General features: G+C 43.0%; 14 protein-coding genes across 21 annotated transcripts in view; 6 read left to right on the top strand and 8 right to left on the bottom strand.

The window, feature by feature from the left end:
* LOC133418207 (kinesin-like protein KIF22) overlaps positions 1-2,989 on the bottom strand; it is an 11,957-nt gene extending 8,968 nt beyond the window's left edge. The window contains 2 exon segments of the mRNA XM_061706665.1: positions 47-248; positions 414-2,989. Coding sequence (XP_061562649.1) covers positions 47-234 — 188 coding nt within the window. The 5' untranslated portion in view covers positions 235-248; positions 414-2,989.
* Positions 999-4,246, top strand: pagr1 (PAXIP1 associated glutamate-rich protein 1). Its single transcript, XM_061706708.1, has 5 exons — positions 999-1,387; positions 2,035-2,224; positions 2,961-3,294; positions 3,376-3,467; positions 3,888-4,246. Exons 2-5 carry the CDS (start codon positions 2,053-2,055, stop codon positions 4,121-4,123), a joined length of 834 nt encoding a protein of 277 aa, XP_061562692.1. The 5' UTR covers positions 999-1,387; positions 2,035-2,052; the 3' UTR covers positions 4,124-4,246.
* Positions 4,247-4,854: 608 nt separating this feature from the next.
* Positions 4,855-13,103, bottom strand: tlcd3bb (TLC domain containing 3Bb). Of its 2 annotated transcripts, XM_061706705.1 has the most exons (7): positions 12,748-13,103; positions 10,065-10,270; positions 9,562-9,645; positions 9,006-9,231; positions 8,603-8,698; positions 6,895-7,004; positions 6,444-6,763 (listed from the first exon to the last, which is right to left on the bottom strand). In XM_061706705.1, exons 2-7 carry the CDS (start codon positions 10,187-10,189, stop codon positions 6,514-6,516), a joined length of 891 nt encoding a protein of 296 aa, XP_061562689.1. In that variant the 5' UTR covers positions 10,190-10,270; positions 12,748-13,103; the 3' UTR covers positions 6,444-6,513. The 2 variants fall into 2 exon arrangements, with proteins under 2 accessions (XP_061562690.1, XP_061562689.1); XM_061706706.1 differs by lacking the exon at positions 6,895-7,004 and having other exon boundaries at positions 4,855-6,652.
* Positions 13,104-14,469: 1,366 nt separating this feature from the next.
* Positions 14,470-22,488, bottom strand: mazb (MYC-associated zinc finger protein b (purine-binding transcription factor)). Of its 2 annotated transcripts, none has more exons than XM_061706689.1 (7): positions 21,623-22,488; positions 21,292-21,487; positions 20,269-20,375; positions 18,531-18,778; positions 18,341-18,404; positions 17,283-17,454; positions 14,470-17,078 (listed from the first exon to the last, which is right to left on the bottom strand). In XM_061706689.1, exons 1-7 carry the CDS (start codon positions 21,662-21,664, stop codon positions 16,735-16,737), a joined length of 1,173 nt encoding a protein of 390 aa, XP_061562673.1. In that variant the 5' UTR covers positions 21,665-22,488; the 3' UTR covers positions 14,470-16,734. The 2 variants fall into 2 exon arrangements, with proteins under 2 accessions (XP_061562673.1, XP_061562674.1); XM_061706690.1 differs by having other exon boundaries at positions 21,632-22,488.
* Positions 22,489-24,155: 1,667 nt separating this feature from the next.
* Positions 24,156-27,940, top strand: LOC133418216 (tubulin alpha chain-like). Its single transcript, XM_061706683.1, has 4 exons — positions 24,156-24,251; positions 25,449-25,671; positions 26,111-26,259; positions 26,848-27,940. The coding sequence occupies exons 1-4, from the start codon at positions 24,249-24,251 to the stop codon at positions 27,820-27,822; spliced, it is 1,350 nt and encodes a 449-aa protein (XP_061562667.1). The 5' UTR covers positions 24,156-24,248; the 3' UTR covers positions 27,823-27,940.
* A 625-nt stretch (positions 27,941-28,565) lies between these two features.
* taok2b (TAO kinase 2b) lies at positions 28,566-49,552 on the bottom strand. 4 transcript variants are annotated; one of them, XR_009770427.1, is made up of 21 exons: positions 49,060-49,552; positions 45,784-45,924; positions 45,204-45,275; positions 45,028-45,129; positions 44,803-44,848; positions 44,582-44,678; positions 44,344-44,457; positions 44,120-44,211; positions 43,928-44,021; positions 43,649-43,730; positions 43,402-43,569; positions 42,712-42,918; positions 42,399-42,616; positions 42,070-42,247; positions 41,773-41,901; positions 41,387-41,590; positions 40,815-41,054; positions 35,345-35,557; positions 34,624-34,806; positions 32,216-33,931; positions 28,568-31,241 (listed from the first exon to the last, which is right to left on the bottom strand). XR_009770427.1 is itself a non-coding variant. In XM_061706638.1 (20 exons), the coding sequence occupies exons 2-20, from the start codon at positions 45,913-45,915 to the stop codon at positions 33,035-33,037; spliced, it is 3,468 nt and encodes a 1,155-aa protein (XP_061562622.1). In that variant the 5' UTR covers positions 45,916-45,924; positions 49,060-49,552; the 3' UTR covers positions 28,566-33,034. The 4 variants fall into 4 exon arrangements, 2 of the variants coding, with proteins under 2 accessions (XP_061562622.1, XP_061562621.1); XR_009770426.1 differs by having other exon boundaries at positions 28,568-32,385; positions 32,962-33,931; XM_061706638.1 differs by having other exon boundaries at positions 28,566-33,931.
* Positions 49,553-51,627: 2,075 nt separating this feature from the next.
* LOC133418235 (calcium-binding protein 5-like) lies at positions 51,628-55,619 on the top strand. The gene is made up of 7 exons (XM_061706714.1): positions 51,628-51,757; positions 51,830-51,879; positions 52,671-52,701; positions 52,786-52,929; positions 53,610-53,719; positions 53,802-53,949; positions 54,664-55,619. Exons 2-7 carry the CDS (start codon positions 51,832-51,834, stop codon positions 54,690-54,692), a joined length of 510 nt encoding a protein of 169 aa, XP_061562698.1. The 5' UTR covers positions 51,628-51,757; positions 51,830-51,831; the 3' UTR covers positions 54,693-55,619.
* A 78-nt stretch (positions 55,620-55,697) lies between these two features.
* Positions 55,698-62,287, top strand: nif3l1 (NIF3 NGG1 interacting factor 3-like 1 (S. cerevisiae)). 2 transcript variants are annotated; one of them, XM_061706687.1, is made up of 7 exons: positions 55,698-56,678; positions 57,964-58,472; positions 59,310-59,457; positions 59,584-59,710; positions 59,785-59,923; positions 60,029-60,112; positions 60,196-62,287. In XM_061706687.1, exons 1-7 carry the CDS (start codon positions 56,644-56,646, stop codon positions 60,378-60,380), a joined length of 1,227 nt encoding a protein of 408 aa, XP_061562671.1. In that variant the 5' UTR covers positions 55,698-56,643; the 3' UTR covers positions 60,381-62,287. The 2 variants fall into 2 exon arrangements, with proteins under 2 accessions (XP_061562671.1, XP_061562672.1); XM_061706688.1 differs by lacking the exon at positions 55,698-56,678 and adding an exon at positions 56,691-57,002.
* LOC133418231 (gap junction delta-3 protein-like) lies at positions 61,395-64,423 on the bottom strand. The gene is made up of 2 exons (XM_061706709.1): positions 64,326-64,423; positions 61,395-63,833 (listed from the first exon to the last, which is right to left on the bottom strand). Exon 2 carries the CDS (start codon positions 63,196-63,198, stop codon positions 62,374-62,376), a length of 825 nt encoding a protein of 274 aa, XP_061562693.1. The 5' UTR covers positions 63,199-63,833; positions 64,326-64,423; the 3' UTR covers positions 61,395-62,373.
* Positions 64,424-66,329: 1,906 nt separating this feature from the next.
* Positions 66,330-80,871, bottom strand: top2a (DNA topoisomerase II alpha). The gene is given in 37 exon segments (XM_061706636.1): positions 66,330-66,648; positions 66,768-66,982; positions 67,074-67,190; positions 67,291-67,349; positions 67,445-67,474; positions 67,476-67,614; positions 69,708-69,869; positions 69,971-70,091; positions 70,191-70,400; positions 71,064-71,147; positions 71,233-71,376; positions 71,447-71,538; positions 71,616-71,811; positions 71,894-72,094; positions 72,591-72,725; positions 72,822-73,053; positions 73,154-73,302; positions 73,851-73,972; positions 74,057-74,171; positions 74,250-74,342; positions 74,418-74,527; positions 74,662-74,767; positions 75,101-75,211; positions 75,316-75,441; positions 76,823-76,980; positions 77,060-77,198; positions 77,272-77,409; positions 77,645-77,746; positions 77,914-78,087; positions 78,243-78,455; positions 78,544-78,641; positions 79,080-79,225; positions 79,411-79,474; positions 79,564-79,654; positions 79,727-79,876; positions 80,697-80,756; positions 80,832-80,871. Coding segments are annotated over 36 exon segments (4,704 nt in total). The 5' UTR covers positions 80,715-80,756; positions 80,832-80,871; the 3' UTR covers positions 66,330-66,504.
* Positions 80,872-87,203: 6,332 nt separating this feature from the next.
* On the top strand, positions 87,204-93,005 carry lrrc3ca (leucine rich repeat containing 3Ca). The gene is made up of 2 exons (XM_061706710.1): positions 87,204-87,520; positions 91,352-93,005. Exon 2 carries the CDS (start codon positions 91,402-91,404, stop codon positions 92,179-92,181), a length of 780 nt encoding a protein of 259 aa, XP_061562694.1. The 5' UTR covers positions 87,204-87,520; positions 91,352-91,401; the 3' UTR covers positions 92,182-93,005.
* A 5,571-nt stretch (positions 93,006-98,576) lies between these two features.
* On the top strand, positions 98,577-101,177 carry csf3a (colony stimulating factor 3 (granulocyte) a). The gene is made up of 5 exons (XM_061706713.1): positions 98,577-98,613; positions 98,991-99,178; positions 99,911-100,018; positions 100,401-100,538; positions 100,617-101,177. The coding sequence occupies exons 1-5, from the start codon at positions 98,598-98,600 to the stop codon at positions 100,827-100,829; spliced, it is 663 nt and encodes a 220-aa protein (XP_061562697.1). The 5' UTR covers positions 98,577-98,597; the 3' UTR covers positions 100,830-101,177.
* Positions 101,178-101,487: 310 nt separating this feature from the next.
* Positions 101,488-114,403, bottom strand: med24 (mediator complex subunit 24). The gene is made up of 26 exons (XM_061706646.1): positions 114,314-114,403; positions 113,979-114,109; positions 113,343-113,425; positions 113,222-113,260; positions 112,030-112,103; positions 111,704-111,927; positions 111,477-111,588; positions 111,223-111,373; positions 110,680-110,793; positions 110,194-110,247; positions 110,009-110,091; positions 109,837-109,923; positions 109,546-109,645; positions 108,807-108,949; positions 108,532-108,569; positions 108,354-108,436; positions 108,019-108,197; positions 107,823-107,922; positions 107,391-107,566; positions 106,269-106,533; positions 105,465-105,646; positions 105,306-105,399; positions 105,126-105,225; positions 104,387-104,467; positions 103,794-103,942; positions 101,488-102,541 (listed from the first exon to the last, which is right to left on the bottom strand). Exons 2-26 carry the CDS (start codon positions 114,106-114,108, stop codon positions 102,425-102,427), a joined length of 2,958 nt encoding a protein of 985 aa, XP_061562630.1. The 5' UTR covers position 114,109; positions 114,314-114,403; the 3' UTR covers positions 101,488-102,424.
* Positions 114,404-122,197: 7,794 nt separating this feature from the next.
* On the bottom strand, positions 122,198-123,451 carry kcnj12a (potassium inwardly rectifying channel subfamily J member 12a). Of its 2 annotated transcripts, XM_061706685.1 has the most exons (2): positions 122,320-123,451; positions 122,198-122,283 (listed from the first exon to the last, which is right to left on the bottom strand). In XM_061706685.1, the coding sequence occupies exons 1-2, from the start codon at positions 123,434-123,436 to the stop codon at positions 122,198-122,200; spliced, it is 1,203 nt and encodes a 400-aa protein (XP_061562669.1). In that variant the 5' UTR covers positions 123,437-123,451. The 2 variants fall into 2 exon arrangements, with proteins under 2 accessions (XP_061562669.1, XP_061562668.1); XM_061706684.1 differs by having other exon boundaries at positions 122,198-123,451.
* Between the last annotated feature and the right edge of the window lie 15,753 nt (positions 123,452-139,204).

Genomic DNA, 139,204 nt, shown 5'->3' with positions numbered 1-139,204 from the left:
CATTCGTGCTTGATTGGGTTTTGACCCCAGGGAGCTGGCCACTTACTGGTACTTGAGCGTTTCTGTGGCATTCCTCCAGTTGACGATCTCCAGGGCTTGCGAGTCCAGGCCTCTCACGCAAGGCCCCTCGCCGTCCTCGTCCTGCTTGTCCATAAAGGGCCGCAGACGAACCGCGACCCTCACACGGGAGGCTTTCTTGCGCCCGCCGTCGGATAGCGTCACACGCTGGGCCATGCTGGCTCGGACTCCTGGATAACATGCGCAAAAGTGGGGTAAACGGTGCTGTATACGAAACGGAAAAATTGCCATATTTGAGGAAACGCTCGAGCAGCGAGCCTTCGTTAGCAAGAGACTCAAATTGCACATTTTATGGGGTGAGTTGGCATCTTATATCAAATGTATCCATCACTTACCTCTGGTGTGTACAGAATGCCTTTCTTAATGTCCTAAACTCAAACTCAGCAACATTGTTAAGGCGGCTCTTTAACAATATTGAGCAGGCGCTTCGAACATTCTAACCGAAATCTTTTCAAACGAGGGACCACGAAGGCGGAAACGACAATCAGCCAATCAGAGCCCGACAAACAGTCGCCACGACAATCAGCCAATCAGAGCCCGCTAAACATTCGCCACGAAACGCGCTTTAACAAAATATGCTCATCTGCATGAAAAACAAGACTAAATGTAAAATGTGTATTTTATCATCATTTGAATTCATCTATTTTCACAAATAATTAGGCGAAATATACTCCCGCCTACGGTTGCCCATACCGGAAGTAGCGACGGGCAAGAATGGCGCACGTAGATTTCCAAATGCTACACTTCTTTCGCGATTATAACGTGGGAAAATATGCACAATACATATATAAAGCCCGCAAAAAATGCTTATTTATGGAAACGTAATAGGTAGGACGTGCGCACGAAATACTAATTCAGAGGTTTAATATTATTCCCATAATTTGGGCGTCTAGGTAAAACATGGAGCGCACTTTCGCTAGAACCTGCAACACGAATGTCCTTCACGTTTCTACGGATGGTGCGCTTCATTTGTTTACCCCACTGCCAGGAATAATACTAGCATTTATTAGTATTTTGTGCGCACATTCAACCTAATTCGTGGCCACATAATGACAAGTTTGACAATCCCACACGTCGTGTCTGAGGTTTCGAATTTAGGAACCGTTGCTGCACTTTCGCCACATCGGCGCCTAATCCACATGATGTTGAAGTCGGCGCGGGTGCAAACTCGGCAGGTTGTTCTGTCCAAAATGGCGCTATGTTTACGTGTGTGTCTTGTCGTGCAGTTATGATGGAGCATTCTGCCGATTTCATTCACCGCCGGGGATAACTTTATCCACGCTTTCACAACGACAACACCCAACGATCGGTAATGACGTGTTAGCGCGCAAACGTTTGTTGTGTATGACTTTCTATTCAAAACATATTAACCGGCAAGTTAGTCAAATGAGGTTTTGTTTCTTGTTGTGTCTATTTGCTCGATCTTCTCGTGTGTACCATTACATACATGTTAAATGCACGACCTTCCACGATTTTCCCTATTGTGGGTCGCCGTTCTGTATCAGCCTTCTGCAAATGTTATTGGAAAGAGCATTCCTTCCATCCACTTATATTTCTTTTCAGTTCTAATTTAAGTATTACCATCTGGTTCTTCTTGGTCTTCCTCGTTTTCGAGTCCCCTGCACTGTACTTTCGTCTGCATCACTTGTCTTACTCCATGCTTTCCTTCAGTTCTTCTCATCAGTTGTCCAAACCACCTGTCTTGCTTCATGTACTTTCGTTGAAACTTTGGCTACAGCCATTGCCACAACATCAAATGTAATGTTGAAAAGTAGTAGGCTAAAACCAGATCCTTGATGGATTCCATCGCTTACTCGGAAACTATCCGTCGTTCCAAGTGTGCTTCATTTCTATGGGGTTCATTGATTATCCTCATATACATAAGTTAACTGCATGAAAACTACTGCAAGAGCTACTACTAAAACATATCTGTATTTGTTTGGGGTTATTCCTTAGAATTTACCTTATTGAAGGATGCAGGCTGAGGCCACAGATGCATCCCTCAGTGAGGGCATCCAGGCGCTTGGTGTAAAAGAGGCAGAAAATAAAAAGGAAGCGTGCAAACAGGAGGAAGACGGCACAGAGCAACAAGATGCTGAGATGACCGATGCACCGGTGGAGGACACTGGAACCACAGACGGCAAAGGTCTACAAAATTAGGCATTCATTGACCAAAAAAGTAGTGCAACAGACCCCACATATTCACGATTGGCGAGTTCACCTATTCTCAGATTGGAAAATGTATCCAACACTTTACGCGTAAACCCCCATTAATTTGTGTTTTTGTTTTCCCAATCCCCCAATTTTTCATGTTTTTGTTCCTCTGAATTATAAGGGGGCGGGTCCCTATCCCCCATGAATAGCGGGGCTTCACTGTAGCACAATTAATTTTCTTAATACATGGCATGATTTTAATAATTTGGGCTCAGGTGACATCATTTTAAACAAACATTAATATTAAAAATCTTTATAAATAGTGAGGATTTTTTTTGTGTGCTAATTATAGTCTTTGTACAAAATGTCATGAAAACAGACATAATCAAGCAATCAGTTCAAAAACATATTTAGGACACCCATTAACTACAACCATTAAAAATGTATATACTGTACTCACTGTTCTTTTAAATAGGACAGATACTTGTTTAAAAAAAAAAAAAAAAGTTAAACATAGAAGTACTTCCTCTGTATTTGCATACAGAAGTAAAAATGCATTCTTACCTGTGTGAAAAATAATTTCCTTCTTATTAATTTATATGACAGGGGGAAAAAAGTGTCACGCTGTTGTTTAAGAGCAGGCTTGTGACAAAGTAAGGAGTAGAAAGTACAGATATCTGACGTGAGTAAAAAGAAAAAGTTGAGAAATGTACTTTTTTTTTTTTCAGACCAAGACACTGTTGGGCTCGAGGGAGCCAAACACACAAACGCACCTCAGTCAGTCGCAGCGGTTGAGGACGAAGAAGGGCCGCGGGTGACAGACAAGGACGGCGAATGGGAGCTGGCGTACAGCGACGAGGAAATGGAGGACCCCAAGAACTGGATGCCTCCTCCCGCTGAGATCAAAAGACTCTATGAGCTCCTGGCTAAGGGCGAGATGCTGGAGCTCAACTTTGAGCCCCTTCCGCGGAGGCCGCCCACGCCCGAACGCACCCTTTCACCCGAAAGGGACGACGAGGAGGATGAGGTGGAGGAGAGAGAGAGGAAAGAGAGGGAGCGCAAGTCAGTATAACAATCCTTTTGGGGACATTTTAGTCTTCAAGAATTACAGATGACATTTGCATTTATTTGTGTCCATTCCAGGCCTCCGAGTCCAACTGAGTTTGACTTCGACGAGGAGCAACAACTGCAAACCACCCCGAAAAATTCTTTCATTAACAGACGCAGAACACCAGGTTATTATTCCACCCATGGAAATATTCAATATCCAGCTTGAGGTCCATGTACTAGTACACGCTTGGTCCTCGCTAGTAGAAGTAAAATGCTAGGTATTAACAAGTAGAACTTTGTCACTAGTAGCACACAGTTGTCAACCAGTGCAGTTTTGCCTCACTAGTAACATAGTTGTGCTTGTAGTATGCAAATGTCGTCCAAATACAAAGAGCTTACATGTACATTATGGATCTCATCATAGTGGATATCAAGGATTTGAAATACTTGTGACAGCCATAGTCAAAGAAATCCCAATATTATTTTTTTTTTTAAACTCTTGATTTTAACATAGATTTCAGTAAACACAAACTTTTTGTTCAATTCTAGTTTGGGTTACTTTTTTGGTTTCGGTTGCCTCTTAACAAAAGGTTTGACCCTTGCAGGGTCGTCAGCTCGCTCCTCTGTGAAAAGGGAGGCCAGGCTGGACAAAGTGCTGTCAGACATGAAGCGCCACCGCAAAATCGAGGAGCACATCATGCGTACGGGGCGAGATCTCTTCAAGAGCGAGAAGAAGCTGGAGGCGGCGCTGTCGCCCAACAGCCAGAAGGAGCGAGACAAGGAACGGGAGCGAGACAGCAACCCCAATACCATCTTCTCCCCCAGGCAGAGGAGATACTGAACTCATGTCCGCTGACTGTTCCGTCTGTACGTTTTCAAGGCGCTTTTTCTAAAGTTGAATTTTTCTAACGTAACAAACTTTGTATGTTTTCTATGTTTTGTATGAAGGCAATAAACATGCTAACCCAAGAGGACTGATTATTACTTGGCTTTGTGTGCTCCGTGCTTTTTTATTATGTTGGGGAATACACAGATCAAATGGGAAATATTTAAAGCAGTTATAATAGTCCAAGAAGTTGAGACCAGACAGACGCAACTAAAATGCAATCCATTCTTACAAACATATATATATATATATATATATATATATAAACCACACAACGTAAAGGAGTATGTGGAATTGTAACAACTTGTTAGTCTTTTGCCATTTCTTTGCATTATATCCTCGCTGGAGACTTCAAATTCACTTTAGCCCAAAATTTGGGTATGAATAAGTTTGGGCTTAACTACAGTGGGTATAAAAAGTCTGCACACCCCTCTCCAAATGCAAGATTTCTGTGGTTATAAAGAAATGAGACCAAGACTACTTAACGGTTACGTCCTATTTTCTCCATTTGATGATGGCTGTCTTCGTGTTCCTGACTGATACTTTTACCTTCACATTAACAGTGGAAATGTTTCATCTTTGCGCAAAAAATTTTGTAATATCCCTCCCCAATCATGACCGTTCTCCCTCTAGCGACCTGACAAAAAAAAAAAAAAAAAGTAGAACAATAAAGAGACAAGACACAATCAGGACAGAGAAGTATATTTCGGATAAGTTTGAGTAACATTACAGCCTTCACATAACGCTCAGAAGCATAGAGTATATAATATGGATGCATAAATATGCATTCAGAACCACAAACTAAATAAATAAATAAAATAAATAAATACAAATAAATAACAAGCATTTGGTGGAATATACAGTATGTTCAAGTCAGGCTAGGGATGGGGGGTTAATGATTGCTCTGTATTCGACATGCCCGGTTAGTTGTCCAGATGTTTTGGAACACGCTTCTGTCTTCATTTTTTTTTTTTTTTTTTAATATATAATTTTTTTTCCCCCAGCCTTGACCCATTTCCAGGAGAGTGCAGCAGCTGCTTTAAAAAGTGATAAGTGACAAAGCGAGTCAGTCTGTTCAACAGAGGTTCATAGAACCTGTGGCGCAATTTGCACAATGGAAAAGGTTTATATTTAAAAAAAAAAAAAAAAAAATATTGAACTCAATAAATGTTTTTTTGTTGTTGTTGTTTTTTTAATTAAAGTTCAACATCAGGCTTATTTGCTTTTGGCAAACAGGCTGCGTTTAAATTACGAGGGAATGTCTCCCACAATACTGTTTTCCCTTCAAAACTGCAACATTGCAAGTCTCATAATAATGGCCTTAACAATGCTTAAAAAATACCATCTGTGAGATATTTTATCCAATTGAACAGATTACGTTTTAGTTAACTAACTAAAACATTCATCCTTTAAAAGTGTGCATTAACCTCCCAAACATTGTGTTACGAGTACATGGAATGAAGTCGTATCTACACGTAGCTGCGCGAGGGATTCCGGGTAGATTGTGTAAACAAACTGAGGTGAGGTGTCGTTGATCAACGTTAAATTAAAAATGTCACTTTTTTTTTGTTTTTGTTTTAATGGAACACTGTCCTCATACTGACATGGAAATCAGGACTTTACCTCGGAGCTATGTACACCTGTCACATTTGTCCTGCCTCCTCTGAGGCTGAAAATCAAATAAAAAGCGAACTAATAGTGGAAAAGGGGGATAAGGCAGCAGAATACAGTCTTAGGAGATTATCTCCCAGTCTGCAGGTTGCTTCTTACATGTTGTTAGAGTGACAGTGACTACATCGAGGATACAGAGACACACTAACAAGCCGAAATACTCTTTTAGCCGGGACTTTTTATTTTTTTTTGGTCTTCTTAGTTGCTATACTTGAATTCGGCCTTCTGTCTACAGCAAATGTTCTAACATACAATATAATACATTCCTATGGACCTGCTCTTCCCGAGAGGTCACGATTTGAACTACATGAAGGAAATGGTGGCCTATGCTTGCTATACATCCAGGCTAAATCCTCTCACGTCATTGCGTGTTCCTTCCTGTCCGTCACAGTGCCCGATGACATCGTCAGAGTGCGACGACACTCTCTTGTTATTCCTGCAAAGTGAGAAGCTGAAGTCCTTGAAGGCCAGCAAACAAAACTCTCGGCAGGTGAAGAGGTTATTGCGTGCTGCCTGCGAAGACTCGAGCGCTATTTGAGGACATCATCTGTAGCTTTTTAGCCTTCGCTGTGTCGCTACTTGTTCTACCCCCCCCCACCCCCACCCCAACCCCCGTGACATTGGTACATTCGCCTCTCCTCCTGGCACGCCCGCCGCCCCACCCCTAACTCCTCTCAGTGGGTGGCCAAGTCGGGCTCTGCGGAGGGCGCTCTGTAGCCGTTGGCCGGCTGGGGCGCCGCCGCTGCGCCGCCGTCCGCGCCGGGGCGCAGTCTCTGGGAGCGGGAGGAGCCCGTGAAGAGTCGCAGGGCGCCCCTGCAAATGAGGGAGAACCAATAGAGCTGCGGGGCCATGAGCAGGGCAGCCCCTAGGTTACAGTGCCAGGGCACCGACAGGGGGACCAAGTGGAACGGAATGGACGCGTACCTGCACCCCGACAAAAGGGAGACACGAGGGGATCGGTTGAATAAATGCACACGGCAGCCTCGGCGCAGATGCGAGCGTTGCAGACTTCCAGCTCAGCGTTAAGGGAAAAGCGGTGGGAAGTAAAGACGTACCTTCCATAGACGTAGTAGAGGTAAGGGAAGAGGAGGACTCGACAGATGAAAAAAGTGATCAGCATAAGAGCCCCATTCACTTTGTGCAGGAGAGTGTGTTGCTGTTTGTACTGAGAGTGAGAAACAACAAAGGGGAGAGAGAAATAGAGAACGACAAAGAGAAGCAAGCAGTACAGTTTGGTTTGAGTAGACTTTGTTCATATTTGAATTGATTTTTTTTTTTTTTTTTAAAACAATTTTTTTAAACCCTTACATACTGTCAGGGGGAGGGGGGTCAAATTGACAGCAATACCCCAAATAAGCGATTCTCAAACTTTTACACCAAGAATAGCCTAAAAAAATTACTTAGCTCTCCAAGTACCACCATAATGGCCGACATTATAATTCAGTAACCCAGTAGGCCTAAGTGTTTATTAAAAGAAAGAGAGACAAAAAGGTGTTTTATTCCGAAAAAGACATTTGTTATTTTTAGTGTTTAAAATAGCTTGAGAACAAATCAATTAAGGCACTTGAACACTTGAACTGTCTAAGAATTTTTATAAAACTCTTCCCTGACTCTGCGGGAGCCGTGGCGACACTGTGTCGCCCCGAGATTGAAAGTGTGGATGTTTTTTCGAGACAACAACGAATGGAAAGAGGTTGTAGACATTTGATTAAGCCTGTTTTGTTAAAAATGGACAGCTGTAAATGCTTCGGTGCATAAGGGAGCGCCAGATTCCAGTTTAAAAAAAATAAATAATAATAATCAACCCAAGCAAATAACCAGCTTCCTACTCTGAAACATTGACTGATTATTTTGTTAGCCTAATACCATCATTTGAATATGTCATTCGTTGTGAACATCCAATGTGAGAATTCCTGTCATGAGCCATACAGTGAAGTCACGAAACAGTATGAAAGGGTTTATTGTGCCATTGTTAACACCGAGTGCATGTGAAGTGGACATTGGACGGAGAGCCGTGGTGAGGTAGGCCAACTGCTTCGGGCCGATAACGCTGAGAAAACGCAAGCTTTTTCCTCCAACCACAACAGCACATTGACGTAGAAGGCGAAAGGTGCAACGGGGGGGGGGGGGGTCATTTCAGCAAACGGTGTTACCGAGCGATGACTGGTGTTGCTTGAGATAGCTGCTCGTGTTAAGAGACAGTCAACGGGAGTCATGTGCAAGTGCAAAACCAGGTGCATGCTGGGAATGAGCAGAGACGCGTGGATGGGATGAAGAGGAGACGGACAAATGAAAGTGGAGAAAAGTAGAAGGGAATAAAGAAGACACGTTTCCACCAAGTTCAGTTCCCATCGGTAGGGGTCAGAAAGCTCGGACCTGCGGTACCGCCGAGTGGTGTGACGGTCACATTGCCGTAGAAATATTCCAAATTGGAAACTTTTCATGAGAATTATCGGAACTGAGGAAAATTTGAAGAAAAGTTATCATATTAGAGCATAAATATAAAGAAGTAAGTTGGGGTAAGACAAGGCACCACTGTACTTGGATGCCGTGTGGTTGTTTTAGTCAGGCACACCTGCCGGTGAATTGTCACACTGTGTTCAATTGAGTGAAGGTCCTTATTTGACAAAACCGCTTTGATCATCTTTTTTTAATGGGACATTTGTCCTGCATGTGCTGTACTCCACCGTGGAAACATGGCTATATTGCGGCACGTGCCTCACACACGCAACAACCCTATCGGCTTGGCGAGTGACCACCTACCTGGATGAGTATTTTTCCTAAGCAGACCGACGGAGTGCTGAGCTCGGCCATGAACATGATGCCCTGGAAATAATCTCCCTTTCCTTGGCGCACAAACTGGAGGAGGGAGAGACGGACAGAAACTAATCACGGGTCCGGAAAACAATTACAACTTGTGCTCCGCTGTAGACGGGCTGCAGAGTCCACTGCCTATAATTACGCTGCACTGTAAATACTCCTTCGGCGGGAGTCAACAGGCCGCTGTCTCTCCCAGACAAATGTGGAAAAAGTATTATAATTAAACCTAGTGCAGATATTATGATTATACAGCTAAATACACATAGAAAGAAAGCGAGTGTCACCACAAGTACATCACACAGCATTCAATTTAGCAGCGAACGCAAAGAAGAGAAACGGCAGTTACCACAGAAATGGGGAAGCAGATGGTAACCATGACGACGTGGTGCAGCACCATGAGGAACTCGCGGCGCAGGTAGCTGGTCAGCGCCGACGCCATGTGCTGGGGGGCGGCCGAGGCCTCCTCGTGACCTTTGACCCTCAGCTTGTACCAATAGCACATGAACATGGCGTAGATGTCGTACACGAAGTAGGGAACGGCAAACAAGATGTACGTGCTGGTCAACCAGTGCCTGAAAGACGAAAGAAACCAAAGATGTTTTTTTTTTTGTCTTTTTAAACAAGTGAAATTCTCCAAAAACGTAAAAAACGGTAAGTAACTAAATCAGTTAAGACAAGAACAATGTAAGCCGTCTACAAAAGTCTCATTGGAACGAACACATCTCACCTGAATTAAAATACATTAAAAGAAAATGTATTAATGCTCCAAGCGAGGGCATCACAGTATCTTAATTGCGAGGTACCACTGTACTACAATGATTAAAAAGAAGTGTTTAATATTTTTCTTTTTTTTTTTTTTTCTTTTTTTAAAAGACTGAGGATGTTCTGATTGGTCGACTCACTGGTCCTCGATGATGTCATCGCAGGAAGAAGCGATCATGTAGCCGGCTGAAGAAGCCATGACCGCTTGAACCGACGACACCAGCCTGGAAAGGAGACAAATGGCATGTCAACAAATGCTGATTTATGGTCTTTACTGAGCGATGACTAGCGTTTAGCGGATCTTTATTAACCTTGATTGAGCCAAGGCACATAATTCACACGAGAAAAAAAATGATAATCTCTCGGCACACCACTTAACAAAAATGTCACAAAAAGATAACACGCGGGTTCATTTCCATCTCGTGAATGAGCATGAAATGTTTCTGCCTGTCCCTATATGTCACTGGCAAAGATAGATGAACAAAGACTATTATTAAATTAAAATCTAGCGAATAAACATTTTCCAATCAATTAAGTAAAATCAGATCATTTCCCGCGGCACATCTGATGATTTCACACGGCCCGCTAGTTGGGAATCGCAGTTTTAAGCGTGACGCGGTGAGTCAGGTCTAGAGAGTCTCACCTGGCGGACACGATGACGGCGTCGCCTTCGCTCCATCGCAGCGCCGGGATGGACTTGAGACACTGCTTGGACAGAAGGAAGAGGCCCGGAAAGAACACAGAGCCAGCAGCGAGGATGGTCAGCATGGTCCCTGGCCGTCTGGCTGAGAGGCAAAACGTTGGGCGGGCAATCTGGTCCTGGAGATTTGTCGCGCTTTCTCCTCCTCCCTGCAAGAGGTCAAAGAGCAAAATAATCAGCGTGTATTGATCCGACTAAGTCTAACAACAAGAACAAATCAAGAGAGCGAAGCGGTGAAGACATTCGGAACGTGATGAAGTTAAGATGGGCTTTGTGCCGCTGATGATAGTGTTATTTATAATAACCTTTAAAAACACGTTTAATAAGTGCTCTGACAGAGCAGGAATGCGAATCGGTACTTAGAAACAATTGGCTGAATTCACACAGGATCCTTAGATAAAAGTTGCACCCAAATAAAAAACAACTTTGAAAACTAACAATTCTAAAAGATCGAATGCAAATGTATTCTACTCAAAGGTTAAACAACTGAACTGTATTTAACAAATATGCTGTACTGGATTTATAATTAAAAAAAAAAAAAAAAAAAAAAAAGTTGAAGCCACTGTAACATTACGTGTTTAAACATTTACTACAGTGATTCTTTCGCATACTCATCATACCAGAGTTTCAGAACCACTGCAACACCAGTAGTTTTGAGCCTCACGTTTGGAACAACCACAAGGCCCTCACCTGAGGATCTAAGGCTGCGGGCTAGCTCATAACGGCTTAATAGTTCCGTTGGAGCAAGACCTACATGTGCTTTTAAGAGCCATCCGTTGGCTGCTTGACTGAGTGAGAACAAGCCTGGCAACTGCATTGCGATGACAGGAAACTCCATTTCCCCCATTCATTGAGGTGCGGGTTCCAAGTGGTTTCACTCCCACTAGACAGCTGACTCATTCAAAAGTTGACATCCATTAGCAACATGCGCAATGCATCACAGAAAACGTGCCGGAATTCCTGGCAGCGTTACCGAGGGCTAAATTTCTGAGCAACGTGTCGCTACAATGTTGATTATTCATATTTTATTGCAAAATAGGACTGTGATAAGCACATTTACATTTCATGACTTCATCTATAATTTCTAATTTTAATGTGCAGGACTATTATTCATACATATTATGATGCCTATTAAGTTTCAAACACTGTACATATTGGGTCAGTGTATTATAATTCAACATTATATATAACATTATATCAATAATACTATACACTTGCCACTTCGCATTTAATGATACAAATATTACCATAGCATAATAAGACAATATTTATTACTTACCACATCCCAACATGCAACATCTTAACCTTCTGTTTTTTCATGTTTATATAAGACTTCTACTTCTTTTATATTCCTTCAAAATGCTGCTCTTTGTTTTTAGTATCTTAATATATTATTCACGCGAGCGTATATGTTGGAACATTGCTGCTGTGACAATTTAATCTACATCAGGGCATGAAAAGGGTATCTGTAGACCTTAGTGGCTTTAAATACACGTTCCACTTAATTTATTGTTGGTTTGAATGAACTCAGCGTGTGAAATATACTGTCAGACTTACTGGGTCATAAAAGGGTAAGAGGGCTTCCCATGCTTTGAATAGTATTAAAGAGTTATCTTATCGGGCTAATCACAAGTGCTACTTAAGGTACGTTTATTTGATTTGTCAGCTTTAAAGCGGGAGACTGTTTGAGTCTGCAGCAGAGTGCAATAGTGCCATGATTTCCAACCAGTATGCCGAGGAAAATGATCCAATTTCACTTATTGGGTCTGCAAATTATTTATTTATTACAAATAATAATGCATCTTTGCTCGTCTACCTATACCATTTAAAGCAGTGGTAGTAGTCAGTTTAATCTATTACGAAAATAATTACTTAGTTGGAGCTGTAGTATGAATGAGCTGTAATTGACATGTAGTTGAACTCATTTGGTTTAATCATTAAACAATGTCAAATAAATAACAATTGGTTGATAAACAATAACCGGTCGGAAAAAAAGATGTTGCAATAAACTTTAATGCAAAATAAAATTGTATGATGGAAGAATTGATAGAATCAATTGTAAAAATATTGATGACGTATCATCGAATTTCACGCTCTCGTTTATTAATTTATTCATTTTAACCTATCTATGCCAGCGACATACAATGACAGGCAGAAGGTCTATGCACTATTTGTGACATTTATTTTAGTGGCGTGCCGTGAGATTTGTTTTTCCTCCTGTAAAATATCAATAAAGATTTGGAAACAGTGCAGGTCATCTGAGCAATTGTTGGTAACAATGACGCTATAAGCGACAGCTAACGTTAGCCAATGTCAACCAGTAAATCCCCGCCGGCTAAAGAAGCTTTTTACTCTGCAAGCGTTTTTTAAAAAAAAAAAAAAAAAGCAATTAACGCAGCGGTAGCGGTTGAACGCCAAATACGAGGCGGCTTGAATATTAAAAGTGTGTAAAAAGACGTTTTGTGGCGACACTTACTCATTTGATGACGTTATTTGTTTGTAGCAGTTAGCATTAGCCGCCACAGAGCTCGCCCGTCTCGGCTAGCTGGCTAGCAGACAGGAGTTGAGTGCACATGTCTCGAGAGGGGGAGGGAAAAAAACGGGACAAAATAAGGCTGATATTTACCACAGAGGCTTTGGTGGCGTCCAGTCAGCGGCCGCTCGAAACTCGCGTCCCGCGGAGCAAAACTAGATTGGTCCCGGGGGTCTCCGCCGCGCCGATCCGCATGTTTTGTGCGGCCACTTGGACGCCTGGGGGGGGTTAGCAGGCAGCCAGCTAACGGTAGCTTGCAGCAAGTTCGGTCGAAATCAGCAGCAAGCCCGCTCGCTCGCTCGCGCAAGTCTGGGAGCATTAAGCGAAGAGCTTACCCAAACGTCTAAGCAAACACGCAACAAAAAAAAGATCTGGGAAGCGGATGTCAATCCCAGTCATCGAAGGAGCGGTCCGGTGCCCGTGTCATTGCATCTGTGTGTGTGCGTGTGTGTGTGTGTGTGTGTGTGTCTCTGTGTGTCTGTCTCTCTCTCTCTCTCTCCCTCCCCCCCCGCCCGCTGCTTTTGACTCGACAGTCACATTGGACTGCTGCGCCAGCTACTTGCTAACAGCAGCATGGAGTCATGACGAGAAGGTTTTGCTCGAGGCGAGACTTTCTCCCACTACGCCTCCCGCATTCTCTTGCACCACGCACTGCCACAAATGTCAAGAAGAACGCATACGACCCCTCGGTCCTCGGGACTAACAACCTCGCATCTCGGCAGACAGAGAGGGCATTGCACGATTTAGGTGCATGGCCATTGCAGAGAGGGCAAATTATGTTTTCTATATAATATATATAATATATAATTCTCTATAATATAATTATAATTATGTTTAAAAAAAAAACAGAGTATGGCAGAAGTGGAAATGCTGAAGATTTATTGTTTTATTATTTCTTTATGTGTTACCTATCCGCCATGATTTACAACAACAAAAAACTCACCTATTAGCTGTTTTTGTGTTCTGGCCAAAACAATAACATTTCTTTGGTGCCATCTGGTAACATCTTGGTGCCAAGGAACTGTTGTAGTGAATTGAGGAGCTTCGTTTCGACAAAAGTAGCGCTTTACCGCCACGCAGTGTCACCTACAGGCCATTACAGTGCAGCGTAAACCTTTTTAGGGACGGCCGGGCATCTAGATTTTTGTAATTTAAAATTTTGATTTTAATCTTAGAAACCTCCTATCAAGGGCCACTTCAGTTTTTATAAAGTTTTTGGAGGGTTTTACTAAATTTTGGGAGCAACTGTATGTATAACAAGCATGTGTGGGTAGGCACAACACTGCTCAGTAGTTTCCAACTTAATCTAAGATCCAAATGTTGCGGCTGCGGTTCAGGATCTTGTTTCTCAACCCTAAATTGCTTTTCAAAAATATTGGATTTCCCCCACCCCCCCACCACAAGGAGATTGAAGACGGGATTAAGCCAAGATTATGGACAGAAAATCAGAGACTCTGGCATCGTGCTTGCTAAAGAATGGAATCATATTGCTGTGATGTCACCAAGTCAGCAGCATTGCTATGTTATTGTTAGCCTAATAGCATAATTGCGTAAATCATTTATAATTTACTGTAAATTTAATTTACTGTAAATTTGTTACATTTGTTCTTGTTTTGAGAAATTGTTTAAAAAATGACTTCGGCAATTATGCTATTAGGCTAACGAGTGTGATGTATTAACCTGATTTCATGTCTAGTCTGACTTTTATTTAAACACGAGTCGGACTTTGGCAAGAAATTTAAGCCTGTTACCACATAAAATTTATTGTATATTTATCATAGCTGAAAGCATATATCAAACACCAAAACTGTTCACTAATTAAGTTTAATGAGTCCTGTCTGATAAAGGAAAGTTTTTTTTATTTGATTTTGTTTGTCTGGTTAATAAAAATGTCAACACTAAAACAATCCATGGGTGAACAGATAAAACACAACACAAAGCATCTTTACCCATTTTACTCGAAATTGTCCAGATTACAAAATAATAACATGATCTCTACCGCATCTACAAAATAAGATAATACTTATGACTGTAATAAGCATCAATGTTTTTGTTGTTTTCCACTGTTTTTGCACTAACTTTTGGACATGCATACTGTTGAGAAATATAAAAATATAAATATAAATACATCCCATTAATATTCTTAATGAATCCCATAACTAATATTCCGATCATCGTGAAAAGAAAATGCAGTTGAGTATGATAAGGCATTAAGATGTATCACAAGAGCCATACAGATTTCTAGAGGTATTTTTTTTCTCTCGTAGTGTAAATGGAAGTAAAATGAATGTTTAGTAAATGACAAGTTTTCTCAACAGGAAAAACACATTTTTAAACACAACGGAAAAGAAATGTCGCTATAAATGTCAAGGTAACACTCAAAACCGAAAAAAGTACTCCAGTACAAAACCGGAAATAGTTCCTCAACTTCCCGTGTCGCTTATTTACTTGACTAAAAGCCCTTGCTCAGCAACACAAGTCCCATATTAAAAGTCAACGCAACCAGTGAGCTCCGTGTAAAATGACAAAGACTTAATATGTTAGGTGCTATACACACTAAATCTAATCTCTAAGATTTACTCATTTGATTGGCAGGTAGAGAAAACAAACAAAAAGACTATGGCAATGACAGTTACAATCAAACAAATGGCCAACAAAGTTCATTTTTTTTTAAAAACAAAATCAACGTAAGTATTATTGTTTACAACCTTAGTGAAACCTCAGAGTTCCTGTTCCGGTGATAAACCAGGTTAGCTTGCGTTCATGCAAAGGGTAGTTTTTTTTCTTTTTCTTCCAGGTGAAAAAGAGTCGCAGTGTCAAAAGCAGAAGTGTTGATTCAAAGTCGTCTTTTTTTTTTTTTTTTTTTTTTTTTCCTTGGCCTGACCCACAGAGGAAGACTTTAGCTCAAGAAACTCATTCCAAGTCCATTTTCATCGTCACTCAAAGCAATGACAACGGAACCTCCAAGTACCTGTTACAATGTCGTGCTTGCATCCTGATCTAGAAATCGCTAATTACTAAACTAGTGTAACCACTTTGTATTAAAAAAAAAATCATACAATTTGTGTTAAAACTCTGTGCACAAACAAGCTAACATGCTAGAAAAGCCCGGCCTTGTCCACACCCTTCTAATTTAGCCCCCCCCCACCCCCAGAGGGCTAATTCTCATTCAGAACGCAAGCACTAATTATTTGTATTCAGTGAGCCGCCCCAAAAATAAAATAAAAAAATAAATAAGAGAGGTAAGATCAGCGCTAGTGTGAGTTCAACAGAGCAGCCAATGCGAGGGGTGAGGGCTGAAAGGAGAATTAAAAACAGTAGATGCCCATAAGAGCACAGTTGCCATCAGTCTAGTTGGATACGAGCGTCCAAGTATCAGCGGCGGGCCAGCGAGGTCTTCTCTGCTGGCCTAAACGCGATCAGAAGCAATGACCTACATTTACAACCTAAACATTTGTTCCATGAAATTGTGTTAGTTTATTCCCAATAGTCTCTCTCTCTCTCTCTCTCTCTCTCTCTTCATTTTTAAGCATTTCTCTTGGCTGCACTTCTTCCAGTGCATGTATGTGGATGTTGGATGTTTTTGTCCAATCACATTTCAGCTCGTTGGTGTTGCCATGTCAATCTAATCTGCCCATGGGGCCTTTAGAATCAGTAGTGCTGATCAATGTACTTTAAACTATATTGGCAAGTTTGACTTAATAGTCAGCATCTCTAATGATTAATGTATTTTAAAATGTTCAAAAATGTTTTTGTCATTATTAGATTTTTTTTTTTTGTACAGTATTCATAGTTTTTAAATATCCCTACATGATCGTGGTGATATTCAGATGTGGCTTAAGTCGCGTGAGTCCCCATTGAAGGCCCGTTACCAAAATGGACGCCCCCGACTGTTTAGGATTGTTAAGATGACACAACCATGCTTGTTGAAATGCAAACATGTCGAAATGGGATCAGTTTCTGATGCTTCGGCCTTGATCGTTAACTGTGAACTGATTAGCATCTACGCATCACTTATCTTAGCATGGCCTCTTTTGATTTAAAGGACTGAGGTTATTGCTGCTGCTGACCTGGCTATCGCTAACTCTGCGACTGTGGCGCTGCAATGCTAGAGCAGTCCGTGACCAGCAGGTCCACCACCGTGCCGCCCGTGACGTACACGGTGGGCGCCGTCACCATGTTGCTGAGGGAAATGGAGCTGCTGGCGACGACGCTAGAGGCGCCGGGGCTCTGGGCGGCCTGGCTGTTGCTGTGGGTGCCCATGTGGCCCTGGAGCTGGGTTGGCGTTTTGCAGTGGACGCCGCACAGATGGCAGACGAGCACGCCGCCGGACGTCGTGCCGCCGAATCCTCCTGGGCTGTCCTTCCACTCCTGGCCATGGTGCTTCTGGGCGTGGACGCGCAGGTACGTCAGCGTGGTGAAGCCTGATGGGGAGGAGAGTTTGAAACTGTCTGTGTTCCCACCATATTTGCACAGGTTCCCAAATAAACAGGCACCTGTCGGTCTTTGAAAGATCATGGGGGAAATCTCGAAACGGTGAAAAAGTAAACCCGGAACATACCACGTGTGCGTGGCAAATGAACAATACGGAAGAGTAAGGTGTACCAAGTGGATGCAGGTGGACTTACTGCGGTTGCACAGATGACAGACGTGGTGCTGCGACTGGTTGTGCACCCTCATGTGATCTGTGATGTAAGCGGCCGACAGGAGCTTGCCGCAGATGTGGCACGGGACCTTCTCCTCGTGGCGAATCATGTGCGCACGCAAGCGGTCCTTGGTGGCAAAGCTGGACTCGCATGTCTGGGGCGGGGAAAACAATGTCAAAATGTGGACGAATGTGTGATGTCAGGCCAATAAAAGAAGGTGTCACTGCAATTTTGGACCAACACATCCCTACGAAGATGTATTGCTTGAGATACATCGAAAGTCACAGTAATCACAATGTTGGCTTTTCTTATGCGTTCTTATACATATTTCACACACAAGGTTGTAAATATGCGAGGGGAGGAGGGTAATTGTTTGCAGGTTCATAATTACCGTAACATCAATGTCAATTTACGTTAGCCTGCTTATGGCATTTTGCATTACATGTCACAATTAAGCTTGCGGACTTTAGTTAGATGAAATTTGATGGTTTGGTGGACCATTTTTGTGTTTCAATATATACACTGTTTACTCCTCTTTTGTTTTGAATGAGTCACTTTCACAGTGAACTTTAAAGTGAGTGACAAACGGCTTGAAGCAAGTACACTTTGTCTCTAATTTGGAGTTTTGTTTCCTCAAAGTGACGTTATACAATAGTCACCCATTTTATTCATCAGTGAGAGAGAGTGAAAACAGGTGCAAAGAAAAACTTGAAAAACTTTGTTTTAATAAGTTGAAGTATGTTTTAAACGATTTAAATTTGTTGAAACCATGTGGGAGGAATAAAACTGTGTTTTTTAAATGTATATGGTCTTTCTCTATTGCGGATTTTCACTTATCGCGAGTAGGTCTGGAACATGTCCCTCATGCTAAACGGGGGGTTCATTGTAATCACAATGTTGGCACTGAACATCATTCTTTTTATGGATTCTCATACACATTTGGATGAACGCATAGTTATAGTGAAATTTGCTCCACCTATTAAGGACATTTGTAAATTAACACTTTGAACACACCATACATAGAGCAAACGTGAACGTACCGGGCATTTGAAGGGCCGCTCTGATGAGTGCACCTGTCGCACGTGACTGTTGAGATGGTCAGGCCTGTAAGGCAAAAGGTAAAACACATGAGAACAGGAAGGCCTGTTTGAGAACCACTGTTGTTGAGGATCAAATCAGACGCCAGCAGCCACCATTTATTCAAGTGTGGCGTTATTCAACGGTTATCACCTTGAGAAAGCCTTGCTGCAGTGGGGGCAAATGTAGGGCTTCTCTACGCCGCCCTGGTGGGAGCGCACATGGTGACTCATGCGGTCCTTCCTCTTGAAGCGCTGCTGGCAGATGGGACAGGAGAAGGGCTTCTCGTCAGAGTGCGACAGGCGGTGGCGGTTGAGGTGGTAAACGTCGCGGAAGGCTTTCCCGCACGTCTCGCACGCGTGGTTCTTCCTCACGGGTGTGGGGTTCTGATTTGCGGGCCGCTGAGGGGAAAGCAGGAAGGCAGATAAAAACACGCCACTAAAGTTTAGACGATGGAAGAAAAAGAAAGAAAAAAAGTCGGAATGTTGAATGTTGCAACTGGACTCTTCTTGGCTGTTAAGGACATTTAACTTTGAATCCATAAGGCTTTTGCAGTTTCTAAATTTCAGATGTGGAGCCCCCAAGATGGCTTCTTTCACAGCTAAAATGTTGAATTTTGAATTGAAGAAGCCTTTTGGGTTAAGGGTGAAATATCTTCATCAAACAAGCAGAGTCCAGTTGGTGACATCCAAGCTTTGCAGATTACCATGACCTTAATGACTGAGAATCAACACATACATGAACATGTTAATAACTGTGCTAATAGTAATAGTGGCATACAGTCACTAATATTATTGTAATAATAATACTAATAAAGTCTAATAAATAAATAAAGTCTAATAAAGTCTGAATGTTAGATGACTTGACTTTTTTGCAGAGAACATGCAGGGGAGCGTGGTGGTGGCTTCTGGCACATTTCTTAAACTTAACTATGGAGATGGAGTTTGTTATGGTCCCTCATTCCTTCACAAGGACTTGTACAGTGAATATATATATATAAAAAATAAAAAATAAAAAAGTCTACACACCCCTGTTCAAATGCTAGGTTTTTGTGATATAAAAAAAACGTGTAAAATCATTTCCAAACTTTTTCCACCAATAATGTGACCTATAACCTGTACCACTCAAAAAAAATCAACTGAGATAATGTGGCTGCACAAGTGTGCACACCCTCCTCTAACTGGGGATGTGGCGGTGTTCAGAAATTACCAATCACATTCCCACTCATGTTAAATGGGCATCAGCACCCACCTGCAACCATTTAAAGTGCCTCAAACAAGAGGGTGTGCACACTTATGTCAGTTTCATTTCTTTCTTCAATTGAGTTGTACAGTTTATAGGTCACGTTAATAGGAGGGAAGGTTTGGAAATGACATATGTTGGTCACCAAAAGACCTGGCATTTGAACGGGGTGTGTAAACTTTTGATATCAGTCAAGTGTAACACACGGGAGGTTTTCAGGTGACACACAAGAGCCAAACTCAACCATCCCTGTGGCCAGCAGCTCAAGAAACAACATGCTTGAAGGTTTGGGGTTGACAACAGCCATCTGCACAAGGCCCTGACCCACCTGTACTGTCGCCCCTGTAGCCATGACGACAGCAGCAGGAGGCGGAGCATGGGGGTTAACACTAGCCATTACATTGGGCATGGCAACCCCTTCACCATCCTGACTACCCAGATGCGGCTGCTGGGCCCCCGCCAGCACGCCGGGAGGGGCGAGAAGGGGAAGAGCGGAGAGGTGCAGCAGGGTGAGGGGCACTCCGGGGGTCCTCTCCGCCCTCCCTCCAGCCCCCACCGCCATCACCGACGGGACCACCGCGACCACCTGGCCAGCGGCTCCCTCCTGCACCCCCTCCGCCTGCTCTCTGGCCCTGTCCTTCATGCGTACCCCTGTGTGGACCGACTGGTGCCGCCGAAGGTTGTAGTTGTTCTTGAACTGCTTGTTGCAAATGGCACAGATGTGCGGCACGCGGGCTGGTCGGGATATGGGCTTCACTGGAGCGGAAAGGAGAACGGGGAAACAAAAGCAACACAATATGAATCACTGTTTCATTGTTTGGGGTATATTTAAACCTTAAACTATTTAGACCAAGTTCCACCTAAAAAAAACACTACTTAGCTAAGCCACTGTAGCATTATGCACAGTTTGAACATTAACACTGCTCTTAAACACAGACAATTAAAAACAACTGCACTTATTCAATGTTTCCAAGAAAATGTATTGCACATAGACAAATAAAAACGGCACCCAACTAAAAGTTTAAAAACAAACAATACTTGACATACATTGACTTTAAAAGTTAAACACAACTGAACTGTACTGAGGCAGTGATTGATTTGCATACCACTAGAGGGAGCCCAAATACCACTAGTGGTACCACACTTTGAGACTAACTAAGTATTCAAAAGGGCTTATGTCATTTAGTCGTGTTTTTTCACAATTCGCAGCAGGGCTCGCTCCCTAGTAAAGTATTTTTAATTGCTGGGTGATTGCTTCATTGGCCAGCTAAAATTCAAGAAGCATTTTATACACGTCATGAAACTAGTAACATATTCAAGATATTGTAGTGAATTAAACTTTGGGTTTTGGAGTTGCCATGTATAAGACATCCAGCCATCCATTTTCTATGAAGCAATTTGCACATATTGGCAGTTCTCTATCAGTGAATTTGAGTTTCTTTTTGGAACCTATCCTCGGTTATTTGCGGACGTCTGCCTATTTTTGTGTTCTTTCTCTTATGCCGCGCCAGTCCCGTAGTTCGGCTGGTAGGAATATTTATAAAAGTAGCGGCGATCGGAATAGCCGAAGCGGGCGCTTGATCTCTTTCTATAACTGCGATGTGATAGCGGTGGGTTTTAAGACATTGACAAAGTCGGGTAACGGGTAACAAATGCACACCCGTCGCCGTACCTAATGAAGTCGCAGCAGGGTGCGGATCCGATCCACAGGGCTCGATGGGCATGGGCTCCTCTTTGAGAGCGGTGGTGTCCACGGTGGAGGGAGGCTGAGCTATGTGCTCGGTGGGTGGGGTTTGGGGAGAGCTCGTATGAACCGACATGAGCTCCGATTGGAGGCTCCCCTCCACTTGGTTTTGGGTGGGAGCATTCTGGAGAGACAAGAAGCCATCATCATCAACAAAAAAGTGCACACTACTGTGGTGTTGCCACTGAAGATGGGCGAGCGAGTCGAATCAAGAATAACATCATAATATATTTTTAAAAAATAAGAGAGAGAGTCTCACCAAGCCTACCTGGAAGAGGAAATTACTCCACGCAGCATCCATTTTGCACTACTGAGATGGAGATTAAAGTCAGCTCCTGGTTGTGATCGAGAAGGGCAGCCTTGGCATGCTTGGAAAACGCGAGCCCCAACGTTGAAAAGCAAAAACAAACAAAACGGTGGGTTTAAAAAAAAAAAAAAAAAAAAAAGTGATAAAGTGGTGTGCAAAGCCGCTGATGTCACGGGGATGGCATGATGCCGCTAAGTCAAATGGGCGCAGCAGGGAACCAAAGTCGGCCGTACTCGAAGGCACGCAGGCCGGTTAGCATCGACGTCCCTCTCTCCCTCCTCACTTGGATCTTTTGCTTGGATTAACTCAACAAGAACCAGGCCACCCGCTTTAAAAAAAATAAAATAAATAAAATTAAAATTCACACAAACTCGGCTGCCTCCAAAAGCTCACGTCGGAATTGTACAACACTACTGTCCACACAAGCCACGCTGCGTGAAATAAAAGTCTTTTGTTGTTGTTGTTGTTGTTTTTGTTGTTACACGGGAGAGCCAATATGGGTTATAGACACGTATCTGTCACCCCGTCGAGTCATGCTTTGTTTTAATGAGTCAATCTCTTGTTTTCCGAGCGGCTCCGTTAGGCCACTCGGGTGTTTGCCGAAGCCTCGTTGTCGGAGTCAAGCCGCGGCCCGGCCGTGCGGCGCTCTCGCCGGGCCGCGGCCCGTCGCCCCACCTCGGCCGCTGAGCCGCGAGGATGTCATCTTTCTTTTTTTATCGCCCGCTCTCCCTCCGCCCTCCCTGTGTCTTTCTTCCTTTTCTTTTTTAATTCCTCGTTCTTCTCCCCCTCCTCTCCTTTTCTCGCACCGCTATGTCCCACTCGCTTTTTTTTTTTTTTTTTTTTTTTTTTTTTAAAGGGATGTGGCTTCCTCTTCGGAGCAACCCCCCTCTCTCACTTCCGTCTCCCGCGGCCCCGAGTCCGGTCGGTCCTCCCCCCGTCCTTGCGGTCCTCCTCCCCCACCCTACCTCCCTTCTTTGCCCGGGCGTGTCGGCTCACACAAAATGCACTCACGGGTTTGTTTTTCTCCTCCGTGCCAGCTGGATGGGACCGTGTGTCACACTCAGATGGTCCCCCCCCCGCGTCTCGGAACCAGCACCGCCGCCACGGCTTTTTTTTTCTTTTTCTCTCTTTTTTTTTAAATCAACGACTGCAGCTCGGACCCGCCTTAAAGGGCGGTGTGCAGCGATCCTTTCCGTCGGCCTACAATAATGACGTCAGAGTCGGATATAGCACACCAGGCCACAACGGCTAACACAATGGAGGAGATGTTTTCACATTCACAGCCTCGTGAAGACAACGCCAAACAGAATTGTGTGCTTAAAAAAAGAGAGAGCCTTTGAAAGAGGTTTTCGTGTGGATCTGTATTATCATTCTTAAAATATACATATGATTATATATTATAAATCAATAAGTAGACAACAAACTGTACAGTGTGATATACAGTAGTTTAGTTTCATACTACATTACATCCTAACACACGGTGAATAAAAGGTTCCAAACAGGATAAAAAAGAAGTGCAGCAATTATGTATTGTACAGTATCCCTTAATAACATATTAAACAATGATATTGGGATGAACGAGATGAGTTTCATTATTCGTTGTAGAGTGGGGAAGAAAATTGAAAACAAGATCGACCACAAGTTTGTACTTTTTTCAAGGTATTAAATATAGCGTGGAACAGAGTGAAGACTGGCATCATCAAGAGGATAAAATATGGCAAAACAGTGACGTCACCGAGAACTGGATGTTCCTCCATAATTAACGAAAACAACACCAAACTCTCCCAATGAACATGAGGTTGAATGTGATAAATTCATTCTGGACACAGCCACATCCCCAGTTAAAGATTTTTGCCTTTTATATATATATTTTGAACCTGGCTGTGCAGCCTATTTATATTCACTGTACCCCGCTACCTACCTACCTACCTATCTATCTATCTATCTATCAACTAGCTAGCCAGCTATAGCTTTCTAGCTAGGTAGCTAGCTAATGGTTAATCACAATTTTAGAAGCTCATTTTGCTATCCTGCAATGTTATGTTACATCACTGAAAAAATAATAAATCATTACAGTTAAATGAGGTGTGTCAGGTCAGTTAAAACATTTATATCTATATATATATATATATATATATATATATATATATATAGACACAAAGTACATTTTGGATACAGATCTGCATTAGATTGCAATCGGTGTATCTAATGATGTGTCTAGTAAATCAGAGCAAAATAAAAAGTTACACTATATTGGACACCTTTAACTAGCACACATTTAGTCCCTGTTTCTAATTCTCAACGTTTGAACACTGAACCCCCAAAATAAAACCCCAACATCCAAGCTAGAGATGAGTCTCACAAAACAAGCAGCACGAGGCCTTTACGCGGGTTGAGAAGTTAACGAGCAACACCTGAATGCAGCATGACCAACGGTTCGCTCGCGAGAAATTCAAACTTCGCACATTAGCCCCGCCCACCTTGACAAAACTATAAGTACCACTACCCCTTTTTACGACAGCATCAGTTGAATTTCTTCATCAGACTGCTCGACGTCGTCGAAGAATAATCTGCAAACATGGTGAGTGTGATTTTAGCAACGATAGTAATCATACAGCGCAAATAAGAATATTTTCTAGATTGGCAGCTGTTGCTCATCATGTGTCGTCGTATGAAAACGTGAAATTCCGTGTTAGGGTTTATTTCGCAAGACTAATGTCGATTTGTAATTAATAGACTAGAGAGGATGTGTTACAGATAATAATGATGACGTTTCCGCGTCGTTATTAAAAAATCTGTGTTTTTCGCGAGCGCTTGGCCACGCACAAAAAAAAAAAAAATGTCTGCGTAGTTCAAATCAATGGGGGAGAAAAAAAGAGGGCGTTTTAACCCAACAAAGGCCCCTTGTGTTGTTTTAATGCGTCTTTACTGAATACCCACTAATGAACGTTACGTAGTTAAGCCTTTCTCTTACCGCGCGGTGAAGCCAGAAATTAATCTCCATTCTCCAGCCCACAGGGCCTCAAAGTACGGCGCGCTATCAGATCGCCGCATGTCCTTGAACGCAACACAATGGCGGCAAAAGGCGAGCAGAGGAGTAAAAAAAAAAAAAAAAAAAAAAAAAAAAAAACCTCAAATAAAATTACTTTTGCTTAACAATATTAGGACTAAATTAAAACGTAAAGTCCTCTAAATCATTACTTGGGTAAGAGTATTTAAGCACTCAGTGAAAAAAGGACTTGGTCACCAGTTACCCAGTACGTAAGTCCTTTTTTTTCTTAAATTAGCATCTGTCAAAATGTACAAATGTTTATAAATTAAGGCAAATTAATTTTCAAATGACCTCCAATTAACTTTTTGTTTAGAGCGTTCTTGTGAGCCGAAACGTCATCAATGAGTCACTTTGCTGTGCAGTCATGTGACGGCATGGCTGCGTTTGATTGGCGAATTGAGTCACTAGTGGTTACATTGGATTGGATGAAATGTCATGTGACAGCAGTCGAGGCAATGGCTCTTCTGACAAACTCAAAAAGTAGCCAGCGAAATACAGCTCAATGTAACAGAGTAAGAGTAGTGTTTCTTCACAGAAAATACTCAAGTAAAAAGTATGTTTCATAAAAACTTCTGATCACTAAAATGTATCTAAAAAGTGACCCAATTGTAACAGTGTGCTGGTAAATGTAGTGCGCTCTTAACTACCTCTGGTTGATACTTAGTCACTTTAACATTTCTTTAATTTGTCAACAAAAAATTGACTGTCTCCACCTTCCCCCTACAGCGTGAATGTATTTCCATGCACGTCGGCCAGGCAGGCGCCCAGATGGGCAATGCATGCTGGGAGTTGTATTGCCTGGAGCACGGCATCCAGCCCGACGGCCAGATGCCCAGCGACAAGACCATCGGAGGAGGAGACGACTCCTTCAACACCTTCTTCAGCGAGACCGGCGCTGGAAAACATGTTCCCAGAGCCGTCTTTGTTGATTTGGAGCCAACCGTCATTGGTAAAAAGATGAAAAGCGTCACTCAACCTGACATGGAAAAAGATTGTCAAAATTACTTGAGCCTCTGGCCCTGTGAGGAAAAATTTAAAATCTGATTGATTAAAGAAAAGTCCTATTGTGAAAGTTCAAGGGCAGATTAGATTGGCATGGCAACACAAATAGGCTGAAATGTGATTGGACAAAGAAATAAATATAACATCTATATCGTCGCTGTTGGGTGCAAACCTATGTCCAAATTTGGCCAATTAAGTGTTTGCTTTTAATAAATTTTTTAATTGTATTTATTCCACATCCCCACAAATTGATATGATCTCACGTGGGTCTATTTTTACAAATTTACCAATCTAAAGAATGCAGTTTTTAAAAAATGCCTTATTTTTAAAATTACCTGGGGGAAAATAACCTGTGAACTAAACTGCATTTTCTTTGCGGTGTGCAGATGAAATCCGCACAGGAACGTACCGGCAGCTCTTCCATCCCGAGCAGCTGATTACCGGGAAGGAGGACGCAGCCAACAATTATGCTCGTGGTCACTACACTGTCGGCAAGGAGATCATCGACCTGGTCCTGGATAGAACTCGCAAACTGGTAAACATTTTGGGGTCAAAGCACACCATTCAATTTAGGGCTGCAAAAATTACTTGAATGACTCCAATGATTAGATTACAAAAAAGGGTCAAAGCAAAACATCTGTCTTGAATCATCAAAGGGATAATTTTTCCACGTTACTGCAGGAGCACGCACGATTCTGTGGAGAAATAAAGTCTCGATGGTGGCAAGAGTCCATAAAAGATTGTTTAAAATTTGAAATGATTTCACATTGGACAAGGAAGATGTGAAAAAGTGCACATTTGTAACATGAGCGGCCGATGGGCACAACTCACGCCAGGTCACTCAACACACAAACGAACGGGTTAGCCAAGTTTACAGCCAGCCGACCCGACACACTCATTTGCCGCCACCCGTTTCACTCACCAGAACGTCCACACGCAAAGTCACAGACACTAGAATAGAATGTAATGATGGCACCCCCAAGTGGACAAAAGAATAAAACTTACACTTCACATGTGCGTTTTACTGTTTAAAAAGGCTTATGAAAAAGTTTGTTAGCTGTGGCCCCTTTTGAGTTTGGGAATGCGAGTGTTAAAGTTTATTGTATTTTATTCCCTCTCCCAGGCTGACCAGTGCACAGGGCTTCAAGGTTTCCTCATCTTCCACTCCTTCGGCGGTGGAACGGGCTCAGGCTTCACCTCCCTCCTGATGGAGCGCCTGTCGGTCGACTACGGCAAGAAGTCCAAGCTGGAGTTTGCCGTTTACCCTGCCCCCCAGGTGTCGACCGCTGTGGTGGAGCCCTACAACTCCATCCTGACCACCCACACCACCCTCGAGCACTCCGACTGCGCCTTCATGGTTGACAACGAGGCCATCTACGACATCTGCCGCAGAAACCTGGACATCGAGCGACCCACCTACACCAACCTCAACAGGTTGATCGGGCAGATCGTGTCGTCCATCACCGCCTCCCTGCGCTTCGACGGCGCCCTGAACGTGGACCTGACTGAGTTCCAGACCAACCTGGTGCCCTACCCGCGCATCCACTTCCCCCTGGCCACCTACGCCCCTGTCATCTCCGCCGAGAAAGCCTACCACGAGCAGCTGTCCGTGGCCGACATCACCAACGCCTGCTTCGAGCCGGCCAATCAGATGGTGAAGTGCGACCCCCGCCACGGCAAATACATGGCGTGCTGCCTGCTGTACCGCGGCGACGTGGTGCCCAAGGACGTCAACTCGGCCATCAGCAACATCAAAACCAAGCGCTCCATCCAGTTTGTGGACTGGTGTCCCACCGGCTTCAAGGTGGGCATCAACTACCAGCCCCCCACCGTGGTTCCAGGAGGAGACCTGGCCAAGGTCCAGAGAGCCGTGTGCATGCTGAGCAACACCACCGCCATTGCCGAGGCCTGGGCCCGACTGGACCACAAATTCGACCTGATGTACGCCAAGCGCGCCTTCGTGCACTGGTACGTCGGCGAGGGCATGGAGGAGGGAGAGTTCTCCGAGGCCAGAGAAGACATGGCCGCCCTGGAAAAAGATTACGAAGAGGTGGGCGCCGACAGCCTGCCGGATGACGAGGAAGGCGACGAGTATTAAAAGGCACTTGAAAGTTCAGCACATTCAAAAGTTTCCTTGTTCATGGTTTGGTCCAAGTCTGTGTCGTTCTCGATGTCCTTTTTGTTTGTGCAAACTAATAAAGTTCTTGTAAATAAGATCCACTGTGTCAGTCATTGAACTAACAAAACAATTTAATAAATACTAGCTTTTTTTTTTTTATATAAACTGTTTAACTGCTCCCAAATTCCATAAACTTACAAAAGCGTAAACTTGCTTTGCTTAATACACATGACTGCAACCTGAAATTCTGTCATCAAAACGTGAGGCTCATAGCATTTCAAATGCTTACATACTGTATGTAGACGGTCTTCTGCCACAAAAAGAAAAAAATGTGGGACTAAATCCGCTAATAGATGAATGAACAAATGCTGAACTGCACATTTGCTCGGGTCAGCTGCAAACATCTGAACAAAATGCCCGCATAAAAGTTTTGTAGCGTTTGTACAAGCATGTGGCTTTAAGAGGCGGGGTGACACGGAAGAGTCTGGGTGAGAGCTGTGGTCGACAGCAGATGCTGTCTGACTGCTCGTTTTACTGTTCAATAAACTGCACAGAAGTGCGTCAGTGACCGGCTCTCCTACGTGTGAGTGCAAGTGTGCAAAACGGAAATACTATTCAAATGTTAACCTGGCGTTACAGCAATAAAATAACATTCCATAAAATGTGAAAATTAAATGTCAAATTTGAATTAGACAGTCATTTGCATCCCGTGCAGGTAGTTAGTCATCCAGAGATGGTTCAATGATAAGGTTTATAATAATAAACATGAATATCTGAGTAAAATGCAGAAAATCAAAAAGGGTTGTGTTAATATCAGTTTATTATCTTTTGTTTAAAGCTCCCCATTTCCATCCCAATACATGTGTTCGTTTCGTCCCTAAGCTCTGAATGCTCGATTTGGAATAATCAAAACAACCGAAGCTGCGCATCTCACGACCTCATTCTGCCTCTGCAAAGTCGACACTGACGAGTCGTCGTCCGCCGACACTGCCGCATTTTCTCCTCTCACACGAACGAGCAGGTTACCAGTCTCTTGTTTAGATAAGAAGTCTTTACGCATGCATGCACCGAGATTACAACCAAAACCTTTACGCAAGGAATTGTCTTGAGCTGGTGTTTCTGAGTTAAAACCAACAACGGTGATTATATTTTCCCCTTCCAATTGAGATGAGTCCTTTTCGGCCTGTGGGGAGGAGATTTGGACAGGTCACGTGAGGCGGGGAGAGGACCTTTCGGGCCCCGGCGGCGCCTGCCGACAGGCTGCTCCGATCACCGCCGCCGGCTCAGAAGCGAGCGGTTGCACCGACCGAGCCGGCAGCTCAGTCGAGGCCCCGGCCTGGCCCTCTCCTGTCCGCATGTCCGTCTTTTCAGTGTCCTTCTCTCCCTGTGCTTTCTGTGTGTAGTCCTGAATTGAAATAAAACACTAAAAAATAAATAAATAAACAACCTTTACATTCTAGCGGCCAATTGTACAAAATCGGAGGAGGAGGTCAGAGTTCACGTGAGTCGACATTGCTTTATATATATTTATATACTGTGTATACACGACTCCCAAAAAGTTAGGAATATTCCGATTTGGGGTGAAACCTAAAATGCACGAGAAGCTTTCCAGGTCAACCTAACGTGAGTCTACCAATATACAGTATTTCCTGTTTCAATTAGAATCGAGACCGAGACGACGACACAGTTGATCAAGTGTCACCTCAGTTTAGAATTTCATCAGCGGGTTGCAACAGAGAGACTGGAAGAGTCACAGAAAGGCATAGACATGGACGTCCTTGGAAATTTTCACGGATCAAAGGGCTGATTTGAGTTGGGCTGTAAATTGAAATTTCACCCAAAAACCCAATATCCTCTAACGTTTTGGGAGTAGTGTATGTATGTATCCTTTTTTTCTATTTTCTGTCAGGTTTCATTTGGACAGACATGACGCAAACGTCGTTTGACAGCTTAGGCTTGTCGGTTTTTGGAAGCATCTTGCCCATGGAGCGTCGCTAAGTTTTTCTGTGCCTGACTGCAGTTCAGCGCCGGCTTGAGTCTGCTTTGTGGCCTTCGCACCGCTCCTCGTACAATTTACCGCTACCCACGGCAAGTCTCTCAAAACACGATGACGACACAGAACTCTTAAGAGTCGGCATTCGCGCGCGCAAAAAAAAAAAAAAAAGCCAGGTCAAGTCTATTGGGACGGCTGTAGCGGAACTTAGCATCAACACAAGTGATAAAAAGCGAAAGTGAGAAATCTTCAGGTTGTTCGAAGGCTTCAGGCGGAGGTTTACGATGTTCGGCGACTTGACGTCGGAGCCTAAGCTACCAAACGCCGATGGCCTCGCGTCTGTCCGAATGATCGCTAAAACAAAATAGAAAATGTATATATATATATATATATATATATATAATTCCACAACAGGTTGCTGTAGTGTCTTTTGATTATTGTCTTTTAAAAAAAAAAAAAAAAGTGTCATCATAACTAGACTTCACTGTTCAACGCACATACATAAATCATTAACAATTATCAATAATCCCTTATTAATAATCATTAATACCTCAAACACAAACTGCACCTGACAGTATTTTTTTTGTTTTTCTCTTTTTTACAGCTTTGAACATGATACAAGGACAGCTACAATCAGGATTGCCTATACTCATATTGACAACTCTAGAAAATGCATTTGGAGTCGTTGGCTCTAAAATCTTGAATTCAACACTCATTTGAATACAGCACTGTATATCAAAAATTACTGGTCGGCATCTGCCTAACTCTATAAAACCGGTGTTTCGCTTATAATATTCCACATAAATATGTACAATAAAGATAAAAAATGTGGCGCGGTGAGACGGGTACGTTACATTTCAAATATGTTTGGTGATGCTTACGAAAGTCTTTGCACAACGAGTTCATGCATTGAAGTGACGCCTTTAGACACTTACACGTTAAGATACTCAATATGTCATGGATGCCTGAATTATTAATATCGTTTTCCTTCTTTGTACACATCCATACACTGGTTTCTCCTCTTTACAAACATTCAATTGTGGTCATCAAATGCACATTTTGATGACATGACATCCCTTTAAGAAACCCTTAAAGGCATTGGTGACGCTCCAAGCAACATCATTTTTTTTCACTCCCTACATTTAATACAAAAAATGAACAAAACATTAAATAAGAGTTTTTTTTTTTTTTTCTTTTTTTTTTTTTTTTTTAAGTGATTCCTCTTTTGTTTTCTTCTTTCCCAGAGGTTGGATTAGCAGTGCTTATATATCTGGACACTAGATACAAGTACAGTGCGTACAACGAAACAATAACCAAGTGGCTCGTTTCCTTCTCCGCTGTCTTCTCTGTTTCTCCATTCCAGCTTAGAACATCATTGAAGAAGACACAGCTGCCGAATCTGCAGCTCTTATAGGGAAGAGAGAGAGAGAGAGAGAGAGAGAGAGAAAGAGAGAGAGAGAAAGTCTCCTAGAAAGTATAAAAACACGTTGAACACTATTTTGTTTGTCGTGGTGGTATTACATTCCTCTCTCCTCTCTCCCACCCTGAGCGGACAAAGGAAGCGGGACGCAGCTCAGTAAGGGGGGGGGGGCTTGCCTCGCGTGTCCACGGAAGTCCAGGCAAGTTGACATTGGCATTGAGACGCAGCCTGCGATAGCTACGGTCCTAAATCGGGCAAAGACGGTGATTCTCAAACCGGGGTCCGGGAACCCCGGGGGAGCCGCAAAATAATGACTAATAATAAATGATCATGTCGTAGATCGGCACAAAAACAAACAAATAAACCTCCCTACTTTACTTTGGGTCGATTAAAAGCGCCTGATATGATTGCGACATACAGTGGTGCCTTGACTTGCGAGTTTAATTCATTCCATAACTACCCTCATCATCGAACATTTTTCCCCATTGAAAGGAATGGAAATGACATTATTCCGTTCCAGTGCCACATTGCGCGTCTCCTGATGCGCACCTTGGCCACCAGGGGGTAGTACAATAGACACAGGCACAAACGAAGAAGAGTTTCACAACCGACTCAGTAAGTTGCAGTAATATTAGTCGTTTTCACAGAGGATAAAGAATATATGTCTGCTATGTGGCCGTTTGGAATACACATGGTGTAATTCTCTAATTGTTCACCCTTTGCTAAAATGCTGTTTGTTGTGAAGTTAGTCAAGTTGCGCTCGCGGCCACCATCTAGCACTTGTATCTCAAATGTTGCTCTCAAGTCAAAGCAAGAAAAGTCAAGGTCCCACCGTTTTATCACATAAATCTGACATCGCTGCTTGAATACGGTGTGGGAGTAAAGTACTACCTTTACAGAATGAGACATTTTATTTGAGAAAACAGTCCAATTCTTTTAGAGAATTAAGAAAAACTCACCTATTTGCTGTTTTTGTACTCATGCCAAAGCCATGTCTAATACAAAAATATTGCTTTGGCACCATCTTGAGCCCAGGAAATTGCTTGAAGTGAGGGGAGGCGCTTCATTTAGTCAGGCCATAGCCTTGTCCAATAGGAAAAAAAAGTGCTTTGCTGCCATCTTGTGGTATCTATTGGAAATTACAAACTTTTTGGGGTGGGCATCAATTACTCGTGGAGTTTCGGTATATACAGCTCTGTTAAAAATTACAAGCAAAACTAGCAAAATGATCACTTTCTATGATTGTGCCATTAATTAGTATTTGTAACACTGCAACATTATACAGTTTGAAGATTAGCACTGCGCTTAAATATGGGAACACACACACACACACACACACACACACAAACTGTACTTGAATGATTCAATTAAAATGTATTTCAGATCATACTTAAATGAAAACTATACATTAATCTATAAAAACCAACAGTTCTTAAATATTTAATGTAAATGTATCAAAATCAAAAGTTAAATACAAGTAAATTGTACTTAGGCAGTGATTCTTTTAGGTGCCACTAGAGGGTATCCGTGTCCCACTTTGAGAATCACTCATTCAGAGAATTTATTTGCAATAAATGAAAAATGGTAAAAATACCCAAAAAGGTCCAATTGCATTTTTGGCCTCTTAATTTTTCCCCAGAGCTGTGTATAGCACTGTATATGTTCTCTATATCGAACGTGTCATTTTTTCCACAACAGTACTTACGTTTAAATGGCGCTCGGAAAATATTCTCCCTCCTAAGGTGTCCCTGGACCCAAAAGATTTGAGAACCCTCGGCCTAGGAGTAGGAGAGGTGCGAGCCGTTGGAGATGTGCGAGGTGACCGAAGTGCTCCGGCTCAGGACGCCGTCGGGGCCGACGGCCGCCCCGGGCCCCCCGCCGGACGCCGTCCTCCTCAGAGGCTGGGGGCTGTTTCTCAGAGCCATCAGGCTGGGGGCGGCGCGAATGCCCCCGTAGACGCCCCCCTGCGAGGACGAGGAGGAAGACGAGGACGACGACGGGCCGGAGACGGACGGAGGGGCCGGCGGCGGCGGAGGTAGCATGGCGAGGGACTGAGAGGAGGAGCGCGAGGGCAGGTGATGGGAGAAGGGCAAGGGCAGAGGGTGGACCAGATCTCCGCCGGGTCCTCGCACTCCGGGCCAGTCCCTCTCCTTCCCCCGTTCCCGGTCCCTATCCCGCTCTCGTTCTCGGTACAACTGCGGCGTGCTCTGGTGGTGGTAGTGCTGGGGCAGGTGGTGGCGCTGGTGGTGGGAGGAAGACGAGGAGGAGGACGACGAAGAGGAGGAGTGGGACGAGTGGTGCGCCTCCCTCCCCCCGTCCCTCGCCATCGCCAGCGCCATAGCCAAGTGTGAGGACGACGAGTCACCCCTTCGCTCCACTCTTTCTCCCCCTCCTCCGCCGCTGTTGTGGCTGCGTCGCGAGGGTTGAGGCGGGGGTGCGCTCTGGGGGTGCACCCCGTGGCTCCAGTGGCTGGTGGAGCGGGGAGCCGGAGGCGGCGCGTTGGGGTAACCCTGCTTGGAGTAGGCGTCGCCCGGGAGGCCCGTGAGGGATATGCCGGCGAAACCCAGACGTAAACTCTCGGAGTCGAAGGACTCGATCTCGCCGGCCTGACGCTCCAGGAGAGCGCGGATGCGCTCGGAACGCTCGTTCTGGAGCGACAGCATCTCCTCCTCGATCTGGGGGGGCGACGAGAGGACAGCATCATGTCGGCGCAAGTCACATATGTGCAGGTCCTAAGTTTCAGGTGTTAACTTGCAAGTCCCAAGTTACAGTTGATTGGCAAATTATCGCCCGGGACCATTAAAAAAAAATACGTCGCATATTTACTATGCCGTCTGAACACATCGCCACCCATCCATATCAAAGTCTGTGCAGACGCTGACCCCCCCCGACCAGACAAAAAGCCTCTAATGCTCCACAAAAGCAAACGGCTGCGGTGACATCAACTTCCCAAAATCTTTTTCAAAGATCTCAGACCCATGAGTGATGCAATCAATAATAAAAAAAAGATGAGCGGACGAAGCAGTTTAATGAATCTGCGGGCAAACTGACCTACACGGCTTCCTTCTGCACTGAAGCATTACAGCGATCCATTTTTAACAATAACTCAAATGCATCTAACCTAACTATTTTCACTCGTTATGGTCTAAAAAAACATCCGGACCTTCAATCTTGAGGCAACAAAATGCCGCACGGCTCCCGCAGAGTGAGGGAAGAGGCGGGGTTTTATAACACTTCTTAGACAGTCGCTCTGCCTTAGTCGACAGACGTATAAAAGTTTGTTTACTAGTGGCGCCATCGGGGCCGCGGCCACCCGGAAGCACGAGTGACGTCGTGGTGAAGTGTGGATAGAAATGACGGTTCTGACCCTCTGCTCCAGCAGCGCGCGGCGGATGGAGACCCTCTGCTCCAGGTCCTTGACCTCCCTCTCGTGCTGCGTGTCCGTGTGGATCTTGATCTTGCTCTGGTAGGCGTTGAGCAGCTCCAGCTCCTGCTGCAGTTGCATGCGCAGCACCTTGTATTCGGCTTCCTGCGTCTCGTCCAGTCGCAGCTACGGGGAAGACAAAAAGGGGCGCGGCGATGAGGAAATGTGCAAAGCAAGTCGACACATTTGGCCCATTTTTTTGGTTCATTTCAATGGACATTGTGCTGCTCCTTCTGGTGTGTGCCTTGGCCACATGGTGGCATTATTGTGCAGACGTACTGATAAACATGTAGCCGGTCAAAAGTCCGCAGAAAGCTGCAGTGATATAAATTAGTTTTCACAGAGGATGAAGAATATATGCCTTTGAGTATTGCTATATTATCTCTCTACATATGTGCCACCACTGTTTGTGTTCAATTATCCATTGCTTAAAGTCTTAAAACCGCTAGTTCCGTTAGCCCGTCTATGGCGTTTTACACTGTGCGTTAGCGTAAGCTAGTGGGGGTATTACTAAGGCCAAGTTGTGTGGTTGTTTTGAATGCACAAATTCTAATTGCCTTTGTTTTTATATTGAGTTTAGTAAACTTCAACTGGGAGTGGCAATAAACATCTTGAAGCGGCTTTTTTTTTTTTTTCTTTTTCTTTCTGTGCTAGCCTTACTCACAGCCTGCGTGGACAGCATGTCGTTGATGGAGTGGTCGTACTGCTCGGCCAGGATGGCCAGTTTGCGGGTCTGCTCATCCTTCAGGCGCTTCAGCACGGCCTTGTGGTCCGACTTGGGCGTGTTCTCCAGAAGGTGGTTCCGCAGGGCCTTGTACTGGCGGGTTTGGATCTTGCACGTGTCCTGGAACTGACGCTTTATCTGCAGCTCTTTAGACTGCGGCATAGAGGGAAGAGGAGAGAGGGAGAGATCGAGGTCTAGCATGCATCAGTGAACATGTGGATGGGCGCGAGATCGCACATTTTTCTGTTAAACATGATTTTGGGGGTGTTTAAATATGTTAAAGATGCCTAAAAAAGTGTGTTTTAATAAGTTTCAGAATGTGGGGGCTCCCTCTAGTAGTATTCCAAAGAATCACTACACAAGTACAGTCCAGTTGTGTTTAACTTTTTAGTATATTTGCATTTAATCTTACATAATTGTTTTTTTTTCCCCTGAGCAATACATTTTAATTACTAATTTTTACATAATTTCTATGCATTTTCTGCTTGCAGTTTTTGTGTGTTGAATTTGTGTACAGTGACTACAGGGGGTGGGAAGGGTATTTTAGGGTTTCAACTATAATCAATGGCTTATTTTCTATGGATTTTATGATGACAAATTTTTTTTGCAATAAATTATAATAATAATACATTTAGGATGTGTTTTTAAAAAAAAGTGTTTTCTGCATGTACAATGGGTATTTTTATTTTTTTTTTTTTTCAACGTGTGGTGTACACAAATAATCACTGAATTAAATGTGCGTAATGTTACAGTGGTTGAAGATTCATTTTTATCCAGCACAGGAAATTTGTTTAGCACAGTTTCAGTCGTATTTAACTTTCAAATAAAGTACAGTTTATCTTCCTATATTTAAGTGTTAATGCTCTCACAGTGCATAATGTGTTGGTCATGATGGTGGTACTTGAAGAGCTACTATATGTATTTTTTTAGAGGGTACTTTATCTTCAACTTTATGAATTCACCAAATATTTAATAAACTATTGAAAATGCTCAATATGTATTAACCAATTAAAAGGTATTTGATGTGGTAGAATTAATTTAAAATAAATCCTAATCTACCAATTTCTGGAAAAAACAGCTAAATCAATGCCACAAATATGACAGGACGTAATGTAAATGCTTTGTGGGCCGTATTAAACAACGGATATGATTTTATTTTTATTTTAAATCAAACAAATTCTGAAATAGGTGGATCTTTGTCACCCTCCCTCCCAAAAAAAAAAACAAACAGAAAAATGGTCACTACAAAAACCATTAAACAAAGGTCTGGGTTTGTTAAATATATGAAGGTCCTCGACACAACAACAAAAGTGACCACAATGACACAATGTTTGAATTAGGGGGAAAGAACATAAACAACAACAAAGGAGACTTAAATCATAAAAACAAACAAGACAATGAGTTCAACATAGCTGAATTTATTTTGGTGTCAAGAAAAATATGAAGGCTTTTTTTAATGCTCATAAGCAACACAGCCAAACGTGAATAAAAAGAACAAGAGGCTGCCAAACAACGCAGTACTGGTCTGTAAAGAAATACTGCTTAAATTAGGTATAAAAGTCGAGGTGATGTGTCAACACAACACAATACAAACATGTAAACATACACGGAGGAACAGGGGACAACTTGTCGTCAAACACAAATGAAAATCAATGGCAAATAAATTAGTCAAATTAAATATGATGCAAAATGTGTCATTTATAAAAAAAAAAAAAAAAAAAAAAAACCACAAAGCTGAAACTGTTTTACCCTGAAGGAGTTTTGCTTTTTGTCTAACTTTTACATCCCAAACGAATGAGATGTCCTCGCCAACGTGCATCACATTTGAACTTCTTTAGAAATGCACCCTATTGCACTGTAGACACGAAATTATGCATTTTAGCCTTCATTTAAATTACAGTGAACCCCCACATATTCGCTGTTCGGAATTTGCGAATTTGCTTATTCGGGGTGGGGACCTCAGTCATTTGCTGAAAAACGCAATCTGGCGCCATCTTTATGCCAAGGAATTGTTGACGTGGGTTGAGGAGATTCAGTCGCTTTCTCCCACGGATAGCAACGCTTCCTGTATTGTTTTTTTTTTTGGGGTCCGACTTATTGGACGTTTGGTATTACTCTTTGCAAATATGACACTAAATCACTTTCACTTCAGACTTCATCTAATTTCACATTTTCAGTCTTTGGACGCAATCTTCAATGTAAAAGATTGCGCGTATGGCTTCACATAAAAAAATAAAATAATAATAATACAATAGTTGAAATACATAACTGACTCTTTCCACTCCTCATTTAAATACCTTCATAGAATATGATAAGGCATTTGTGCAAATATTTATTCAAAGGCACTCAACGGCTTCATGTGACTATTAATAAAAATGTATCTAAATGTTTACATGGTAAAAAGTGAAAAGAATATCGCATGAACGCCAATAAAAATTTAATTTGGACTCAAATAGTATCCGATATCTGGATATTTATGTTGCACACTAGATTGGACTGTGTTATTTATTGCACATTGTTACTGACCCATGAAGCGAAAATTTGGCGATTAGGACAAAGTTAGGACACGTCGGTTGTCCGCACTTAACACCGTCATATTTGCTCAACACTAAACATAAGAAAAATTGCACAGACATGGTTAAAAAAAAAAAAACAACAACTTGAAATTGTCTTACAAATTAAGAGCAAAGCATGAACGTGAGAAACTTTTACAAAAAGCAAAATAATGAAATGTCAAAAGCTTGATTAGGGTTTGGTAAAGTAAGTGTCTGCAACAGCCCACAACGCGGCAGCCAATGAGGGAGACGCTGGGAGGGGCACATATTGGAACATAACCCGGCTACCATTCCTTCTTTCCATTTTTCAATCGGCAAAGAAAAGTCTAAACATGGAGCAGTTCGTTTTTTAAACCCCCCCCCCCCCTCCCCAGGTGTAACGCATCAACCCGATACAAATAATAGAATCTGTCTGATGGTCGTTACTAAAACTAGATCATGACCAATTACATATTAATCAAATTCAGTCCTGAGGAACTGTTTTACAGTTCAAAGTTTGGATCTGAGGCTAAAATAGATTCATCTAGCCATGTTTTTTTTTTTGTAATTCACAGAATAATTCACCTACTCGTGGTGTTCGGTGTTTTTTTTATAACACTACAATGCCACAAGATGGCAGCAAGGCCCTGGGTAATAGGAAAATAGTAATTGGGGTCATGGAAGTATGTCAGGGAGGAGCAAAATTTAGCCTGGGTTGTTAGCAGAAGTCAGATCTTATTCACATTTTTTTTGGCTGCTGTAATCAAATCATCTGCTCAATATTTATTTTTAAGGGCAATGTTGGAAGATGAATTTGAAATGATATTACAGGGGTATCCACTGTTTTAGCATGTTAAGTAAATTAATGGCAGGGACCTTATCCCCTTTTCAAAATGTATGGAAAAACAAGTTTTTTTTCATATTTTGTGCTGGATTAAAAAAAAAAAAAAAAGTCACTTTTGAACTCATAATTGTCAATTGAAACTGGAAGGAAGGATATCTGTATATCACACACAGACACGCATCTGACTACGCCCACTTTTCTTTCCTTCTGCTTCTCATCGCCACGGCCGAACCTTCGCCCTGACAAACCTTCCCGACGACGTTCTCCTCAGGGCGCACTCCCACCGGGTGTCGTCGCGGAGCACCCTCTCTCTCTCCTCCCTACGCCGCCGTTCCCTCTCCCGCCTCACTCTCTCCCTCAGCCTGGCCTCCCTCACTTCACGGGGGAGAAGTCGGGGCAGCCGACTGGGCCGTTTCTTCTTCAAAAGCCCCGCCCGCCTCAAACAGAGATGAAAGCCCAATGGAAGCTTTTGGATCAGCTTCCCAGCCAGATTTAGCACGAGCGAGTTCGCCAGGTCGGCGAGCACGCCTAGGGGCCGCCGGATGAATTGCCTCACCCACAGGACGGCCCGCGCCAGACCGGAAGGGCGCCCGCTACGAGCTTGCTGATTTAAGGGGAGACTTTTGAGGGGGACTGGGATTTTGGAGCAGCGCACCCCCCAGTTGCGCCCCGCTTTGGGGAACATCTCGTAGAGGCTCCGCTCGGCCACGCCGCCCAGAAGCGACTGGCACACGGCGAAGAGCGGCCGCGGAAGGCGGAAAAGGACGCGCATGCACAGCCGGTTGACTTTGCGCGGCGCGCGCCGTAGAAAGCGGCGGGCCGGCCGCACCACCAGCACCACCAGCAGGTACAGCGACAGGAAGAGAGACGGCGAGCTAAGGAAGGAAGCGGACACTAAAATCATGGGGACGTAGTACGTCCCCAGGCTGAGGGACAGCCCCAAAGCTAAGAGGCCGCTGGCCCACAGGCTGACCGACAGATACGACGAGAAGGAGAGCGCGAGGCAGGAGCGCAGGAGGAGGTACGAGAAGAAATGAGCCAGCAGGGCCAGTTCGGCGGAAAGGAGGAGCGACCCGAGCGAGGGCGGCGGAGGCGAGCGGCGCAGAGACAAAAGGAAGACGCACAGGAGGAGCAGCGTGAGGTTGGAGGGCCGGGCGGCGGCCCACAGCGACAGGAGGAGGCACGCAGAGTGCGAGAAGAGCCACGGGAGCGGGGACGGCGGCGGGGGGGGCGCTCTGGGGACGGCCTCAAGCTCTTCGGGCACGTCGGGGAAGTAAAACTCGGACAAGTCGTCCGGCTCGTGCTCGCGGACGCGCCTCTTTTCCGGGGACTGCGAGGAGATGAGTTCGGAAGGGCAGCCGTCGGCCACGCCTCGGCCCTCCTCCTCTTCCTCCTCCTCGTCTTCCCACCGAACGCCTTCCACCTCCCTCACTTCTTCCCAGCCTTCTCGCTCATCAGACTCTCTCCTCTTTAGCTTCGTGTCATGTTCATCATCTACATATTGCTCATACGCACTCGAAACTTCACTCCCCTCTCTAAATTCTGCACCGCTGTCCTCGTTTTCCCAGCCCTCTTTCCTGTTTGACTTTGTGTCATCATCAAGTACATACTTGTCGCCCTGCTCATCCTCGCCCCTGCTAGAACGTTCATCCTCCTCTCTAAATTCCCCACCGGTTTCCCACTGAACCCGTTCTAGCTCCCTGACCTCGTCCCAACCTCCTCTTGTGTTTGGCTTCATGACATCATCATCATGTACACATTTGGCGGCCCGGTTATCCTGATCTCTCATTTCTGCTCCGTTCGTCTCTTTGGTGTCATCTAGGTTTTCCAACTGCACAGAGCTCAAACCATCGCAGCCGCCACTCAAGTTCTCCATCTGAACTCCTTCTACCTCCCAAGCCTCTCTGCTGTTTGACTTCATGTCATCACCATGTACATATTCGGTGCCTCGGTCATCCTTCTCTCTCGTCGCTATATTTTCTACCGAGCCCTCGCTCAGGCCCTCTGTAGTCTGGCTCCGGTCGTCACTCACTTTCAGGCTCTTTGGCTGCTGTCGGACCTCCACGGCGTGCTTTTGACGCAGCTCCTGCTCGCGCCGCTTGTTGTACTCCATCTGGTTGGTGAGCTCCGTCTGGTGCTGGGTGCGGATCAGCTCGGCCCGGGTGCGCTGCACCAGACTCAGCTGGCGGAACTCCAGCTCCTGCGTGGACTCGTGGTGGCGCAGGAGCATGGCGCACTCCAGGTCCTTCAGCGTCTGCTTCTTGTTCAGGTCCTAGTGGAGAACGACAAAAAAAATTACGGACCAGGGCTCATTTTTCAAATGTTTCAAGGTCTTTGAGGTCGATTATCAAATGTCGAATGAATAAATTACGTTACATTAGCCTTTCTTTTTACTGATTATTGTTATCGGCGCCTATATTCGTCATTTTGATGCTTATCGGCATTGGCATTTAAAAAGAAATGAATCCAACGGCTGATAAGAATTCGATATAAATATCGATTATCGGCTTCCTTGACTGCTAATAATCGGTATCAGTCCTGAAAAAACATATGGCTCCAAGTCTATTTACGATACAAGTCCACTTCAAGCTCACTCCAGGTTACCTCTCGGAGCAGATCCTGCTCCAGGTTCTGGCGCGCCAGCAGCATCTTCCTCTTGTACTGGCGACTGTGGAGCTCATAATACTGCCTCTGCCTCCTCAGCAGGCCCGACTCCTCCTCGGCCTGGAGCTGCTGCAGACACTCCTTCTGGTGCACCAGCCACTCCTGCTTCTCCCTCTTAGGCGTAGACTGGTTCTCGTTCAGCTCCTTCAGTGACAGAAGCATGAAGAGAAAAATCTGAAGCTTTCTTTTCCAAAGCCTTTTGGGGTTTGTAAATAATAGGCACCAGGTTACATCATAGTGGCAGAAAGCAAATTACAAAAACGTGTGCCGGCAGATAGAGCCCAAAAGGTTTGATGCGGTACAAGATGCTAAGACATGGACTGCACCTCTTTGAGTTGCTCCTTGCGTTGTCGATACTGTCGTTTCTGAGAGTCCAGCAGAGTTGTCAACTCCTTCTTTTGCTGGCCGAGTATATGTTGCTGGAACTTCTTTTCCTCAGTCAGGACCGCCTTGGTCTGAGGAGAAAGAAGAAGAAAAAACACCTCTTTCAATTTAAATCACTTCTGCTCGAGTGTTTAGTCTGAGCATTCCTGCACAGACATAATAACTCAGATTTACCAGGCAAAGAATATAAAACAAGTAAATAATAATAGCTCTCGTTTATTACTTGGCCCCCAGCTCACCTCCTTTTCCATGATAGCCGAGTGCTTCTTGCACAACTTTTCACCCTCCATCGAGAAGCTGTTCCTCTGGTTCTCCAATTCCTTGTCCAGTCTCAGCTGGTGCTCGTCCATCTCCGCCTTCAGCTTGTTCTCAAGACCCATCAACTGTTTCTGGTGCTGCCGGCGCATACGCTTGTACCTGCACGGACCAAACGTAATAGTTAGAGAAAAGACCAGAAACTCTAAGCCAGGTAGAGAGTTATATTCTGATTCCTTTCTTTGGACTTTCAGGTTTTCGTTCAACTTCGCCATCGGAGCCCAAGTGCTGTATTTCCATATGGCCGCTTTACCCAGACATCTGCTCCCTCAGGGCCGATCCCTGCTCATGTTCTTGGATCTGGCGAGTGACGAGCGAGGCGGTCCTGATGGTGGCGAAATGGTCACGGCCTCGACGGCGCCTCCCTCCTCCTCCGCCCCCTCCTCCTGCTCCACCTCCACCAGCGGATGAAGCATCTCGTTGCAAGTCCACTTCAGGCTGGTAGGGGTCATCGTAGATGTTATCATGGCTCTACAGAGGATGACGGCGATTGACAAGTCAAGTTACGCTTCCATAGAAAGTGATTGAAACTCTGCACGCCGAGGATAAACACGGCCCGGGCTGACCAGGGGCTTGTGCAGGACAGAGCTGTTGGAGGTGACTGTGTGCTCGCCCTCCTGCATCATGGCCATCTCGCCGCTGTCGTCCGAGCCGTCCGCCAGGCTGTTGACGGAGCTGCTTTGGGAGCTGGCGCTGATGGACATGGACGGCAGCGAGTGGGAGCTTTCCATGCTGTTGACGGTGCCCGTGCGCAGCATGTACTGCTCCACGTCCTGAAACGATGCAGTCAATAAGTGTTGATGAAGGAAAACTGACGACTGCTTTTTCAAATCAATGGCAACAAAGCCTTTCGTATGGTAGGGAAGTGGTCTGAAGTGGATAATCTACATTGACGCGGCTGCTACAAAGACAGGATGGACCAAACAAATGTAGTTCACAATTGCGGATGCTTTGGTTCCTCTTTTGAAAGTAGCAAACTATTATACAGTGAACCTCCACTGTATCGCGTTTTATCAATCACGCTCCCGCTATATTGAAGATTTTTTAAGCAGTATATATATATTTTTTTGAAGGCTTTTTAGTCCAAAATGAGAGTTACATGCCTTCAGTGTAGTATCACGATGTGCTCCAAAATGCCAGGCAGCACTGAGCTACAATGGAAAACACCCCCCCCCCCCGCGATAAATGGGCTTCACTGTATCGTGTATTTATTTCGTTGACTGTGACACCTCGAACTGTCGCATGCCCCCGGTTACCTCTTCCTCGTCAGCCCCTTCGGGCGCAGGCCCATTGTGGGCCTCGTGGAAAAGGATTTTCTTCATCTTCCTGTACTGCAGGTTGTCAAGCTCACGGACAGCATCCTTGGTGCGGGCAATGAGGTCCATCACGCTGGTCATGGGACGCTCTCTGCATAGGAAATGGTGCTGGAGGGGTTAAAGCAAACGGAGAGGTTGGAACAGAACACAAAGTGGTAGCTGAATGAGCTTTTGCGTGGACATGCACCTTGAGCAGCACATCAGAGGTAGGTCTGTCCTGCGCAATCTTCTGCAAGCACGAGTCCACAAAATTGCGGAAATAATCGGACCTAAAAGACAAGGTTGGTATTTGAAGGAGACAATCATTTATCTCGACATGCTTCAAAATGGAATACTGGGTTGTCATGGCCTCTTTTTCTTTTTGCAATGAGCAGAAATTATAAAAGCGTTGTTGCAAGCGTTTCTGACACTGACATTAAAATCAAAAATCTAAAGCCACCAATCAGGTGGCTCTCCCGTCACTCACCAGTGATTCGACTGCAACACGGGGCTCTCATTCTGTGCGATGTGGTACAAGGCACTCATAGCATTCATGTTGAACAGAGGAGGCTTCCTTTCCGCTAGATGGGGACAAAGCACAACGCAATGACACACAAAGGGGAAAGAAAGACAATCGGGGTTGCCTGCACTTTTCAACCAATGTGTGACCGTCTCTTACCCAGCTCTATGCACGTAATGCCAAGTGACCACACATCCACCTTTCCATCGTATTGACCCTCGTCCATGGCCAGAATTACCTCGGGTGCCATCCTTCGTGGAGAGGGGGGAGACAAACAAAAAACATTTGACCACTTGCTGCTTTGCCGACAGACATTCATTGTCACAGTATGATCACGTGCTTCATTGGTCACAAGAGGCCATCCACCATCTATGACGTCCTACCAGTAAGGTGTTCCCACAAAAGAGTTGGCCGGGGCGACGATGGAGGCAGAACCAAAGTCACCCAGCTTGACCTGACCAGGCTCCGTGAGCAAGATGTTTCCTGCTTTCACATCCCTGTGAGGGACAGTTAGGAAAAAAATGACAGATCAGCATAACAGTCAAGGTTTGATGACAACAAAACACACACACACACACAAAGTGTTGTCACACTGAAATGTGTACAGATAATGCAGCATACCTATGAATCATGTTGTGCGAGTGAAGATAGACCAGTCCCTGCAGTGCACCATGGGTAATAGCAGCTATTTCCACTTCCTGGAGGGGCTTCTTGTGGACTAAGTGAAGAGATGTCAAAGGATATCAAGCTTTTGAGTACAAATATGACAAATGGTTAAACCAAGTTAGTGACTTGTAACCTTTGGCGTCACACTTCTGACACGACAGCTGTTTCCTTCTTACCTTCCAACAGGTCAGAAGCTGAGCCCAAGCAGTACTCCATCACCAGCTGCCAGAGAGACACAATCAGTGTGTGAGTGCATGATGCCATTTTTGGCTCCTGAAGAGCACCATTAACAACTTTTCACACTTGACCGCAACAGAGATTTTCCATCTACACTTTTGAATGACGATTTGCACTGATAATTTCAAGGTCAAATTGGCGGGAGCAGACAAACGGGCGCTCACCCATGCCGTGTGCTCCCTCAGGTAGCAGCCATGGTACTCGACCGTGTTGGGGTGCCGCAGTTTCTGGAGGAACTTCACCTCCTTGATGATATCCTGCCATTTCTGAAATCACAACCGCGATGCGGATGAGCCAGCAAGGCGGACATTTTGAAGTTACTGATGACCGCGACGCTTACCTCATTGGACTGCTTGCCACTGTAGGACATCTTCTTGATGGCCACCACCTCATTGGTGCGGATGTCGTGGGCCTAATGACCAAACGGATGATGACATAATCTAAGGTTTTGCATTCAACACCCTAACTCAAATTCTACATCCAACAATTTCAAGCGAGCACCAGAGCGGCACATGTGACACCACTGCGGTGACTAAACGTTTCGCCATCATTACATCAGACCCTGGAAAAGGAATCGGCTTAATTTAAATCAGATTTTCACCCACGACTCGCTTCTTTGTCATTGTCACTTCTCAGCTTTCATTTAACACTTGTGGTGTTCTCTCAATTTCCGAATATGATCACTGTGCTTTTGTTCTATTCCGTTGCCTTTTATTTTTACCTGGTGACTGAATCCTATTCATGCTCACTTTTTAAAAACTGATTGCATGGATACGGCTTACCCTTCTTTTCAACCTTCCTGTCTGGTGACAAATGTTTATTTGTTGTTGGGTTTTTTTTAAAATTATGGTTACATGTATACATGTGTTTATCTGCCTGTTAACATTAGAGAAAAAAAACAACACAGAAAAACAACTCACAAAGTACACAGCGCCGAAGCTCCCATGTCCGATCTCCCTCAGGTCCGTGAAGAGCTTCTCGGGATCCTCCCTGCAGAAGAGCTCGGCCACCTCCGGGTCCTTCAGGCTCCCGGCCCGCACACTCAAAGGCATGACCAGCGCCTAGAGGGACACAAGTGGTAAGCCCCGTCACGCTTTTGGAGCATTCAGGGAAACAATACGTTCAGGAAACGTAGTCTGTCACATCCAGGATCTTTCAGACATCATACATACGTTCAGGGGTTCGCCTGCGTTAAAAAAAAAAAAAAAAAAAAAAAAAAAAAAAAAAAAAAAAAAAAAAAGGACAGGAAACATGAAAACGGTTACCTGAGCAACCAGGAGGCACTGGATTACAAGGAGTGCATGAGAGCATACACAACACAACATAACATGAAATGCGGTTGACTGTGAAACGGTTAACTGAAATGTATTCAAGTATCAGTTAACAGAGTCCCATTTAATTTGATACACAATGCACTTTTGTTATGTAATATCGAACAGGCTTCCTGTATTTGAATTTAATGGATTAGTAAAATCATACAGTACATGTTACTTCACAGAAAGAATGTTTCTTTGAACCAGTGTGTGGGGGGTGGGGGGGCACAGAGATGAAACAATTCATCGAATAATTAAAGCTATTTAAAACAATACAAAATAGCAATGTATTTATAAGCAGTCCTGATTTTACCAATTGGTAAAATCAGGCTGCTTATAAATACCAAGGAAATGGTAGTTAAATGCTGATTCCATATATATCGCTCAGCTTTATTTGCTGATTCCATATATATCGCTCAGCTCTATTTGCTGATTCCATATATATCGCTCAGCTCTATTTGCATTTAAAGATACACATTAAAAAGTCATTCGTAACAGCCTATCACTTGTACGACAATTTTAAAAAATATAGTTTTTAAAAACGTGTCAACAAAGTAAAGAATCATGGTGACTGGATCACATGAAACAGATGTGCCAACTTTTATGATACAGATGACATAAAATAATAGTGTCGTTGCAAAATTTTGTAATATGATATTTATTAGTGACTGTCCACACAGTTTTATGTTATTATCCAAATGGATCTGTTACAGTTATTTCAGGAAAGTTTGACTGCGTAACAGCACCAAATTATTTCATGCTACAATTCCACGCAAAATTCCTAATCAATTATTATGACCACTGCTATACAGAACCAATGCATTTGGAAATTTTGTTAGACAACTACAAATTCACAGCAGTGCTTTGATATTTTCCTGTGGTACTTGTGTCCTACACTACAGACATAAGTCAAATGTGGTCTATCTTCTAGGGCACAAACGTCTTTCTCCATCTTGCATATTTGTTGTAAAGATAGCGGATTACTGATAACTTCATTTGAGGCAAGCAAAACATGCCAAACTGCTCCCATTATGACGCAGTACAGTTTTACACCACTGCAAACCACAACAACAATTCTATTGTTCGATTTATACCTCTCTGACAACGTTGCGATGGTTATCTATGTTATTAGCACTCAAGATAAAAAAATGTGTCAATTGCTATTGTATTAACTAATATAAGATACACAATAAACATTTAATAGCCCTGGCAGGAAGCCATTGGATTATGACCAAAGTCCAGAGTGGAAATAAAGTACATGGTACATGTCGAATTAAGATGACATACTTGTATATTACGAATGATCACCTAACGACGTGAAATGAACTGACATCAGACCCTGCCGTGTGGGTGCCGTCAATGAGGAAGCTGGTCGTTCTCTTTAAAACGAGACGTTTCAATTTTGCAACCGAGCCGAAAGCGAGCACTCAGCCCGATTGTAGCGGGAAAAAGCTGTTGTTCCAGATAAATGCTGCAAACACACTGGACAGCTCGTACAAAAACACACTCATCATAGCAAGCACCACAATAGGATCAATCTATCTTTGATACTTTTCCTTATTAAGGTCAACAACACAACTTTGCCTTCGGAAGTCCACGAGCTTAATGCTAGCACACAATGCAAAACACCATAGACGGGCTGACGAATAGCACCCGCCTTCGCCATTTTATAACAATTTCAGCTACAGATAGTGGAACTCGCAGGCATATATTCTTTATCCTCTGCAGAAAAACGACTAATATATTACTGCAGCATACTGAGCAGCTGTGCCCATCTCTTTCGTGTAGATCCCTATGTGTGTTATATTGGCCCCTGGTGGCCAAGGCGCACACACCAGAAGCACACGAGTCTTTACATTCAATTAAATTGTGTTAAAGCATGTTTTCATAAAGTATGGTACTTCAGAGTGGCATTTTTCTTATTAAAAAGCATTTTAACATTTTTTGTGCAATATCGTTTTCATGAAGATGACTGGAGACACGAGTTTCGAGCGTTGGTCACATAATGATTTTAACTCAGAAATCAAGGAGTTAATGTATCTCTCTACCAGTGGCAATCTAAACTGGGTGTTATCAATTATGTAAAGGCAATTTTTTTAAATATATAGCCCATGCAAACTCGACACGGGAAGGGAGGAGGCATTAAGTTTACACGACCACATTGTATTACGCAAAAAATATATTGCACCATGTTTTCGTTGCACAGAAAATATTGCACATGACTGACGTTGAAAGTGTTTTTCTCTCTCTTACTTCTTAATAAAGAATTTACATTCAGGGGGTTGGAAAAGTAGGTATACAGTTTTTATGATGAAAAAAAAACCAAGATCCATCGGGTCATTAATTCACAAGCGGAATAACATACAAACTATCCCTAAGTACAATTTCTTATGTGCTCAAATTGCTGACTTTTAGCATTTACACACTCAAGCACACTTTGACACAAAACTTGGATTGTCTCACAAGCAACTTCTTGGCATCAACAGAGCGTGGGTTTTGCCTTCATCTTTGACAACTTGTGCAAATGTGGCAGCAACACAAGACAGTTCAAGTGTTTCACACTCCCTCTTTGACAACTTTCTCATTATAAAACATTTATGGCATGCACACTTCCACAGCTTTAAGATTTCCACTATTATCGTACCACATTTTCTTTAATTTAACATCAATTTCAAGTGGACAAGGTCAAATATAACCAGAAACACAAACGTTGTCGCACTTATACAAGAAATTGGCATTTGTAAGTATTTTCATTTGACAGAATGAAAAAGAATGGTGAAAGAATGAGGTTTCGGGTATTTTCATTGCTATCAAATTTGAAAACGAGCACAAACATTTTTGGGTAAATGAATGTTTGGGTAAATGATAGCTATCGTGTCTTACCGTGGCTTTTGGGATCCACTGTAGCTAGCCAAAGCTAGCTATCCGGCCTGGCTGGAAAAAATGTACCTCTCACTCCCCCTTTTTTTCTCCCCCAGCGCCGCTGCCGCCGTCTACTCAGCGCGAGCGAACTGCATTCTGCCCGTCGACGCCGTTCCTCAAACTCGTCGCCATCCCGACGCTGCCGGTGAATATTGGACGGAAGAATACTGCAGGTGACGACGAGAAGAGCGGCCGCAATCTCTCACAATCGCACGCTAATTAGCGGCGGCGGCGCTAGTTGGCAATTCTAAGTGAAACGAGGAGCCGAAAGGGAGGTCCGCATTGTGGGGAGGGTGTCATAAATCCCCGCGGGGGCGCTCCATGCTCCGCTGGGCGCTGTCAACTCGATTTAGTGGCTTTCTTCCGCCGCTCGCGTTCTCCCCATTTTGCTCGACATTGGTTTTTGTTCGGTATTCGGTGATGGCGGAGGAGCGGAGCAGCGGGGAGGGAGAGGAAAAGGAAAACGGAAGTGTTCTTCTTCGCCGCTTGGGGAAGTTGGGGCCTGGGCTGTGGCAACAGGAACACTGCCCCCGTGAGGTCATCCATGGAAGTACAGTGGTGCCTTGACTTGAGGGTTTCATTGTTCCGTGACCACGTTTGTCACTCGAGACGCTCCAGAGAATCATCTTTCTCCATTGAAATGAATGCAAAGGCCATTAGTCTGTTCCAGCCCACCCAAAAACACCAACAAACATTTTTTTTGTAACGCGTCTTTTAACAATAAAGAATAGCTCTACACAGTATTGTACTTAATAAATAAATCCAGTAATAACATGTTGCAATTGAATGTAAGCAATTAAACAGTTTGTGCATCCTAGCTCCTGTTGCATGTGCGTGCCTCGGCCACCGGGGCGCAGTATAGACTGTGCGCAAGTGTGTAGCGAACACAAGTTTGTTGCACTTGGGTCAGCACAGCGATTAGATTAGAAATTTAAAAATGTAAATTTAAAATGCACATGTATAACACGGACATATTAGTACGCACAAAGGAGATGTCACAAATGCTCCGTACGCTGCAGTAATATGGGAGTCGAATTTTGCAGAGGATGAAGAATATGCAGTGAACCCCCACATATTCGCTTTTAGGCAATCGCGGATTGCAAACCCAAAGGAAAAGAAGAAGAATGTAGTTAAAAAAAAAAAAAAGCTAATATAGCCAGTAATCATAGTAACTGGAACAACTGAATTATTAAAAATGGTGAGGTTAATATTCAGTAGATAGTAATGTATGAAATATAATATTCATCTCGCAAACTATCATTCTACTCAGCCATGTTTCCAAAAATGTGTTGTTTTTCGCACACCGCCCTTGAATGCTGAATCCATAGCAATGAATTCACAATCATCTTTTGCCCACCGCACCCGAGACCTGGAACGACCTCTCAGCTGTACAAGCGTGCTGTGAGCGGGGGTCGCGCAGCCTTGCGGATTACGTCGCTTATGCAACAGATTTATTTATCTGACGACACCGAGCGGAATTGTTGGAGCTCAGCCAGTTAATCAAGACCAGCATGTGGATAAGTGGATATTTCAAAGAAGAAATCATCACTTTTATTCATTTGTTGAGCTCATCCCCCCCCCCCCCCATCGATATTGTAAAACTGATTCTCAAAATACACCAACCGACCATGACAATTTGAACCATCAGTGGGTTATTAAAATCGAGGTCAGGGGTCGAAAAGACTTTGTGGGTTCAGGGAGATATTTGAGTCCACATCGCTTTGCTGCTGCACATAATGGGAAACGCCATAGACAGGCGAATGAATAGCATCTATGTGGCCATTAAGCAGCGGATATTTGAAAGCAAATAGTAGACCAACACATTTAGACTGAAAATATGGCAATAATTATAGGCAGATATGTTTTTTTTCTGCTAGCCTTTAGTTTTATATGAGTTCATTAAGTACAGTACAGGATGATAAAAGAATAGTTATTGATATATATATATATATATATATATATATATATTTTTTTTTTTTTATTTTTTATTTTTTTAAGCAGTCGACACAATTTATAACACTGTTGGTTGCAGTTTAAAGGTTCTTATACAAAGGTAAGTGAAAGACTTAAAGAGGTCAAGAGGTCACCTTACACAGACGCGAGAGTATCGTCTCGTCAGGGTCAGGTGACCGCATCGTTTCCATTGGACCGCATCGTGACGTCACCTGTCAGCAGTGTCAAAGTTAAAAGTTGCTGTCCATAAGTTGCTCTTACAGGTATCTATATATTTTTTAACAGTATTTTTATTTTATTTTTTTTAGGACTTTTACTACTTTTAATCCCCGTAAATAGAAAACGGGAAAGTCAACCGCAGTGGACATCTCGGTTGAATGAGATCTACTACTTTTTTTGGTTGCTTTTTTAAACAAAAGTATCTGCGCTTCTACTTTCGCCTTCTCAGCCGCTCCGCTCAAAACAGGGGCATCGCTTAACCCCCCCCCCCCCCCGCTGACAGCCGCCCTGCCACTCCCCTCACCCTTGCCGTCCTCCTCCTCCTCCTCCTCCTCCTCCTCCTCCTCATCACCGTCATCATCATCGCAGCATCCACCCGGGGTGGCGGCGTACTTGGTCAGTGGTGGCTCCATCCCGCAAGACTGAGAAACAGAGGGAATTTTAAGCAGCTGAGGTCGCAAGAAGAAGGCGGCAACAAAGTCATCCGGTGAGCAAACCTCTTCAAAGGTCACATGGGTCATCTTTACGTATCGCTAATGGCGGTTGTTTCCTGTTGCAGACATGAGCTTGGGAGCAGCGTGCATTTTCTTGCGAGGCGGGAAAAATATCGTGAGTACGACTCAACTGTACTGAGAGTCTTTTTTGCAGTTTTTGATGGGTTTTTATACTTGTTGGCCAGCAAAATCTTTTGGATTATTTTCAAAAGAATCACGGAATTAAAGACATATCTATATATATATATATTTATATATATATATTGTTTATTATTTATTATTATTATTATTTTTATTTATATTTTGCAAAATATTTTGATCAAATCATTACTTATCTACAATTTTTTTTTAATTATTTTCCTATATTTACAGAGTTAAAGTTCAAACTGCAAATTATGTTACAGCGGCTTACAGTAATATTAAGTATACGTTTTAGGAATAATACCTGTGCTTCGTTTTTGACCGACACTTGGGCCTACTACGCTACTGTATTTTAATACTTAGTATTGGTGGTACTTTTCATTTCATATTTTGAATTGCAAATTTTTTTTGTCAGCCGTTTGTAAAGTATCCGAAAGCAGGAGTATCTTAGAAAATATTTTTGACAGAAGTAAAAGTCAGAGTCAAAAGTCTTATAGTATCTGAAGTTTGCTGTACTTAAGTATCAAAAGTAATTTTCTGTTATTGAATGTATTGGAAGTAAATGTATGTGGGGGGGAATTGTATTGTAATGTTGGTCATAATGGTGGTAACTTGGAAAGTATTTTTTGAGGTGGTACTTGGTGTAAAAAGTTTAAGCATCTACCAAAGTTGTTCGATTATTACCTAAACATTCTTTTTGTAAAACCCTCCCTCCGTATATATATTTTCTTATTCACATTTTGCCATTTTCTTCCTCCTGTGCAGGCAAGAGAACTGGCAGATGAGGAGATAGACGGTAAGCCGCCCGCATCCGCGAACTTCTTGTTTCTAGACGAATGGCTGCGTGCCCGATTGATGGATCTGTGCTGCGTTCGCGCAGAGCTGCGCGACGCCTTCAATGAGTTCGACAAGGACAAGGACGGCCTGATCAGCTGCAAGGACCTGGGCAACCTGATGAGGACGATGGGCTACATGCCCACCGAGATGGAGCTCATCGAGCTGAGCCAAAACATCAACATGAACCGTGAGTCCACAAGTCAAAAGCTCCAAAGTACAGCATGATCTTTATTATTTTTTTTTTTTTGATTTGATCAATTTGATTGATTGGATCAATTTGATTCCACGATGATGACGATTCAATGGAAATGCATTGCACGTAATAGTTTCATAACAAAACAAAAACAAAAATCCCTACGTAAAAGTGTAAAAACATCCGTTCTTGAAGATGAAATACAAATATATTCAACTAAAAAAGTTCAATACAACTAAACTGAACCTAGGAAGTGATTCATTCACGGACCACTAGAGGGAGCCTGTGACCCCATAGTGGTACATGTACCTCACTGTGACAATGACTGCAATAGGTTATTGGAAGTAGTCATAAAGTTCAGGCTGGTAACTCCATGGAATTCTATTTAAAACGATAACATTACTACACAATAATGTATGTACTGTACATATATCACAAAATAGAACACCTTGTTAAAATGAATACCTCTTTTAATATCAATCAAAATAGAGCATTATCATCTCCTGAATTGGATTTTTTTTTTGTTTGTTTTATTTGTTTCTACATGACAAAATCCTTCAACAATGATAATGATAGAATACTTTATTGAGCATAAACCGTATAAAAAAAATGATGGATTAAAATGTTTTTTTTTTTTTTTTGTATTATGCATTTTCCTCACGTTTGCTTTCCAGTTGGTGGCAGAGTGGACTTTGAGGACTTTGTAGATCTGATGGCACCCAAACTTCTGGCGGAAACAGCCGGCATGATTGGCGTGAAGGAGCTGAAAAACGCCTTCAAAGAGGTCAACCCCCGAAACAAACAATAACAACCGCTAACTTGCAACAATCCAAAACTTGATCGCAAGCTTGACCTTCGTTTTCTAGTTCGACGCGGACGGCGACGGCGAGATCACCACAGAAGAGCTGCGGTCAGCCATGATTAAGTTAATGGGAGAGCACATGAGCAGGAGAGAGATCGACGCCATCGTCAAAGAAGCCGACGACAACGGGGACGGCACGGTCGACTTCGAAGGTACTGACGTCCTCTTCTTTGGAGTAACGCGCGACAAATACAGCGGGAACCTTGACTGACGAGATGCACGCGCTCCGTAACAACAGCGTTTACTCAGGTATCAAATCAATTTCCCCCATTGAAATGAATTGTAATGCCACTAATCCGTTCCAGTTGCCTGTTTTTAATTCGGAAAAATAGCATTGTGTTGTCTCGAAAAATAATAAAAGATACTGTAAAGAAATAAACTGGTTTTATAAAGTGTAATTCCTGTAGTATTTGCGTGTTGTAATGTGGCTGCATAAGTGCACACACCCTCTTAAAAATGGGGATGTGACTGTGACTGAATTAAGCAATCGCTTCAAATCAAATTCATTTTAAATGAGGGTCAGCACACCTGCCAACATTTTAAGTGCCACTGATTAACCCCAAATAAATGAACGTGGGAGCATATGTACAATTCACCCAAGGACTCAAATAAATACCCCTCAAATATCAACGCCTACGGTGGAATTGATGACAGAGATTTTTTTTTTTTTTTTATATTCATGAATGAAGAAAAAAACGGGCACTTTTTTCATCTAGGGCAAAAGCGCACGTGCTTGAGCACCATTTGGGGTCAATGTGTGCATGTGGTCGCTCGCAAGTCCAAGGTCCAGCTGTACTGGCACTATTGTCAGTTGTCAAGGTTTTCGTTTGCTTAACACTCTTCTTCTTTCTTTCTCTCTCCCACAGAGTTTGTCAGGATGATGTCGCATAAATGACAACCGAGGCCGACTGACGACAACTTTGAAACCTCTGCAAATGCGCAGCATTTGTCCATTCCATTAACTGTTTATTTTGTAGTTATTCAAGGGGGTGAAAAGATCATTTTGGTTGTATCTACAGCAAAACCTCAAATCGAACTAAAATTAAATATCTCAAACTGAGATAGTTCTTCTTACCAGGCGGTTTTTGTGTAAGAGCATGCCAGCCTTCCCAGTTCACATGGATATTTGACTACTAAAGCCGTCAATGGCAGTGAAAGTGTTAACTTAGTACAAACATTTTTTTTCTTTAAAAATCTTAATAGGGTGTTATTCAGATTTTATTACTGAGTAAATTGAGTTGAAAATGATACTGTAATTCCATAGGTGTAGGTAGTGTAAATACACTAGTTTTAAGACACTTAAGACAATATCATCATTACTGTAGACAATACAGCTACTTCTTTCATGAGTGGATAAAAATACAAAAAACATCTTATTCAAGATACCGCATTTCCCCCGATATTGGACAAATCAGGAAGTAGTGGTATAGTTAAGTATTACATTAACTAGTGATCTGCTGAGCTGAGCCCATTTGAACCCCGTTGCTAACCAAAACAGCAGCACCTGCATAAACAGATAAGACCCGCAGATGAATTTAAGGGGAAACTTACTCCAAAAAATAAAAGTAAATAAGATCCCTGTGAGGTATGAATGACTTTTAATAATTAACAGCCACTAGTTGCATGACACGGTAGCTGCCAAGCGTAGCAAATAATATTCAGCAAAAGTAACATTCAAATGTACTTTTTGCACAGCAAAGCCCCACCCATAAACAACCAACTTGCGTAACATTCTGTTGTATAATAAAACACTACGATGTTCGATGGATGTCCCTCAGATGAGATTTGAGAAAAAAATAAAATAAACAATGCCGTCAAACATTGTGGTGGATGAAATGTTTCGGATTAAGGGAAGCCGTCTGCCTTGGTTTTGGAGGAGCATCAGGATAAAGAGATTGCGCGGCCAAAAATGGAGAAGCCGGCCAGTTGATAAGAGTGATTTTATGTCCTCTAAAAGTCATCTGTCGTGATGCTTTCTCTTGTCGTAATAGGCTTTTTGGAGGGTATTAAGGTTTGTCTGCTCCTCTCAGAAATGGGAAAGAAAGCCTTCACAGAAATGTGGAGAACAAGATTAATGTATTGATTTTTGAAAACGGTAAACCTATGTTTCCCAACCTTTTTTCAGACAAGGCACATATTTTAGTCTCACGGCACAACGCCAGACATAAATGTCTAGTAGATTTTTCACGTATCTGTACTTGGATTTGAGTATCCGCTGTATTTTTTTCAGGTGACTTTTTACTTTTGCTCCCAGATTCTTTTCTGCAAGTTTCTGCACTTTTACTGAAGTACAAAGTAGTTTTGCCATCTCGCCCTTTTACGTGACATTTGCTCGGAGCGATGAGCAAATAGCGCATGACGTAACACCAGACCCTTTCCCCCGATCCCTCCCTGATCCGTCCGACATCCAGCATCGACCTTTATCGCGCTAATCCCCGATAATCTCTCAGATTGGGCCTCAATGCTAATGCCGCCACTCGAAACGGGACCTGCGGTTTAGCATTGAACATTGCCGACCTTCCGCTGTGTTTTTGTTTATGTGCGCGGGTCGCATGTGTTCATTGCAGAGGACGTGATAATCCGGATTTCTCAGAAGTAGTGCGTCGTTCGGCTGGTGGAACAGATGCCACACACACACACCCACACACACACCCACCCACACACACACACACACACACACACACACACACACACACACACACAGAGTTGTCCTCTGATCTTTTCCTGCTCATTTGAAAAGAAAAACTACATTTTTTTTGAATGCTTTACTTACAAAATGGTGTTACACAATGCAGCAAAATTCAGCTAGGTAATAGCTGCTACTCATCATGGGTCTCTGACCAGGGATGCTTCGGTCTCGAGATGAATGGATTGATGCAAGGTTAGTCGGGATCATCATGGATCGATTGATGAAAGATGTTTGGATGGATAAATGATCAAATATCCCTGAGTCCAGACAGATCGATCAATAGACGGATTGATGGATTCATTTGGATTTTCTTCACAAACGCACCTTTTTAAATGGTGATGACCAACACAGACGTGTTTATGGCTATATATATAGTAGACAGGACAGTATTTCGATCCATAATGTCGCTCATTTCGACAATCACGCGTCACAGCGCAATAACGGACGGACCAATCGAATTGCGAGCGTTCGTTGGCGTCACCGGAAACCGGAAGAGCGCGGCTCCCCACTTTTCATGTACGTAAGTGTGTGCACTCGCGTGTCCCTGTCCGATTACGAACGCCATTGATAAAAAAATACTTTCCTTGCCATTAAAATGTAAACTATACGTGGTCAAGCAGAGACGTGTTGGTTCACCTTGGAAGACAGCAAATCAGATTCGCCGCGGCTAGCTGCGTTGTTAGCTTCGTGCTAACTATGACTTGTGTGCCAGTCCAGTTATTGACGGTTGAAAAGTCCTTTTGTCATCTTGCCAACCTTTAATCAAAACTAATTCCTAAATTGAAATAAAAAGTTGGAAAAAAGTTTACAAGTATGTAATATCACGTATGGTGCTGGGTTTCAATTCTCCACCGCTGACCACTAAAATTGCTGCCCCCTGTTGTTTTGAAATGGGAATTGCTTTTTTCTCCCACATTTTAGAATCATTTCTTGGCCAAGTATGTGAAAACACAAGGACTTTATCTCTGGCGTTGGAGCCACTTAAGTACTCGAACAAGAAATCCACTACGACAAAATACCCATTACAAAAAACACCCCTATCTCTCTTTCACCAATAAAATAAATGGAAATGTCATTCATCTGTTGCAGAATTCCCAAAAACATAAATAAAATTGCATCGTTTTTTTTTCATTAAAAAAAAAGCACTACAGTTTGTGCATCATGATTTCATTTCTGACGATGAGACACACAAGACTGTCGGAAATAAGATGCAGTAATATTTATCTTTTTCTCAGAGGATAAAGAATACAGTATAGTCCTGCGAGTATTGTTGTATTCTCTGTCTGCATATGTTGCTACCGCTTGTGCTCAAACACAAGTTGTTTAGAGGTTTAGAACTACCACAATATCAATGCTAGTTTGCTTAGCCTCATCTGTGGCATTTCCCATTAGGTATTAGCATTAAGCTACCGGAGTTTCGTTCGTCAGGTCACTCGTAAGTCAAGTATTTCTGTAGTTGATGTGTTCATCCTCGCAGGTCTCACTTGATATCGACTGGATGTAAGAACCTTCCGAGGACATTTCTATCGCAAATACACAGCCGTGTTTGGACCAGGTCCATTCCTCAAAACGCAGCCCCTCGTTTCCGCTCCATCCTCCCCCGCTGTGGTTCCGCTCTCCGCCCCAGCCCGATGGAGCTCAAGGACGTCCTAAATGTTTTGGAGGATCTCGCTCCCCTCTCGCTGGCCGAGCCGTGGGACAACGTGGGCCTGCTGCTGGAACCCAGCGAGCCGCGGCCCGTCAAAACCGTCTTGCTGACCAACGACCTCACGCGGGCCGTCATGGAGGAAGCGCGGGCCGAAGACTGCGATCTCATCATCTCCTATCATCCTCCGCTCTTTCGACCGTTCAAACGTCTGGTCCAGAAGGACTGGAAGCAGCGATTGGCTATCCGAGCGTTGGAGGCCGGCATCGCGGTCTTCTCGCCTCACACGTCCTGGGACAGCGTTCGTGGAGGAGTTAACGACTGGCTGGTCGGAGGACTTGGTGAGTCAGTGGGGAAGGGGTGGAACATTTGTGGTAAATTGCTGTAAAGTTTCTGGTAAATTTCCAGTGAGAGTTAGGCCTTGGGAATTGTGGAACGGTAGGTATCGTATTGTAAACAATATCTAATACATATTATGAATGTAAACATTCTGTTTTGCCCATGTAAAAGTAAAGATGTTGACATTTCAACAGATATCTTTATAAGTTGAAATGTGTAGTTTTGAATACAGTATTTAGATGTTTTAATTGTTTTTGTTAAATAATTGTACCCCTCACACACACTTTAAACTGATTAAAACACATTTAAACGTATTTGAAAAACACTTTGAAGTATTCCTCGTGACCTTTTCTCACTTTCCCTCTTTCTCACTATTCTCCAAATAAGAGGCCAAACGTGCTCGCTTCAAGCTGTTTGTCAGTCTCAGTCGACGGTGCCGCCAAAGCCGACGCATAAAACAAAATGGAATTAAACGGAGTGTATTTAAACGCTCAAAGGTTCGTACGAACCATATCATTGAATCGAATGAAATCTCCACCAGGTTAATGCTAACATATCATGTGAAATGCCATAGATGGGCTCATGTAAATTCGCATTGATGTTACGGTAATCCTAAACCTTTAAACAACTGCTACTTAAACACACGTGGAGCAGCAACGCATACAACAACTACTCACCGGCATATATTCGCTTTGCTCTGTGGCAACAATGACTATTAGCGAGTTAGAAGTGAGATTTTTGGAATGGAAAGACATGCGACTTGGCTCAATAAACGTTGGGAATCACTGACCTATTCTGACCGAGTGTCCTCCATGTGTTTGTCTTTTTTTGGGTTCCAGGTGCCGGTCAGGTGTCCGTGTTGAATCAGGCCTATGTCCGCTTCCCTTACAGTCACGTCGTGCAATTCCAATGCAATGATAACCTGTTAGACGTTCTCGTGGAGGAACTGAAGGCTTTGGATGGAGTAATAGTACAAGATCCGCTCAGGTTCGACGCTAATACATAAGGACAAGACGCACACACTTTAATACGTTACGGGAAACTTGTGGAGAATATATTTTAGCGTAATCCTGACTAAAACGACCACGGACATTTTATTTGTCTTTGTAACAGATGTGATGCCTCCAAGACTCAAGTCAGCCTGTACTGCAGTGATGCAGCGCTGGCTCCTGTTGTGGGTAAAGTGACGCGATACATAATTGATGCCGACGCGTCCGTCCGCATCCTTAAGGCAGAAAGGGTGAGTCAATTTAATAACTTTCTAGCGTGGTACGTAGTGTTGGGAATGACTGATGTACTTTTTGACTTCTGTAGCCCCCTTGGCAGGGCCACGGTCAGGGGCGACTCAGTGTTTTGGACCAGCCGGTATCCGTGGCGACAGCTGTGGAGAAAATGAAGTCCCACTTGGGTTTGCGGCACCTCCGTTTGGCCCTCGGACAGGGACACACGCAAGGTGAGGAGGCGCAAAAGCCAAGGGAAATTATGACGACGACAATTGAAGGGTGGGGGGGAAAAAAATACCAAAAAAAGTTCAGCTCACGCGTTATATAATTCCCAGAATCCTTTGTGCGCTCCGTGGCTGTATGTGCGGGATCAGGAGCCTCGGTGCTGAACGGCGTCCAAGCGGACCTTTACGTCACCGGTGGGTGGCCCTCCTCTGTGGAGCCAAAAGTATTCCCGTGACCACTTGACTGGCAGTTTTAACGCTGATTAATATGGTTTTAGGTGAGATGTCCCACCATGAGGTGCTGGATGCGGTTGCTAAGGGAACGAGCGTCATCCTCAGCGATCACAGCAACAGCGAGCGCGGCTATCTGTCCGTGTTCCGGGATAAACTAACTGAAAAGGTTGCCGCCGATGTCGTCGTGATGGTGTCCAAGGCTGACAGGGACCCCTTGGAGGTTGTCTGAAGAATACGGTTACTGTGACCCCCCCCCCCCGCAATTTGTGGGGGAAAGAGACCCAAACCTGCCGCGAATAGCGACATTTCTACAATAATTTACACCCACCCTCAAATGGCTTTGTAATTGCCGATGGATCGTACAAGATGGCACCGAAGTACTGCTGATGTCTAAATGAAGCTCTTCAATTCACTTCAACGTGTAGTTCCTTGACACCAAGATAGCACCAGATGATTGTTGTTATTGCTTTGGCCTGAGCACAAAAAGAGGAAATAGGTGACTTTTTCAGCAAATTAAAAAAGGACGTTGATTCATCCCCCAAAAATCTGTCAGTAGGTCAATTCGAAAGTCCTGTGTAATAGAAAAGTAGTGCTTTGGTGTCAAGGAACTATGTTGAAGTGAGGGGAGGAGCTTCTTTTAAACAGACCTTCTTGGGGGGGGGGGGGGGGGGGGTGCGTGTCAAATACTCGCACAGGCCAAACCCTTGTCTAATAAAAAAAGTTGTGGTTTGGCGCCATCTATATTAGGGCTTTGGGTTATAGGGCTCCATGCATATTTGCAGGTGGAATACTGGAATTAAATGTATGGCACAAAACAATAATTTATGCATGTGTAAATTCTATCCCTCAAATCATGAAACCGCTTTCTTTATCACGACAGAGCCGCCTGTTTTTCCTCTTCCTGTGACCTTGTTTTAGTCATTTGGGATGACACGCGAAAAGTCACAGATAGCGGTGGGAGCGTGCCGTCAAAATGTGTTTCATCGCTGTCCAGTGAGTGCAGGGGTTTTATTTTTGGAAGTTTTAATCCTGATAATCACTCACATCATGTTCGCCTCTATCCGTCACGGAGGGATGTCTTTTCCAACCGGAGTGAGAATCACGCAAATGTTTCATTATTATTATTTTTTAAAGCAATCCTCATCAGATTGAACGAAAACCTTGAAGAACACTTTAAACATGTTCAAAGAAAGTGGATCAGACCGGCGCTAAATACAGCGGTTCTGAAATTTGATACCGAAGCGAAAAGAAATGTTCGTTAGAAAATGCGTACAGTAATTGATATTATGAAAAGGGATATGATTATACAGGAATTATTTCTATATCTACTCTGAAAACACATACAAGTAAGGCAATTTTTTTGTTTTTTAGTTATCATTACTAATTTAGAATTTTGGCAATTAACGAAGTGATGACAACACAATACAGTGAGTATTTGTTGAACTGCTGCCACCTACTGTTGACAACAGAGCAGGACGCTCAAGGAACATTTCGGTCCTGCAAGCGCTTAAGTGGCAGATGAATCATGCAAGCAGGAGGCACTGCTGTATATGTTGTTTCCTCCGTTGCCACTGTTATCCCGAGAGACAAGACATGACACGTGAGAAATGAGGCCAAGGCCCAAAATAACTGACAGAAAATGATTATACAAAAACATGTACCCGATGCGTTTCCGTATGGGTGTAACTAAGCACCGGTGTCTGAAGCTAAATGAGTAATCTGTGGTAAAAGTGGATCCAAAACTGTTGTGGCAAGTAATGAAGTACAAATGCTGTGTCACTGTCATCATCTTTCTTTTCGTTTCAGTGTGAGGATAAGAAAACAGGCCACGTTCGTCTCTCACTCTGATAATTGTATTTTCACCGTTGTGAGACAACGCAAGTCCTAATTGGTCGGGCACGCCACTTGCATAATGCAGATGATAACAGCCTGTTCATGTGTGCATGCTGATGTGACCTCGCCTGGGGAGAAAGAAACTTCTTCGACCAGTCGAGCAGTCTCCTTGCATGCAAGAGTATATTCAACTGTACAGCATCTGTCATTATTCTCACGTACATGTCAGTCTGCACTTCTACTTTTAGCAGTCTTTTACACAAGTATCTGTACTTCTACTTAAGTAAAAGTGTGAGCACTTTATCACCAGGCTCGATCTCCTTGTGTTTTTTGTTCCATTGACTCCGTGGGAGGTGATTATTGTTGTCGATGAATCCAAAAGTAGGCGATCACACCATGAAAGTCTTGCTGTTCACATATTTGCCATTCCTGTACTTGGAAGCCGTCGCATTTCCCTTGTTGCTGCTCCTGTGCGCCCCCTTCCTGGTCCTCCCGCTGCCGGACGCATAGTCCGACACGGTCTTTTCCGAAGACTTCTCTCCCCGCTCCCCCGGCTTGTAGCTGTGGACGCTCAGGTCACTGGGGTGCTCTCGCCTGCAACAGAACCACTTGACGGAGCTGTAGAGAAGTTCGATGCAACTGGACATGGCGGACAAGATCCCGACCGCGAAGTAGAAGCAGAGGAAGACGGTTTTCTCGGCCGGGCGTGAGGTGAAGCAGTCCACGGTGTAGGGACAAGGGAAACGGTCGCAGGGATACTGGGCCTCCACCTTGAAGCCGTAAAGCCACCACTGGCCGACGAGAAAGCCGACTTCGGCGAACAACCGAAAGGCCACGTGGACTATGTAGAGCCTCCGCAACTGGCGAATTTCTCGATAGTCTTGAGGCACGTTGGAGCGGCTGGTTCTCTTGTTGTGATGATGCATGGCGTACATGATAAAGAGCAGCGACGGCGTGGCAATGAGGACGATGTGGAAGACCCAGAAGCGGTACTGGGAGATGGGGAAGGCCTGGTCGTAGCACACCTGCTTACAGCCCGGCTGGAGCGTGTTGCACACGAACTCCTCCTGCTCGTCCTCGAACATGTCGCTGGCCACCGTTCCCAAGATCAGGATCCTAAAAACCAACATCAGCAAGAGCCAGAAGCGGCCCAGCATGGGCGAGCGGGCCTGGAGGTGGTCGAAGAGTCCGCTGAGAAAACTCCATTCCCCCATGACTGCAGAAGTCTTCCACTACTAGGTCTTCTACGACCAAGTTGAAGAACTCTGCCAGCAATTGGGAACTCTAAGGCCTTTCATTAGGTCTCTTCAGCACTGATAGATATTGTTCAGATATTTTAGGTATGAAGGCAAGCCAAAATGACAAAATGGTGGCTTGTGCTGTATTTAACAGGAGTGGTGGGAAGTTACAAAGTACAAATACTACATTTCAGGTATAAGTACTTTACTTGAATGTAAATGTTTCTGATCACTTTTTACTTGTAACCCTGACATTTACAAACAGATAACTGTTCTTATACTCCTTACTTAGGCTTGAAGGTGAGTTAAGTATCGATATAAAAAAAAAAAAAAAAAAAAAAAAGTGTAAATCGAGAGGTCACGTCAATCCTGGTTGAGATTTTGTTTGAAATCTTGCCGTGAAACAGGGACAGCACATACATGGCGAAACGTGAACCAGGGCGCATTAATGACGACGGCAACAGATCTGGCAACGCAAGATATTCGCCATCCTATAGCACTTCTTAAGACAATCTTTGACGTCTGTTCCAAGAATTGAGGCGAATGCGTTGCATCTTGTGCTGGCCCACAACAAACACCAGCTTTTGCCGTTCAAAAATTCTCCGTTTCATCTGAGAGAAAAATAAAATAAAATAAGCAAAACAACTAAAAACTCCCATACAGGTAAGAGGTATATATATATATATATAAATATATATATTTTTTTTTTTCATTAGCTATATCAGCAGTTTTTGGTTAGAAAGTTCACAATGTTAGCAAAGCTATGGCCACACATTCTGATGATAGCACAATAGGCTGAGTCAACGTGAGCTAGCGCTTGGTTAAAATTTTTTTTTTTTTTTAAAAAACAAAATATATATATATATATATATACTTAAAACAGGTATTGTATATAACTGACAGTACAATTCATTTTTACTTTTGTACCTAAGCACAGTTTGTACTTTTTAAAAATTCCTCCATTGAAGTAGCCAAATCAATGTTTTTATTTTTTTTAATTTCCTTATCTATTCTACTTAAGTTAGTGTGAGGACTGGCACCATTTGTTTAACAGACTGAAAACTTTCTCAGACAGGTCAAAGAACGATGACAAATCTGCCTACCTTTCACACGTCCTCCCCACTTTAAGCCTCAGAACTTCACTATTCAGCTGGTGTTCTCTTTGCTTTACATAATTAATGTGGTCCATGTCTATGTTCCAGTCTTCACGGCAAATGGCACTGGCTCGAGGTTGGCATGTGCTTATAATTGAGCGGGCGGAGACAGGTAGCTAAATTCCGGTTTGGGCCTAATCTTGCACTGATCACACGTGTGACAGTCAGACAGTGCAGATGTTAACAAGTAATGGCAACCACCTAATGAGGCATTCCACAGAGCAGGAAAAGCCTGTTTGAAAGCAAGGCAAAGCCTTTTTAAATGTTTTTAAATAATATATATATATATATATATATATATATATATAGAAATATAGCTACAGGACATTCAAAGAAGGAATGCAATTCCTTTCACCGGTGGTTAAGATAAAGCGGTATTTATGATGATTTTGTTTTGCCTTGCACTTTGTTTTGAATCTTACATGAGGTTGACCCAAGGTTCCTGCTGTGTTTGTTATAGGATCATATCACAGAACATCATCGATTGAGTGAATAGTAGACTAAACGGCGTACTTTGATTATTAAAAAAAAAGAAACGTATAATACTCTCCTTCGGTATGTCCTGTTTACTGCTGCTTTACTGCGGCTTTGGCACAATGACTGCAACTCGGACACACTTGATCTTTATCATCACATTCAGAGCACATTAACGTCTTCTCTCCTCTAAACATGTGAACACATTTGCATTGTTTTCACACATTTCCCAGACCTTTTTTTTTTTTTAAAAAGTGAGAATTCTTTCCATCACAAGAGAGGACATTCAATACGATGCAGATTAAAACCTATGGCCCAACACCCGTTCTCGGACTAGTTTTTATGAACACTTAGCTTTTTTTTAATTTTTATTTTACAATAGTCTGTATTTCTGAGTTTGTGTCAAAAGGAAGCAATAAAAAGAAAGCATTTGGATGCCATTCTCTACAGTACTTATTGGTTTTGGTGCAGATGTAGTATTTTACTAACCAAGGCATTTCCAAATGCAAATTTGTGAGATAATTCTTGAAGGGGGGTGGGAGTGTTTTTCTGTCCTTACCTTTGGCATCGACATGGGGTCGAAACAGCTATTAATAGTAATTTATTCTTTCTAGGCTATTTTGAAATAATTCACTGAAACACATCATCCATTTCAAAACAAGTCATGTCTGAAAGAATTAAATTTTAAATGTTTAGTGAGCAAAAGAGCAATTTTGCCACCAAAATGAATTGTTTTGTTGGCAAAATGCACTTTTGCTTCCCAAATGAATCATTCTGCTGGTAAAATTGACTTTTGCAGAGAAGTTTTGCAGTTTGCGGTAAATGTTTTGGGAAACGCACCGTGGAGTGCAAATGTTTTGCTTCCAAACACAAATTAGTACCAGCTGTCCAAACTGATCTTTGTGGGTATTGCTGAAAGCCACATGTTGCGATTCCGTATTTGAAACATTGCTTATTCATTGATATTGGCCAAAGTCAGCCGTCCCCTGGGGCCCCCCTTAAGCAAATGGGAGCCTTGCCTACCCTGTTGCGACACCTCTGGTGGCAAGTGGTAGTGTGTGCACCCTCTTGTGAACAAAATTAGCAATAACAGGTGTTGTTTTTTTAGGTAAAATTGCAGCTAGTGTGTTTTATCCCTACGGGCCGGATTGGATTCCCTGACGGGCTGGCTCTGGCCCACGGGCCATACGTTTGAAACACCTGAAGTGATTCATTCATTCATCCCTCTTCCATTCCGCTTATCCTCACTCGGGTCGTGGGCGTGCTGGAGCCTATCCCAGCAATCTTCGGGCGAGAGGCGGGGTACACCCTGAACTGGGCGCCAGCCAATCGCAGGGCACATAGAAACAAAACCATTTGCGCAAACATTCACACCTACGGGCAATTTAGAGTCGTAAGTGATTCATTCTCAGTGTACATAAAATCGACAGTCCATCTTAAAACATTTCCAACCTTGTAAGCATGCTAGGCAATCAAAAAACCTGAACTTTATTTGAGAAACAGTTGAACAAACAGTTGACAGTGACAACAACAACAACAACAACAATTGAAATATTCACAGATCTTATATATAGTAAAACCTCAACATAAAAACATTTAAAACCAGTACATGAAATGAAATACAAAATGTGATTACCGGCGTATGAACACTGCTTTAGTCGGAATCCGAGTCGAGGTTGTAGCAAACGGGTTTCTTGGCCCTGCTGGGCTTGTCCTTTGCCGCAAAAGCTAACGGAGCGGCGGATTCCTGGTCTGGCATCTGGAAGCTTTCATCATCGCTCCACTTCCTTCCTTTTTTCTATTTGGGGAGAGAAAGCGTCAGCATTTCACTGTCATGTAGACAACAGTCGGGTATCAGCGGCACAATCATAAGAGACGGGGAGGGGAGGGCAAACTTCACCTAAATCAAAGACAAACCTTAGCTCCTGCGGTTGATTTGGACATAAGGCGGGACATGAGGTCCCCTGAGTCGCTGTCAGAGTCGTCAGTGATGACCTGTTTCCGTTTGGGCGCGGGCTTCGGCTTCTGTACTTTGGCTTTGCCCTCCGAGTCGCTGGAGCCAAAGGAGGGAACGCTCTTGGACGAAGGTTTGGGTTTGGACAGAGCATCCGCGATGGACGGCTGCTTCACATCTGAGACGACAATTGAAGCCCGTGATCAATGCAGTCTGTCTCTAAACAAGACATTGGAGAGCATATTGACATTCGTGGGCAGTCGTAACACCTGCAGCCTTCTTGGATGCGGCCGCTTTCTTTGGAGCAGCGGGTTTCTTGGGTGCAGCCTGTTTGGTCTTACGCTGAACTGGGGCCTTCGGCGCGGCCTCCTGCTTGTCAGACTGAGCTGTTCACGACACATCGAGAAAAAAAATTGGGGAAATATTAGAACTTCCAGACGAGCATTTTTCAAGCTCGTCGCCAAAGAGAGCCAAAATAATACTTACAGCTTGATTTGCCTCCTAGTTGTTTCCTGGCTGTTGATTTAGCCTTGGTCACTTTTTTTCTGTAGAAGATTTATTTCTCTCTTTTTATCTTGGGGTTGGACACCAATGGGCAATAAATATAAAACGCAAACACTTTCCACGGTCTCATACTTACGTCGGCTCCGGTGCTTTGGGAGACTCCAGGATCGCTGTCCTTCATGGTGCTGGGGTCTGGGGCGAAGCTGTCATCGTCGTCACTGGTGTCAGCTTTCCATTTTGGAGCGTCGCTCTTCACGCAGTCATCAAACTCGTCCTCGCTATCGGACATGGAGTACTTGATGGCAGCTGAAAATGAGCAAAACAGACCAGGGGGCTTCAGTAATGCTGGTTGTTGATGACGATGATGAGCTTCTTATGATGTCCATCCATTACAAAAGTGATCTTAAACAGGTGTCGGAGCTGTAACTTCCGCAAAATAATTTGCCATCAATTACGAGGTATCATTTATTTATTTTATTTTTTTAAAGCGCATACTTATGGGGACCAGGTGCGGCAAAGAAGCGAAGATTAAACCAATAAGAGAATGCAGTTTCTGAAGAAATGATGTGTGAATCCCCAAGAGCTGACGCGGCACTGAAATGCTGCAGAACTAAATTGAAATGTACAATGTGAGACTTAACCTTGAAATGGTTTGAATCAGTCGAGAAATGTGGAAGTTGAATGTTAGTCTTTTTTTTTTAAATTTTTTTTAGTTAATTTTTTTATTTTAAATACAAATACTCTTGCCTACCTTAGCTTTGGGTCGATTAAAAGTGCTAATACGTTTTTGACGTATAACATGAATCTGACATTTGCAGCTCTCTCATGTTGTTCTCTCGCTCTTTGAGTTGTACAAGGTGAGGCAAGGGGACCCAAGCAAAATATTTGCAGCTTGGGGGGCACATACCTTGGGGCAAAAATTCCCAACGTGCCGATAAATCACGGCTTCTGAACTTTCCTTTCTGGTCACACGCAAAACAATGCGACAATGACGCCGCTTGTAAGCGGGAGTTAAAAGTCACGAGGCACTTTTTTGAAAAATAGTCACGAGAAAGGTAGGAAAACTCACTAAATTGGCAACGGTGACTTCTTTTCTGACAAAGCTACTCTCTGTTTTCAGCCATGTTCATGGGAGCAGTTTACGTCAGATTTCAAGAGTCCCCCGTATCTTCCGCCCCGGATTGTAACGCGCAGTCTCAATTACGGGGTCTATTTCTGTACTGAAGCCATACATAAGGCTCACCGTATTATTCGGCGCATGCTAAAACAAGGTAACGGAAGCAAAACTGTGAGTTTGGTTGAACTTTATTCTACTACGCATTTAAAAACACACTCACATTATTTTCCGATCAATCTTTTGTCACAAATCCGTCAAAGTCCTCATCTTCTGTATCTGAATTGAACAGTTGGGCAATTTCGCAATCAAACATGCCGGGTTCCCTCTCGTACTCGTCGGAGTCAGTCTCGTTGCCAGTCTCGTTGCCGGGTGGCTGTTCGGCAATGATGCAGGCTTTCGCGAAAGCTAAGGGCAACAGTCAAAGCAGATACCTCAGCCCAGGCATCCACAATCCATTCACATATGGTGGCGTAACTGGCCCGGCGCCGCCTCCCAGTCTTAGTAAAGGTGTGTTCGCAGTCTCTCGCCCATCGCTCCCACGCAACTTCACTTTGAACGCCCCGCTTACACCAATGTCCAGCGGTTGGAGTTCGCTGGCAGTTGCTGCGCCACGGTAGGCCTTGCGCGGATGGCGCCTTTTCATAAAACGAACGCATCAACACGCACCTCCTTGAAAGTGTTCAATCTTTATGTCTTGTGCTATTGTTATTGCCTTCAGTCGAATGGTGACTGTAGAGACGCTTCTCCCGGCTGTTCTTGTGCTTGATTTTGAATTCTCTCGCGGCTGCTCTATTCCCATTTACAACCGCGTAACTGAACTCTCAGCCTGTAGTTTGAATTGTGCCTCGTAAGCATGACTCTTCGCTGGGGCCATTTTCGGGGGTCCTTAGCCAAACAAATGTTGGTTAGCAGTACACCGGAAATACAGTATACCTACCGGAGGCGTGGCGGAGGTAAGTGTACGTGCTTTACGTAATGTTCTCTAATTGGTTTATCGCTGCCAGCGTACGTAGAGCGTACGTATTACGTTCATAGGTCGGTGGGAAATGGTCCGACAGTCAACCAAGCGGAGCGCTAACCAAACTCGCACAGCATTTTGGAACTCGGTGCACACATAAGGCGCACCGTCGATTTTGGAGAAAATTAAAGGCTTTTAAGTGCACCTTATAGCGCGGAAAATACCGTAATTCCCATGGCATTTAAGGATGCACACCACAATTGGTGTTAGGGTTAATTCTCTCCTTGAGCCAAAACGTTAGAGAACCCCTGTACTAAAAGCTACCTTTGGTTTTGCGTTGCATCTTCTCTCTGGGGGCAGCAACCTCCTTTACCTCCACTTCACTCTCAGACACATCGTCACTTTCCTCCTCCGACGTCTGACTCTTTTTGGCCTTCCTGGCAACGGGCTTGAACTGAAGGGTGGTCTGCTTGCCCATCTTTGATCCTTCAACGAAATGGGATACTGTGCAGTATTTCCAAACAACTGGAATTTGATTCCAGCGATTTATTTGTGCTTTTATTCTGTAGTACAGCAGTCATTTTTACCTTTTTCCTGTAAGGTTGTTTTTGTCTTCTTTGTCAATCGAGCAGCCAGGCCGACTTCCCCGACCGGCTCTGTGTTCTCGTCATCGTCCCCAAACTCCATCGTCACGGTCACATCTTCAGTCTGCAAAGGCACAATTGAGAAAAAAAATAATTATTCAGTAAAATGATTAAGAATGAGACTCTATCCCAATGTCCGCCTTGTCCAAATGAGATAACGGACCTTGACTTTTTTGCCTCTCTTGCGTTCTCCTTTGAGGAGGTCGGCCTTCCTGTTAGCCTCGGCTTTCATGGCACTGGTGACGCGTGGGATGACTCGCCGGCCCTGCGGCGTGGGCAGAGTTTCCGTTTTGACCTTCATCTTCAAACCTTTGCCTTTCGAAGTCTTCACGATGGGCATTGTGGCGTCCTCCTTCTCTTTGGCTTCAACGCACTGGGGTGGAAAAAGTAGGAACAAATGCATCTTTACAATTAATTCAAAGAGCAACGTCCAGTTGTCGCTGAGTGCAAAATACAGCGAACCTGAAGGTGTTGCTGCGCCATGTGTGTTAAATTTGCAGTTGTATTAAAGTTTATAATTACCGCAACAACCATGCTAATTTCCGTTAGCACATCTATGCTGTTTCGCATTAAGCTAGTGGACGTTGCTTACACAAAATAACTTTTGGTTGAACATTTTGGTCTTCGAACTTATGTTTAATGTGTCAGTTTTAAAGTAACCGAGTCTAAAATTTTACAGCTGAAAATAAATTATTCATAAATATATTCAGTATTCGGTTGAGTTTTCTGTGTTTCGAAGCAGCCCGTTAAATTGAATGAATTTAATGTGCGACGAACCAACAAAAAACAAAGCAGCGGACTCCAAATGGCCATCAGGATGGACTTTGGACAACCCTGCCTTAAAGTGATAGGAATACTTTAAAAAGAGTATTTTATAATAGGATTTAGTATCTTAAAAAGTCAAAGATTTTCTCTCTCGGATGCGTCTAAAATTGACCCCCCCGATAAACTGGGCACAGTGTAATTCAAAGATTGTGAAACAAAGATCAACAGAAATTCTCTACACGGTCAGAGACAAAAAAAAAGAAGCAATTACCTCCAGTTCTTCCGAAAAGGCAGCAAGGTCTTCCTTCCACAGGTCAGGTGGAGACCTCTTCTTCAGCGTGTTCAGCTCTGTCATCTGCAAAACAGTAATTGGGGACAAAAGGTCAAAGAGAGGAAATGTATCAGAAGGAGCAAGATAAGAGCAAAGTTGAGCAACTCACCTTAGCATCTCTCTGCTTGCACAGTTCCTCCTTCTTCTCCTTGGTCAGGAACCACATGGGCATGCCTAGCAGGTAATTGTAGTCTGGACCACTGGTGTCCTCCTCTGATGTTTCCTCTTGATCCTCCTCTGCTTGCTCCTCATTCTAATGGTCATATTGTGATATTTAGTACATTTGGACGCGGACTAGGTGTACTTTCTTCCCAGGGCTTTACCTTGTCTTGAGCCTGTTTCCAGGCCTTGACTGGGTCAGAGTCATACCCCATTTGCTGCAGCATGCGAATCAGTTCCTTCTTTGGTTTGTTCTCTGTGCATAGACACACAATATTAGCAAATAGGAACTCAAGTCACGGTGACACATGGCATCCTGTAACAGCCACTAACCAATGACCAAGGTGCCCTGGATTTTTTCCAGGATGAAGCGGGCCTGATTGGTGAGCTTGGCACTCTCTGCCCCCAACATGCCCACCAGCCAGTCCTTTCTCAGTACATAGTACTTCAACCTCAACTCGAAGAAGTCTTTGAGAATATCCTGCACAGACTCGTACTTCTTCAGGCTGCCCACATGGTCAAACAGAACCTGTAATCAAGACGAAAGTATAAAGTTACTGTGCTCAAGAATATATTCTTGCACATTTATGATGATGACTTGCTGAATGTACCATGGAATTGCAGGTGAATGGATTCTGCAGCTTGAAGACTTTATGGAGGCCTGTAGCCTCCGCCTCCCGCAGCTTCTCCTCCGTCATCTTGATCAGAAATCGCACTGTGGTGTCGGTGTGGTATTCCTTATAGTCTGTGATCAGAGGGGGAACCTTCTCTGTTCCGTTCAGCATCGGCTCCAGAACATTCTCCTTGTAAGTCTGGAACAGAGACAATCAGGTGATGATGTGGTCCGAGTGGAAAAACAAGTTCAACTGTTGCACTGCCGACACATCATTAGGTACACCTGAACATTTTAATGCGATAATGTCACCACTGTGCAGCTATGAAAAAAATATATAAAATGATTTGAAGTTCAATGTTTTGTCATCTGTTTTAGTTTTTCCCCTCCATGGTATCACTTCAGTGTCGGTATCGAGGTACTTTATGCAGGCATAGTATTGTAGTTAGAATTATAATTTTTTTAATTGTAAAACATAACTGGGAATTTAATATTTGCCCCTGCATTTGATCATCATCATTTGTATGGCTAGTTTTTAAAGACTGTCAGGCTTTCACGGGCCACAACAACTGATCCGGAGGGCCAGCTTTGGCCCTTGGGCCTCGAGTTTGACTCGTGCATTAACCGTTACATGTACCCGATGCTGTGCTTGTTGAGTGTGATATAGGGACGTCTTAATTCAATTGGCAACTAACCTGTGTCCAGGTTTTTACAGGCAATTCAGAGATCTCAATGGTGGTGGAGTCAATGATGGCCAGCTCTCCACAGACGATGTACTGATTGTCCATCAGCTGATCAATTGTTCCTTTGAAGCCTTTATAGTTAGGAAGCTTAAAGAAGACAAACAAATTAATCAAAATAATTAGCATCATCTTCACTGTCGGTCCACTTGTTAGATCCAAAAACAAGTACTGTATCTCGCTCACCATGGGTAGCGGCTCCTCTCCATTGAGCATGCGCGTCATGTTGGTGACGATCTCTCGGACGTCGTAGTTGGGGATTCTGCTAGCCCAGCCTGTGCCGATACCATCAGAGCCGTTGACCAGCACGGTAGGGATGATGGGAATGTACCACTCGGGTTCCACGCGCTGGTTGTCGTCGTAGTTGTACTTCAGCAGATTGTCGTCCATCGCCGGGAAAAGAAGGCGGGCCAGAGGGCTGAAGGGTTTGCATTTTGTGCATATTATTGAACTGCCACTACATTTCTCTTCAGGAAATGTATCAAGCAACATTTTACAGGTAAACGCCGACTGCTGACCTGAGCATGGTGAAAATGTAACGGGGGCTGGCAGAGTCCTTGCCACCGTGCAGCCTTGTTCCAAACTGACCGAGAGGCTGTAACAAGTTCAAGTTGTTGCTTCCCACAAAGTTCTGGGCTAATCCAACAATGGTCATCATCAGAGACACCTGGAAATCAAGTTTTGTTTTGTCAATTACATTAAGCCATACAAGAGTGGGTGAAGCCTTTGTCATTCACCTCAAAACGGCCATAAGTGCTACTGTGTACATATATAGAGTACTGAGCAGAAGTTTTAGCTTCCCACGGGGGTCAGTATGACTTGTAAAACATTATTTAACCGGACACAGAATCATATTGGCAGTCCCTGTCTTTTCTTCATCCCCCATTAACCAGGAAGTAGCCTGCTAACTAACAACAACAACAACAACAACAACAACAAAAATTGATAAACCCAAATACAAAGCTCTATGAATATTTTTCACGATAGTTTGGCCTTTTTGGAGGTCTGTAGTCTACTTAGTGGCCTTCAAGGTATTTAATGGCATTACGGCATTGTTAAAATAAATGTAACGATGGCCTAAGACATTTGCACAATACTATACATACAAACACAGGTCAACTGTTTGCAGACAGTTGTTACCACAGTTGTACATTGCCATATGTAACCCAATTCAGCTAATCACAGCAAGAGTCATGGGCCAACTGTGACAGTCACCTCTCCGTGATGATACGCTGACGTCTCGGCCACTGAACCGGCCAACTGGGCCACCTTCACCTCCCGTTTGTCATTTCTCTTGAAGCAGCAGAACAGTACCTTCCTCTGGCCTGGCTTCAGCCCTAAGACAAACCAAGACAAACACGCGCGTCAGGGCCGTTCCCAAACTTAACAGTGTCTCTGAAACTGAGGCTGTATTAACGCACCATCCACCAGGCAGGGAATGGACCGCTCATTGTCAGAGTTGGAGAAAAGTACCAGCTCCTTGTTGACAAAGTCGTTGTAGGAGAGATGCTTGGTGGACTGACTGTAGAGATACTCCTGCGGACAGGGAGCAAAACAGTAACTTGTGAATAAGGTAAACTGGTCAAAACAAATTTAAATGAAGCTATAGTCAACCTCAGGCAGGTTGTGCTCCTTCCGCTGGCGTCTGTTGACCATGAAATTGGTGAGCCACTCTTTGCGCTCGTCCACTTTTTTCTTGCTAAAGGCCTAGCACAAAGGAGGAGGATGTATATTTTGTTTGTTAAAAATAAATAAATAAAATGAAAAACAGACATGACTTACAAGGGTGATTGCTTCATCGTCTTCAGGCCCGGAATATTTGAATGGAATACGATGTCTCTGCATGTCAGAGAAATACTCCTTGGCTTCTTGCGATGTGCTAGTTCCCAAACCTGATTGGAGAGAGGCGGAACAGACGTCCAATTAGAAAGAGCAGCAGAACACAAACCAAAAACCGTGATATCGGTCAGGTATAGAGGGAAGCTTACTTGGCTTGTTTACTACCACACAGGGGTTTGTGACAAACCTTTGTAGTATTTGACTTTCCAAGATTTGTGGTTGGCCTGGCTCTCCTTCCATGCACTGAATTCTGGGATACTGTAGAATGACAGCTGGGATTTCTTGAATGATGCCTGAAGACAGGAATATATGAAACAAATTGACTTCCAACCACTGTGCCATGACAGGTCATCAGCTTTGCCGCAGGTATTGTCCAATGATTTATTTACTACAAAGAAATGTATCTTTGTTCATCTATATATGCCAGCAATGTATAGTGACAGGCAGAACAATTCAATTATCTTCCACTGGCTGACAAAAGGCACATTTATCCCATTATAAGCCTCAAATCTCCCACTGACTCAATAAAGGTTGCGAAACAGATTTTGATGGGTATTAGAAACCATTTCAGATTTCCAAGATTTGGGCACCAGGTGGCAGCGTTGTCACAAATTCCAGCTACATACTTTGATGAGCGGAGTGATGAACTCTTCCAGGAAGTTGTGGCGCAGCAATGACGGCCAGTTGTAGTGGATGAAGTTTATCAGCAAACCTTTAATGTGGGAGCCGTCTTGATCCTGTTACAAATGTTATACAATTAAGGTAACACAGTGACACTTGGATGGTTTGGCTGGAACCCAGTTGGGGGTGGAAAAAAGTTGAAAGGACACTAAAAACAAACCTGATCAGTCATGATCATGATCTTGCCATAGCGCAAGGACTTGAGCGACTCTGGGTCACTGTAGTTCTTTTTGTACTGCAGGCCGAGGATCTTGATGACGTTGTTGATCTCTGCGTTCTCCATAATCTGCGAGAGACATTCCATCAATAAGAACAATTCCAACACAGCAAGCAAATATACTGTAGTGAAGTGTTTCTCAAACTGAAACTTATTTGTTGCATCATTAAAAAACAAACAAAGAAAAAAACAGTATATGGAGACTGGCACAGCAATAAATCGCATCAATTACATTCTCACTACATTAACTTCGGGTCATTTAAAAGCTCTGATATGATTGTGACGTATGACAATTCTGCATTTCTTGCTTTATCACACACTTCTTTTCCAGTTTTACCGGTGACTCAGGGTGAACTCAGCAAAATATTTGCAGCTCAAAAGCACACACCTCTGGTCAAAGGTTTCCAAAATGTCAATAAATAAACGGTCCCTTATCTTTGTCAGTTAACTCTGTAATTGTCTTCCAGGTGGCTTCTTTCTTTTCATATGCAAAACAATGTGAAAATGATTACAATCATGATGTCTTTTTCTTAGTGATAAATAAACTCGCTAGTTGCGTAAAAAAAGGGTCCACACAGCAGCCCCAAAAGTCGCTACATAAGGTGACCAAATAGCAAATTTGGCAACATTGACTGTGCATGTAGTTCGATCGATGGACTTTCAAAGTTTAATTCACACCCTTGGTTAAAGGTCCTACCTATTAAACAGGGCACGAATATCTAGGTTGAAATATTCAAATAGTCATTCCCAGTAGTTGTTTAGTTGGTATTAGGATGATGAGGGGGGGCCTTTGAGAAATGTCTTCCCTGAATAACCCAATTGACAATGCAGGGTGTTCAATAAGCTTCCATACATAGGTAAAATAGACATGTTCTTGATGAAAACCATTAGTTTACAGTATCCTCTATATGACTACCACTGTTTTGAAAACACACTTCAATGCATGTCCTTCACTACTCAAGAGCACAGCTGGAGTTCGTCTTGTAATGGCGTTGGTGATGGGTTCCTTGAGATAATGTATTTTTTGCCTCTATTCCTGTTAAACCATGGCCGTCAAATGGGCCCAAAGATGAACCGTTAAGCGGGACAAAATCTGCAGATCTGGGAGGCCACTCCACAGGACCACGCGGACAAATCCAAGCCTCTGGAAATTGCTGATCTAATCATTGACGCACATGAATACCATAATGACATGAAGCTTCATTTCCATATGTATGATTCGGCATCACATTGGGGCGTGTAGTAGAGGGATGCTACACTGCGCTGCAGGAGCTGGTGCCACACTACAAAATGGCCACCAATCCAGGCACATCATCTCCCAGCATGCCTTACAACCATAACAGGTTTGGCGGCTAAAGCCAACTGATTAAGAAAGGCCTGGAAAAGTGGAGAGAAAAAGGAACAAACGACGTGGAGGAAAGTAGTTTTAGATTTTTAAGACAAATCTGACCTGCTTGTGAGAGGCCTCTCGCACGTTGAGAATTTTTCCTCTCAGGGGGAATACGCCATAGCGATCCCTGCCGACCACGCCCAGCCCAGACACAGCCAGCGTCTTGGCCGAGTCTCCCTCAGTGAGGATCAGCGTGCAGCCGATGGAGTTCTTGCCACCTGCCAGACGGCAGTCATCACAGGTCGTTGCCCCACTGCCCTGTCTCCGGGCCACAGTGCTGAAGTGAGAAAACAGTACCTGCATCGTTGGCATCATCCAGCTTGGGCACCCCTTTGATTTTGGTGTGTTTGACTGCTGAGCACTTCTTGTTGAGCTGCAGCTGAGCTTTGAACTTCACCCAGTTCATGATGTTTTCGACAATTCCGCAGTTGGTGGCCTGTTGTGTGGAGACGAGTTAGCGAACTGAAGAGAGCTTAGAGAGGATGTGAGGCACGCCGGCGGTCCTTTACCTGTTTAATGAACTTCTCGCTGAGCGAGCAAGTAGAGCCGAAGTTCTTATGCTGCAAAGTCATGTTCTCTTTAGTTTGCGAGTCAAACGTGGGGTTCTCAATCTGGCAGTTCACAAACAGCCACATGTGGTTTTTCACCTGAATGGGAATGGAAATGAGTCATATGACTTGGCAACATCAAAATAAACACTCTGCTCACCACCATGAATACAGATGACAGAGTGATAAAAAAAATTAAAATAAAAAGTCTCTATATTGCAGATTTTCACTGACTGCAGGCCGCCCAGAAACGTACTCCAGGCTAGAAGCATGAGATTACTGTATAACCATACCATAGTGGTCCAGGGTTTCTGTGCATAAAAAAAACATTTACCTGGAAAGGTTTAACCACCACGCCAGCTTTGTTCTTCTTCTTCACAACATCAATGAGCTTGCTCACCACCTGATCGGCCACATAATCTGCGTGCCTCCCACCCTAAGGTTCAGAGGACAATTATTAGAACCTACTTAGCAAAACACCCACATTAATCTTTTCAATTGCTTTATTGACTTGTCAGAGAAGTCACATTGCCCCCTCATCACCCTTGTAATCCATCTGAATAAGTGGATTGAGAGGGCACCTAATCCGGTGTAACAGTGTACCTTGGTTGTGGCAATGCTGTTGACAAAGCTGACTTGCTGGAAGCCCTTCTCGCTCACGGTGAGGCAGACCTCCCAGCGCCCGTTGACAACCTCGTGAACCACCGTGAGCTCATTGCCCGCCTCGTTCACTTTGTCCTTCAAGTACAAGCCCACGTAGCTTCGGAAATCTGTAACCTGGGGTGCAGGGCGACAAGGAAACTTAATACAGATACAGTGGAAATGTTGTTTTATATAGCCATGTCACAGGAAATGTGTAAAACGAGAACTGTATTACAGCCTGAATAAGGAGATCTGACACTTCCTGATAAGGAGACAACATGTTAACTAACAGGCAGTCTTTTGCTGTTGAAGAACACACGGACACCCTTGCTACATCCAGCAATGTCGTAGGCCCTCCTGGTCATCAGGGCCACCGTGTCTTTATCCAGGATGCTCATCTTAAACTTGGGCAGATCTGGCCAAAAGGTGACGCAGGTGAAATCCTCTCCGTCAAAGGATTTGATGCTGGGATCCCCGGCCCTGCCCATGTTGTCGTACCAGGTCTGTGGCAAGACAAGTGCTTACGTAAAGTGACATTTGAAGGAAAGAGCCCAAGTAAACGTTCTGTAATATTTGCTATTTAGTCTTTACCTGTCGAAAAGTCTTCTTTGATTCTTTGCAAGCGGTCTCAACGGTGAACTTTGTGCTGAAGATGTTGCACAGCTTGGCACCATATCCATTACGTCCACCTATAAATGCAGGCGTAGACCACAGGTATCAAAGTCAAGTGCCGGGTGCCAGAGCCAACCTGTGAGGCCATTTCGTGACGGGCGCTGAGACAAATCTTCTGTCTGCTTCATGTTTCTTGCGCAAATCTGCACCAACTTTGCAAACTGTACTTATATATGGACAAACCGATGGTGGTTTGCAGTTTGGCAGCACATTTACTGTAGAATTGATCAAGAAATGCCAGTTAATGTTAACTTTATTTGATAGGAGGATAAATAAAGCAAATGCCAGAGAGGAAAAAAAAGAAAACATTGCTTTGAATAATGTTACTTGATTTATCAATTAAAACTGTATTTTTGCTTAGAAAAAAAAAAGCAGAGGCGAAGGGATTTTATTTCAAGGCTGTCGAACCCAACTCTAAATTATAGTCAACCATATTGCATAATGGCTAATCTCACCTGTGACCTTCTTTTCGTCATCGTCATAGTTACTGGAAGTGAGGAGCTGTCCAAAAATGAGAGCAGGCACATACACTTTCTCCACCTTGTGCTCCACCACCGGGATCCCCTTGCCATTATTCCATACACTGATGGTGTTGTTTTCACTGGAAGGGAGAAGAGGAAGTGTGGGGGGGGGGGGGGGAAGCCACTTTGAAAATGCATAAAGGCTAGTTGAGTTGACTATGATTTGGATAAATTCTCTCTCTTTTTTTTTTTTTTTTTGCTGGTGTCAGCCGGGATGTTCCACTGCACCTAACCTGATCTGGGTATTCGAGCATGTCATACTCACACGTCAATGTTGATTTTGATGCAGGACATGCTCTTATCTCTCTGCTTATTGTCTGCAGCATTTACTGTGGGAAGGGAGGGAATACTTTCATGAGAAAACAAATAAAAATTAAAATTGCCATTTGACTAAGAGAATTAGATTTTTTTTCCTTACCAAGGATCTCATCAAAAATCTTGTAAAGCCCTGGCACGAATGTCACGTCCCGGCAATTCATTCCAATGTCTTCATCATACACCCACATTTGCTGAGGAAAAACGAAACGGGTGGCTGCGCATGCATGCTTCAGATCCAGCTGAGGACTTGAATCAAGTCTTACCTGCGTGACAGTCTCTACTGAGCCGATGTAAGAATCAGGTCGGAGCAAAATGTGCTCCAACTGAGTCTTCTTCTGGTAGATCCTCTCCACTGACAACCGCTTGGGATCCTTCTTGGCCTTCTCCAGTGGCTTGTTGTCAAAGAAATTTAGCTGTTGAGGACACAAATTTAAGTCACTTGATTAGATTTTTTTTTTGTCAATGTCTTTATGTCTCAAAAGTGTTCTCTGTCAATTGACTGTCTGTTGTCGTACTAGAACGGCTCCAATTGCCGGAGACAAATTCCTTGTGTGTTTTTTGGACATACTTGGCAAATAAAGGTGATTCTGATTGTTTTAAGTACTGGCATTAACACCTCTAATTCCTTATGCTCATGATAACTGTGTACTATATGTTCAAACTTTCTGCCACAGATCACGCCTGGCACTTTGTTCAGTTATTTCTTTTAATAACATCGTAATACTGCTGATCGTTTTGGTCAAATTACGGTACGATTACCACTAGTGATACTTGGGCTCTCCCAAGTGGTAGGTGAAAGAATCGCTGAATAAATATTTTCTCTTCACTGTGCCGTTATAGTGGTTTCAACTATTAATATATATATATATATATATATATATATATATATATATATATATATATGGTGGTGTTGTGTCTTTACAGTTAATTGCAGTAGATACACATTTAATTTAAAGTCTGACGCCATTGTGTTCTTTGTGGGACAATAAACGACCCAATACCAAATCTCTGCAAGAAGAAACTTCACTAAGTATTACGTTTCTTTCTCATTTGTCTCCGTAAACTGGTGTAAAAAAAAAAAAAAAAAAAAAAAAAAAAAACTGGTCAAAAGTATTGACCAGTTGTTTTTTTTTTTTTCGTACCAATGTTAATGTAACGTTGCCCGCCAACTTTAGCCCGCTAGCTGATTATTTGTAGTTTAACGTCCGAGCGTGATAGAGAAGAGTCAGTTACCTTCAGTGGTTCACCCATTTTCTTCTCCTTTGTTCTACGGGGATATCCGTTCAGTGTCGGCTTTGTTTAAAACAATCAAACGAGTTAATATCTGATCAAATAAAAACGTCTACACGACAACAAACGGAGGGCTACCTGAAAGGAAATGGAGTGGAGTGGGACCCCAGTTTGAAACATCCGACTGTTCCTGGCGCCAGTTTACAATAACCAATGAGACGACGGGAACGTGACCAGCTCCTCCAATGGTAAGCTCGGAACCAACCTCTTTTGGGAAATGACCAATCAGCGAGACTGTCGTCAGTTCAAGTACTCACTTTGGATCCGATGGCCAATCGGCTTCGCTTAAAAGGAGATTTATTCAAGAAACCGTTTACTACCACATTTACGCGTATTCATTTATCGAATTAAATAATTTTGTTAATTATTGTAAATATTACAATAAACTTTAAAACGATATCATCTTAAATATAGGTAAATTAACTATAAAGGATACAATTCAAAATTGAGTATGAATTATTATTTTACTACTGCAATAAAATATTTTACATACATTTAGGCATTTTCCCTAAAATCGGTTGATTAAAAAAATAATTTTAAAACATTATTTATCTAAATAAATAACTTAATTGGTTTCTTGTATGTAATGCAATCTATGATTTATTTAAAAATATAGTAATTTATTAAATACAGTTAATGTCATTCTAAGTAAATTCATTACAAAATTCTAGAAATGAAAAATAGTATGACCCATTAATCTTTGACAAAAATAAACTATTTTACATACACACATACACATCATAAAAACATAATTTTATTAAATATAGTTAACTTAAGTAAATGAATAACAAGTGATAAAAATGAAAAATAGTACCAATCATTATTTTATAATGGTTTACATGCACCTTTAAATTTTTCTTTTACCTCATCCACTAATGACCAGACCCATCTGTCCCTTTTGAAAACCATGCTGCACTACTTTAAATCCATTTAATTGTACATAAAATGGCTAAGCTATCCGCCAAACTTCCAAACGTATCCAAATTCAGCAGCTTCCCAAACCAAGTGCCAAATATCTCAACGATTGTGTTCAAGATGTTGGCACTGGGGACCTCACTTTCATCCGTTCCTTTGTTTCCTTTCAACCCATTGCCGCAGTCGAATGGAAATGCTTCGTCCTTGCGGGAGCATGCAATCATCCAGGGGTTTCTTGTGTGAAAAACTTGTGACTGACAAGTCAACGACTTAAATAAGAGTGCCGTGCACCTTGACAGTCTGCCGGCGGTCGATGTAAATGCAGTGATGCGATGCCTCTTGTCATGCTTATCTTGTCTTCATTGCAGGCCTCTCAGCTGACCTGGACTCGGTGGTTAAAGCCCTGCGTGTTTCAATGAATAACATACGTCCGCATGTGTTGGAATACTGGAAGGAGAGAGACGGCGGCGTGCAAACGTGGGAGGGCGCGACCACGGTGGTGGCCACAGGCATCCACCGGGGGGGGGCAATCCAAACGGGCTTCGGTGGGCATTGATGCCAAGGGCCACTTGGGGTTAAGTATAATATCGACGTGGAGCAGGTCAGAACTCCTCATTCAGCCGCAGTAATGTTAGTTGTTCTTCACAGAGGATTGTGTTCAATGATCCGCTCCTTAAAGGGTTAAAACGCTTTGAAATAGATGCTGCTCGTTAGCCCATCTGGCATCTCGCATTGTGTGGTAGCATTGAGCTAGGCAAAAACAAAGTCATGTGGTTTGTTTCAAATACATGATGTGTTATTGCCGTTATTTGCTGCTTAGTTGGACAGTCAACTTGGCTTGTATCTCGCAAAAAAAAAAAAAAAAAACTACAAAGTTGGGTCACTTGTATCTCAAGGCACCGCTGTGCTATTCAATGGAGTAGTGAGCTTGATGACAGAGTGAATTCAATTCTTAAATCAGGGTACCACTGTGTGCACCAGTTTGTGAACAACGAACAGTACATTTATTGTGAGAAGATAGATTTTGCTTTATGTATAGAGTCACACTCTATCTTCTTCTTTCAAACTTGTGGGCATTTGAAAAGAAGGGAAGACGAAGTACTTTCCATCCCAAAATAGGCACCCATCTGACGTGGGGCAGACGTTGTTAGTAAAGTAGATGGATGGCCGGGCTCTCGGCGCCACCTGTTCTCCTGTTTATTTATTGACGACGCTGCGTTTTTTTTCTTTTCTCAGGCTGCCACAGTAGAAGCGGAGGAGAAAACATGGAGTCATAGATGTGTATAAAAGTGATGTTTAATAAAAGGGGTGTGCTGCCCCATTTTTTTTTGTTTTTAACATGACAGGAAATGACCACTGATTCCAACTGGGCAGATAACATCATCCTTCCTAAAGAAACACTCCTTTCTTGTGAGACAACGTGAAAATGATTTCAATTTTCGTTCACTTCCAAGCGGGAATTCAACTTATCAGTGCTTTTTGGAAAAACAGACGCTCGATGGGTCAGAAAAGTTGATAAATCTAACGAACAGGTCACTAAGTTGGAAAGCAGTACAAGTAACGAAGCTGCAAAAAAAAAAAAAAAGAAATCCTTTAAATAAACTTGAATTACGTGATAAAATCTAATAAAATCAATTCATCTTCACTCTCTGCTCACCACACATACCACAACCTGCACACTCTCCATTCCAGCAGTTTTACGAACATCTTTGTTCCAAATGTCCACATGACATTTCGATTGATCTTCCTTTCAATTTTCTGCTCCAAACGAACGGAACACTCTGCAACAAATAATAAAACTCACCCCATTCATCCCAATGTCATTGTTTAAAAATATAGTTTTTTTTAAATTTTGCTTTGTTCTACTCAGCTGCGAGGTCGGGATTGCACATAAAAATCTGTAACATCAAATTCTGTGATGCAATTTTGTTGCTTGTTAGTAGCGAAGCGATATCGCCAGGGGCTGTAACAATATAGATTCTGCGGTATGCGGGGGCAGTAAAGCGACGACGAATGTTTCGATATCAGTGGTAGTTACATCAGTCATCTGTTTATATCATAGCATCGCATATGGGAGTATATCTGTCCTATCTGAGTTTGTATTTACCATCAAAATGTTTCGGAAATAGTTTTAGATCAGCAACAAAATGTTCCGGGTTCTTCCAAATGCAATAGTTTCAGGAAGGGGAAAAAAAAAAAATGGAATCTCCAAAAAACTCTTATCTCAAGGCGTCACTGAACTTCCATCAACTTAAATCCTAAATCTGGTGTGAGTGCCAAGTATCAAATGTTTGCATCCTTTCCATGAACCTTTCCCAACAATTTGAAAAGACTGCTGCCAGATCAGGTGGCACCTATTATGACTGGCTGTTCCCCTCTTTCAAAATAAATCCCTTTGATGCACCTCTCTCTTGTGTAAGAGCCAGTCAAGAAACGCCGGGAAAGAAAGAAATAACGTCGGCTAATGTATTCGCGCAGACCAGGCGGGATGTTTGATGTTGTTCGGTGGATGTGGAGTACGCCCAGGAGCACCGGAGGAATGAAAAATGAGAATGAACGAGAAAAATTCATCATGACTTCTCTGCTTCCACTGCAGCACAAGGGGCTCTTCTTATGCAAATTCCCCTCGCAGGGATTACTGTCATCTCACAGGTGCGCCTTTTATCGGGAACGCAGACTGGAGCAGAAGCATACATAATGAGGCTCGGTTGATTGACTCGGAAGTGCAGTCGATCCGGACTAATGCTCGCTCGGGCGTGCGTACGAGCTGGCCGCGCAAGCTTTTGAAGTAATCTGATAAAAGTGAGGACTTGATTGACTGGCGGCACACTCTCGCCTGTAGGAGAGTCCAACTATTTCCGTTTCTGCTCGCTCGCTCTCTGCTCTTCTTCGAAATGAAGAACAAGAACCCTCGCGGTGGACAAAGTAGTGCATACTGATTTGCAGTCTTGAACTCCATGCATCATGTACAAAGCATTGGGGCTGGGCGATATGGCCTTCAAATAAATTCTCAGATTTTCATTGCACAAATATTGAACATTTGTTCCATGAAATGTTATTAATCTATTCGCAACCTCTATTCTCTTCATTTTGTAGTGTTTGTCTTGGCTGCACTGCTCCCAGCACATATTGTATTTGTTGCAATGTCAATGTAATCCGCCCAGGGCCTTCAGAATCAGTAGGCCTGCCAGATGTAATGTAAACTATACAGTGGCACCTTGCAATCGGAGTTTAATTTGTTTTCGGGTCCACGCTTGTAACTCAAAACCTGTATACTGGCTCTCAAACCCTCTTTCCGCATTGAAATGAATGGAAACGCCATTAATCCGTTCCTGCCTCCCCCAAAAAAACAACAAAAATGTGTGCAATGTGTTTCTTACTACAAAAAAAAAATGCACTTTATACTATTGTGCTTTATAAAAAGCATACCGTAATGACAATAATACATACAATATAAAGAAATTAAACAGGTTTAATGGCCATATGGATATACATGGAACCGATCAAAACTACTTAGTAAGCCGCAATAATATTAGTTGTTTGTACTCTGGTGAGTATGACATATTTTTTTAGTTGTTGTTTTTTTTTAAAAGGAGGTGTTTGTCATTTGCAATTGGCTAGCGACCATTCCAGGGTGTATCAGGTGGCAGGGATAGGCTCCAGCTCACCCGGGTCCCTAATGCGGGTAAGCGCTATAGAAAATCGGAAATGGATGCAGTATTTATTGATTTTTGTAGTTTTACGATCGTACAGTTAGACCCTGGACTGACTTCGCTGTATCTCTACTGACTCTCTAACCGCTAAAGAGAATCCAACCCGAACCTTAACGGGTTTTTTAATGTCTTCACGGTGATTAAGTCTGATTAAAATACCCAACAGTGACTCCAATAAAAGTGAGTCTCACGAACTGACATCAAATTTAAGAAACCTGCTTTCAGCTGTTTTGTCTTTGTTTTTGTTTTGTCTTGCTTAGCACACCCTGAAACTATCTACCCTATTTGGATACATGCCTAATAATGATAATAATTAATAATTAATGCTACCATATTTTTTTAAAAAAAAGGTAATTATAATTGTACAGAAAGTACAACATTACACTTAATCTTCCACAGTAAATCGTTCTAGAGGACCAGGAGGGCAGGGGGTAGGGGGGCGGGAGGCGGGGGGCAACTGTATTGATTTTAATTCCATTAATACCTTACAAGCCGATGCTTGGCTTCTCTCCGAAGTCAGCACAGCTCTTTTTAACGGAATCGAACGCACGTTCCTCATAAGGGGCGTGGAGATCGAAGGCCTGAAGAACCTCAGGACCTGAGCGCAACAACACCACAATTCCACTTTGCTGCTAAACAAGACATTTCGGACACTTGTATTATATTTGACGAAGGCCGTTTTCTCTTCCAGGGTGTGAAGAAAAAAAATAATCAATAGCGTTAACGTTTTCTTTTTAGGAAAGGGCAACATCAACACTTGATCTTCTCTTTCGGGTAATAAAGGATGCAGACAAGTGCAGCACTAACATTTTGAACAGTGTAAGTTACAGTATGTTATGAAAACATTAACGATGGCCTTTTTTATGACTTGGGCTGGCTGCATCCGAAGAACCCAGGAAAATCTGAATCTATAATTGAATAGCCAGTTTTGAACAGAAGTCAAGGTAATGTTGTGGAACGCCTTAATAATAATAATAATCCTTCCTCCTAAGTTCCTAAACCATGCATATTATTTTCACTGAAGACTTGCCATCTTCAATTAAACTCACATGCGTTGTTGTCCATAGTTGCGAACGTGTGTGTGAATGCTTGTTGGTCTAAAAACATACAGTAATGACAAATGAACAGAATGTAAAGAATCAAACAGTGTTTGCCCCATTTTCAATTCAATGGACTTAGTGCTCCTCCCTCTGGTGTATGCGCAGTAGCTGCAGTAACATTTGCCATTCTTCACAGAGGATAAAGAATATACGCTCGCGAGTATTGTTATATTATCGTCGTAGCTGTATTGCGCCACCGTTTGTGTTCAAATACCCATTACTTAAAGGGTTAAAACACCGTGCCACTGATGCCTAATCGATTCATTTGGCGTCGTTTGTCAGCATGAAGCTAAACGGACTTGCTAGTCGAAGCTGAAGCTACGTGGTTGTTTGTATGTTTAGCGCGACAGCACACTCCGACTGGGGGCAAACCCACGCAATCAAACTGGGAGGGCTAATTAGGAGAAGTGCAACAGAAAAAGGATGGCTAGGGAATGGATTTGGTTTCTTGAAACAGGGCTAGTAGAAGCTGAGCTGCAGTGTGTTTGTTTACAGACATGACACGTGGCTCCATCATGAATGAGGAATCATTATTATTATGATTATTATTTTTTTAACAGCTAGTTTTCAAAAGACGTTCCCGAGAAAGGATGGCTTGACACATCTGAGCTAAATCAAGGGTTAATAGTGGTCCTTAAATAACAATGTGTTCCAGAGGGGGCGTGGTCTTGGCGTGTGCAGCCACCTGATGCATGCACGCGAGCAGACAGCCACGCAGCATTTCACGCCGAGACGCTCCTCAAAAGAAACGGCGTGAAAGTCACGCACATGGGTGGGGAAGCCCTCGGGAAGCCCGCCAGGGCGTAAGCGTGGACCGGTTTGCATCGCACCCATGTTGGACGTGCTCGTCTTCGGGGCGCCTCCCAGCCGCCGGCGAATATGTTGCCTCCTCCGGTTGCGTGGAAACTAAACGGGCGAAGCTTGAGAACGGCCGCGGAAGCATCTCATCAACCCACCGCGAGTTGAATCAGCTGCACGGTGGAGGGGGAATACAAAGGATGCGTTGGAGCATGACGAGGAGCGAGAGAGCGCCGCGAACGTGAGTGCTGCACTCATCAAATTGGGAATTCTTTATATATATATATATATATATATATAAAATAAATAAAATCCTCATGCTTGACCTATTCATGGATTCTATTGTGCCCCCCCCCCCCTTCTTTTAAAATACATATCTTGGCATGCATAGATAGATTTCGTTCAATTATGTGTCTTTCAATTAATGTCCCATTAGATGCGTGTTGTGTTGCATTCTGGGTAAAATTGCAGTTTCAATGAAATGTGCTCACTTGTCATTGATGAGAACAGACACTAGGGATGTGCAGCGTGATCACGCATCAGTCATCTTCGTTATTATTTACCGCGCTCTTCCAACAGAAAGGTTGCGTGCATCCCTGGTTCAAATCACTGGAAATTCAACCTGGCGCCCAATCAGGGCTTTGTGAGCGGATGCAGCGAAGAGCTTTAAAACAAGATTAGAGCTCGGCTTTATAAAATCGGATGATGTCAAGGCTCGGCCGTACCCCCCTTCCCCTATTGATGAGCAACCGGCGGCTTATTCATCATTCCTGCACGGCTCTCGCGCTTACAAAACACCGGCCTGAATCGGTCGTTCTTCTTCTCATGACGCAACTTTTGGAAGGGAAATGAAAACATTTGGTGTGTAAATCAAAGCGGGCTACATGTCACAGAAGCAGGCAATATACGAATACGGTATGTCATTTGATTTATTGCAACCCCAATATGACTACAGGCTCTTTCTATAGCGCTTATTTTTATTACGGTCCTCTTGTGGCCTCTTGGTGTCAGCTAGCTATAAATTGAGGTGAGGGAACGAGCTGTATCAGGCCGTAGCCTTGTCTAATGGAAAAGTAGCGCTTCGTTGCCATCTTGTGGCATCTAGGAGCAATTACGATACTTGCTCGTCACGATACATCGTCGGCATAGATAGACGCACAAGGATACGTTATTGGGAGTCGATAAATAACCTGATGATCGCTCGGTTGGGAATCACTGGCGTAAACATTTTGCAACCTTTTGAAAATGTTTCGTGGACGGTTCCCCTTCCGGAGCAAGAAATTCAATCACAGCTCTCCGCTTCTGCCGGGCATCCGACGATGATGTCGTTTCCAACATGGCTGACAGGAGGACAGCTTCAAACAAAACCTTTTCTTTTTTAAAAAAATAAAATAAAAATAAACCGTGAACATTTCTGAGAAATAAAATTTAAAAATTAGAAGGTTAAATTAAATTGGACTCTACGTTTGGACTGCCCCTCGTGTAATACCAACTTGAATAATGCAGTGTTTGTTAACTGCAGCAACATTGCTTTTTTAAAAAAACAAAAAACATTTTTTTTTTTTTTATTTGTGCTCTCGTAGACGGGCCCAGATTTCACACTGACTACAAATAAATAGAGACGAAATCATCAATATTTCAGTACGTTTACTTTTTGAATCCTTGTTGTATGCGCCTTACCTCAATTACGTTTTGGGGAGCACTGACGTAGCCATCTATGTTTCTATCATTCCACCCCTTTCCCTGTGTCTTTCATTCCAAGCGGAGGAAAACAAAAGACGACTTTTCTTTGATTTGCTCCTGCACTTAATGTCAGCAGGGCGCACGGCCAACTAAAACAGCCTCGACAACATAAGGGCAGAGCCAAAAGGTCTCACTTAAGCAGAGTGCCCAGGCTTTAGTTTTGCCGTCACATGGAACGGCGGGCTGATATTTGGCCGAGGGATAATGGGGCTGCAGGAGTCGAAGGAGGAGAGTTCGGGGATGGGGGGGGGGGCATGTCGGCTTGAAGGGAAATAAGACACACGAGTGCAGGGAGATCATATCAAATGGGTTAAGGGACAGCTAACATTACAACACAGTTTGAAGGATGGAGAATTTTCCCAATGCCAAACAATGGCGTGACCTCATGCCCCCAGGTACTAAAGTTATTCGCTTCCATTTACCCTGCCATGAAGCATATCCCAGTTGTGCCAATCAAGGCCAGAAAACCGGGATCGCGTCACTCGAAATCCAGCCTTCATCTCCACCGAGCGGTACAGAAGAGTTCGGTTGACCGCAGTTCGGATCGTCTTGCGTTTCTCCGCCGCGGGCTCACCTGACCGCAATCTGGCGGAACGACCAACAAACTGGCCTGTTCAAAATAAAGTTTTGGACAGAGAATACAGGACTAGTTTTAGAAAATGAAGGCATCTTTTCCAAAATGAAAAGCGCAATTTTAAGAAAATTATTTTTTTTCATTCACTTCACACATTCACAAAACAATTTCTTCGAACGTTAAACTCTGACTTGGTAGCGGCAGTATGTTTAATTGGTGTTAGGATTATGAGGAGACATGTGACACAGCATGTAACTCACGGGTGAAATCAACTAACAAAAGAAATGGAGTACAGTATTCTGCGCGGACCTTTTGGGTAATTGTACGCCATTTTTCTCTCCATCGTGATACTTCTCACTGGACCTCGACTAAACTATACACCATATTGGAAACAGGGATTTAGACCTCACTGGTCGCTCCCAAGGGCTCATTAAATAGCAGACGACCGCTAATTGAAATGTAACTAGCGGATTTTGTATGCGGAAATCTTTTGTGTTCCTCACGCGGGACACAGTATCGGTATCGCTGCCGCCATTGCCGCCACCACCGAGCCCTCGACGCCCCATCAAACTAAATGCTATTTGATACTCGCAGAGAGATCGATTACATTTTTTTAATCTTTGTAAGTGGATTGTGCTCACGGACCGTACATTTTGAAGCAATTAAAGACGGCTGGGTGAGCTGTGGTTCCTGAAACCGCAAGCAGGCCTGCGCTTTGTGTGGTCGCTCTGGTGGGTTTACAGAAAGTCTCATTTGGAAAACATGCAAGAATGTTTGCACTCCTGTTCAAAAATTTGGGGCCATCAGAACAATTTCATATTTTCTATGAAAAAAAAAAAACACGCAAGCGATGATTCATAACTGAAAACGAGTCAAGTCAAGGTAGCACTGAATGAACCACAACTGGATCACTGTAGAGATGTCCTTGTTTTTGAAAGAAAATCACCCCCCCCCCCCCCGTACCACATTAACAATGTCTCGACTTTATTTCTGAAAGATTTTATGTTAACTTCATTGGAAAAAAAATGCAAATTTCTAAGCGACCCCGAGCATTTAAATGAGAAAGATTGTCAGGTACAAGGACAATAATATCAGCGCCACTCTGTTTAGTTACCGGTAGTTGTTTTTTCAGAACGATATGTTCTTCTTCTGCTGAGTTAATAATGCCTGCCAATGTGTGGACTAAAATAGACGCGGCGCGCTGCAGGGCTGTCAATTAGAAAAGCGGCGCCGTGACACCAAAGGATTGTCTCGCCTTGTTTATCGTGTGCGTATGAAAGTGCGGTTTGATCCTTCGACTTCCCCGGAAAAGCAACAGGAGTGCTGTTGTTCCTACGCTGCGATGAGCGTGCATCGTTTCCGTCTCCATCTACCCAATGTCCCCTTGTGAAATAGATCAGGGGTCCCGGTGGCCTTTGTAAACAACCCCATGGTTGACTTGGGACCCTCGACACGGTGTATGTGAAGCCGACGGTCTCGAACTCGGATTTTCAATTGGATTGGCTGCTTTTCCCGCAACCTTCCATAACAATAATTCCCCTTGAAATGAAAGGAGACATTTTCCAAATTGAACTCGTCCTTCCGTATTTTGCAACTTATTCAAACCGTTAATCCAGCCGAACCTGTGAGTGAGTGGGTGTTGGAAACAGTTGGCAAGACATAGTAGTCACTCTGCCTTGGTCAAATGACAAGAACATATTTGTTTGCTTGGAGAATGCTTGAGAATGATAATGATGATTGTTTTGCATGTCCTAGGCTCACCGGTTACCGGGGCGATTGATGCATGGCGTGCCCCGTATGACAAGATGTCCATCCTGGTCGACTACGTGGTCATGTGTTTGCTGCCGCACAGCCTGGTGCTCATGACCTTCTGCTTCCACCACGCCGCCACCACTTGCTCCAAACACTGCTACTGCTCCGAGAGCGACGGCGGCGGCAAGACGGTGCGCTGCAGCGATCAGCGGCTGACCGAGATCCCGCGGGACATCCCCAACGACACGCGGCGAGTCTACCTGGACTTCAACCTCTTGACTTCGATCCCGGCCAACGCGTTCGCCGGCTTGTCCCACCTGGTGGAACTGGATCTCTCGCACAACGACATAAGTCAGCTGCAGCCGGGCGCCTTCCGAGGCTTGAGCTCCTCATTGCAGTTCCTCGACCTTTCCGGAAACAAGTTGGCCCATTTCAACGCCGACTCCTTCGAGGGCCTGCGGGCCCGGGCCAATTTAACCAACAACCCCTGGCATTGCGACTGCAACCTGCAGATGGCCTTGCCCCGCGTGGACCTGGAGCCCGTGTCGCTGACCGGCATCGTGTGTCAGACTTCAGACCCGGAGGAAATGAGCGTTCAGGGATTGGCCTTCCTCTTGGAGCCAGATATTGACTTGTGTGTGGTGATGAAGAGGACTACAGACGTGGCCATGCTGGTGGTCATGTTTGGCTGGTTCACCATGGTCATCTCTTACTTGGTCTACTACGTCAGGGCCAACCAGGAGGACGCCCGCAGACATCTGGAGTATCTCAAGTCGTTGCCCAGCAGGCAAACCAAGTCGGAGGAGTCTTCCACCATCAGTACTGTCGTTTAGCCTCGAGGCCAGTGTTTCCCAACCTTTACTAAGCCAAGGCATATATTCGACAGGAGAACAATCTCGCAGCAGGACACAAAAATGTCGTCAAAAGTATATGGGTCAGTCCACTGAATCCGTGCCATTGGCTTGTTGTAAATCTCTCACAATCAACTTCAAGACCATTCTGTGTGAAAATTGGCAGATCGGGGATCACTGTAGCTTTTGCCTTCTACTGGAAGAGCATTTAAGTATTCTGCCTTACACTATATGTCGCTGGCATTGATAGACAGGTTGATAGATGAAAAATATGCATTATTTGTCGTAAATAAATAATACTTTTCAGACCAGTTGAGCGAAAATGGATAATTGAAGTGGTTGGGAATCACTGCTATATGCTTACTAGGGTTTTTCTAAATGGCTACCAGCAACACTACTCACTCTTCCTGATTGATGTGCTTTATCAACTTCTCTCTGCTTTCATTGAACTGCAGTGTTTTAAATCACACAGACAACACAAATGATTCGCGATTCAAAGTTTACGAGTGAAATAAAACGGAAACTATCTAGCAAGCGCAGCAATGCAGATTATCAGAACGGCTCGGGTTATTTTCCCCGCTTGCGTGGCCTCTAGGCAGAATTCAATCATAAGCGCGTCACTTGTGCCTACTCGACCGAATGACAAATCAGGGGCAATGGGTACCGGAGTCCATCTTTACTGTTCCATTCACCAATAAAAAATAAAAATAAAAAATAAAAAAATAAATAAGAATGATAAAAACTCACCGACTTCGCCGGTTGAATGATAAACTCGGGGCTGACAATGTCACATAGGAACAGGAAGGCCGGACAGACACGACGGGGGGCGGGGGTGGGGGGGGGGGGGGGACAAAAAAAAAAAAAAACAGCACTTAAGGATAATGAGCATTTCATAAGTGAATCAGTACTCTGTATTCAAGATAGAAAACTATTAGGAATTGTGCCTCTGGGTTCCACATCTTGGACGTACACCAATCAAGATGGAGCTGCCTTTACTTTCAAGTTTAATGAGCTGTGCTAACTGAGCTAATTGTTGGTAATATGTTTCTGTGCATGAAAAATCAAGCCGATGCAACGCGGCCCCGATGAATTATTCATCTCTCGGCGGCCCATTAGCACTTTTAGCGGGATGCGGTTCCATGCTTTTATCAGCGAGTAAAAGCTGTGGCATGTTTCGGGTGAACTTGGGTTATGACTGCATCTTGAAGTATTTTCTGATCGATATGACGGGATACAAAACGAAACAGCAATACATAGTGGATTTTTCTTTCCCCATCGCATGTACAATACTCATTTGTATATTTTCATCAAAAAGATGTTTGGCTTCTATAGTGTTGATCTTCTTCCAAGTGCGTGGAATGCATGACTGTCATCTGTCAAAGTTCACACTGTTCCTACTTTAACATAACAATAAAAAGGCCAATGTTCACAGTCGGGCCTTAAATTGTTTGCGCAAAACGGAGGAAGGCGAAACAGAAATTCTTCATCTTACCTTGTTATGCTCAGAAAGAGGTTCTGGAGTGAGGTGTTTTTTATTTTATTTTTTATATGCCACTGGAGGGATACATTGTCTTCCGCAGCCATGCTTTTCTGCGCACAGAATAAACGGGACATGCTTTTACTTTGCTCAGAATTGTCTTTGTAGCAGCCCATGACGATGGTGACATGAGAGAAAATGCACAATCGCAGGTCACACAGACAAACCATGGCGAATTTAAATGTATATCGCCATTTGCGAATTCACCTATTTGTGTTCATTCAAATCAAATTAATTATAAATGACCGTAAAAATGAGTGATTTATTTGTATTCAAATACACTATTCCAAACACATTTGAACTTTTTTTTTTTTAACTCTACAAATTTTGGCCCATCTGTCCATTTAAAAAAAAAACAAAGCAAAAGTAGGGAAACCATTGTGCAATGCAATCACTCCCACTGGGGGTTTCCCGAAAATATTTATGCCCCATGACCCGGTAGGTCTGTTAAAAAAAAGATGATAGTGCGAATCTCCTGTTTCGCCACACTCCGGAACCCTGCAGAGGAACTATTTCGTCCGCTGAATCTCCGCAGAAAAGGAAAGCGATTCGTAGTCTTAGATAAGTAGAGTCTTAGCAGAGCCTCGTTGTGATAACCTTTGCTCTAGTAAGTCCCCTTTTCACAGAGACGAAGCGGTAAGAAAAGCCCGAGTGTCTGCTGAATAATGGAATTCGTTGTTCGAGATGTGGGGAATGGTTTGTCAACAAGGGTATCCCTGTGTCCGACACACACAAAAACGCCTGCGGAGCAAAGCGAGGCTGATACATGATTTATGATGACTATTTATATAAAAAAAAAAAAAAAAAAAAAACACTTGAAAGACTCAGAATGCACACATGGTCTTGTTGTGTGTGTGTGACCCAGTTTCTTCGCGGGGGTGGGTGGCAGGAAATTCTACTAGCAATTGATTCTCCTTATTTCATAACGTTTCTCATGGCTCCACTGATTTGATTATGTAGATGTTAGATTTTTTTTATAATCCAATCAGATTTCAGCCTGTGTATGTTGCCATGTCAATCAAATCTGCCCAAGGCGTTCAGAATCAGTAGTGCTGGCCAATGTAACTTAAACTACATTGGTAATGAGATCGTTTCTTTCACCAATTGGATTTTAAAATTTGTCCTCACTGGGTCAGAGCGCTGGCCCTTGATGACATCACCATTGTTCAGTCCTCCGATTGGTTGGTCTGAGCGAAGCTTGTTACAGCCAACTTCCACGAACAAAACACGTCTGTTTTTATCTGCACATAATAGATTTAATAATCGACATCGCTGGTGAGTATGATGTATTTTATAGACTTTGTCTTTGTCATGTTATTATATAAATATTGATTGTGAATATTGATCGCATCACTGTGGATAGATGGATAGATTTAGAACAATTTAAATGTAATCATAAAAAGAGAAAACAGAATATTGTGACGTTGCATATTGGAATATGGTAATTATGCCACTGTAATAGTTGTACAAAGTGGGAAGTATAGAATATAATATTTATACTGTAATGATATTGATGATTGCGATGTGCATGTTTCTAATTCCTATAAAGAGGAAAGTGTGCTAGTAAGAAGCCACAATTGAACAATAAGTGCAAATCGAGAGGCATAAAAATGGATAATAATAAAAAAAGTGTATAGTACATATGCAAACATGCATTATATTGTGTACATATGTAATATGTATAAAATCATCGCAGTGTTCAGAAAGTATTTATCTCTTCAATATGCAATTTCCCTTTGTCCACCAACAGGTGTGCAAGCATGCAGGGGCAGCCGTAACGTAACACCTGACATAAATGTCACTGGGTGGGGTTCATTTCAAATTTGGGTGGGTGCCCCAACAATCTCCCCCCCCCCGGCTCAAGTTGCGGCAGCACGCTGCCTTAGACACGGTGCGCTGGTGTGAGCATTACACCTGCAGGCTAACGGCGCGCACACACAAGCGGGGGATAAGGTGACACGTCAAATTGTGGGTAGCGCGGCCCTCTTTGGGGATTGGGTTGCAGGTGAAATTGCCTGCGGCCACCTTACAGTATATACAGTCGGGCCCTAAGTACTGTGTGCTGCAAGGCAGGAAATGATCCAATTACATTTAACTGGTCCAAAAAGTGTTATTTACTAAAAATAATGTTATCTATGTGCGTGACGTATAGTGACAGGCGCAACAATTCAACACTCTTCTACTAGATGGAAGAAGGTCCGATTAGCGCGTGTATCCACCTGTTGGCCTTTGCCGCACTTCATACTGTTCCTCCATGCCACCACTCGGACCATCGACGGAATCGTCACCAAAAAGCCAAAGAAAAAGCAAACAAGGCCCACGGACCACATTAAGGCAACTACGGACATGACTGAGGCCCTCGGTCTGAGGGTATATGTGGGCAACCTCCTCTTGTACACCCAAAGTGGATGACAGCAAATGTATTTCGGGGGGTGAAGGTCAACAATATGAAGCAATAGCAGGGTGAGTTGAAAAGTGCTCCCACTCGTTTTGCAAAAACAAAGCACCCTCTGTCGTGGGACGTGCAAGTGAGAGGAGGAAACTTTGCAACGTGATCCAAATTCACGTTTTCTTTTGGCCAAACGCCAGTGTTGCGGGCATTGTACCGTCCTGCGTGGCGCACAGGTGACTTAGTTCTTAATTACACCAGTGTGACATCTGAATTGGCACTAATAAACTTAGTAAGAAAACTCTACACACCCCTGGTCAAATGCCAGGTTTTTGTGGTCTAAAAAAATGAAACCAACATTTTCCGCTATCAATGTAACCTTTGCCACCTGTCCCAGCTTTTTTGGAACGTGTTGCAGCCATAAAACTCTAAGTTAATGATTATTTGCTAAAAAAACAATAAAGTTTAGCAGTTTGAACAGGAAATGTCTTGTCTTTGTAGTGTATTCAATTAAATATAGGTTGAACATGATTTGAAAATCATTGTATTCTGTTTTGATTTATGTTTAAGACAGCGTCCCACATTCATTAGAATTGGGGTTGTGCAAAATCTATCGAGACAACACATATCTAAATGATTATCTTCTTCATTTCTTCTTTGACAGCTTTGGTTCCTACAATACAAAATGGATGAGCGTCTGCTTGTGACTAGGACATTAGTAGAAAAAAAGACTTGGTGCTTCCTCGTGGTTGCTTTCTTTGCCTATCAAAACAAATCAATACATAAATAGAGAAAAACATTTACAAAAAAAAATAAAAATAAAACAGAGACAAACCTCACGGCCTCTTCAATCACACCAGACTGACCCGCGGGTCCATGTTCTCGATAGTTGTCTGAGAGGCGAGCCGCTGCTGATGCTCCACAAAGCCTTCTTTAACATTCCTGTCAGTTGCAGGCTGGAGATGAATGCGATGCAAGGCTGCAGTATCGCATTGGTGTGAAAGGAAGGCATACCACATTTATAAAAAAAAAATAAAAAAAATGCTTGCAGCTGGGTTATGATGGTGCAAAAAAAAAAACTTTTCTTTGCTTATGTTAATTGTTAATTGGCAGTGGCGGGCAAGTAACAAAGTACAAATACTTGGTTGCTGTACTTGAGTAGATTTTTTGCTTGACTATTTTTCTGACAGCTTTTTACTTGACTGAAAAAAACGTTTTATTTTCATCAAATATTGTTCAAAAATACAAACTTTTCTTGAACTATGTGTATGCGTCATTCAAATATAACTTATTAGAGTAACAACAGGTCAACACTAACAGACTAAATCCCCAATTACAAAACAAAACAAAACAAATTAATGTGTCATCTAAAACATTCCAATATAAATGTTAACTTTACATAGAGAATTAAATACATTTACTCTCATATGCAATGTCATCCAATTCCTACCCTGACGGCAAACACAAGTTCTTCCACTAGATGGCACTCTTGCACCGGTCAGGCCTATTTATTTCCCCCATTTACAGTAATCAGGCTGCAAAAAAAAATAAAATAAATAATAAAATAAAAAATCAGACCACTACTCCATGACAATAATCAAGTCTATGATTGAACAAAGTATCACGTACACCCCTCATGTCAAAATAATATCGTCGCTGTCGCTTTTCCCAGGTTGTTTTATTACCGGAGAAGCACTGCGTACTAGTGGTTATCACGACTGCTTTACAGTTCAGAGCTTCAAAGTTCGAAACCGAGCCTTCCAAAAATGTTCATTTCACTTTAAATTGCCCATAGGTGTGCATGTGATCATGAATGGTTGTTTGTTTACGTGTGTCCTCCACTGTACACCGCAACAAGTTGAGGCAATTAGCTTGATAGCTCTACGTACACCCCGAAAATGCATCTTCGCCGTGGATAGTCCGCTGGCGTGGCCGCTTTAGAGCGCCTCGTTGTATGCCGTGAGTGTGCACGCGCGTCATGTGGTAGTAACGAGTCTATTTTGGCAAAGTCAGGAGTATAAAGTACCGATATCGGTTTCAAAATATAGGGATTTAAAGTAAAAAGTTGTCAGAAAAATAAACACTCAAGTACAAATACTTGGGAAATCAACTTAAGAAAAGGAAAATATTTGAACCTTTGTTAATCAGTGGTGGACAAGTATTTGTTATCTTATGTTATTTGGCGACATGAATAAGAATTTACACACGTGCTGAGATCCAAATCGAGATATTGTTCATACGTTTCCCAAATTAGGCTTCGTTAAATCAGAATGAGGCGAAATAAAAGGGAACTCTGCAATCACGGACAATGACACGCTCTCCGGGGCAAGTATTGGGAAAGCCCAGGATCTCTCCACTGCTTGCCTCTCATATATATATAGATACACGTACGTATAATTTTTCGGTGCGCTCAATCAATCAACTGTGTGCACTTGAGGTCAGTCCTCTAAAGACATTCCCCTAGTCGAGGCTATGCGCGTCCTGATTGGTGAGTAGTGACGTCAATGTGGGTGAAACGTTGCAAACTCAGCCAGAGAGGAACTGAACAGAAAGTGTTTAAATATATATTTAAAATTAAAAAAAACAACAACATATTGACTTTTTAAAGAGCATATTTGATATACGTGGCTTATTACGATTGTATTTATTTATTACAAGGCTTTCCAATGCATTTGTCCCTCACGTGACTTGGGAATTGGCAACTACTCTGGCCTGGAGGGAGGCAGCACAGGGGCGAGGGAAGAGCCAGAGAGGGACAGCACAAGCCTGGCGCTGCACGCCTTTTGGATTGCACGTCGTTAATCTCCATTTTGATTTTTTTTTTTTTTTTTTTTTTTTGGGGGTGGGGGGGTCATTTTCCTGCAGTTTTCGCCCTGCCTCTCTTCTACATGGCCAGAATCGCGGGCGCCGCGCCCCTGCCGGAGGTTTGCGCCGACATGTGCGCACTTGTTGAAGGGGCGCAATTCCAAGTGCTGGTCCGGAGGAGCCGCAGTTTGACCGACAAGATCCTGCTCGCCATCCCCGATGCGCACAGATCGAGCATCTACGCCGAGGTGAGGAGGCTCTTCGTCTTCCACCCCCAGCTCGGATCGTTATTATTATTATTATTAATAAACGCGAGCAGGTTGTGGATCTAATTGGATTGTCGCACTTGGCTGGATGCTGGCAGGCATTAATAATCGAGCTCGAACGAATCATTGGACTCCTGTCATTGGCTTTTTGCTCACAAAAATGAACAACTTCAGGCGTTTCGAATCAAAGATGATAAGGGGAAATGTTTACTTTCAGTTCCGCTTCCAAAATATTGAATAGGTTTCCATATTGCTTAAAGTTTGTAATTTGCTCACGAGGCAAGCAACAGGCAGCACTTTATTGTAATGGTTTGCTTCACAGTTTTGGGCTTTTCTGCAGATTCCACCTACAATCCCAAAACATGCATGTCATATAGGTTCATTGCGGCCTTTAAATTAACCATAGGTGTAAATGCTGGTCTATAATCCGGTAGGAACTGGCCTAAACTGATACCGCTCAATCAAATGCAAATCCATCAAGGGACACAAGTGCTGCTACTACTTTGGGAGCCCGGTTGCCTTGCTGAAAAAAAAACACAAATAAATCTGCTCTTTTAATTTGTACTGGACCTAATGAGTGTATGAGACCAAGTTGTCATCGCGACAAAAAAACAATTCCATCCCTTATGAAATCAGTCATTTCCAAACAAACGTGGTGAAAGCACGTCTCGCCATGTTTTAACATGTCTGTGCGCTTGTTTTTCCTCACCCCAGACCCTGAAGCTGAATTCCTCCGAAAACGCCAAGCTTGGCACAATGGCGTCGAACATCAACTTCCCTGCTGCTCCCGTGTTCAAAATTGCCTCGGAAAAAGTTTCATTGGTGAGCGAGCGAGCATTTCTTGTTGTTGTATTTATTGTAATATCAATTACTATCATTGCACTTCGTTTAAGCATCGGAATTCTGATTAAGAATTTGCCAGCTGTGCAAAATTGATTGTTGTATAGTCACATCCATGACAGTTCGTCTGGGCAGAATTTTTCTGTTCAGTACAACACTGGCATGGAACCAGGAATTGAGAGCTTTTCAAAGATATTCATCCATTCTTCCTTTTTCCGGAGCGCTTAATCCTCACCCTAACATCCTCACATCCGATTGGGAATTGTTCATGAGCTTCAGTGGTTCTCTTGCCTGATTGATCAAAGTGAGGCGTCCGGTCTCCACAATGAAGTAACCAAATGCTTGCTGGCCGTTTCCCCATCAGGAGAGCAGTCTGAAACACGTGCATGAGGGTCTGCAGCTGCACCAGGCCTTGCTGAGCCTCGTCTCATCTCGGCTAGAAACGCAGAGAGTGACTGACCTCATGAATACCGTCCGAGATCTTGCCATTCAAATTAGCAAGGTAGAAAAACAATGACGTTAACGTCACAAAAGCCATGACTTTGGCCACCTTTGATCATGCGCGCGTGTCTCGACGCAGATGCTGAGAGCTCTCCAGACGGATTACGTGGCGCAGACAACGCCCAGCCCCGTGACTTTATACCTGCACGGCGACTTTGAGGTTCAGGTGGCCGCCCACCTGACGCTGGTGCAGCTCCAGTCTCTGGGCCAGGACGCACACCGCTTCCTCAGGGGACTGGACACCAGCCATGAGCCGGAAAGGGACAGTGACCTGCTGACACAACTGAAATAACACTGCTCTCTTTATTTGTAATATACCAGAAGTATTTATTGATCTGTTAATGGATTTATTTTTCTATTTGCATATTTATTCTAAATATTTATTTATATATGATTGAACGGCTAAGATGACTCGTTGCATGCTGCCTTGTGTCTACAATAACTGCCACCACTTACTTGCCTGTCTCACACAATCACATTGTCATAATATTGCACCAATATACTAATCTCGTCGGGCTGTAATCTGTAGCAGAGTCTGACTGTCCATTGATTCTTATTAGACATTATGGGGCATCTTGAAATACTAGGTTCAATCAAGTTGAATGTGTTATTTATGGAATATTTTCGTATGAATGTTTATGCGAATGGTATTTATTTGTCCTTCAATAAACTGTTTTCTTAATTTGTGCCTCTCTGACCATCAGTCATAATACAGGGTCTACACAAAGCCTCAATTTAAAAAAATATGGAAAAAAGCAAATCGATGAGATATGTTGATCAGATTTTTGTATGTACTATTTAGTCAGCGGTTAGCAAAGATTTGAATCACTTTGCATTGGCAGCACATTGGGATCATTGATGCCAATGTAATAATTTCCAGTCTTGTCTTTTTGTAAAGAGACTTTATGAACACCCAGGACTTGTACAATTCTATTTAATTCAGACTGCGATTAACTTGTGGGAACAACAGGGAAGGAGGTTCGTGCCTTACGACTCTTGCAGCCTTCCGAGAGGAAGTGTTGCAAGCGGTGGGATGACTGCCGGTGACCGCAGACGTCACTTGGGGTGATGAAAAGGCTCCCTCACAGTCATGTGCTGACGTCTCTAAACATGTGACTCTGAGATGATGCAAACATTCAATAATGTATGGCATTAGGAACCAGATGAGAAACTTTCTTTTTAATCTTGATGGGATATCAAAATGTAGCAAATGTTTACAAACACACAAATGACATTTTAAAAGCAAAGTGTCAAATCATGTTGAGGCTGATTGGATCGCTTTGCTCACTAATTCAAAATATACACTCCTCACAAAAAGTTAGGAATATTCAGGTTTCGGTTTAATTTTCTCCAAGATCCTAAAATGCACTTTAACCTTAACAAGTGCACTAAATTTGACCTTCTCTAACAAGGTGCGGAACTGCAAAATTCACAACAGGTGTTTGATGAACGGACCGATAACATATACCGCTTCAATTAGAATTGCTATTAAATTAAACGGTTCTCGTCATCTGTTCACATTTTGACATAATGAGACTAAGATGGCAACTAATATTTCTTCAACGGTACCTCAAAGTGGCCACTAAGCTTAGAGGGTCACAGTGTCACCAGCAGTTTGTCAAATAAAGACTGGAAGTCTCACAGTAAGGCGTAGAAGTGGATGTCCTTGAAGGTTTCAATGGATCAAACTCCTGTTGGGAATTTTGCTCCTTCTTAGAGAGCAGCAACCTGTTCAAAAAGTCCTGAAACGTTGGACATGTACATTCGAAAATTTAGAGAAGACCAAATTAAGTTCACCTATAAAGGTTAAAGAGCATTTTAGGCTTATCCTGAAATTTCCACTGTAAGCCAAATATCCCTAACGTTTTGTGTATGAACCTCAAGTGGTTACAAGGCAGCGATGGCTTTAGCCGCCACTCTCCTCCCCAGGGGCAGAGTCAAGTCGGTGACGGCCAGGACCACTTTGGGTTTGGCCAGAGCGGGCAGCTTCACCAGCTCAGAGACCTGGAGGCACAGAAAAAAAAAAAAAAAAAAAAAAGAACAAATTAATATGAATGAATGAACGCACGCAACATGTTGCACAACAGTTTAGTCATGTTTTATTTTGCGGAAGATGCCAGTTGACCATTGAATCAGTTATTGTGACTTTGTACATGACCAGGCATGTACATGGCCAGTTTAAAAAAAAAAAAAAAAAAAAAAAAAAAAACTTTAAATAGTTCCGTAACCAAGCTCATAACTCAAAATATCTCAAATCATCTTTTCTCCTTTGAAATGAATGGAAATCCCATTCTTTTGTCAAATAAATACATAAATTAATAAAAAGCTGTTATTTTAATGAGAAAAATAACACTATAATATTAGACTTTATAAAAGATATACAGTAATTACATAGTTAAATAGAATGGAAATGTTTTTGTCACACTCTCATTTCGATTCAATGCACACTGTGCTACTCATTCCGGTGTGCGCTTAACCACCTGGGGGTGGTATAAAGGCCAATTCACACTTTACCTGCCCGGATGCAGCAGCCAATTATATTGCAATGGGGTGTGTCCTGCCTAGAACCCAAGTGGGAGTCGTACAGTTGTTCTTCGCAGAGGGTAAAGAATACTGTATAAGACTGTGAGTACTGATATATTGTCTGTCTACATGTGTTGCTGTACCGTTGGTGTTCAAATACCCACTACTAAAAGGGTTATAACACAGTGACAAATCCTAATAATTGCCTATGTCAGCGTTAGCCTAAAGCTAGCAGACTAAAGGCTAAAGCACGCACTCCTTGTAAATAAAAGTTGAACTCTCTAAGATTTAGTTTGACAGTCGACTTAAAACTGAGAATCGCAAGAAACAGCTTGAAGCCTCATTTTTGAAGAGCATGTAGTAAATCTATCTGCCACTGAACAGCGCTCGTATCGTAGGTTTGCGCTCGACGGCCGGATGATCAGTCGTATCACGGCACCGCTATATCGCGAGTGTTGAAAAATTCTTGTCGGAAGTATGCGCTGTAAGAAGAATACTCGCTTGATTTATTTGACAAAATGTGTTGAAAAATGACCGATGATGGATAAAGGGCGGCTTACAAACCTTACATAACCCCAACACCACAGAGTTATATAGAACATCTGTTGTGTCGAATCAGCATCATTTTGCAAGAATAAGCACTTAATTCCACTATTTTCCAGTAAGTTAAGAAATAAGGAGGACCCGCCTTCCCTCCCCTTAACCACCTGTCTGGCCTGCCCTCCTGACTCACCATTGTAAACGGCATGAACTGCAGGATGCTTCCACGACTTCCCTGCTCCAGGCATTCAACACACTCCTCCATGAAGCTATGTACAAACTGGGTGTGAGGCCCCGCCATCTTGGAGCCCAAGATGGAGGAAATGAGAAGGAAAAGGTTGGCTGAGGAAAAGGAAACAGATCCCATAAATTGACAGGGTTGAAGTTACGTTATTCGTGTGAAAGTAAACAATTTAATACGTTATGTTTCCATATTGAGATAAAATCGGGGGCCCAAAAACTCTGGCTTTATAAAGATAATGGATCGCAGACATCTATTGTGATACAAAGCATCTCTGCTGACACGTGATTTTACATAATTTCCTCTCTACAATCTTGCGTGGATTGTAGTGACAACACTCAAATTAAGAGGGTTCGGAGCAGGGGATAAAATCATTGGTGACACCTCCTGGTGAGTAATTCAGTGACGGCACCGGATGGCCCATATTTGACTCTGCAACAGTTCTACTCAGGAGGGAGGAACCATAAAGAGAGAGGCAGGAAGCACACAAATGTTCCTCGTTTCAAGGAAAAGGGTTCAGCGTCTGGCAAAGACAGATATCTCACCCAGGATGCGGTTGAGTGGGTCTCTCATGTTGACAGTGTGGAGCTGGGAGGCAGACAGGGAGCTGCTCATAGATCGGTCTCCTAAATGATTTTTTTGGGTGGAGGGAGAAAAAAACAAAACAATATAAGCAAATCTACTGGCTCCAGACATGAAATTATATTGTGATTTACAGATATAATGTGCACAAAATGTTAATCTGGGGCCACAAAATACTAATCTGGAAATAGGTATAACGTGCTCACAAAACACTCATTTGTGGGTTTAACATGATTACCATGAACCAACTGTGGGTATTTTCTCTGTTAAATAAAAGTAATTTTATGAAATAAAATTAAATACAAGTAATTTTATGGATAAATTGCACTTGTCAGAGTAGTTTTAATGCAACACTTTTTTTTCCACTTTTATTTTATTAAGGAGAAACTGTACTTTTAGTCCGTTACATTGAGGTATATGCTGCTTGCTACTTTTATCTATATTAACCGACTATTGCTTGTGAGATCCATGTTTTGGTTTGTCAGAGAGACTTCCGCCTTGGGCGCTGTCACATGACTCCGTTTCACCAATCCAACGGAGCTACTGGTGACATTTGACTCCATTTGACCGGTCAAACGGAGCCGGGCAGTCACGTGACTGCACGCGTCGTCTCCACGTCACCAAGGTAGCACGGTATTCTGTTCCACAGATCAGTCAGAAGAATAGCAAGGTCATATTGACAGCTTGGATTTATAGACTGACCTGGACTGGAAAGTGCAACAGGCTCATCCTCATTGGAGCTGAGGAGGCGCATTAGTTTGGAGGGTTGAGTGTCATCCAAAGGAAATAGGCTGCTGTAGTCCTGCGACCCAAAAGCACACGCAATAGACACGTATTGTACTTTACGGCATAGCCGATCTGCAGCCTGCGTGGTGCGTTTACCTCGATATCTTCTCGCTGTCTTCTTCGTTGATGAGCCGAGCAGGAGCCTTTGTGGTGGGACGAGTAGGAGCTTAGTGCGCACCACACGGACAACCTGAGGAAGCATCACGAGGGTGGTTTAATACCAGCTGCTAAAACAACGAACTTTCAATGGCTTACTTGGCCAGCGCTTTGCCAGGTGGGTCTACCAGGCTGTGCCAGTGGGCTGAGTCAGTGAGCAGGCTGGGCACTATGGTGCCCAGCAAGGTCAGGGTGATCTGGTGACTGTCCAGACAGAAGATGCTGTAAAGCAACTCCACTACTCGATGAGCCCACTCCTGCCGGGTTTCCTTGAGCAGCTCCTAAAATTAGATTACACATTTTAACACGACGGGTTGCTACATTTACCTCCAATAAGCTACAAGCATGCATGGTGAAAGGTTAGGTTTAGTTAGTATAAAAGCATCGTCAAAGTCGTTTTGAAAACACTTTCGCAAACAAGAAAAACACAAAAATATTTAACAAACGGGAGTCAAGTTGCCTCTATTTGACCTTTAAGGATTGCCACGATGCCCGGTTTTTGCTGAACACTTAGGCCTACTAAGATAATGTAATTTAATCTCTCTCTCTCTCTCTCTCTCTCGCTCTCTCTCTCTCTCTCTATATATATATATATATATATATATATATATATATATATATATATAAACACACACACACACACACACGTAGATAGATATAGATATATCTATCCATCTATATAGATAGATAGATTTTGAGGTGGTACTTGTTGTAAAAACATTGAAAACCAATAGGATAAAAAATTAATTTAAAAAGGGATAAAAAATAAATACAAATTCTAAACGCTTTTGTAAAGCTCCATACCACCAAAGACATGACTTTCCACTGAATACCACTGTAGTATTCATTCTTTAAGATGACAAAATGAGACAATTATTCAGCTTTTCTTTCTTCACCACCTACCTTGACCAAATTATTGGTGAACCAGAAGACGCCTCCCATGTTGAGCAGACTCTGGAACAGATGTAGCGCTCGGCTGTCCACCCAGCCTTTGCGCAACACCACCTGGAACTGCTTGGTGAGGGCGGCCTGGATGGGCTCCTTGGCCGGTAACAGGTTGCGATAGGGGATGGGCTCCTGGCCCTCCATGGGCGGCCGCAGAGTCGCCGCCGTTTGTTGGAAGACGTCGGCACACATGTGCTCCATGATGGAGCTCATTATTATCACACTGCGGGAAGGGCAAATGGAGAGGGTCATATACTGAAAATTCGTCAGACGGTGAGATCCAATACAAGAGCTCGGTCAAAACGTCAGCCTTCACGTAGTTAGATGAATGTTTAGTTTTCTTTTTTCTTCTTCTTCTTAATCAAATCATGTGTAAGGCATTTATTTGTCAGGGTAGAATTAGTTTAAAATGATATTAAAGCGTCTTTGGGACCATAGTTTGGGGTAGTTTTAACTAATAGGCATTTATAAACATTTTTGGAAGGGTGTCCAATTTTTACTATATATCAGGGCTTGGTCCCTAAGCCCTGCAAATGGGCTTCATTGTAGGTTGGTGCCTTGAGAAATGAGTGATCTGGCTTACGAGTCTTTCGAGATACGAGCCGTTGTTAGGCCTTTTTTTGTTGTTGTTTTGCTTTGACTTGTGTGCAAATGTTTGAGTGCCTTATGGTGGCAGTGAACAACTCCAAGCTGTTTTTGCTACTCCTAGTGGAAGTTTACTGTCAAAGTCAACATGGAAAATGTGTGTCCATTGAATTTACAATAAGAATGCGTCAATAACGGTCTAATTCTTTGCATTCTTTTTAATTAATATTAAAGTGGTATCCTATTTTTAAAAAAACATTAAAAAATGGTTTTATTACAAGCACAGTCACAGAACGAATTAAACTTGTATCTCAAGGCACCACTGTATATATGATAGTGCTCATTGAAGATGGATAATATAATAATGAACCAAACTAACTTTGGCTGTACATGATGTGGGGCCATTCTAGTCGTAAAAGAAGATGGATTTTTTTTTAGAATGGTGAAGTAAATGGTTATTAATGTGAAGGTATACGATGTTAGGGGTGTTTATACCGTTCGCTGTAAAACTGTAGCGTGTTCTCGCCATAGAGCGGAGTGACGAGCTGCCGGATCATGGTCTGCGGCTTCTCCCTCTCATCCCGCCCCAACATCCTGACGTGGGCCACCAGCCACGCCACCGCGCAGATCGCCATACTGCACACTTTGCCCTTGATGTTGTCAGTGATCTTCTGTGCTCAGACAGGGGGAGGATGGGTGTCAAAAAGAGGAACTGCAATTGTGAATGGAAAGAGAATGTATGACAAAAACGCATCCGCATTGAGTCATATCAAAACTCCAATGGAAGAAGGAAACGGCGACACTAATTAGACAACTCTCGATGATGTCACAGTTACCACGCGGTTACTCCTCACTTTCCACAGAATATGTCACGCTCACTTCCGTGACCAGTGAAATAAACACAATTAAAAGGAATACCGGACACACCTGTACTGCCTCCACAGACAGCACGCCGTTCTCCCATGCGTTCAGAACTTCCAAAATCGCCGCCGGGGTGCTGAGGCAGATTTCATGCCATTTCACTTGACTGTCAAAGAAATGAAATACAGGTGAAAAAGCCACAACCGATATATAATAAATAGGGTGTTCCCTGGAAGTACCCTGAGATTAGTTTGCAACTCACACTAGCTTCATCTCTGAGGAATTGTTCAACAGGGTCACCAGACTCTCTACTTTCCCGGGCTCGGGCCTGAAGCAGGGGTGATCCGGGTTCAGAATCTTCCCCTCTTCAGGCATACACGTTTGTAGCCATGTTTCAAAAAAGGGTGTCTCCCCTGAGGGGCTGGGGTCAGAAAGGACAACCTGTTGAAAGGAGAAAGGGCCAAACTAGCTCTAGTTTATGGTGCTCTGCAGGAAGGGAATAACGAGTAAATTGCTGGTGAAGCCATCTTGTGGCTCTGCACTGAAAACACAGGCTCGTTCGTGACTTTTCACATGCAAGCATGTCCACATGCTGACCTCAGAGCCGTATGTCTGCACTACATGGCAAAGCATCAGGAAGGAGATGTCGAAGAGCAGGGCCCGAACGGATGCAGACTTAGCTGCAGAAGAGGAGGAAAAGCCTCATTTTTAGCATCTTACATGTTAAAAAGCAGGACGTCAACAAAGGAATAAATTGGATTGTAAATTTACTTACATCCTTCACCACTGATGTGCTTGGGAAACTCATTAAGCCTGCCCCCCCGCAAAAAAAAAAAAACAATGTTAGTAACCTGTTGTGCAACATCTATAAGTGTCAACACAAACGCTCCAAAATCTTGAGGGGGGAGAGAAAGAACAAAAAATAGCTTCATGCAAAATATGACCACCAAATGAACACCTTCAAGGCAGCGTCAATCAAAAGGGAAAAGGATTATATTTTTGTCCGTCTGTGACAGTGTACTTAATGAAGTGTCTGGTGCATGTACTAACTTGATGAACTTGCGGGCAAATGACTTGAGTTTCCCTGTGGCAGCTGCAGCCGCCAGGAGCAGATCCAAGCTCTTCCCGGACAACATGTGACCAAGGACGCCCAAAAGGCCCTCCGGAGACTTGGAGTGGTCGGCATCTACTGTCTAATGGGCCAAAAGGAAGGTTTTAGGTTTATTTTTTGTTGCACCTATTAGCGTAATGATCAGACAAACAGAGAGGGGGGGGAAGGCAAACTGTGACAAACTCGGTTTTCACTAGAACAGTGTAACAGGCAATACAAGCTAATCTAAATAAAAAGCCAGATCGTTTTGTGAAGTCACCATATGTTGCTCTAATGAATGAACTTCCCATAGACAAAAGGTTGCACACAAAGCAAAATGAGTCGTACCTCCTCTGAATAAACTATAAACTGATGCAATAATAATCTCGTCCCAAAATACACTCACATATGTATTTTAGTAACCTGGTGATTGGGAATAACTCATCTTTCTTTATTGATGTTGAGACACACAGCGAGTACACATCCCAAAAACTTAAATGCCTCCAATTAGAAAGTACATTTTATAGTAGTTCCCGTACAAGGAAAATTGGCAGAATAGTGAAAAAAAAATTTATGTTAGGTTCAGTGAAGACTCTCTATATGTCCGATACTAAGCCTTTATACTTTTGAAATTCTATTTGGTGCTGATTCAACAATAATAAGAAGAAATACATGTTTTTAAGAGCCTTTTGTGTCTACCTTGAGAATATTGGTCACGGTGGGTTCAGCTCGGAGGATGAGGCCAGGGTTTGGTTGGATATTTGCATTTTCCGCGGTTTTTAGTTTTGGGGAGAACTTCCTGTCCTCCGTCCTGAATCAAAGGTGCAGGGGGAGGGGGGAGGGGCAGAGGAAAGGAGGAGAGGTCCGAGAAGGGAAAGAAAAAAAAAAAAAAAAAACAAACGGGATGGGGTGTGTGATAATACGTTAATACATTGAAATATAATGACTGTAATTGGCAAAGTTCCCAAAAACTGGAGAAGGACATTGTACCGTTTCGACGTGAGGACCTCTGCGTTTGAGTCAGACAGTAGGCCGAGCTTGTTACACTCCTGTAGCAGCATGCCCAGGCAGTCACAGCTAGGAGGAAAATTATTATTTATTCTACAGCGCTTTCTAACAGCTCTTCTACAACCTCTTTACATTGTACTAGCAGGACACTCACTTGCATCTTTGATCAGCTTTGTCCAGCAGTGGTGTCAGTTTGAGTAGGTACTGAAAGGCAACATTCACATCCTCCGTAAAGTCCTGGGGGGGGAGTAACATTTGGAGCATGTTACATCTTAAAGCCTCTAAAAAAAAGCAGGCAGTGAGAGAGAGTCACTCGTTCGTGTCCAAACATCGCTTTACCTGTCCTTTGTCACCCTGAGGGTACTTCTTCAGCCGGAGCAGAACTTGTGGAATCTGCAGATGGAGAAAAAGGAAAGTGAATTAAGTGGGGCATACAGGTTTTTCTAGTTCAAACTCATCAAACCACGCTTTACCTTACACAAACTCTCCCCAAAAAGTCCAATTATTGTATTGCATTGGCAAAATTAAGAACTGGAAACTAAGGGTTCTCAACCCGAGCCCTGATCGATTCATAAACTGATTAAGTAGTAGCTTTTGTGACGTAAAACACTCGAGTTTTACTAGACCGATGTGTGATGTGATTGTGTTTGCCATGACAAATCGTGATTGTGACATCTAAATTGGATCACTAACGATTTCAAATAAAGAAAAAACTAAAATACAAACCAACTCTCTAGCCTTACAAATTTAGAGGAATTTGTCTTTCGTCAGTGTTCACTGTCAGTAAGTTAAAAAGCTGGTCCACAAATTCATTCATAAATTCACCTTGAGGAATGTGAAGGCAGTCCATTTGAGCTCCTCGGTGCCCTCTGGTGACTCGATGAGACCGGTAAAACAAGCCTTCCAGAGCTCCATCACAAAGAAGGGAGTCGGGATTCTCTGCGGAGGACAGGCGATTTTAGATAACTACTCTTACTGTGCTTATTTGTTTTCATACTTTTTGTTCAATACAGCAATTGAAAGTACACTGGCGCGTGTGCCTATCCTTAACCACTTGTCAGGGTTTTACAACACACTGTACCTGCTGACGGAAGGCTATATTAAATAGCTAACATCGATACATTAGCTTGTGGTGGCGATCGCAGGCGTACTGTTGTGGTACAAACTGCACTTCCCTAGCATGATCCCTACAAAGCGTCGATATTTTGCTTCGACGCTTCTTTGCAATTGAATTATTCAAGTTATTCGATTAATCGTTGCAGCCTTACTAGAATTAACAAAATCAAGTCCAATAAACCTGCAATGTATCAGAATTGAAAATAGTTACAATTAAAAACAAAAACTTGGGGGAGAAAAAAATATTCTTACCTGCATTCTCTTGATCATCATCAGCTGCTCAACCATCGGCTGCGTCTCCCCTGTCAAATTCATGGTGCCTTCGAGCATGATGAATGCGTGGATTGACGGGAAGGAGGCGTGCAGCAGTGGGTCACACTGCACAGACAGCATCTGTGGGATGCTGAGGACAAAACGGATGTCGCTGATTAAGATGGGATAAAATGACATGCAAAAGCCTTGATAGCTTTGTGTCAGCATTTACAAATGAAGAAGGGAAGGCGTACCCTTTCACCAGTGACAAGCTTTCCTCTAATTGAGTCCGCAACGTTGGGTTAGATATATAGCCGAGGCCATCGCTCACTTTAAGAATAGCTTGCTCTACATTACTCCAGGACCCTTTGGAGGAAATCACCAGAAACGTGCAGACATTTAGTTGCATTCTGGTATTTCCCTGTGCTGCTAGCAGTCTTAAAAGTTTGCAGATAACAAAACCGGGCTATAAATCTGACACCTTGATCTTCCAGCCGAGCGATGTGCACCAGGGCTCTGTTCTTGGTGCTGCTCATGAGTTTGTGCAGCCTCTCCCGGCACTCTGCCAGACAGGCCTCGGTGCCGCTCAACGGACCCGGTTCCCTCAGCCTCTCGCAGTAGCAAGCGCAGCCCTGCAGCAGCCACACCACCACCCCGAGCAGAGCGCGACACAGCCCGATGCATTCCTCGGCTTTCCCGTGGCAGCTTCAGAGTCACAAGGGTGCAATTTAAACAAGAGGGAAACATTTCTTTTATTTTCATTTTAGTACGATAGTGTAGCGTGCACATTAAACATAAATGACTTACGTGAGACGATGGCAAAACATGTCCATGAGCTCCAGGAGAGACTTAACGCACAGATCCCTTGAAAAGTCATCAAACTACAAAGAGACAGGCATTTTTATTAGACCTCCTTCATCTTAGTTTATATACTAAAAACTGAATGCAGTCAACCCTTGCCGATTTCGCTATTTTGCAAAATGTTGTCATTTTAGCGGAGGAGTAGCTAGCGCTGGCCACTGGCTAATAGCGTGACGGAAGATTCCAGGTGAGGTTCCTTGTTGTGTTGACTGCTGATGCTGGAGGAAGCACAGGTGGTAATCTCCACAAGATGGCGCAGAGAAAGGTCCAAATCGCTATTGGCAGTGGTTGAATTTAACAGCTGATAAACTGCTAACGGAAATCAACCCAACATAAGGTACAGTGAGTGCCCAACTAAAGCTAAACGAGTCATTTGAGAAATAGGTACACTATTTAAAAAAGAATAAGGTTATCCATCTATCACAGAGTCAAAAACGTCATAAAATAGGCTTATAGGAAAGTAGTAATTGGCTATTTGTGTGGGTTGCAGAGTGGTGGCATACAGTGGATTTTTTCAACATCAAATATGCAACCCATGTATTTTTAAGGGTAATCTAATATCTGAGTTTGAAATGATATTGTGTGTTATTTGAACATGCTTGGGGTATATTTAGTGTTTAAATGATCACTCTAAACTAATGATTGTCAGTGCCGTATGGGGGCTCCCTCTTATGGTACGCAAACGAATAACTGCCCAAGTATTTAAGGCCAAAAGAGTCCATCAGTCCATCAGAAATGTATTACCTAAAAATTTATTTAGGCACAATTTATATATAGCTTATTTTCAACTGTGTTTTATTGTAATCATAATTTCTGTACAGTTTTTTTAATTTTCCTATATTCAAGCGCTGCGTTTATGCATACCTGTTACAGTGGCTTACAATAATATTGAATACACTTTTTAGGAATAAAGCCTCTGTCTTGTCTTTGATGAAACTTAGGTCTACTAAAGGTACTGCATTTTAATCTTGGTCATGAAGGTGGTAGTTACTGTTACAGGCAGGCAATACATTTCTATTACATTGTTTAAGCAGGGCATCTATACTCCTCACAAATTTTTGCTACGTGCAAAAGGTCTTTGTCTCTTATAGCGAGGGTTGACTGTATTGTCGTGGCTACTATGATATGAGTACGTCACCTTGCTAATGGGTACGAGCACGCTCGAATAAGACACCATCTGACAACAGAGAGTGGGAGTAATTGTCAAAGATTGCAAATGACTCAGCTAAACAGACACATTTTTAGGTTTCATCTCTTACCTGTGAACTTATGGCATATTTCAGATAAGACAATATAAGTGGGTTAGGAGATGGACCAATCAACGCCTGTTCCATTAACGCTTCTGGAAGATACACAAAGGGGAAGAAAACACTGTAAGAAGCGGCTAATATTTAGGGTGGGCCAAAAGTAGGTATATACTATACACTTTTTAAATTCATTGTTTTTTATTTTGTTTATTTTTTTTACAGATACTGCGAATAATGGCAAATAATTGAAGTTAATAACAAAGAAAGTGGATTCTAAGTCAGTTTTGGGCAGGTACCAGAAAAGTAGCTTTAGGGAGGGAAGAAAAGAATATGAAAGGAAAAGGAGAGGAAGGGAAGGAAAGGAAGATAAAATAAGGAAAAAGGAAGGAAGGATGCCAGGAAAAAAATCTGAGAGCAAAGGAAGCAGCAAAGAGGTCAGATAGGAAGGAAGGGTGACAAGTACGCTTAGGGATGGAAGGAAGGAAGGATGTATGAATAAAAAAAGATGTGACAGTTGGTAGAAAGGAGGTCAGGAAAAAAAAAAGAGGTCAGGGGGGGAAAAAACCTAAAAGTAATACAATATTTAATTTTCAAGTGTTTACCTACTTTTGTCTCACCCAGTATAATAATACTATGAGAAGTTCCAACCTGCGAGGTTAAGATACTCCCACGTTGCTCCCTTTGGAAAGTTCTTCTTGATATTAACAGCCCACTGGTAGTCACTCCAGCGCTCCTTCCAAGCCTGCAGAATGGCTTGCTTCAGATTTACCACCTTCATTCTGGGGAGGGGGAAAAAAATGCCTCACATAAAACACAAGTTGAAGACAACCCGCCATGGTCATTGGACGCAGTCCATTCTATGACAATCTTTGAATGGATGCTAGGCTTTCGCTAGCTATACATTCATTGACTTCTTGAGCCGTGTAAAATATAATACCAGAAGTAAAAACCCCACTCAAATAAGTCCTTGATTATTTCCTTACCTTGAGCTATGTGTTTAAATTCGTAACATATGTCTGTTTGAAGCACTCGGCGTTAATGTTTCTCAGCACCTGATCGACAGCGACGCCATTTTGCTTTCAGTGACGGGAGCGATCATTGGTTGAAGCTCGGACATAGCAATATTCTCTCCGCGGATTGGCTAAATTGAAGACAATAATATAACAACCACTAGATGCCGCGCTTCACCACCATATTGTGAAACTTGAGAGAAACGTAAATTGCAAAGTACAAATAAAACCCTTTCGGTATAAATGTAATAATATGTCACCGGAAGAGGATAAGGTATTGAATAAACTGAGTCACATTTGGACTTGAATTTGGTTTAAGAGGCATCAGCATACTCACATCTTTGTGAAGCGTCACTTCATCTCTACAGCATCCTCCTCGGGTGACACTGACAGCAGTGCTACGGCAACTGGGAACTGGCAAGAGCATCTGGCTCTTGCTGTTGTCGGTTACGCATAATCGGTGTCACTGTAAAAAAAAAAGGTTGAAAACTTTTGGTAGTTTTGATAAAAACTGTTGTTCCACTGGGATAACACTGCTTCATTTTCCTCACAACGCTATATATATATAAATCAATTATCCCATACCACACCGTTATAAAATCTCATACATTCAAGTACAAACACATACAAAATGAGAAAACAATTACAGGTTGAATTGTCATCGATTAAAGAGAAAAAAATAAGTATTTTAAAATTGATAGTTCCTTTTCAATTACACAAACAGCCATTCACATTCACGTCTATGGACAAAAATGCAGAATTGATCCTCTTCAAAGTAAATGTACCACAATTTTGAAAAATTAGTTGTTTTTTTTTGGGGGGGGGGAGAATAAACTATCACCGTCTGCTTTTGCTCTCGGCTTTGCATCATCGTTTATAAAGGGACATTGTACCCTATTCAAAACAGAGAGACTCCTGGAGGCACTGGAGGTCCCATGAAGGTAACAAAGGCGTCCATTCTTCCTGACACTGGAGACGTCCTGCTGGCAGGAGATGAGCCCTCTGTCCTGGCACGATGCAGGCAGGTAAGGCCATGGCGGGCTGATGGGCTCTTTAGTAATTTCTTATCTATTTTCCTTCCACTGGGAGATGAATTTGAGAAGGGCGCTGACAGGGGAACGAACCTGTTGTGCCATCTCTGTGTCCATTCTCACGCTTTTGGACAGATGCACTTTTGTTTATTGAAGCTTAACATCAGCACAAAACAAGCGACATGTTGTTGAGTTTACAAAATCAAGAGAATTTAGCAAGATTATTTCAATGTGTATACAGTTGCAAGGAAAAGTATGTGAACCATTTCACTTACTAATCGGTTGAGCCTCTTTTGGCAGCAATAACTCCAACCTAACATTCACTGTATTTGCAGCTCATGCAATGGGATCTCAATAGGGTTGAGGTCAGGACTCTGACTGGGAGTCTATAGAAGGCATTTTCTTTTTCTTCTGTTGAAGCCATTCAGCTCCCGGAAATTGTTTCTATGGTATCAGTTTAAGCAGACTGTTTGTCTGTAGTTGTGACTTATATGAATATCAGATCACATTTTATGACCAATCCTGTATATGCAAAAATCCAGGTAATGTAATTCGAAAATTCTTCGCAACTGTATGTTTCTTGAGTGGTGTTTATTTTACTGGTGCTTTGAGCCCTACCGTATAAGATGCACTACTACCTTTAAAGCAAATCACACAATGCGTTGCAATTAAATGAAGAAACCCTTAAGGAGAGACTGAATGGTGAGCATCAATCTGTATATTTTGCCCCAATGCGGATAATCTTTATGCAACGAAATCCAAACAGTGGCTCATGACTTTTATTAATTTGAGTTCATTTTTCCACGAGAACAGTTTTAGAGTTTCCCATATTATATTTCACTTAACTGCTAGATCATTTATATCCATTTATATTTAGTGAGAGTCACATCTATCTGTGGCCCTTCGGGCAAGGATAATTATCTATGGTGAGGAATCCGGAAATGAGAGCGAGCCCCCTCGGGTTGTCCATTCATGTCACTTCATGAATCAACATGGATACAATAGACACGTACCCGAGCAGAGAGGGTCGTAGTGTCCGAACCAACCGCCTCCTTCAAGTAAGTACAGGCACTCTGGCAAATCTGAGGTCGCAGTCACTTGTAGATAAGATGACGACTTTGTCATTCGTACGAGTAGTTGGTGTTTTCCGTTGACTTCTTACTCGACCGATTTAAAGTTGTTATTTCTAAGATGCAATGGGGACATTTCCTACTTCCGTCACACTTGAGTTCAGAATTAATACTCTTTGAACTGAAAAGGTAATGAGTCCCAGGTGCACTAGAAATGCAAGGAGCTGATTGGTCGGACACAAGGAAGTGGGTGTGACTGATGACACAAGCTGAAATTAGCGCTATAGCCTGAAACTAACACTGTGATTAGAGGTAATAATACTCCTAACATAAGTCCAAAATGACACTTTGGGTTTGCACTTTGTGTGGTGAAACACTTAAAGGTCCCATATTTTGGCTATTTAAACCTCTCTAACATGGACTTAGTATAAAAATGTCAATTATCGTAAAAAACACCTTGGTTTTGTCATACGGGTTTCCAGAAAAGGCCCCTCTGACAGCTACTTCCATTTGACCCAGTTTTGTATCCGCTTTGTCCATATTTGGCTATGACTGCCCGCTTTTCTTCTGATTGGTTGCCTCCGTGTCGAAGACCCACTCGTGAGAGTGCACGTGTTTGTTACGCTGACAGCGCTGGCTCGGGAGCGGAAAGGAAAGGCGGAGATCGCTAGTGACGTAGATAAGCTTGAAAAATTCGAATGATCTGATTTCCATGCCTCACAGCAGAAAAAACACCTAGAACTCGGGAATGCGTGGATGATTTTAATTCATATTTCACATGTTTACTGAGGCACCGTAGAGCCAAAATTAAATTAAGAGCCAAATACTAGAAAAATTCAGTTTGGCAAAATATGTCCCCTGTAACAGCATTTTCTTCGATCAATTTAAAATAAACAACACCCGATTTTAATTTCAAGATTCATTCCGGATGTGTAACGAAGTCATTTTACATCATTTTAATCCTGTTACTGTTTGTGCCATCACAATAAATCTTTGCGCTTTCTACCTTTTAGTCTTGACTATATCGCATCCATTACACCGACTCTATGTAAAGTTTATCAATATAAACTAAAGTTTCCCCTTGAAATTTTTAAATGCCAAGGCTTTACAGCCTTGATCTGGCTCCAAGTCTTTGTCAGGTGTTGTTTTTCATAGTATTTGAGAAAAGACGTGTACGCGTCTGTGTGTGCAGGCCCCAGCTGGCTGTTCTCTGGGAGCCACAGAAGGGACAATCCCGTGAGATCCTGGTTCCAAACTTTGCTATTGCATAATTACAATCAAATGATGAGATGTAAAATTCATATCCGTATGTCTTTTGTTGAACACTTTTTCCTTTCTTCTTTTCCTTACAAAGGAAAAAAAAAAAAGTTAGCATTTGTGTTAAAATATGTGATTTTGGTAATGCTAGCGTGTAACCAAAAGGGTGAAACAAATGGCTCAGCTACAGCGCGTCCACCTCTGCTGAGATATTTCTCATGTGCTGAACACTAACCACATATTTAAACGTAGCAGTGTACGAGTCTGAGTATGCAGTGTACTCGAGTTGACCAACACAACACAGCACACCACACATGGCAGTATCTCCGTCGATAGTTGCGAGCCTCCTCCTCCAAACCATAGGTCTGACGTAGTACCAAGACAGACCTGTGAGAGGCAGCATGGTGTCACAGGGCATCCAAATTGCCTGCAAAATTAAAAGCACACACAGTAGTAGTAGAAGAAGAAATAGAAGAAGCTAGGCTAACTGCTAGCTTATCTGGTAACTACAGTGTGTTCGGAAAGTCACTGTGCACTGACTTGTTTCAATATAGAATATATATGCGCTAGGGCTCAAATGATTAATTGAATAACTTGAATAATTCAATTACAAAAAAAGGTCGGTGCAAAATCTCTGCCTCGAATCTTCGCAGAGAACATTGTTCCCCACTGACTCATGTGAGTAAGTTGGCGGGATGGGACAGGAGGATACAGTCCGTGAAAGAATGTCCAAAGGTGGGGATTATTACACACCTACAAAAAGATTTAAGTGCAACCTATTGGAAAAGCAGAAATGGCTTACACAACAGCACGTCTACGAACTCTGACACAAGGTAACGTAAACATTGTTAGTTAATTTAATATAGCCTGCCACTACTTGTTAGAATTGTAGACACGGCCACCGGTGCACTCTCAATCACTTTATTTAACAAAAGAAACTGTTATAAGCACATTCATACATAAGTTTGTATGGCCCACAACTGCCACCCAGTCAACACGCAGACTGGCTAACGGTTAGCCAGTTGACTGCTAGCTGCTAGCCTGAGCCAACAACAGCCAACTTTAACGCCACACACATTCAAAGTGTGTATGTCGCTTTAAAATGTAAATGAGCAATGGATTGGATATGTTCTCATTTTCATAACGTTTCTGAAAACCCCCGGAAGAACCCCCCCCCCCCCCAAAAAAAAAAAAACATTCTCTAATTTCCATCTGGATCTCAGTTTCTGAGTAGTTTATCTCAACATGACCTTGATTGTCCGGAACTTCTCTGTGTCTAATCCTACTGTGATGCTACTATCATATCACACAGCGGCTATTAAAAGTCAGCTCATTTTCAAAGATGACTGTTCCTCAACAGCAATCTGAAAATCAGTTCTGTTTTTGTTGAGTTTGTGCTCATTAACGCTATTAATCCAGAAGGAATCTTCCCTTGCCGCTGTCCTCAAGTGTTCCGTAAAGAAACTTGGCAGAAGGCCTCAACGTGGCTTGTGTGCGCCCATTGTGTTTCCGTGCTGAGACCTGATCTGAGCGCAGCCAGTGGCCAGCATGATAATCCTAAATCTGTCACTAGCTGTTCATGGGCAATTTAATCACCACGACCTGAATCATTTAAGAACAACCGATCCCATGCAAATAGTTTGGGATTATTTATGATGAATAAATAACGTGAAGAGTTACAGTTATGTCTGATCTATCCTGCGGAATACATGCGCATGTAATAATCTGATATGTTGGACTGCCATGACAGAATTTGATGCTAAAAAAAGGGATTTGACTGACCCATTGATCTGATCAAATCCTCTTGTCAAGTTCAGTTTTGGCCAAAATGCCCGTGGCCCCTCTGCTTGCTTGTGTGTCATCGTGATTAATTGATGAACCTTCTTGAATAATTGGCCTAAGACCATGGAATCATTTGGCTGTGGTGACATGAATCTTGGTCTCATCTTGAAGCACCCTTCATGGTGATGTATTACCTTAGCAACCACTTCGACCGTTGATTAGTAGTTAGGCCTGGGTCTCAGAAACATACAAACAGCAAACAATTATTTTTTTCACTTTGTTTATTTAAATTACTTATGCGACTGAATGAAAATCAAAGGCCCAGTAGACAATTCACTGGGCATAGGAAGACTTCTACAGAGGTCAAAGTTTTTTTTTCCAATCATCCCTTTGAGAGAAATACCGCATTCAAATGCGCTAAATTGAACTTGAATCAAAAGATAAAGAAAAAAGACATTCAATCCACATTTCGGGCCAATAGTGATTCACTGTTGAATTCTGATGAAAACCGATACAAATGGATCATAAAGTGGATGAATAGATGGATGTATTCTATCAAAAAGAAATTTGCATAAAAAAATAAGATGCGTTACTCAGCCAATTCTGTAATGTTCCTATGCTATTACACTATGAGGTTTTCATATATTTATTATCATTATTTAAAACATCTGACAAAAAAACACAAATCTGAGCTAATATCATTTGAAATGTTTGTGACACTTCACCTTATTTTAAACCACTAAATGTGTGTGATCAGGTGTCGAGGAACATCGGCATTTAAATCCTTCCCAGAAGGCAATGAGCTCTTGTTCTCTGAAAAATAGTCTTTGTATCATACTTCATGCTTTGGAAATAAAATAAAATTAAATCAACACTTGACCAATAAATGTCAGGAATCCAAGTAAGTGTACCCTATATGTAAGGGGTTTAAAGTGACAAGAAAATTAAAAGACAGACATTCTGACCAACGTGACAAACTTTTCATGGTCCTTTCCTGAGCTATCAATTTCATGTTTCTTCCATACACATATCAAATATATTCTTCTGAAAGATTTTGCATCTTATTGCTTTACGCTCAAATGTAAGTCTACAATTAACATAACATATTAGTTATTGATAGCTACTTTCTAACGCCAGATGAATTTGTATTACCATTTTGTCTTTTTTTCCCCTTTAATGGAACTTTATTTCAGTGATAGGAAGATGTAAAAGTAAATGTTTTAGTTGATCAGGTTTCTTTCTACCTATGTTATTTCATGAATGTTCTTTTTGTAATGAATACATAGGAGCATACTGCATCTAAACTGTATCTAAACCGTCATTAATTTATTTAGTAATACCAATGTTTTTCGTATGCTGTTATGAAGTCATAAAAAATAATACATTATTATTCATTAATTTCAAAAGAAGCAGTGAAAAAATAAAGTCAAAGCTATGCTTCAGTGTTTATTGCTTCCACCCATGCTTTGCATCTTCTGTGTTACCCTATTGATCAAATCCCAGTTGTCCATAGGATGTAATGTCATATGATAAAAACAAGAATTTGTAATTATTAATATTGCATCTTTTTTGACCAGAAGCCACTCTCGGGCAAATAAATACATTTGGGTGTCTTCTAATATACTGTCTTTACTAAGAAAATATTTGTATCTAATTGTTATGACTGACATGTGTGAGATATGTATGTAATGATTACATAATGTTGCTCAAACCATAATATCATATTCAAACATTATTTTTGAATCAAGTATTTTAAATATGATCTTATCTATCCTATCCCCTGACATTGTGAACAATATGCATAGATTAGTTTTTGAAGAGCAAATAACAGAAAAGTGGTTTTGTTTTGTTTGTTGTTGTTTTAGTTGTCGTTAAACCTCTCAATTATATGAAAACATATATATAATGTCTGATAGTATCATGAAACGCATTTATATTTTGTCTCACATATCAGGTTATGCTGAAAGTTAAATTACAAATGATAATGTATAAGGTGCTTGTTTTCATGGATTAACAGTTGAGAACCCCGTCATTGGGAAAAAGTGTGGGTGTTGAAATACCTACATCCCCTACTGGTACCATTACATGTTGCATTTGACTTGTGTAAGTTTTGTTGTTGTTGTTGAACCCTTAGCAGTGCAAGTAATGTTGCCATCTCACATGAGGCCGGTCGTGTCACAACTTGGAATAGTGATGTTCTCACTGACTTGTGAGCAGGGCTTTGATTATGGCTCATTGCATTTCAATGCAGCAGTGCACACATTTTCAATGTGCCACTGAACTCAAGTCCAGCAAATTATGCAAATAATAAGAATGTTGTGCTCAAGAACAGGTTGATGGGGCCAATTCTTCTTTTATAATAGGTGCTTTTAGAAATTGGGAGAACACACAAACAATTAAGAAATGTATTTACACCTTAAATTGGATGATGTCAATTTGTCATAGCGTAATAGTATTGTTAATACACACAAAGTGACCATGTGAAAAAGATTCAAGTTTCCATGAAGGAAGAAGGTCTTTCTCTAGACTTTTCCTTGATTGTAGACATTCCTCACCGTGATTTTCTAAGCTGTATACCCTTAGTTTACGACATTCACTCCAGTTATGTCCCTTTTTCTCTCTCAGTCTCGCACAGTAGTCAATGTTTCCTGTGGCACTTTGCATTGTTCTGCATTTTTACAGTCTCTCACAGGAGAGCCTGGATCTAAAAGCAAGGGTCATATTTCTGACTCTCTCCGATAAGACCTTTGATCCAGAGTTCTGGTGGCCTGTAAGCGTTCAAACTCATGTCGGCTGTTCCGGTCTGGACTGAGGTTTGCCAGTACTCTACTCCCACCACCTACATCCTCCTCCTCCTCCTCCTCGTCACGGTTTAAGAAAGCCAGCTCGTTTTCGTAGCAGAATGAGTTTGAACTCGGAACAAGGAATTTGTTCTCTAACATGTCCTTGGCACTGCATCGAGGGGTGGACGGCACCTCATAGGTTTTGTGAAAGTGAGCGTAATCCACTTTATAAAGGTTCTTCTCCTCAAACAAGACCGGCTCAAACCTGTGCCCCCAAAGGATCTCGGAAGCTAAGTAGGAACTGCGAGCCTGAGTGGTCATGGCCGTTGCTTCCACCATTCCCTCCAAGATGACGACAATCTCAAATTCAGATGTCTCTAGATCCTGTTTGCTGATCCCAAAAAGGGGGCTCTCCTCGTCTATTTCATGGAGAATAGTTATGGGTGAAACCAAGAAAATCCTGTCCAGGCCTTTGTCAAAGCCCACATTGATGTCTAATTGGTCGAGAGGAATATACTCCCCTTCATCGGTGATCCGAGGCTTGATGAGCTGTGCCCTCACGTGGGCCTCCACAATGTGGCTCTTGCGAAGGTTTCCAACCCGCCACATGAGACACAGTTTTCCATCTCGCATCGCAATGACAGCATTGTGGCTGAACAACAGTGTTTGTGCTCGCTTCTTAGGCCTTGCCATCTTGGCCATGATAGCACCAATCATGAAGCAGTCAATGATGCAGCCCACTATAGATTGGAACACCACCATGAAGACCGCTACGGGACATTCCTCAGTGACACATCGGTAGCCATAGCCTATCGTAGACTGTGTTTCAATGGAGAATAGAAAGGCAGCCACAAATCCATTGACTTGGAGGACACATGGGGTGAAGTTGTCATCTCCGGCTGGATTATCCAAATCCCCGTGCAGTAAGGCAATGACCCAAAATGCCAAACCAAAGGCCAGCCAAGAAACGACAAACACAAGAGTGAAGACCACCAGCATCCATCGCCAGCGAATATCCACGCATGTGGTGAATATGTCGGCCAAGTACCGCTGTGACTTGTCGTCCATGTTGGCAAACTGCACATTGCACTGGCCATTCTTTTTGACAAAGCGATTGCGACACTTGCGGCGCGTATGGATCTTGCCATTGCCAAAACCATTCATGCCATGCATGGTAGTGAGGCGGAGGGCCTCTTCCTCAGATGACACAATGCTGTAGCGGTTGATCCTTCCCACGCTCATCCTCCCGGCACCTCCAGCTGCAGGATCAGAGCAGAAAGGCTGGCCATGGAGTCCCAGCGTGTGATCGAGACCCCTCACAGCTTGATCACTTGGAAAGTTGCATTTCAGTAAGCCATGGACAGGAAGCTGGGAGGGATCCTTGTGCTTGAATCCAGGCCCTATAAGGAGGAGAAGGACGATATTTTCATTGTACTGACAATGCATCATCCCTATGGAAAAGACCAAAAACCTATTCAACCACCCATGTCTTGGCTACTGCTTAAACTAGTCAAGCTCTGAAGGGCCTTGGGTGTGGTTCTCTCTGGCCAGATTCCCAGTCAATCAGAGGGTTGACATATCAGCAACATTTTCATCAAACTATTCAGTTCAACTCGTTTTCCATGGTTCAACCCTGATCATATTGTTTACACTGGAAGATGGCCATAGCTGCGTTGGGCTTCAACCAATGTTATTGTAAACAGAAAAGTGGCAATTCTCTGTGAACCATTCATATTTGACCAAATTAAAATATCAGTTCATCTCCACCATTAGAAACAGAGTTTTAAATGAGTTTTAAATGTTTTAAATGTTTATAAAGTCAGTCACTTCCCTTCGCCGTAAATACCACGCATCAAAATGCAATTTAATGAAGCTGAATATGCTGTAGAATCCGTGCGAAGAGACGGAATAACAGCCACATAGCATTGCCAGGAATATTTTAGAAATTAAACGGGTTGGCAGCAGAAGTGGGCAAGGTTCTCAACTACCAGATGTGATTCAAAGACATCTGAGAGGTAATGAATTTGACAACAAGTGCTGGTGTCTAGTTAGGCATCACAAACTGTGACAGGCTGACATTTCTGTCGCCAAAAGTAAATGCGAAGTCTATAAATTATTAGCTTTCACTTTGTCTTGGTTGCATTTATAGCCTATCAAGTGCATGCTATGCAGATGTGACACATCCAGTAGAAAAGCCTCCCTCTGTTCTTTTGTGGACCGAATTGTCTATTGTCCTTTCAGCAGAGTACTTTTGTCAGGGAGTTGGGGCTGCTGTGCGTCTGTGCACACTACTATCTCCCAATGGGCCTCTATGTGTGCCACTTATTCCGTGGACACGCAGTACCAGATGCTGCATGCAGGGATGTAGGGAGTGGGACTTTGTGTGACCCCAATGCGTACAACGTAGCGTATTAATCACTGTGGGAGGATGCAATTCATTTATATCAGCCTCCCATGGTGCTTTGTTCCCTGGCCTGAATGGCATACTTGTTGTAATTATATTCTGGGCCTTTAGTTATTAAGAGTCATACCAGGTAAAAACATCCTCTACTACTCTATGTGTTGGAATGATAGCTGATAACCTGGACATCATGCAATATTTTGAGCCTCAGGTCAAGGGCTTCTACCCATGAGGGACCGGACTGTGGCCCCCTCTGGGGACAGGCAGCTTTTATCGCCTGGCCACAGCCGCTCTGTGTTTGTCTGCCTGATTTGGGCCCTGAAGACTTGACAGATCACTCATGTGCACTTCTAAATCCCACATGCCCCGCTGCTTGGCCTTGAGTTGAAGTTGCCTGAATCTAGAGCCATATTACCTCATTCCCAGTCTCTCAAGAGGGACTTACTTACACCAATATCAGGTACTGTTGCAAAAACGAATTTGAATTTGGAAAAGGTTACCGTATCCCTCCCCCCCAAAAAACACAGCCGAAAGTACCCAATGATCAGGTGACCATAATGACCGGTGACCTGAGCAGTCCTCAACTCTGTGAGCAGTCTCTCATAGTCATGCGGTGTCAGGTGTCCAGTGCGTTGGTTGAATGAAAGTGAAAACCCTCCAGGAGTCCTTGGAATCATTACATAAGTACTTCTCTCATCTCTACCAACGTACAGTAACACCCGTAGTGTTGACATCTTGTAAGCGTTTCAATCATTCAATGGATGTGATGCTAGATGTTTAACTTATTCTGTAGTATGAATGGAAACAAGTGGACACGGTTGGACACACACACGCGCACACACACGCAGGTTGCCATCTATTGGGTGACAATGCACTGTAATTGTTCTGTCTGTCACTATACATCTCTGGCATAGATAGATAAACAAAGACGTATTTGTAGTAACACTGGTGTGCAACAGCACCCTGGTTGGGAATCACTGACATATTTAAACTTCCTCGTCAAAATATTCATTATATCTGCACACCTAAGAAGTATATCATTAGCCTAGTAGCATAATTGCCTAGGTTATTTTATTTTACTGTCACAATACCAACAACATCAAAATACAGTGGTTGATTGAGATACGAGTTTAAATCGTTCCGTGGCCACGATGGTAACTCAAAACACAGATCTCAAATAATCTTTAATCTGCCATTAATCTAGTCCATCTTGAACATCTTGAAGTCGTTCTTTGAAGAATTTTAGTTAGTGTGAACTCAATTTTAGTTGAATTTTTAGTTGAGTTCACTGTAGTTGAGTTCACTGTACCAATGCTAAAAAGGAGTTTTTTTCTTTATGGCTGATAGATTCATGTAGTCATGTAGGTCATGGTAATCCACAAATGTTGAATCAAGGCGGCTGGATTGTTCTTGTTTGGTTTGTTGTGTTTTTCTTGTTTTGCAAAAATGCTCAAATAGGATGTACCCAAAATAATATATCAAACAAAGTGCCTTTTCAAAGAGAATAATACTGACTTTTGACATTTCATTATATTCTTCATGTGCACTTAATAAGGTGTCGGGTCTGCGTATGTGGTATGAATAAATCATTTTTTGGGTCAGCTTTATGCACCTGTGCAAGTGAACATGCTACAGTGGCCCGCTGATTCATTTGGGAGGACTTTGTCAAATCATTTGGGCTGCATGGTCATTACGCGTGTCATTGAGTCTGCTGAACCTGTTCTCAGGGGGCCTTGAGAGCGAGACCGCTGATTAGGAAGAACAGAATGCATAATTGGATGTGCACAACAATGTTGGGGATTTGGAGGATAATGAAGTGGCGTGGGAGCGGGCACTTGATGTGATGTGAAGACGAGTACGCAGGAAACTGAGCTGAGCCACTGCGATGGCTGCCCACCTCCCAAGGCCATTGTTGAAGGAAGAGCCCAGGCTCAGGTGTCATTGGATTTTCCTATAGCTCACTATGTGCAACTCATTCCTTCTCAAGTGATCTACAGGTGTTTTCTTATAGAAATCAACGCCACTCGCACATACGCTGCCTCCATGTCCAGGCCTAAACAGCTCACGATTTTGCATGTTTGTGAATCCATTTTGAGAGTATGTCTGACTCCTCTTCATCTCAGGTGGCTCCTGAGAGAGGTGCTCGTCAAAAGTGTGCATTTAGAACTGAGTCACCTCGTGTCATTGCAGCAGCTGTCAAATTGTGTGTTCTTGTTGTTGTTGTTTCGCAAGCTGCACCTGTAGCTATTCTGCCATTTCAACACCTGATCATTCCCACATACAGGATCTTTATTTGCGCATTTTAAAATCCCATCCATCTGATGAATCACCCCTACATGTGAAAAATGTAAAAGGACCTCTTTGCAGGCTCGAAACCCTCTTTGGCCACTAAAAGTGAGTGGTGTGAACAAAAGCAGAGATGAAAAGCAGGATGAGGTCATGAAGCTGTCATGCCTGTGCCGCATTTCTGTATTCATCTGCTCCGTCCCCTCTCTGTAGGCTTTGTTTATGGAGTGATAGAAGAATATCCACACACAGCTCTCAGCTATTATACAAGTTTTTGTATTTAATCACTTGAAATAGTCCTCTTAGGGAGAGGAGTATCTCAAATGGCTTTGCTATCAACCTGTGGATTTATTGTTTAGCTTATTTGTTGGTTGTAAACCCAGTGATTTAGAGTGTTATATTTGTTTTAGATTTGTACTTTTTCGTACACCTCCACAATCTATTGAAATCCAATAAAACAGCTCCATCTAAAATTCTGAATTTCCAATGATAATAATGCTCAATTTTGATTTTAGATCGTCGGAGAGAATGCTCTTTAACAAATGTTTATTATGTGGCATGTAACTAAAGATTTTTTTAAGTTGAACAATGGAACCCGCATAGCGAGGTGAGGCCTCACACAAAGCCTAACGCTCAATAACATCAGACAGGATCTCATCAGTGCAGTCAATCTATATTGGCTTGACTTGAACGGTAGCAACTAGTTGTTGTGGATGACATTCATCTCTTATTAAATGGAAATTGAAATATGTAAGACGCTATAAAGTGCACCTGCAAACCCACCATTCATAGACCAGGTGAAGTTCAGTTCATTTTATTACTTCACGCATACAGGTTTATAATCAATGGCTACAGGTTCGTAGTGAATTGTATTCCTTACCTTTATTTCGACGTGTCTTCTCCCAGGCTGCATGCAGGACTAAAAGGTGCTGTCTTCTCTTCCGGCGTCAATGTCAGCCGAACTGAGACATCTCCGAACGGAGCTCTTCTGTTTTTTTGTTTTAATCTAATTCCCAAACAAACCACCCCATCATCCTTCGCACCAGTAGGCACGCGCAGCCTTTACATTTCTTCATCCTTGCTGGGTCGGAAGGCAGCGCATCGGATGAGAAAATCCACTTCAACTCGGTCAATCTTGGATGGGGGACGGGAGGGCGAAAACACTCGAACCCCCCAAAAACTGACTTTTATATCCGTGTTTCTTCACAGTCAAATCCTTCATTTGCTCCAGTCATCTTCTGTGAGGTGGAGACAATCCTAAAATTGCACAAGAGTTCCTCACTGCTTATTAAGTGAACACCTCTCTCTATCAATCTTTGCAATCTGATCTCGTTGGACTGAGAGACTCTCCCTCTCTTTCCATCACACTCTCCTTCCTCTCCTCCCTCCCTCGCTCCCTCTCTGTAGTGTCACAGAAGCTGCCATTTGCAGCCTACCTCTCTCTCCTTCTCTCGAGCCCCCCTTATTTCTCCGTTCCCCTCTCCCTACATGATGGCACTACCAGTTGACGGCAACTTGGTGCATCATTCAGAAAACGGAGGCTGACAATCCCTCCATTGTGTCGGATCACACGTGAATCCGAAAGTAAATAGAAGCCACATTATGAAGAAGCAAGGCTTTCTTTCTTTTCTTTTTTCTTTTTTTTTTTTTTTAACAAAGACTTCCCACATCAAATTAAGAGTACAGACTTTGCTCTGCCCATCTGCTCTGCTTCTACTCATAGTTAAGTCCTGTTATCGCACCTTTCTGGAAAAGAGCTTATTCACTGTCTCTCTTTGGGTGAAGCACGTGCCACGTGTAGCATTAGTTGTAATAGTTGGTTGTCTACTCCTCGTGTGTGCGGTGCACAGCAGAGTAAATATGGATGCATGCTGGAGGCAAATACGTCTCAGCGTAGAGTGACGCCTTTCACACTTGTCACCAGCTGGATTTGACCCCAAGATGTACAGTACGTATGTGTTTGTTTGTGAATATACTTCACCAACACCCATTTGTTGTCATAAAACCTTATTCGCTGTACAAAACACATTCAGTAACTTTAAAGATGAATGATGGAGGTTTAATACGAAGGCCATTCGCGTTACAGATTAGCATTTTAAAAAATGCACGGTCACGCAAGTGTAAAAAGAAGTTCGGTACTGTTCGTAGTATGACATAAAAACAATAAAACCCTTTGCCTTGACTTTGAAAACAAAAAATGGGGAAGTGTACTTAATGTACATTTCGTGGGAGTGACAGGTCAACATCTGCTATAAGAGAGCATACATTGTACTTTTTTTTAATTGATAGTAAAACCTTCAAATGCCCCTCTCACATGCTCTAAACACATTTAAATTGATTAAAATACACTTTAAAAAAAAAAAAAAAAAAAAAACAGTGAATGTACACTTCCCTTTTTCCCCATTCAATTTCAGGTATCAATTGGACAGATGTGATGCCATCTGCCTTTGGCAGTTTTTGTAAGCATATCGTTCCTGGCACCAAAACCTAGCGCCGTACTGACTTCAGCTTGTTGAAAATACATCGTAATCTTCCGCTTCAGTCGCTATGGGGAAAGGTTCATCTGCCTACGAAGCAGCCGCCGAATACAGGTTTTGTTGATTTCCCTGCCATCGCGTAAATGCCTGCTGTAGGAGTTTGGCGTTTTCATCATTGGCGGTAGTAGCAGGTCTTCCGCTGTGTGATTGGTCAAGAACAGATCCTGTTTTGAGAAACTTGACATGGATAGCGTAAATTATACCATGTGTTGAAACATTGTGTAAAGCTTCTCAGACTTCAATCGCAGACAGAAAAACCTCTTCCCAGGCGGCAGTTTTGTAACGCTGTCCGATGGCGCGCCACAGGCAAGGGAATGATACGCTTCCAAAAACTCCAAAGCCGAAGCTGCCAAATGCTGATGGCCTCACGTCTGTCCGAATGATACCTGAAACCAAATGGGAAAAAAAGCAGTGTGCTGTGACTTTTGGGACAGCCTGTATTTCAACACTAACAAATGTGCAAGCATAAATAAAAATATCATTTGTTAACGGTTACCTCGGCTCCAGCGTTTAACCCTGCGTTGTACAAATGTGCATTAGCTTAGATTTCATCTCAATGGCCAGAAATGGACTCCTACATGGACCCCTATTCCCTTGTGTACAGCACACTTACCAAGTGTGAGATGCTTCGAGGCGCAGAGGGCAAGTCATCAGTCAAACAGGGAGCGAGAGGACAGTGCGAGCGAAAGAAAGGGAGCGTGTTGAATGAGTGTGAGGTTTCTAAATCCGGCTCTGGTGGCTCAGCCTCAGCTTGATCACTAATGATTCATCAGTGTAGGAAACATCGTTTTTTGTTTTTTTTTCCTCCCTCCTTCTCTCTCACTTTGCGCGCTCTCCGCCTCTGATTTCAGACTTGTGCGGGGCGATTTGCAATAGCCTGTGTGTGATCATCGCCCGGCCATTGTGTTTTGAGCCGAGGACATCAACTAATGGGAGCTCAAAGAGTCCCTTGAAAGCCGTGTCGGCAACAGGTATTGTACGGCTCTCGTAGGGCTTGGACGCTGTTGGCGCTGCGAGCGCGGAGGACAGTAGGTCACGAGGTCCACGCGTCCATACTCTGGACCTTGTTATGTAAGCGTCCCATATTCACAGGTGGCAGCTCCCATATGCATGTCTGTGTCTCAATGAAAGGGTTTTGCCTCCTACGGAGATGGCAAAGTGGGAATCACTGTCGCTACCGTGGCTACAGGTATAACACATTTTGACTATTTTCAGACCAATTTGAAGAGGTTCCCAATGGTTCTGGGGGCGGGGTGCTGGTCATATAGGGGCACTGGTTAAACTAAACCCATTCAAATCATGACTCCTTACATTGCGATTGTGGGTCGCTCCGAAACAGACATTTTCTGCAATTTGTTGTTTTTTAAGGCCCTGTAAAATCTACTCAGAGATTTGTTTCTAGATGCATTACAGATTTGAAGATCATTCCTGAAAACATTTGCAATGATTGAGAACTAGGTAATACTGAATCGTGGCGGTATAGCATGAAACTGTTTTTCACCATTTCATTGTACATCAAGCGCCTCGCTCTTGTCAGAGTACATGCTGCGGATTGCAGACACAAATTGTATTGATCTAAGATTGTGTGGAGGCCTCCTTCCTTCCTTGCTGGCCAAATAGTTCACCGAGCAGCCCAAATACTCTATTCTCTGAGTTCCATGTCTGTTGAGCTATTTTAGGGACTTTGGTGCTATTGCCGCTTGTTTCATTTTTCTGCGACTTTACTTGTCAGCGGGGATTAGGAATGTGATATCGTTGTACTCACACTGGCGAGAAAGTTGTGAAGCGGGCCTCTTGTTCTTGAGCCCAGCTGCTTGTTGAATAAATCTTCAACAAAACCCGGGAAGTCGTCTAGATACATTTTCACCGATGTTGAATAGAATATCCCCCTTCAGATTCAGGACAGCGCTCACCTCATACAAGAAAGGCTTTGTCCTACACGTGAAAAGATGGGCTGCCGGTGCAATTGTTGTTGCTGTCATATGTTCTCACAAGAATGATCCCTGCGTAGAATTCCACTTTCAATTCACCCCAGTGAGTACGGTAACAAAGTGTTTGTACTTTGTTAGCAATATGTACACTTTTTACACCTTACAGTACCTTATTTTAGGTAAAAAAAAAAAAAAAAAAAAAAAGAAATCCCATTGTATTTCCTAAACAGCAGTTTCTACAATAGCACTTACAAAACTTCAATGACCGAGGTATGTATGTTGCGAGGGTGCGAGGCTGTAACATAAACCCTCTACAGAACAATACCATTATCGGAGGCTGGAAGTTTGCCATTGAACAGTTCTCACTTACTGAGAGTTGAACAAATGGGACTTCCGCCTCAGTCGCTCTCAGCAAAACTCAAGTGACAGCCGCGTACTGTATTGTTGTGATACAGAATGATGATACAGTCAAAAAATAACTGAATGATGGTTGGTAAGGCAATTCATAACACTTCTGAGAGGACAATAATTTAAATTGCAACGCGGTATAAAATGGCTATGCAAGACTTTCATTACCTAATGTGCTCATATAGTGCGACGGTGAGAGAAAAAAACAAAAGGAGGAATAGGGTTTGCTGACTGGTTTATATATTCTGGTTTACATTTATAGTTGTGGTTCAGTTGAGAGTCAGCAAGCACATTGTGACTTTATCACAGATGCAGTTCCGTTTGTGCTGCCTCGTTTCGCTAATCCTGACCTTGACGCCTCATCTGCATTGCGCTCGGACAGTTGCCGTGCATTTCTAAGTTAATCCTACACCAACAAGAACCGGATCACTTTCTGACGTATACAACTCGATCACACTTAAACCGGGAGCTACATTACGCCTCTTCGCGTCTCGTGTATTTTCTGTACGACTGTATTCATTAGTTTAAGAGTTGTATCGTCTGGAAGAGTGCTGTGAAGTTGTTTCACAGATTTGTCGGCGTGAGTGCTCGAACTTTCATGTCTGGATGTGTGTGTTTGTGCGTTTGTGAGCACACGGCTATTTGTAGCAGGTCCTGACTCCCGGGGAGCCCATCTTCCATCTGTCCGTTCCACTGAGCGCAGCCCAGCAAAGTCCTAATTTTATCCCAAATTTCCCAGCATCTGACCTTTTATTACCCCCGACGGCATCTTTCATCATTATTATTTAAACAAATGGTTGTTTCTTCTCAGTTCCGACAGAAACACACATTCATCTGTAAAGTCAGTCCGGGGAACAACTGGTCCTCACGTAACAGAAATGCATGACTTAGATGCCTCGCAGCACTGACAGCTGAACAAAAAAAATCAAACATGTTGCTGGTATGTTGAGATGCTTAACAAAAAAAAACCAACAACAAAAAAACACGAAACTACCGGCCTTGACAACATGAATTAACTAGTGGGACATATGGTGGTTTTGTGAAAGCATATGGTAGGATGCCACTTTCTCCTTCAGCTTGAGGCTTTTTTGGAGCAAGTATTAAGAACCCATTCATAAGACGATGTGATTAGATGCTGTCCTGTTCACAAGAGAGCGGAAGTAAAGAGGACATGTTAGCACCATGTGCTGTTTTTAAAAGATTTGCATTATCACCAACTCGAGGTACTTTATTGGCTGTCTCCTCTTGGGACAGATACCTCAGCCTCTTTTACGCAGAGATCCCATGAAACGATCATTTCACGGCCCAGGATATTCCCGCAAGTGTGTCTGCTATCACCCAGAAACACAGCAGAGCGCAATCAGATCGTTTCTTGTCGGATGACTACGGCGCCTGGTCTTTTAAACGCTAGTTACAAAAACAACAGGTCAGTGCTCGTTGTTCAGCTTCACATCGCTCAAGAATTCCCTGAGACCGGCGCCATCCCGCCTCTGTTACGGCTGTGGCACGATACCAGAAGGCAAAAGAAAATGACGGGTTTCACCGTTATTCAGTGTCGGTGCTCTTTATTTGGAACGTCATCGAAACAAGGCCATACGATGACGACTTTTAAAAGCAGTGTAAAAAATGGACAGGATGACTGCGTCCCCACATGTTGGCGAAATCTTATCTAGAATATTAATGCCAGTGTAACAACATGCAAGTTAGTGTTAATGAGTCCTCTCGTTTGAAATGATTAAGTTGTTGGTTGTTATTTGTTTAAAAGGACGAATACAATGCTTCTGCTACATGCGGCATCACTCTTCGAGTGACCTTTGAAAGCTCGGATAGCAACATCATTGCGTCAGTATTATTCTCGACTGAGGCTTTACACTCATTTATTGCATCCGATGCCCCAGCAAGGTGTTTATTGGCCTTGCATGCTCTGCAGTTCCGAAAGCCAAACATGTGCACCATTGTTCCCCAGAGATTGAGCAAATTTAAAGGGATAGCATGGGAAAAAGGGGCGAATGATCGCTACTGTTTACATGGATGACACTCACCTGAACGTGCCATTGATTTCCTGTGAGTGTTACGCATGTGTGTGTGTTTGTGGTTGGTTGGTGGTGACCCTGTAGGATTTCAATCTGTGTGAGTTGAAGCTTTTTTTGTTCGCCGTCCCTCTTTAACAGCTCTCACTGTGGGCGTGTGAACAGAGAAGTGCGAAATAGACTGAGGCTGTGTGAAATGATGAAAAGTCTGCCCCTCTTTCTATATGTGGGAACTACACAGAGATGATTGACACTGATTCAGAGCATACAACGAAAGAAACAAGAATAGTACGACAAAGAGCTGTTGAGTTGTTGTATTTGTTACGTTAACTCAGGTACTGGAGCACCTGCAGGGGGTCAAAATGACAGAAAATGTGCAGCGTCCACTCTCCTTTTTGGACGTTCCCCAAAATGCATTTTGAGACGGGTGAAGAAATCAAATTCAGGAGGAAGTATGGGGTCAACCGTCGAACCCAACCCCAGATTGATTGATTGAGTAATAAGTGTGTCTCAATAGGGCCTTGTGATCGTCAGGCTTTCAAGTGCATGGCGAAGCAACAGGTGGCGCTACTGAACGACCTCAACCTAAAGCCATTTTTAGCCAAACAGAAGCCTGAAAAAGGTTATTTCTGGAAAAGGCACAAAAAGGGTCTTCCATGCTAACATTACGCAACACTGCCTTGAAGGGACCTTAGAAAAGGATAGAGACGTTTCCAAAATGTCTCGGACTCAGCACTGACGAGCATTTCGTTGCTCTCCCGCTAAATTCTCGCATCTCCAAAACCACAACTTTACTCGGAAAAGTCTAATTGTGTGTAATATTGTGTAACTAACTTCATGTATTCATTTTGTATTGACTTTTGATTCATTTATCCCAATCAATCGCACAGCTCAAACTTTCCGAATGAGCAACACTTCCTTATGCTCAATGCAATAGAGCTGGGGCTGAAACTGGATGTAACATTTAGCCTAAATTCATCTAATTACCCACCAGTATAGCCGAACGCTCTGCGGTTTCAACATTATTATCCAACGGGGGGAGACACTGGGAGACGTGTGCTCTCATTACAGCAAAGAGCCTCCTGATTGAGCCCTCACGTCACCGTGGCGCAAACCGACCGTCACCGGTCTTCTCCGTTACCCTCAATGGGCGAGAGGCTGTTATTAAAGTGACAATACACTCGTCGGTAAGCGGAGGACCTGAGAGCACCCTCGGAGGTTTTGTTCTCACCTGTAACTCCATCTGCCCCCTTTCATTGGATGTCATTTTTGCCACGACACCAGTTTCCCCGTTGTGTATATGTGTGCCTATTAACCGTCCATCCTGAACAACGGAAGCCGTCTTACACCTTTAAATCCTTCACAAACCTGTATGTTTGAAAATTGTAACCCTCAACTGTCTTCTCGGCATCATAGCCTTTGCTTTTTTTTTTTTTTATCACCTCCAACCACTGTATCCTCCAGGGTTGTGTTTCACCACTTTTCTCGTCACAGTCTCCTTCCTGCGGCTACAAATTTTTCAGAAAGATACACATTAAACCACAGTAGTAGTAGTAATGATCCAGTTTGACCTATTATTATGTATTTATTACAAATGATATGTTTGTCTCTAAATTGCCCGTAGGGGTGAATGTGAGTGCGAATGGTTGTTTGTTTCTATGTGCCCTGCGATTGGCTGGCGACCAGTTCAGGGTGTACCCCGCCTTTCGACCGAAGATAGCCGGGATGGGCTCCAGCATGCCCGCGTCCCAAGTGAGGATGAGCGGAACGGAAGATGAATGAATGAAAATGAATGATATCTTTGTTCATCTCGCTGTGCCGGCGGCGTATTGTGACAGGTAGAACAATGAAATACTCTTCCACAAGTTGGCAACAGGTAGAATTAACCTGTGGATCCACCTGTTGCCATTCAGGCACATCGTGAAACTGTAAACACATCATTAACAGTGGCTTTATGTGTAAAAAGAGCCAAACCAACCAATAAGACCACCGCTTGAAGGATTTGTGGGAATATTGACTGGCATTTGTGTGTTTAGAATTGTTCCACCTTGACGAAGAGACAGTTTAAGAAGAAACTGCCCGAAAGCATGAGGCCGCCAGAACCATGCGCCACTGAAACTACACAAGGTGTTCCAAAAGTCACTATACACTTCCTTTTTTCTATTTGCTTTCAGGTATCATTCAGAGAAGCGTGAGGCATTTGACAGCTTAGCCTTTGCCGTTTTTGCAAGCATATCATTCACTTGGCCACGGCTCGCCAATTGACATGAGAGCAGCGTTGCGAAATTGAAACGTTATCCCGTCCACCAATGAAGCGGAGTACAATCTGCGCTTTTCATGGCAAGATTGAAGATTGAATCGGAGGACAGAAAAACTTCTTCTGGTCGGCAATTTTGCAACACTGTTCCAATGTCAATTGACGAGCCGACATTTTTTTCTGCCTTATGAGACCCCGAGGTCTCAGTCAATCAAAAAAGTAAAAGTCAAAAGTCTTCGTGCATGTGTACCGAATGAAGAGGGAAGTGACGGTTGAGCAATTCGTTGCGGTTCCTGGCAACCGGTGGATCATTGTGGTGAGCAATAGATGATTTGTGCAGGAAAGGGTCGCTCTCCCTCACCCACCCACGTACACAAACACGTTGGTTGAACAGTTTGGAGCAGTCATGGAGGCCGAGTTCTTCCAGGATCTTTTGGATTCATTTTGGAGCGATCACGCATCACCAAAGTCGCGCCCCTGCTGAGACAATCGACCAATTTCACTTAACTGTGTCAGACAAATGTCGTTTCTTCCCCACTTTCCTTCTTTTTTTTTAGTCGGAAACGAAGGCGTCACTTTGCGTTTGCTCAAGCATCCTCCCCGAGGATTGACAAAGTGCTTTTATAGACCCCGCCGCTGCTGACTGTGCGGCTGTCCAATGAGGTGACCACTGTGCTGTGAAGAAAGTGAGAGTCCCTGAGTACAGCGGGACTTCCTCTATTTCGCAGGGGTCACAGTGGCGTTTGTGGCGGTGAATTAAAAATGGCCAAACGCTCGAGCTCATCCCTGAATAACGGTCTGACTCGGGCGCTAGATCTAAGCGGCCAGGATTATGATGATTATGATGTTAACCTTGACTGTCCCGACTCGTCGTCTTAAACAGCCTGTGGTTGATTCTTCTGCGCTCAAGCCCAACTATTCGTGCAAGTCATTGTACATTAAAAACACAAAGAAATAGCACAACAAAAAGTATATTATACAATTTTGTATTTGTTTCTAAACGTGACTTACTACCACTCCTATTATTAATAGCTAAAAAGAGAACAATGAAACTAAGGTGTTATTGTTGCTGTGCGCTCACAGCTACAGAACAGGATAAATCCTCCCATCCGATTCTGCCGTAAATCCTCATGTCCATTTGCTTCCAATCAAGCTATCTAATCACATTACTTTGCTAATTAGCGGCGACCGGAGGCTATTTTTAGTATTGAGGTCAGCCTGGTATCCCCATGACCTCTGTCTGTTAGTGTTATTTGTGTGGCCACCTCTTAAGTATGACATGAATCTCACTGACTCGTGACTAACAACTCAAAATAATGTACAAATATGTTCAAACAACCACAACGTATCCCATCGGGTGTTTTCTCAAGTGCTCCGACCTTTTGGCAAAAATATTATTCAAAGGGTAGGTGACGAGTTGAGACATGCTGTCTTTTAGAGTGAAGGCCATTACTTGAGGAAATTTGGTAAATAGTTATTGATCCTTTGCGGGGAATTGTTTCGCTGACGTAGCCACACATTACAGTACAACAAAGTAGGGCTTGGGTGATATGGCCTTTAAATAATAATTGTGTTCACCTTCATTTACAGAAAAAAACTGACAATGCTTGTTTGTCTGTCTGTGTCGTGTGATGTACTGGCGACCAGTCTAGGGCGTGCACAGCCTCTTTCCCAAAGTCAACGAGGACCCGTGATGCTATTGGGAATAAGCAGTACTGAAAATGGAATTACAGTCTCTAAATTCTTATGTGAGTCGTAGATGATGATGTCATCAAAATAGAGTTGTTGCAAATGTGAGAGGAACATTATTATTATTAGCCAGCTCTTACTGTGATGTAGCACACTTGTACACAAGAATAGTCAAATTGGAAGCTAAGTGTTATTGTCTTTGTAAAATTGCTTATATTGGATGTTCTTAGGCTGTACCTAATGACGTGGCCGGTGACGGTGACATTCATTGAGCGGGATGAACAGCAGACAGACGACGCTCAAGACTGATTTGATGTGACAGGAGCTATCCGCAGTGACTTGCTCATTCAGGCAAACATCAAGTTAAAAAAAAAGCTGCTTCTGAGAAACCAACCAGTCAGAAAAACTAAGGGGAAATGATCCTTAATTTGTGTACCCTGTACCGGGTTTTGAGGCTGCACATACAATATAACCTCCTGCATTATTTTGAATTAAACCGCAAAAACTTGGTGCGATTGTCAAGGAAGAGGCAGATTGGCACAAAGAGAGAAAATAATAAAGGAGGGCGTGTGGATATTTTGAAAGGCTGTCGGCAATGAGCCATTGCCCCATTCACAGATTACATCCGGGCATTTCAGCGACGGAGACTCGCCACACTTTGCTTTCTATCCAAACATATATGCTTGCCATGGGTCTCGCTCACGTTTAGAACCCATAAACTTTATTTATTTGTATTTTTTTTGCGTGAAAGCTTATGTACATTTTTGATTGGCTGTTACTGCAACGTTGTGACACTTGTTCATCAGTGATTCAATTGCGGGGAACACTTTTCTTTTTTTTCCTACTTACAGGATATACTTTTTGGAGCATGGACTGAGATAGCGATTCAAATGCCTTCAGAGCCGCGGTGAGCGTTGCCTCATTTTGTCTGCTCTTCAGAATGATTCATCTGCCACTCTGCGGCTATTGTTTAGCACCAGATTACCCGCTGCATCAACAAGGGTTCGCCGTGAGCCCAAATTGCATCTCGCTCTCTTTTCTTCCGTCGTCACGGTTTGCAAAACGATGCTTGGCGTCATTCAAAAGTGGATGACTCCACAGGTGAGGAGACTCTTTTCAACAGTAGAAGCAATTAACACCCCACATCCCTCTGATTCCTCGCCATACAAATGTTAATGTGCCAAGCGAATTACCAACAGCCTTTTTTGACCCGTAGCTAAAATTAGACCAGCACATTATAGCCTTGTCTCTCGTAACAAGGCACATGTAAAGGATGTGCAGATGATCACACTTTACCGACCTGCAATTATTAATTTACACGTCCCTGGCAACTCGGAGCAAGAAGCATGGCTGAATGAGCGGAACTGTACCGCTTGAGTGTGTGTGTGTGTGTGTGTGTGTG

This window comes from Phycodurus eques, chromosome 19 (genome assembly GCF_024500275.1).
Source record: "Phycodurus eques isolate BA_2022a chromosome 19, UOR_Pequ_1.1, whole genome shotgun sequence".
NCBI classification, from domain to species: Eukaryota; Metazoa; Chordata; class Actinopteri; order Syngnathiformes; family Syngnathidae; genus Phycodurus; species Phycodurus eques.
Note: the sequence above shows the minus strand (reverse complement) of the source record. Positions and strands in the feature narration are given on the sequence as shown.

What these genes read in the sequence shown, in the direction of transcription:
- tlcd3bb (XM_061706705.1), bottom strand. Translation starts at nt 10,189, where the DNA reads ATGCTGACCATCCTCGCTGCTGGCTCTGTGTTCTTTCCGGGCCTCTTC. An exon ending in GATGACATCATCGAGGACCA is followed by an intron (nt 9,232 to 9,561) that starts GTGAGTCGACCA and finishes TTCGTCTTTCAG; the next exon opens with GCACTGGTTGACCAGCACGT. An exon ending in TAGGAAAAATACTCATCCAG is followed by an intron (nt 7,005 to 8,602) that starts GTAGGTGGTCAC and finishes TCTCACTCTCAG; the next exon opens with TACAAACAGCAACACACTCT.
- LOC133418216 (XM_061706683.1), top strand. An exon ending in TTTGGAGCCAACCGTCATTG is followed by an intron (nt 25,672 to 26,110) that starts GTAAAAAGATGA and finishes TGCGGTGTGCAG; the next exon opens with ATGAAATCCGCACAGGAACG. An exon ending in TGGATAGAACTCGCAAACTG is followed by an intron (nt 26,260 to 26,847) that starts GTAAACATTTTG and finishes TCCCTCTCCCAG; the next exon opens with GCTGACCAGTGCACAGGGCT.
- kcnj12a (XM_061706684.1), bottom strand. Translation starts at nt 123,436, where the DNA reads ATGCATGGCATGAATGGTTTTGGCAATGGCAAGATCCATACGCGCCGC.
- taok2b (XM_061706637.1), bottom strand. Translation starts at nt 45,915, where the DNA reads ATGCCTTTGAGTGTGCGGGCCGGGAGCCTGAAGGACCCGGAGGTGGCC. An exon ending in AGCTTCTGACCTGTTGGAAG is followed by an intron (nt 44,679 to 44,802) that starts GTAAGAAGGAAA and finishes CTCTTCACTTAG; the next exon opens with TCCACAAGAAGCCCCTCCAG. An exon ending in GTGTTGCAGTCGAATCACTG is followed by an intron (nt 43,731 to 43,927) that starts GTGAGTGACGGG and finishes CTTGTCTTTTAG; the next exon opens with GTCCGATTATTTCCGCAATT.
- LOC133418235 (XM_061706714.1), top strand. Translation starts at nt 51,832, where the DNA reads ATGAGCTTGGGAGCAGCGTGCATTTTCTTGCGAGGCGGGAAAAATATC. An exon ending in TGCGAGGCGGGAAAAATATC is followed by an intron (nt 51,880 to 52,670) that starts GTGAGTACGACT and finishes CCTCCTGTGCAG; the next exon opens with GCAAGAGAACTGGCAGATGA. An exon ending in CCAAAACATCAACATGAACC is followed by an intron (nt 52,930 to 53,609) that starts GTGAGTCCACAA and finishes TTTGCTTTCCAG; the next exon opens with TTGGTGGCAGAGTGGACTTT.
- csf3a (XM_061706713.1), top strand. An exon ending in CCTCGGAAAAAGTTTCATTG is followed by an intron (nt 100,019 to 100,400) that starts GTGAGCGAGCGA and finishes TTTCCCCATCAG; the next exon opens with GAGAGCAGTCTGAAACACGT. An exon ending in TTGCCATTCAAATTAGCAAG is followed by an intron (nt 100,539 to 100,616) that starts GTAGAAAAACAA and finishes GTCTCGACGCAG; the next exon opens with ATGCTGAGAGCTCTCCAGAC.
- LOC133418231 (XM_061706709.1), bottom strand. Translation starts at nt 63,198, where the DNA reads ATGGGGGAATGGAGTTTTCTCAGCGGACTCTTCGACCACCTCCAGGCC.
- pagr1 (XM_061706708.1), top strand. Translation starts at nt 2,053, where the DNA reads ATGCAGGCTGAGGCCACAGATGCATCCCTCAGTGAGGGCATCCAGGCG. An exon ending in AGGAAAGAGAGGGAGCGCAA is followed by an intron (nt 3,295 to 3,375) that starts GTCAGTATAACA and finishes TGTCCATTCCAG; the next exon opens with GCCTCCGAGTCCAACTGAGT. An exon ending in TAACAGACGCAGAACACCAG is followed by an intron (nt 3,468 to 3,887) that starts GTTATTATTCCA and finishes TGACCCTTGCAG; the next exon opens with GGTCGTCAGCTCGCTCCTCT.
- nif3l1 (XM_061706687.1), top strand. Translation starts at nt 56,644, where the DNA reads ATGCTTCGGTCTCGAGATGAATGGATTGATGCAAG. An exon ending in CTGGCTGGTCGGAGGACTTG is followed by an intron (nt 58,473 to 59,309) that starts GTGAGTCAGTGG and finishes TTTGGGTTCCAG; the next exon opens with GTGCCGGTCAGGTGTCCGTG. An exon ending in ATAGTACAAGATCCGCTCAG is followed by an intron (nt 59,458 to 59,583) that starts GTTCGACGCTAA and finishes TCTTTGTAACAG; the next exon opens with ATGTGATGCCTCCAAGACTC.
- med24 (XM_061706646.1), bottom strand. Translation starts at nt 114,108, where the DNA reads ATGAAGGTGGTAAATCTGAAGCAAGCCATTCTGCAGGCTTGGAAGGAG. An exon ending in CCTGGCAAAGCGCTGGCCAA is followed by an intron (nt 105,400 to 105,464) that starts GTAAGCCATTGA and finishes ATGCTTCCTCAG; the next exon opens with GTTGTCCGTGTGGTGCGCAC. An exon ending in AGTTCATGCCGTTTACAATG is followed by an intron (nt 102,542 to 103,793) that starts GTGAGTCAGGAG and finishes CTGTGCCTCCAG; the next exon opens with GTCTCTGAGCTGGTGAAGCT.
- mazb (XM_061706689.1), bottom strand. Translation starts at nt 21,664, where the DNA reads ATGGATGCTGCGTGGAGTAATTTCCTCTTCCAGGTAGGCTTG. An exon ending in TGCAGCAAGGCTTTCTCAAG is followed by an intron (nt 18,405 to 18,530) that starts GTGATAACCGTT and finishes TTTGCCTTACAG; the next exon opens with GCCTGACCATCTCAACAGTC. An exon ending in AGCGGCCCTTCAAATGCCCG is followed by an intron (nt 17,455 to 18,340) that starts GTACGTTCACGT and finishes TCCCCGCCCCAG; the next exon opens with ACATGCGAGTCCAGCTTTGC.
- lrrc3ca (XM_061706710.1), top strand. Translation starts at nt 91,402, where the DNA reads ATGTCCATCCTGGTCGACTACGTGGTCATGTGTTTGCTGCCGCACAGC.